Source organism: Rhyacophila brunnea, unplaced genomic scaffold, assembly GCF_057557595.1.
Source record: "Rhyacophila brunnea isolate RB1 unplaced genomic scaffold, BYU_Rbru_1.0 scaffold_14, whole genome shotgun sequence".
NCBI classification, from domain to species: Eukaryota; Metazoa; Arthropoda; class Insecta; order Trichoptera; family Rhyacophilidae; genus Rhyacophila; species Rhyacophila brunnea.
This window is the reverse complement of record NW_028232796.1, coordinates 10,063,052-10,186,388: the sequence shown is the minus strand read 5'-3', so window position 1 is coordinate 10,186,388 and position 123,337 is coordinate 10,063,052. Positions and strand designations below refer to the sequence as shown.

Sequence of the window (123,337 nt, the reverse complement as noted above, 5' to 3'; positions counted from 1 at the left end):
TATTAATTTTTGAATTTCCGCACACATGACAGCGTCTTCTGGGCTTTTTATTATTTGCCGTGGGCGGAATGTGTTCCGGCAAATGATCTGTTAAAGTTCTAGGTAACAACCTCAATGGATTTTCACTAGTCGATGGTCTGGGTTGTGGAGTTTTCGTGATTTTCACAGCGTACTTAGCAACTAATTGTTTTATCACGACTAACTGAAATTCTCCTAAAGTTTTTTTACTACCAGTAACAGATTTATACATATAGAATGAATTTAATAAATAGAGGTCAATCATGTGAAATGCTACTTTTTTGTACCATTTCACAGATTTCCTCATGCACGACAAGCTGCTGAGCATCATGTCGGCCTTGTCGACAGTCCCCATATTTTTATTATACTCTAAGATGCACTTTGGCTTCATAATGGGTTCTCCGGTTCTAAAATTAGTTTTACCGGTTGGACCGAAGGAGTCATCGTGCATGGTTGTAAGCATGTGGACATCTCTTCTGTCACACCATTTGAGAGCCAACAGTGGGCTTTTTGACTTTGCCTCTGTCTCCCCCTTTTTCAGCTTTTTGAAGCATGGCATTTCTTTGCGATTCTTACGTACAGTCCCACAAGCATTGGTTTTATTTTCATGGAGGTGTTTGAATAACTGTGGACCGGTGTACCAGTTATCGCACCACAACGAATGCCCTTTGCCCAGATACTCGGTCAGCAGCGTTGTCACAACAGCTCCGGAAATTCCAAAGTTTTGGCTATCCACTATGTCTGTCCCGTCACCACAATAAATAATAAAATCTAAAATATAACCCGTCATAACGTCACACAGCACGAACATTTTGATACCGAAACGATGACGCTTCGATGGAATAAATTGTTTAAAAATAAGTCTCCCTTTAAAAACAATAATGCTCTCATCGATACAGAGATTTTGATGCGGAATCATCGTGTCTTTGAAAATTTTGCATGTATGCTCTAAAAGTAACCTAATTTTATTTAGTCTATCTGAGGTAACACTTGTTGGATCGGAAAAATGGAGCATTTGGAGCAATAACTCATATCGGTCTCTAGGCATTGTCTGACCGAAAATGGGTGCACTTAAAAAACAATCCGTACTCCAGTGTTCTTCTAGTGACAAATGTTTGTTTCGTGTCATGAGCATTGACACCCCAAAAAATGCATATAATTCTGATACAGTTGTATCGATCCAATTATGAGAACGTGATTTTGGTCCAAGTACTTGAGTATTATATTGATAGTGAAAAAAAATGTTTGTTTGTTGGACTACCTTCAACATTATATCACGGTTTAAAAAATGTTCAAAAAAAAGACACTCAGGCGAAGTCTCAGTCAAATCGCTGTTTGCTATGCCGGATTGAAAATCATCAAACTCATACACGATCGGGACATGGGGTCCGGATGTCCATGTTCTCAAGTGTTCAATTGGCTCTTCTGATATATCTACATCACTGAGGTCAGATGGTTCCAATTCTTCTTCAGACATTTCGTAATCGGAGTCCAATTCCTCACTTAAACCAGCCATATTGAAGTTTGAAAAAAGTTTTCAACCAAACACTCACACGATAACAAAGGTAAAATAGTCCAAAAAAATATAGTCAAAACACCTTATAACAGTTTAATACACATGAATGGAATAGTTAAAAACACATAAACAATAACACAGACAAAATATTTATAAATATTATAATAGTATTCACACAATACAATAGATCGCGTAAAATACGTAATATTTTGTACGGAAAAACGACAAGAGCGATTCCTTGCACAGTCCTCTCACAACAGTGATATTACGCATACTGCGCAAACGCAGTAAAGTGGCGCGATGTTTCAAGCCAAAATTAAATGAGCGTAGATTGACGGCCTGTCGAAGGCATGTCAAACATCGAAGTTTTAGTATTGTAACATAATTTATTTGACAATATTATATATATGTCACCGTTGGTAATGAAATAAGGCAAATTATGGTAGAGATTTCAAAATCATGCGTCATGTATATTCTACATAATCGACCGGCGCATTTTTGCGTACAACATTGGCGACAGAAGCGCTGTAGCCCCGTAGTTTTGCGCAATTTCGCGTACTACTTTCGTGACAGAAGCGGGCGCCGGGTTAATCAAAATCAAATAATAATAATACTTTATTTTTATCTTTTAAAAGAAAATTGTGATATGTATGATTTTGTTCTTTACATTTTACACAAATGTATAAAATATTTTTTTATTTAATAATAAATGAAAAAAAATATTATGTTCTCATTGGTTTCTCTCTGATGCATGGATGCTAACATTTTAGTTTCATTGTAGGCACAAATTATCTGAAAATAAATTGCACCTGTGTTCTAAAATTTTCAATACTTCACTGTCTTCTTCCATTTACCTCGGTCCTAGTGATTTTCTTCCAAATACTTTTATACAATATAACAATCAATAATAATGTTAGTTTTCATCGTTGACTCTGTCTAACTTCTACATATTATAATATCGTCTGTCTTGTAGAACTTGTCATAAATCCTATTTTGGTCATAATTAGATTTTTGAATACGCTAGTATTATCGAATTTGTACCTCTGTGTAAATGTTCTTACATACATAACACATCAGTGAAAGGTATCGGGAGAAAACAATCATTGTCCACAGATGTAATAATTGCGAATATTGAATTTTAAAGTTTAAAACTGAATAAAAAATATGGGAATTATCAAATAAAACAAATTAATCATTTTTATGGCATGGTTAGGTTTATTAAACAGAATAACAAAAATACATATTAATATACTTGTTTTCTCCCATATTGGTAATTTTTGTATCAACATTTACTTGGAACTCTTATGGATTTCCACAATTTCAAAAAATCTGTTAATGCACAATGAAAATATGCATATTTGGCTAACACATTGCATACTTAACTCAAAACACAAAATTTGACTATCATTGTTTTCTCCCGATACCCTTCATCTAATCATTTAAAAATCGAATGCACAAACGCCTAAATCTTGTCCATATAATGGAAAGATTTACAAACCTCGTAAATATTTCAAAAAAATGGTTGTTTTGATTTAGGAGGTTTACAAGATAGAAAATCACAATATTATTGTATTATATATTTTATATATTAAGAATTATCACCTATTTATTATATTAGTCAAATGAATTCAGCATTTTCTGTGATTGTTTAATCGACTGCTACCTGTAATGTAAATATTAACACATCAGTTGATTTTTGGGGTTTGTATCAACATTTAATATTTTGCTTCCACTACTTATCTGAATATAAACTTCTATTAATTGTAATAACCTACTGAACAGTAGTTACCACTATTTACTGCTACCGCCAACGTGGCTTGCGATAAGCCAACCGTTACGAACCGCATAATATGCCACATTGGTGTGTTTAGCCATATTTGTACACCTCTATTCCAACGTAATATTAACTCCAAAATCAATAGCAATAGTGATAGAAATGCTTTGACGCATTTCTATTATACTTTGCATAATTTGAGCGGTAGATACAATTTTAAGATCTGTTTTTGTTTTCATGCTTAAGGGTTCACGTTGTAACGGTCGAAAACTAAGAATTTGTGATATTTTTTAAAGCTAGATCTGAACAATTTGTAGACTTTATAGGAAAGATTTATATGACATTTCTTATCCTAGAAGTCAACATTTCATGAATACGTTAATTAATACTTTAAAAGAGTATTACTGTTAAACAAAATAAACGTAATATAACTTTGCAATGATCTAAAAAATTAACATTTATTTTGTTCCGCCTTGCAAAACGGAATCTATATAATTGATCCTGCATGGCCTGTCAGCACTTATTATGTATAATTTGTTGATAACTGTCAAATAATCTGATCATACGGACATGATTCCACTCATTATGACGATTCCTAACATGTGGCACATATCAACACAAGTGTAAGACGAAAAATATTAAAAATCAATCGCAATATAATGAATTTGCACTTGCGGGGGTCGCGATGAACGAGAGTTATCTGTACATTTAATTGTTTTCTAATGTTATAATGTAAAATGTATTCACTAACCTTTCCATTTTAGTATGCAATTCACTCATAATTTTGAGATCTGTGCGGCACCTGGACCCTTAATTCATTATCACATTGTAGTGAGATGAGGTTATGAAACATATTAATTTGTATTTATGGAAAAACATACACATGGGTGATTCGCATTGAATTTATCACTTGTCACAACTTTGGTGATAAATTATTTTGCGAGATCGGACATAATATCGTCACCCCAAAAGCCAAACGGCACTTGTGACATTTTGAGTTATGAATGTAGTTTTGTTCGTAATTTTTTTCTCTACATTATAGGCAAAATGGCATTTGTGGAGCTAAATTCATGAAATCACAATTTATGAAAGAAAATAAAGGTCACTTGTGTATTCGTAAACTAAACTTCAATTAACGTATAATAAAAACGTTACATGTACACGATTTTATTCAGTCTATGTGCAGTGGTTACAAAAATAATATAAGAAAAGAGTACATACTATGTGTAATTATTTTAAAATGTGTAAAGGCCGTTGTACAAAAATAAAAGATTTTGTTGCAGAAAAAGGGCCCTTGTGACGAGAATCTTCACAAGATATGAAAAATAAAAAATAAATAAAAATTACATTTCAATCTTTGAGTAATAAGTCACCTGTGCTCTGAATTTCATTTCAAAATATTAAGAAATAACCTCCACACGATTTTTGTTCATGTAAAAACTTTAAATGCATTTTTCTCAAAACTCTATTATTGCACAAGTGCCCTTTTGCTATTGGGGCGACGTTATAGTCATAGGACTTAGATAATGTAATTTCCTTCGCTTCGTTCCGCCTGGTCTCCCGACAGGAAATTAATGATTGCGTATTCGTACACTATTTTAAAACCATTTTTATTCCCTTTAAAAACTCCTCTTTCCACTAAAATTTGTTAATGTACCACAATAGCTTTGTATGTAAATATTATTCTCAAATGTAAATTATTATTTCGACTATGAAGGCTTTTTAAGACCTATCATTATAATTGTGTACATTGTAAGGCTTTTGTAAATAAATTTTTATATTCGGAACAACGTGATATTGTTTTATTTCAGGTTGTTATGTTTACACATGACGTGTCAAAATCTCTCATAAAAATATGTAAAAGTTAATATAGTTGCTGATAAGATAAACTGATCGAAGTGCATAGATGACCACGGTGAGTAAATTGATTTCAAAGTTGATTACAATTTATTTTAAACTTTACTTTGATATTGCATTACGGTTGGTCTGGAGGGCAATTTTTAAACGAAGCAGTATCGCAGCAGTTCGAATGAACCAACAAACCTGCTTAAAAACGCGACAGTACTTTCAAAGGAAATATTGTGCGTATAGACTATAGAGCTTCGAACGGTATCGACATGACAGCTAAATTTACTGCGCGAAAAGTGATGTAGTTTTGGAGAAATACATCGGGTAAGTGACCATTTATTTCAGTTATATTGTATTCTTCAATACATTTAATACCAAGGTGTTGTCCACTCTAGTGGCGGCCAGTGGTCTTCAGAATAGCATTTTCTGGTAGTGCGCAATGGTTTACCTTCTATTAAGAGAGGATCTTCTTCTTTCACCCTGTCACGATCCAGAATTGGAGCATATGGCAAGCACAAGTTCGCGCCACTTCCCTAGGTCCATCGCCAACTCTTGCGCTTCCCGCCATGTCAGACCTGCAGCACGTAGGTCGCTTTTGTGGCACCGCCGCAGGGTAAGGGAGGGCCGGCCAAGGCGACGGAACCCTTGAGGCTGTGCCGTAAGGGTACGAAGTGTCACACTCTTTGGCGACATCAGGAACACGTGTCCTAGCCACGTAAAGGTTGTAAAGCGTCTCTTCATGATTACCTCAATCACCGAAGGCTGCCGTGTCCATAAGCTTAGGATATCTTAGTGTAAAATGGCTGAAACGTCGAACTTCTCAGAAGGTAAATTAAATATGTATTTGTTTATTTATTCTATTTCTTAAAAAAGTTTTTGAACAGTTAGAATGATTTTGACACCTCCTTCGTCTCTGGGTATGGAGAATGTCTAGCGTAGTTGACGCCAAACAGTCTCCACACACAGGACTCCGGTAGACCTGATGGTATACAGTGCTGATGTTGGTGCGCAAGCGGTCTATACGGGTAACGGATGTTGATGTACGCGACCAACTTCCACCCTCGGGACTAGCGGATGGTAACTTTGAGGGTCGTCAAAGGAAGCTGGATTTTGAGGTTGGTAGAGCATGTCAGTGGAGTTACTCGACAGTACAGTGAGGTCTGTGGCAGTTGTGGTTGATGATGATGATGATGGTTGTTCAGCATTGAAACGCTCGGTGAGGACACAAAAGTTGCGTTTATTAATTATAAAACACCAAAGTTCAGATAATTAATGTTAATGACACAGATATCTATGCACAGGGTCACTACACGTGAGGTCCTGTATGGTTCAAGAGCGTTGGTCACACGTTATTATACGTTGGTAAAAAAAAAATTAAATTGAAGTTATAAAAAGAAAAGAAATCAAAATAATTAATTTCTGTCGAAAGTTTGGTCACCCGACTCGTTACGCGAGTCAGGGGTATTAAACTAGTTAGGAAACTAGTAGAAATTCACTTTTAAAGTTTTGACACTAATTTTCCGTCGACGAAATGTTCGGAGATCGCGAAGTCACTTTAACTGTAATGGCACATTTGTTTATAGTCTGTGTGTTGAGATAGAAAAATAATTGTCCGTAATGAAATCGCGTTCTACCTAAGTAGATGTACTACCAGGTAGACGATAGCGGAGACGTCGCACTCGAAAAAGAAAATTTAAAATTAAAAAAAAATTAATTATTAAAAATTATTTTTAATAATTATGCCCGGCCCTGCACTGAATTTAATTCGCTGAAGCTAAAATCAATACGAGATTATTTTCCGATTCGATGTCCGGTAAGGCGCCAGCCAAAACAGGAAAAGGTTGCGAACCACTGGTTCTCGCCTTGGTAGGTATCTACGCGTCACAGATGCTGTGCACGTCGGTAGGTATTTAAACGCGGTCGGAGTGTGGAGATTAACTCAACACAACTCCTATACTAAGAAACTTTTCGAAGAGCGTCGGCGAGACGTCTTCTTAAGGGGGTACATGCTCAGCGTAGGTCAAATTGGAGCTTTTGTTCTATTTTCAAAGCACGATCCTGGACATACCTTAAACGTTGTAGATAATCTATTTATATAATTTTGAAGCCTTATTATCCTTTATATTTATTTTAAACATTTGATGACTGCATAAAGTATTTTTATTAAGTACATAAAATAGTATTCTTTTAAACCTCTCGCTCTAATGTTTTAGAATATAGTCATATTTCAGTACATAAATGTGCAGTGGTGCTAAGATTTTTTACATTTATTAATGTTTAAACGCATTTATAAAACCATCAGTATAATTTATATCGACTAATATTATAGTGAAATATTTACGATAAAAAATTATATTGATAATCTCTGTCAGTGGCGCACCCAGGATTTATTATTGGGGGGGGCCCAAGGAGGAGAATGTAAATTAGTCCCATAGGCTCTTTTTCTTCTTCATATAAATATTTTTACATATTTTCACAATACACGGCGATATATTTGTACAGTTTCTCCTAGTTTTTATTAAATTGGAGGCATAGTGGCGGTAACCGTTGAGCGTGTCATCAGTGACTGGCGGATTGGAAGTGAACAGCGACCATGCTGGACATGTGTACCTAGTATGCTAAAACATTACTTAAATAATATCGGCTGTGCTACCCGCTTGGTCTAGAGCAGTGTTTCCCAAAGTGTGGTACGCGTACCCCCTGGGGTACGGGAAGAGTTTGGTGGGGGTACGCGCTGCACCGGGTTATGGCTACGCCTGGTGTAACAAGCATCAATACAACAACCATGCTAGAAGGTTTATCACATGCGGAAGAAGAGCAATTGTTGGAATTATTAGCTTCAGACGGATTCTTGCAAAATAAATATAAGGAATGTACTTAAACATCATTAAGGTTGCAAATGCAACATGTGTATCCAGTTTTAACAGAGAAATTCCTGAAATACATCTTGCCTTTTCCAATTTCATATCTATGTGAAGTTGCTTTTTCAGCATTTGCAGACATTAAGTCAAAAAAAGGTACAGCCTTTTGGGTGTGGAACCGCATCTCAGATTAAAATTAATAACCAGGGAACCAAATTATGATGAACTGTCGTTTCAACATACTTAAATAATTTCATCCTTTTCATGGTTTATAATGAATGTTATTTTTTATAATATAACTTTTATTTATATTTTATTATGAATGAATTTTATTTTTCGTTTATTATTATTTTGTTTATGTACTACAAAAGGAATTTATAAATATATTTTGATTTTTATTAAAGAACTTATATGCATTTTTCTTTGACCAGGAGTACTCTGTGTAACGAAAATTATAGAAGGGGTACACAGATGTCGAAAGTTTGGGGAACACTGGTCTAGAGAGCTACAATATTTATTCCGAATTCCACCGAAAAAAATGTTCTTCTGATTTACACCACCACTGTAGTGGGTGTAGTCGTTCTTTTCGCCGAATGTTTATCGCAGATTTTTGGTTTTTATATAGAGGTATAACCATATTGCGGTTCCAACATATTAATTGAAAATGGACAAAAAAGTATTATTGCATTTAAATTATATACAACCTACTCAATACAACACAGCCTAATATATCGTTTATCGGTCTTTTGTCTATTGCACTCGGTGTACCTACACCATGGCCCCCACATCCTGAAAGGGCCCTCAGGCTAGGGCAGTGGTCGGCAAACTGCGGCTCTTTGGCCCCTTGAGTGCGGCTCTGCCACAGATGCTCTCTGCCATATTTGACATGGCTACAAAGAAGAAGCAAAGAAAATGGAAGAGGATAACCGTAAATTTAATGTTGAATAGACCGAGACTTCGCGTTTACTCAAAACTTAAATGGTTTACCGACCTGTATTTATGTGTCGGGAAAAATTAGTGCATTCAAATTTAGAGAGATACTACAATTAAAAACTCGTAATTTTGCGCTAAATATTCTGTCGATGATGCAAGGAAGAAAGCAGCTGAAGCAGAAGAGTCAAGAAAAATAAAGTTCTGTATTTAATTAGGTACTGAATAAAATCTTTCAACAATGTTAATATTGCAAGTTTTGTGGTTAGTAAAAAGATTTCCAAGAGAGGAAATCAAGAGTAAATTAAGAAATCGATTTATTGATGAGAACCTGGAATCGTGCTTAAAATTAAATCAACAACATACGAACCTGACTTACCCAAACTTTACAAGGAGATTCAAGGCCATTATTCACATTGAGTTTTTCAGTCATTGTCATGATTCAATTTTATGGATACCTTACTTACAATTTAATTTTTATTAATAAATAAGATCATTCAGTTTCAGATTCATATTCAGTTTTATTCAGTGTACCTACCTATAATTTAATTAGGACTTAAAACTTTAACTAAAGTTTATTAAGTAAATTAGCAGTGTACCTACTTACTACCTACTAATACTAATACTAATTTAAGTTTAAGAAATTTGGCTCTCAAAAGAAATCTCAATCGTTGTACTGTTGATATTTGGCTATATTGACTAATGAGTTTGCCGACCAATGGGGTAGGGTATTTGACGGGCCCCCTATCCACCGCTTAGATTAAAGGCAGTGTGAAACACTACATTAACGTTTTTAAATTGTGTTTTAGTTCAAATTGAGGGTACTTATACAGTGAATTATTGGCGATTTTCTATACATCTACTTTAATAATGGAGCTATCGACTATCGACACATAATAATCAGAAAATATATTGGACAATTATATTAATTAAAATGTTCATACTCATGAAGTATAGTAGAGCCGCAGGCGACTTTTTTTACTATTAAAGCTAATTTATGATGTGTGTTTATCTCACTTATCTGGTCAACCTGACACGCCGGGCCCCCCACAGCCCGGGCCCCCAGGCTAGAGCCCTGTCAACTCTCCCCAGCCATGACCTATACCACTCCGGAATTCGGGTGGACACCGAGAATTTCATAAGGGAACGTGTTTCTAAAAAAACCTGACATTAGTGTTTCGAAATTTTTGTATTAGAAATTAAAATCTAAGAAATTTTACTAAAAGGGTGCTGGAGAATTACAAATCATTTTTGCCGTGTTGTTTGTCTAAGCCCAATGTATAGTTTATTGGCTTTCGATTTCAATGTGTAAAATCATTCTGATGATTTTCATATTTTGGGGGGGGGGGGCAAGGCCCCCTGCCCCCCCCCCCCCTGGGTGCGCCACTGATCTCTGTGATCCCAAATTTGACAAGAATTAGGCATTTTATTATTTTTAAAAATGGGCAAGATTAACACATTTGAAGATAATTCTAAAGATACTCATTATAAGCTATGTCTTCGACCATTCAAGTGTAATAAAACTGATAAACATCCTACGAATAATGATTGCTTTATAATATTTATTATATTCTAAACTCCAAAGCAGATTATCGCACATTAACCAAGGACATGACACTTGCCGGCATCACCCCCGGCGTAGCAACCAACACCAAGGACGGCATTAAAATCGTTCATGCAGACTCCACCTCCTACCGAAAAACAGTAGCTTTCCTTGAAGACCGCCAAACCCCTTTCCATTCATACACGATGCAAGAAAACAAAACATACAAGGTAGTCATTCGAGGCCTCCCCACCGATTTTGATGGAAAAGACATCTTAGACGAACTAATAAGACACGACTTCCCGGTGCTATCGGTCCAAAGAATGAGGCGCGGCCCCAGCCGAGAACCTCTCCCTCTGGTTCTGGTCGATCTAGAAAAGTCAGAATCCGGCAAAGACATCTACAGCCTGGAATTTCTGTTCTACATGAAAATCCAAGTTGAATCCCTCAAAAGAAAACAATTTACAGGATAATGCCATCGATGCCAAGGCTTCACCCATTCCAGCAACAACTGCCGTGCCCCCCCTAAATGCGTGAAGTGTGGACAATCTCACTTCACGCATGAATGCGCTCACACACCCCAAATAGGCCCAGCCACCTGTGCAAACTGCACAGGACCTCACCCCGCTAACTTCCGTGGATGCCCCAGCTTCCCACACCAAAGGAACAACAGCTCACACAGACAGTCCTGGCCAACCCCTACTTGGCAGAGGCAACATCACCAACAATGGCAATCCACGCCCCAACCCCGACAGTCCAGCTCCTACACCCCCAAGGGTGCCCCCACCTACAGACAAACGGCAACACTACCTACTGCCCCAGCCAACGAGCCATTCTACAACAAGGCCACGACTCACACCAGCACCTACAATCATAACAGGTCAGTTGCTCATCCCAACCAATTTTCCTCAACACCCACACCACGCCCTCCAACTCCCATTCAGACATCAATAATCTGGCTCTTGCAATTACCCAATTGCAAAACACTATGTTGGAGGCGACAGCGATGGTAGCTCAAGCCACAAAAGTTGTCCAAAATGGCTACTAAGACCCAACCGATTTCCTTACCTTACATGACATCGATATTTTCCTTGTCAACGACCAACGGGCAACCACCTGCCTCCATCGATCCCCTTGCAACCATGGCCAAATCCACCCGAATGGAATACAAGAAAGCAATCACTCAAGCCAAGAAAGACTACTGGCGTAACTTCGTCACTGTCGAGGGAGGTTCGGACCCCTGGGGTCCTCCATACCGCGCATTGAGGCTGGGACTCAGACCGACGAGCCTGTTGTACGATATCGAGAAACCGGGTGGCGGATTCACCAGTACTGAGTCTGAAACGGCTGCGGTCCTACTCGAGGCTCTCATCCCCCTGGATGATGTATCCAGGGATGATGACGCCATGAGGATGGCCCGCTTCGAGGCTTCTCTTCCCATCGACACGGATCACTCATCGTTGCCTTCCGAACAGGAGATCAACCACATCGTACGCACGTTGATTGTTGGCAAAGCCCCAGGCCCGGACTGCATTGACAATTTACTTGTCAAACGCACATGGGCCATCGCCGCTCCAGAGATTACAGCCCTCTTCAGTGACTGCATCAGGAGCGGCACGTTCCCTGACTGCTGGGAGAGGGGCTTACTTTAGGTAATCCCCAAAGCTGGCAGCCGAGAACCATCTAGCCCCAAAGCCTACCGCCCTCTAACACTTCTGCCCGCTCTGGGCAATGTGCTGGAGAAGCTACTGTGCCGCAGGATTGAAGCCCACCTGGAGACACACTCGCCGCTTTCCGATAAACAATTTGGATTCAGAAGAGGCAAATCAACAGTCGACGCCATAAGGAATGTGATTGCCATTGCTGAAAATTCCCGCCGTAAATACGTCCTAGGAGTTTCCTGGACATTGCAGGTGCGTTTGATAGTGCATCCTGGCCTCTTATACTTCAAAAGCTCCGGCTGAAGAGACTACCAGGAAATTTTTTCGCGTCAATTCAAAGTTATTTCACCAATAGATCGATCGAGTTTCGAGTTGGATCAACCACAATAGAGAGGAACACCAGCATGGGATGTCCCCAGGGCTCAGTCCTCGGGCCCCTTCTCTGGAACGTACTCTTGGACGATCTCCTTAGAATTCCGCTTCCAACCGACTGTACTGTCATCGCTTACGCAGACGATGCGCTGCTGCTGGTCCAGGCCGACAGCAGGGCGAAGATTGAGAGCACCGTTGGCGAAGCCTTAGCATCAATTGAGGCTTGGGGTAGATTAACTAGACTATCATTCGCACCTTCCAAGACTACCCACAGTCCGATTCGGTGACACGAGAGTGAAAGTGTCGAAGATCGTCACCTATCTAGGCGTCAAAATGGACACAATGTTAAATTTCCTACACCATGCTGAAACCCAAGTCCACAAGGCTGGGGTGGCCTTCCAGAGGATCGGTCGCATGGCTGGTGAAGGATGGGGCTTAAAAGTAAGAGCGCCATTTTTATGGGAATCGCGGCTTATGCCGCCAGTGCTTGGTACCCGCGCATTCCCAAAAGTGTCAAACTTAGAATCTCTCTTTTAAGAGGACAGCGCATCGCGCTCCTGTCCATTACCAAGGCCTACCGTACTACCTCAACTGACGCGCTCCCGGTCCTGGCCGGCATTCTCCCACTTGACCTGCACATTCAGGTCAGCGGCGCTTCAATATTGCTCCTCAAGGGCGAGGAGGCTGACGTTGGTGATTTTCACCTCGTCCCCCCTCCTCGGCTAGCTGGCGAAGGAGTAGCATTATTGAGGCACGGAATTAGACTCATGTCGCTCGATGCGGCCTTTAATACCTGGCAGCGAAAGTGGAACGAATCGACCAAGGGCCGGCACACATATACGTTTTTTTCCAGACATACAGTGGCGAATGGAGATAACCAAATACCTGACTCCAGACCATTACACCAGTCAATTTGTGACTGGTCATGGTGGATTTGCTGGCAAGCTCTTCGAGCTTGGACTTGCAAGCCGTCCGACATGTCCATGCGGAGGGGAAATACAGGATGCCAACCACATCCTATGGGAGTATCTGAGTATGTGCTCCGAACGGAAGGAAATGCTCAGGTCGGTCCAACCAGCTGTTGGACCCATCGGCCCGTCCGACCTGGTTGCTACTAAGGCCAATTATCTTGCTTTCAAAAAAAATGCGGCGTCTTACTACGGGCGTGAAGATCTCTTCACATAAATTTTGCTGCCTGTATGATTAGCTTCGTTCTTTGATTTAATAAACAAGTAGCTTCATTTTCTTTTTAGTAATTTCCATGTGCTTTTTCTCTCCCTGGCACTTTGCATTAGAGTAAACTCAGTAAACTCAATCAGAGCTCATTTTGAGCGTAGCAATCTAAGTCTTGGGCATCTTCTCCCAGGACAATTCTTAGATGCTTCACATCACCAATTGACGGGTTCCGTGATACTCTCGATTAAGACCGATCTACTGTCCTATCTACTGTCCGCCGAAACGGAAACCCACCAGGTCAGATTATGATAATTTATTGGACACAAGTAATACTCCCACAGTCGTAGCCGGCGACTTTAACGCCAAGCACTCCGCCTGGAATAACAGCTCGTGGAGAATTACTACATGACTTCATTCAAGCTAGTCAATCAGTCATGGTCACACCTCTGACGCCCACTAATTTCCTAACCAGAGGCATGCCTAGTATTATCGGTTTCGCCATCATCCGTAATACAAACTATATTCCCATCATTCGCACGGTAGATGAACTAAACTCAGACCACAAACCGGCCCTAATGTTCCTCGGGGATGCATTGGACCCATTAGTTACGTCACCTGACTCTCAAAGATATAAAGTATCCTGGGAAGATTTTGCAATTCATTTGGAGGAACACCTCACGATTCCATTAGATCTCTCGTCAACAACTAAAATAGACTCCGCAATAAGGGACTTGCCGGCCTCCATAAAAGAGGCTGTCAAGTCTGCTTCCACGTTGATCAGTCCAACTGATACCCATAGATTAGATATACCATAATCCACTAGAATCAAAATCACGGCGAGAAACCGTGCCAGAAAGATTGCCCAAATATTGGGGGATCAGCCCTCTTTCTCCAAGTTTAAGAAACTATGAAAAGAGATTAGGAAATTAAACGCGGATCACGCTGCTGAGACCTGGAACACCAAACTCACAGAGTTACTTAAGGGTAGTGACCCCTACTGGAAACTCTCTAAAGCCCTGAGGACAAAGAAATGTCCAATAACTCCACTGAAAGGTGAGAGACGGTATACACCCACACTCCAAGACGGTAACCTCCCACAGAGGAGAAACTTGAGGTATTCGCGGACAGCCTCCAAAATCAATTTAGACCCAACGATATAGAAACATCAAAAAGGTCCACCAGACGACACCTAAAATCAATTGAAGATAGGGCCAGCGCAATAATTCATGATAGGATAGATCCTCCACCACCTCCGATTACCCCAACCTCCACTCGAGAGGTTGAATACTTAATCAAACGACTTAAAAATCGTTCAGCGCCAGGCAATGACGGGGTGAGTAACCTCACCCTCAAAAATCTTCCAGAAAAAGGCATCCTTGCCTTAACAGGGATCTTCAATGCCTGTTTAGAGATCCAATACTTTCCAGATGGCTAGAAACTTGCGGACGTCATCCTCCTGCCAAAACCCGGCAAGGATCATACACGCCCCGAAAATCACAGGCCGATCAGTCTCCTCTCTACGATGAGCAAACTTCTAGAAAGAAAGAATAACAGACGGTTTCAATCACCACAAAGGTACAGTTGGCTTGTTCTTAGACATTACCAAAGCTTTCGATAAAGTTTGGGTCGATGGACTCATAATTAAACTCTCCGAGGCCGAAATCGAACAGCCAATCATTAAAATCCTACACTCGTTCATCACCGACAGACGCTTCGCAGTCAAACTGTTCGGAGCCAAATCCTCCATCAGACCCGCAAGTGCCGGAGTCCCACAAGGATCCGTGCTCGCCATGTATAACTTATACACACGGGACATCCCTAGATACCTCAGCAGATTCTTGCATAATAACACAATATGCAGACGACACAGCCATCCTCTCCCGATCGCTGAACGAAGACAGAGCTACAGAATTAGTCCAAAAGTCGGCCGACCAGGTTTCCGCCTGGTGCGACAAATGGCGCATAAAGATAAACGCAGACAAAAGTAAAGCTATTTGCTTCAAGCGCGACTTCACAAAATGGAGACAAAAACGTAAGTGCAAATTCACCTGGTAATGCATAGTACTAAAATCCCTTGGACCAATACGGTCAAATATCTTGGGCTTACGCTAGACAAACAACCCACTTTACCCACATTAGCGAAAAAAACGCCAAGCTCAACTCAGACCCATGTTAGGACATAGGAGCAAACTTGCCTATTGCGACATGCTGCTATTATACACCCGCCCATGATCATGACCTACACGTGCCCCGTCTGGGCATACGCCGGCTCAAAATATCTCAACAGACTCCAAATCACATAGAACAAAGCTCTCAGAGCAATCACAAATGCACCCTGATTCGTCAGAAACACCACACTCCACACCGATAAACGTGGAAACCCTCCACACCCATATCCTCAAGCTCACGAAGCAATTCTACAGCTCCATCAACAACCATCCCAACACGATAATATCACACTAATTACAATACGACATACATGCACATACAGAATTTAACCGGCCCAGGAAGGTACTCCTCCTGATGCCTCCCTAGCTTACCACACCCCCCATTCCCTCAGTCCTTCATTTCGTTTCAGCGACCGCAATCGGGACCCCATTGCGTCACACGGAGATCTAACTTCCCTCGAGTATAAAATAAATATCAAAAGATGGTGGTCAGTCTGATCCTTGACACAAGTGCAAGCCTCAGAACCCACCCACCCTAGGTATTAAAAAATAATCAATACCAAATTCACTGAGATCAAGGGCCTAGCAAAAAAGACAAATTGCTAATTCGAGGGAACTGTATCGAACATCCAAGCGCCGTGACATGACGAGAAGACGGACGGAAGGAAGGAAGACTCCTACAACACCGGAAGCCGAGAGGAAAGATTACTGCACGGAGGAAATGCGCAGTGGCCTGTGTCGGCGGCGGTCCTCGTTTTAGTTTGTTCGGCGCAGCACTTTTTTATATTCTTACTTGAGATCCAATCACCCAGACCTCCAACCTGGCCTCGGTCGGTCGCGAAACCGCCGAAGCCAGGTTCTCCTTATACAATAACCATGCTTCACTCCCGATAGTACTTGACTATAAATATCGTCTAGGCGGCCCAAAAGAGTAAGCACAATACCCTAAGTAAGTAAGTACCCTCACCCACTTGAGGACTGACACCCGTCGCGAGCAGTCACATAATAAGCGCTTCGATACCCGTCGAGACCAGCCAATCTTTCGAATTAATACTACAGATACCTCGTAAAAATCCGACATCTAAGTACCAGAGACAAGCAAATTACCTATTTGCTCTCATCGCCGCAAGTGTACCAGACGACCAAATCCACCATGGAGCAGATAAAAACTGAAATTACCAGACTCGGAAACAATAATCCGACCAGGCTACAGGACTTCTTGACACTCCACTTTTTGCTCTTGACAGCCTATCAAGAGGAAGCCGATGCAGCTCTCCACGCCAATCCACCCACCCGATCTATCAGGAGCAACGCAAGAACGAACGCGACAAGAAACAAAACACACACTTGGACAAATCAAAGCCTGAAATACACCCACCAATCAACAACAAACACGACGCCCGCCTAGGAAGTAGACCCTCCCGCATCCTCACGGAATGACAACAAACGCTTGAACGTCGTCATAAGGGGCTTTCCGATTGGCATCCACCCGGAAGACATAACCAACGAATTACTACGTAGAGGCTTCCCGATCATCAGCGTCCAGAGAATGACCCGGGGCAGGAGTCAGCATCCGATGCCTCTTGTCCTGGTCAAACTACTGGACAACGACAAAGGCTGCGCGCACACGGCAAAGCGAAGTTTCGGATTCATCCGCCAAACGTCGTTTGCGGGTCGAATGCGTTTTGTTTGCGTTTCGTTTACGGCGATATATCGACGATGCTGTCCAAACATCTGGACAGAGAAAACACAGTTTTCAAGGAGATTCATAAACGCCTTTTTTTGAAACTGCACCCTGCTGCGAGAGTATTTATCTCTCATTACAGTGGTGTACAAGGGTAAATAAATCAATATAAAATCAGTACATAATATTGCATTATACCTACATTTATTTTCCCACTATTGTTTCTTTTGGAGCTGGACTGTTTTATATCGAAAGCGTTTTGAAAATTACCTATTATTGTGCCTATTATGTATCATCATAAACTTTGTCTGATCAATACTATCGACCGAGGGTACTTGATGGAGTTTGAATTTAAATTCTAATTGATTTAAGTTTTGTACTATTATTATTTATTAATACAATAAAAAAAAAGATTATAAGTTAATACACGAAGAAAGGGTAAAAACCTTATTACCTAGATACCCACTAAGTAAAGGATGAAGTATAAAAACATAATATTGTGAATAATTTGAATACTTGCATTGTTTCTAAAAACTTGTTGTAAATACTATTAATACATTCGGTAGGTAAGCAGTTTTACAAAATAAAATAAAAAGTTTTGACACAGCACAGCTATGAGAAGAAGTATTTCATCAGAAGAAAGGCTCGCCATAACTAGAAGGTAAACTAAACTAAACTAAAAAATATACATATACCTATACAAGTACATAGGCACATACCTATCAATAGTAGTAGGTAGGTATTCATTATTCTCACTACAATATATTATTATTGGTACCCGTTTACATTTTAGTGTATATATATATAGATCATCTAGATGAACAGATTTTAAGGGAGATATTTCAAATGTTTATTTATAATATGTGACAAAACAAAACACCCGGAAAAAACCTGGCTGTTCTGTTTTATCATGTTCTGTATTGTTATTGTTTTGTTTTGTTTTGTCATGTTCTGTTTTGTCATGTCCTGTTTTGTCCGGTTACCAGTCATACCACGTGTCTGGGCAGTGTAAAAATAAAACCCAATCATGATGAATTGTTTGCAACCAGAAAGATTCACTTGAATGCTTAATGCTTATTTGGACTATGTCTGCATTTGCATATAGCTAACAAAAATCCGCATGAAAGTCATTTGAAATAATTTCTACACTATGAAAATATCTAGGTAAAACGGTAAAAAAGAAATACTTAATAATATGTTGGTAATGCTTGCATCTTAGTTCGCCACTGGCCTCTGAGACAAAAAAAGGTTTTTTTTAAATTCTTCGGATAGTGCAATAAATAAATTCTTCCATAATAACACTAGGGGTGAAAACAAAGACTACTACTAACTATCAGTTTGCAGAACACAATAAGGCACATATTGTATGACATAATTTATTACTTTAGTCCGAAAAATTTGAAAAAATCCTTCTTTCTTAATAATTAGTGTCATCAAGAATTTCACAGTGGCGTTTATGCAATGGGGAAAAAAACAGATATAATTTAATTAAAATATTTTATAGATGTTTTGTATATAATTTGTTAGAACAATGTATTATATTATTATACCTATTGTATCTTTTATCAAATAAATATTTAAAACATATTATAAATAAACATTTGAAATATCTCCCTTAAAATCTGTTCATCTAGATGATCTATATATATATACACTAAAATGTAAACGGGTACCAATAATAATATATTGTAGTGAAAATAATGAATACCTACCTACTACTATTGATAGGTATGTGCCTATGTACTTGTATAGGTATATGTATATTTTTTAGTTTAGTTTAGTTTACCTTCTAGTTATGGCGAGCCTTTCTTCTGATGAAATACTTCTTCTCATAGCTGTGCTGTGTCAAAACTTTTTATTTTATTTTGTAAAACTGCTTACCTACCGAATGTATTAATAGTATTTACAACAAGTTTTTAGAAACAATGCAAGTATTCAAATTATTCACAATATTATGTTTTTATACTTCATCCTTTACTTAGTGGGTATCTAGGTAATAAGGTTTTTACCCTTTCTTCGTGTATTAACTTATAATCTTTTTTTTTTATTGTATTAATAAATAATAATAGTACAAAACTTAAATCAATTAGAATTTAAATTCAAACTCCATCAAGTACCCTCGGTCGATAGTATTGATCAGACAAAGTTTATGATGATACATAATAGGCACAATAATAGGTAATTTTCAAAACGCTTTCGATATAAAACAGTCCAGCTCCAAAAGAAACAATAGTGGGAAAATAAATGTAGGTATAATGCAATATTATGTACTGATTTTATATTGATTTATTTACCCTTGTACACCACTGTAATGAGAGATAAATACTCTCGCAGCAGGGTGCAGTTTCAAAAAAAGGCGTTTATGAATCTCCTTGAAAACTGTGTTTTCTCTGTCCAGATGTTTGGACAGCATCGTCGATATATCGCCGTAAACGAAACGCAAACAAAACGCATTCGACCCGCAAACGACGTTTGGCGGATGAATCCGAAACTTCGCTTTGCCGTCTGCGCGCAGCCAAAGGGAGGCAAATATTCAGCCTACGTCACGCACTCTACCACAGAACTCAGACAGAGTTACCGAGACGAATCATTAATAGAAGCCATCCGCAACATGCTAGACACTACACCCGCCATGATCAAGTCGAGGAACTCACCATCTACAACAGATCACGACAGCCATCTCATTATCACCAACTACAGAACTCACACAAGGCGGAGAAAATACTACAATCTATTAGCGACCTACCGGACCAAAACAGTCAGATGCAACTCAGACCGGAACTACGTGCAGATTCTTCTTCTTATTGTGCCATCCCCTAGCGGAGGTCGGCCACCATCAAGACGATCTTAACTTTGTCGTCTGCTACCCGGAACAGTTCGGTGGAGCTGCAATCGTACCAATCACGGAGGTTCTTAAGCCACGAAATGCGGCGCCGTCGTCTGCTACGTTTTCCATTGATCTTTCCTTGAATGACAAGTTGTGGAATGCTGTATTTTTGTCCTCTCGTAATGTGGCCGAGGTATTGTAGTTTCCTGGTTTTGATACTACGTAGAACTTCTCGGTCCTTCCCCATTCGATTGAGAACTTCAACATTAGTCACCCGGTCAGTCCAAGGAATTTTGAGGATGCGTCTATACAGCCACATCTCGAAAGCTTCAAGTCTCCGTGACATCTCTTGATTTAGCGTCCATACTTCCATACCATAGAAAAGAATTGACAGCACATAACAACGTACCATACGCAGTCTCAGACCTAGGTTAAGATCTTGATTGCTAAGGAGGCGTCTCATTTTGAGAAAGGCGCTCTATGCGATCTCAATTCTAGTTTTTATTTCCTGAGACTGGTCCCATTTCTCATTGACCCATGTACCTAAATATCTATAATGGGTCACACGTTCGATTGGTTCGCTGTTAATGACAAAATTTGTGTTGGTGTCTGGTGTCGCTTTTTTTGATACTAGTAATAGTTTTGTTTTCTTGAGGTTCATTTTTAAACCATAAGAATTACTGACCTCATTAACCTTTTCTACCAGTTGATGTAAACTTTTTAAACTATCAGCAATCAGCACAGTATCATCGGCATATCGTGTATTGTTAATATGTTTGCCGTTAACCATAATACCCACCAATTCACCTTGTAAGGCTTCCTTGAAAATAGCTTCCGAGTACATGTTAAATAGCAGAGGTGACAATATACACCCCTGTCTTACACCGCGACGTATTTTTACCTCTCCACTGATTTCATTTTCAATCTTAATATTCGCTGTTTGATTCCAATATAAGTTAGCTATCAGTTGAATATCTCTTGCATCGATGCCTTTCTCCTGTAAGAGTTCGAGAAGTTTAGGATGCCTAACAGTATCGAATGCTTTCTCGTAATCGCACTAGAACATTCAAGCTGAAAAGTGCTTCGCTAGTGCTCAAACCACATCTGAAGCCAAATTGTGTGTCATCCATGTCTTCTTCGCATTTTCGAAAAATCCTATTATGGATGATTTTTAATAAAACTTTTAACATGTGGCTCATCAAACTTATTGTTCTAAAGTCGCTGCACTCCTTTGCATTCGCCTTTTTTGGAAGAGTGATGAATGTCGATTTCAACCAATCATAGGGAATTATGCCCGTTTCGTAAATTTTATTAAACAAATCAACAAGAATTTCTAATTGATCTTCTTCTAATAATTTTACCATTTCGTTGTAAATATTATCAGGGCCGACAGCTTTACCATTTTTAGAATTTCGTATTGCGTTTATTATTTCTGCCCTATTTTTTGCATGGTGCTTGTTCACATTCATTAAAAGTATAGCCAATAGGTCATCAAACAGATTTTCATGTGCAGATAACGAAACACAAACAGAAGAGCTACCGCTTGAGACCTCCACGCACCTCCTAAACAACACAGTACTAGACAATGTGAAAACACAGGACGATGAACACAGCACTGCCGACGCCACCGCCGCAGCGCCACCCACACAGACTCAACCTGATGAGGATTATAGTAGTGACGACGATGAAAACCTATTCACGCCAATAGGTTCTCCAATCGCCTCACCGATTAGATCTCCGTACACCGAAGAGATACCAGATAAAGACGATACGGATAACTCAACGTCCGAACCCGAAAAGGCCACGGAAAATGAAAAAACTGAACTAGAGATAAACATCGAACGACAATTACAACGACTTCACCAAGAAATGTCCACAAGCGGAATCTCACAAGAATCCATAATCGAAATAAAATCAACTATGGAACTTATGATACAGCAAACCGATGAAACAAAGGCAAACAAATACCTCCAAGAATTCATACAAATCAGGGAAAAACACGATACTGCCACCCCGACAGATCCCGAGCAACCCCTTGAAGACTTCCTCAAAAGAGTGACTAAACGCATACACGATTTCGGCACCCCGATAGAACCGGACCTTGAAGACACCCCGTCAAAACCAGACCCAGGCGAAGAAACACCAACACAGAAGAGGGGGAAACCAAGAAGAAGAAACAACCGACGATAAATACCTAACTACGTAGGAAGAGATGGATACGTCGCGAAGCAAAAACGGATGCGGAGGAATAGTGAAGAATGCGCCAAGCAGATTAATTAATTATTGAAAATTGAAAAGAACACCTTGAATTTGGAGGCAGTAGCCTCTCCCGGCCCTTTTCAAGAACCGGGAAACTCAAATCTCCACGTAGAAGCCAAGAAACCTTTACTACAGACGTTGACCATGAGACGAAGGGGATCAGCGCGGAAATGCAGGGAGCCCCATTCTTATAAGGATTCCCCAAAGTCAAAGTCAAAGGACCCTCACCCCATTAGCGCCTACGCCTGCGAATATGTCCGACCCCCGTACAGAGAGCTCCGTCCGAGATGTCACCGATGTTATAGGTAAATATCTTTACAGTGGCACCATGGGTACGGAAAATGCGGCTTGCAGTTGTAGTGGTATTGTTTGCTAGCATTGAAACAGGCATTGTCGCAAGCAATTCAATACACGCGCGAATCGCCTATGGTGCCACTGTAAAATGATTTACCTTTACCTATCTACAACGCTGGGTGGCCCGCGGAATTCAACATTATGGACTGTCCATATGGCTCGACGGCCATATATTCCTGGTCAACATGATCGTAGACGCCGACGGATCTCCGGCGATCGAGAAGGGCTATTACCTGGCTGTTGACGAGGGGAACGGTCCATAGCTGTCACCTGTGCATGATGGTCATCTCGTCCAAAGACAAAACTATGAAAAGGCTTTTGTCAGGGCCACAATACTTTCAATCGAATGGTAGCGTCTCGTATATGAATCGTGATGAAGTTAAATACAATTATTCCCTGGTCGGTCGACTCCGCGGATCTCGTCCGCGAGTTTATATTTGGCCTATGATCTCGTGCGCGTGCCGTGTGTGTCGCGGGCGTGATCCAATTTGTTCGATAACGTATGCGGCCATACAAGCAGATTTCATCCGCGGAGCGGCCGCCGGTCCATCTTATTTTTATTACTTATTTGTTTCATGATTTTATTACGCGCCTACACTACAATTACCTATCGTTATTTGCACTGTCATGTCGATGTTCGACCCTATATCGCGCGTTATTAATTCGGACTTTTAATTCTAATTTAATAAACTAGCAACTACGAATTATTTTATCAGATTAAAATTTACAATTATAATTAGCATCTCTCATACAAACCTAATGTGGCCGTTATTAAGCCTTATAATATTTTAACTTCTTATTTTAAAATTTAATATTACGTAATGATTTTATCGGGTTCCGATTACAACTGACTTATTCTTTTGTGACCAATCCTCCTGTTACAAGTAACCAGCATTAAAACCATACAAATGAGATGACATATTCTAGAAAGTTTTACATTGCTGCACTTACCTACTCAATTACCTTCTTTTACCTTTTAATTACATGAAGTTCGGTCATATTGCAGCTGCACTATTTTATCTAAAATGTAAACATTAATTTATATACAATATTGGTATATACTACAGCTGATGATGCTACATACTATAAAATAATTCATTCTTACGTAGTGGACTTCTTGTATTTACCATGCGATGAAAACAATGAAACCGTCTGCAAGTTTTTGTCATTGGTAGGGAACCTTTTTTGATACCTACAGCAAGTGAATTTTAAACACAGCAAATTTTTCACGGTGATGGAGTTATGCTATTTCATAATGTATATAAATCAGTCATTTAATAAATAAGGACAAATATTAACAAGTTAATTCAAGTAAACAACCTACGTTCTCTATACTTAATTGACTTTTTATGCAATAATATGTACCTACCTATATTTTGTAACGTTATTCAATTGAAAATGTCCATTAGGATAAAATCGGTTAAATATCAAAATTATGAAATAAATGTGGAAAAAGTACGAAAGTACAAATAAAGTATATTAATGAAATATGAATCTAGGTACCAGTCGTTTTATGTGATGAATAGTTCTTTACACTTTATAATATGTAAGTATTTAAATCAAATACATAATATAATCATATATCAGATAATTACTTTTAATAACAACATTTAAATATAATACTAATTATGTCGAATGGCCACGCCTTTAGCGTACAATGTATTAAATGGGACGGCGGGACTTTTTTTAACGTTACACACCTACAAACTTACCTGTAGAATGGCCAAAAATGGAACTACGAACTACCATAGGACGCCATTTTGAAAATTTCATTCGAATGTCAGATTTTGTCCAGTTACGAGTCTTGATTGGGTAGTTTTCGACAATGGCTCCATTTTTTTTGTAGTACTTATTCCACTTTTAATCAATAAATTAGGACCGGTTTCGTCCGCCTCAGAGGGACATTTTCCATTGAATCTTCCCTTGTTGACTTGAAAATGTCACTCTGATGCGAACGAAACCGGTCCTAATTTATTGATTAAAAGTGGAACAAGTACTACAAAAAAATGCGTTTTATTAAATTAAACCACAATAAATATTAGCGTAATACAATGACTAAGTGAAAATCTGAAGCAAAATTATATTGCAAAACCTTTAGAAGAATGCAATTACGGCTTACACAATACATAATATTATAATAGTAGGTATTATAATTATTCAAACGAATATTTCCAGGGATGTCTCGCATCTACAGATGAACGCCACTGGTATTTTGAAGATGAAATTTCTTACGATCGATTTGATGAAATTCTTCATTTCAATAGTTTATAATCAAATAGACCAGTTTGGGCAGAGCATTCTCAAAATACTTAAATATCTAAAGAAATAAACAAGTAGGTATGTGACCTTTTTATCGATATGTAGGTACGGTATTGTTGCTTGGTAATACTAATAGGTATCAATATGATACATTTAGAACATAAAACGGGTCAGCGGACAAAATCTTTCAATATTTGTATTTATATTAGTGGTAGGTATGCAAAAGTTAATAATATAATATTGGCAAGATGATTATTTTAATTATAATAATTACCATCGCACCTGAGCTGGTAGAAAAAACAACTGACAAATTGTAGAAATCCATACTAAGAATCATTTCGGCAAAAGTCTCCTTAGGATATTGGATTCGTCCAACATTTTAATGTGTTTTTTTATGGGTTGACGGTTAAAAACTTCAAATGTCCGGCCTTTAGTCATAATACTGCTACATGTTCTACTTCGCGAAGTGAGTGATACACATATGAATAACAATGAAAAGTTGAGCGATGTCTTCAAAAATGCAGGCAGTGCGTAGCATTTGCATGGTATTAGAGGAGCCGCCGCTGGTCCACTCTTAGATGCGGTTGTCAAAATCTAATTAGAAATAAAATTTCTTATACATTCTCATACAATGACTTTACTACCAATGAACAATACTGCTTCGTTAAAAAAAAAACTAAGCCCTGTGTGCCCATATATTTTTTGTTTATAATTCAATTTTAATGTTTTACAGCAGACATATAATATATATGCAAATTGGCATCTGCAGTTGTCGTTAACCATTGATATGTATCAGCGGCGAAGGGTGGTGGTAGGCTGTGGAGATTCGACATAAAAAGTGCACACTAAACTTTGTCAGTCGTACATATTTGTTTTCATCTAACTAAGAATACAAAGTTCTTTAGGTTTTAAATAATAGCAGACAATTTTTTTTATTATTAGAACAACTTTGTGATGTTTCTCACTTAGCTGGTCGACCCACCACACCGGGCCCCCAAACTAGAGTCATGTCAGCCCCCTCTCCCGTGTGGGACATGATTTGGGCGTTGGAAAGGATTTATAGGTAGATAAATCAAACAGGTTCACGAAGAAAAAAATAAAACACAAGATTCTCCTTCAATTAATGGCATTATGTTATTTTTAATATAGAAAACAACAGATTTATTAGAGAAAAAAATACAAAATATATTCACAATAATTGTTGATGAATATAACATAATTCATTGGAAATTCAAAACGTCAATGTCACTATTGAACTTAATTCAACCATACACTATTAAGCATTAAGTACTTCTACACACAATCACTCACCAAAGTAATTAACAATAATAATATATACCATCTCAATCAGATACATCTAAACCGATCTATATGTTATATTAATTCACACAGTCAAGAGACCTAAACACATTCAATCATATTTATGGCAAGTATCTGTATGTCGAAAAAATAATTTAACTATTTACTAATTTGTTAAATTAGTTGTAATTGAATGATCGATTTCATTGTCTAATTCTCTATTAATATTAATTTAGAATAAGAACAGTATGTAGTAGGTAAAAATTAAATATTAAATGGAACTGTTCTGAACATGACAGTCAAATCAAGATATCAAAATATTTAAACAATAACAAACAAAACACAGTCGAGGGACTTAAATGACAGTTGGCCCAAGTTCAATAACAGTGTTTTGAGTAAATCCAATAGATTAAAAAAGTAATTTTTTAGCTGTGTTGTCATAAAGAATAACATAAAATTAATTCTCTATACTTACTCAAGTTTCATATTTATTGTATTATTAGATACCATGATTTTTTTATTTGAAAAAAAAATTATATGCAGGTACTTAGTTACCTACAATATTAATAGGATCAATAATTAATTTGGCAATTTAATTGAGTTGTAAAAAAAATGCGGCTTAGGATCGATATATTTTTTTCCAAAATAATTTTAACATTTAAACACTAATCAAATATGAAAATAACACTCATTAATACATTTACATGTAGGTAGATACAATGTTAGTTTTGAAATAATGTTATTTTTGTTAATTTTACGTTAATTTAAGACATTTACGTTGACAGATGTTTCTCGCTTTATCACAATCGTCTGAGATTGGAAACAGGTTATCCGAATCTTTGACTTTAGTTATAGTCGACAGTTTCAAAGATGACCCAGTTAAAGTAGAATTAACAAAGGCTTTGTTTCAAAACCATTATAACGGAGTTCTACCATGTAAATGCCAATTCAGTTGATAGATACAATGTTATTTGAACTAAATCGCCTTGTGAAATTGTTTCTGGATTGCTACAACAAGATTAATAAAATATGACGAGAGATTAAATAATCCACCCATTTGATAAATTTATAAATAAATGAAGGGTACATGGCAAAAACAGGGTTATCGACAAAATGATAATTGTGCAAGTGAGCAAAAAGAAGAGTGAAATCGTTATTGATTGGAAAATGGGTTTAATATTAAGTAAAAGAATTTATATATTAATTTCTCATATATTTTTAAATATAAAGTGAAAAAAAGTAATAAAGTTTTTGTGCAGTTTCATACGCAATGAGCTGATTTTTGCCTTTACTACACTTTCTTCTCCCTTCATTTCTGAAGCAATGAAATCGATTTTGGTAGTTTTAATGATACCATTCTTGAGCACTTCCTCTGTTGAACAAATTGGCATTTAAATCTCAAAATAGAAAAAAATGCGATGAGCCTGTTTTTGCCGTGTACCCTTCAAATCTCAAATAACTCTGAATGTAAAACTTCATAATATAATGTACACATACATGACGTAAATAATTGATTTTTCAATATTTTAGTTAAGATATGTACTGTTAGGTAATTAAAATACTATAGATTTTAATACGAAATATTTAATGTTGAGGTGTTATGCTCTATGTACATAATCTATTATGCCACTGCAAAAATATATTTAAAAAACATCTAAAATTTGATTATTTTACAACACATTAATTTTATATTAAATTTAATACCTACTTACATATTTCAAACTCGGGCTCTATGTTCTATGAAGTCTTTTTTATGTCATAATAATTGTATCATATTTTGATATGCATAAGTTACCAAAGAAAATTAAAGCGATTATATACGCATTATGGATGGGGAGCGATGGACAGCACACAACATGAATCATCAGTATGTCTGAACGTGCCCCACGACCACGTGTTAGCAGTTTATTTTCTATGTACTAGTAGTTAGAAGCTAACATGTGTATTCTGACCATCAAGCATTCAAGCTACTCGAAAAGAGCATTTCACTCGCATGACGTGTATCCGGGCCTTAATTCATAATTAACTTTTAGGCACTTGTATCACACAGGAATACTATCATTAGCACACATTCATATACAAATATTATGTATTATAATAATTTATTTATTAAGAAAATATATTTCCATGATTATATAGTCCCCCAAATACATTATTACAAAAGATTAATTATTTACATTAATAATTAACCTTTGATCCTTTCTTGTGCTACAACCCTGGATGAATCTTGATCGCCTCAAGCAAACTCCTCCTTCTAAACATTAGTCTAAATTTCGTTACGGTATTTCTTCAATAGAAGTGCTTGAGATCAAAAACATGGCCCTTTCGCATGCACAAAATTGAGGTGACTGCAATTCAACAACTTTATATATTTAATTTAGAAAAAACACTCAGCATTGTCGGCTTTAAATAAAATTAATTCTTCTAACTTAATTGGAAGTCGCTTTCGGCTGTGTTCTGCCAGCCTATTAAACTGGATATTAATTGTTTTTCTTTAGAAAAACATTTGTACCGAATGAGGTTTGAATCCACAATCATTGCAATCTGAGCGGTGTAAAGCACATCTTTTAAAAAAAAATCGATTTGGTGTGATTCTGAGGTACTCTAAAATATGTTCAATAAAGAATGCATGTTTAAATCTTTTATCTACTTAAATCATTTTTAAATAAATGCAAAATGTTTTTGAATAATTATTATTCAAATTTCTCTTTGCAAGAAAATAATTCCAAAACTCTAAATTGTAGTTAGAAAAGAATCAACGTTTAATATTTTTGGACTATAGGTTAATAAGGATATGATATTATATTTAATTGTGTCAAAAATATTTAATTTATTAATTAATTACATTTTATTGTTTTGTAAAGATATAGATCACAATAATATATTATAAATATATAATATGCATCATGTCGTATCCACACTATCGCCTAAACTACCCAAGCACGACAGTGTATTGCGCTCGACCACCCTCGTGTATCAAATATTAACGGGAAAAATCTCATCGAGTGGCTAGGTGAAACGTCTCAGCGGAAAGTGTGGATATGGCGTTAGAATTTGAAATAGTTGTATTAATTTGTCCATTTTTTTTAAATACTCGTTTATACAAAACAATTGAAGGGATGAATTGTTCAATCAAATCATAATTCCATCGCTGCAGCTCTCCTTTATGACTCTGAAATATAATGGTACAATAAAATAATCAGAATATAAACATTATAGCATGAATTCGCACCTGAGAGGACATTTTCTGTCGTCTTTTGTTTATTTAGCAATGAATATTTCTGGTTTTTTTTTTACTGCATAACAAAATATGGTACACTAATACAGAGGACGTTCAACTGTTTTAGAGGAGGGCTAAATTAGAATATTAAAAGTGCTTCGTGGTCCGAATCGTTATCCTACAATATTCAATTTCATTGGATCTTCAACCGGTAAGAATATGGACCGTCTCACGAAGTGGTTGTGTCACTTGACATTCATATAACAAGTAAAGATGTGGCATCATTATGACACGAATATAATATATTCAACAAAATTTGTAGATTGTTCAGTCAAATACCCAAAAATACTGTAAATTTTTAACTTTCAACCTATATGAGCACCGTCATCCATAATAAATTAATACCAAAAACTCTGAGTTTCTTTTTGTTGTTAGCTTTTGCTAAATACATACATATATTCTAATAATATCCGTCTCTAACAGACCTCTCGGGTTTATAAATAGGTATATAGTTTAATTTACAGAAATTAATAATATACATATCTACAACATAAAGTACCTACCAGTAGTGTAGCCCTGTCAGATAGTCATTTTAGTTAATAGTTACAGTTACAGTCCACCAGTGTTAAATGATATAAAAATGCAAAAATTAAAATACTGGCAAAAAAACTGATATTTTCTATTTCTAAATACAAAGTTTTATAATAAAATGTATACAGATTTCAATATTGAATTTTAATGAAAATTTGTTTCTTTTTTTTTACTATTAAACAATAGCAAAACGTATTTAAGATTCTACTTTTATGAGATCCACAATATTGTTATAAATATTCTTACCATACGTCCCAATTTGAACGGGATTGTCCTGGTCCCAAAGTCCCGGCCGGTTTATCATTTTGTCCCGGTTTATAGTGTTGTACTGCGTGCTTTGATTCACACACAAGAGATGGATAATTTGAGCATTAAAACGCCATCTATTATATATTTTTGTAAGTATTGAAATACTTCTCCTTTTAAATATGTAGGTATTTTTTTTTTGGGTTTTAAGAAATATATAAAAATAAAATAAATCAAACATTACCACCAAGACCAAGCAGCAGCGAATTGGCGCCGATTGTCTATAATGGGTTGATTTAATCAATTTAATTTCATATAGTATAAATTAACATCACACAAATTACTATAGTTAGTTGGAAAGTTTAGCAGTTTATTAAGAAGAATAATTAGTAGAGAATGCGTAGAATCAAAACAAACAGAGCGGTTTGTAGTACAAATATTTAACAAATAAAACATATCGTCGCTGTACTGGCAGAACACACTAACTGGAGAATACTAATTTTGAGTAATTTGACTTTGAAGTTGTTAAAATGTTTGAAATAATAGTCTATCATGCGAGTTTATTAAGTAATCGTAAAAAAGATGACTTTAAAATAAAGACTGTTTATTTATTAAGACGGTTTCCAGACGGTAAAGTTTAAAATAAGTAACATTTTGGTACTAACTCAATATTTAATTTTTTCGAATTAGTGTCTTCTGCCAGAACAGTGACGATATTATACTAACCACTTCGCAAATGAATGTTTGAAGACATATGGAGTGCAAAATGCGGTCTGTGTATTTTGGCCCTAGTTGTTACAGAGGAATTATTTACAATAGAAGTAAGAGTAAGTGAGTAAGTATGTATGTACAATTAATAATGATGTGTTTGAGGCATCGGAATACCATCATCAATGATTAAGCCAATGGGGAATAAGTAAAACACAGTTAACTACCTATACAGATTTCGTATTGTATTTTGGACTCCTATCTGTAAAATTATGATTAAAAAAAACTTTAATTCCAATAAATTAAATAAAAGCATACTGCGTCGTTAAAACTAGGAAAATGTGTAACTATGTTTTAATCGAAAATTGACTTTGAATGCCATCTAGTGGCCGTTGTTAATATCTACCCGTCTACGAAACAGGGCGTTTAAAACTCGCACCTCAATAGGCTGGTAAACCTATCAATATAGTACATACACGTACATTCAAAACTAATTTTATTGAAAAATCGCCCAGAGCGGGTTTGGCGACTAAGCGACTCAAATCCATAGATGATTTAACATAGCCATAGGAAACTATAATGTTTTTTGTCTATAGAGTGTTTATTCTGTAAAGTAACATTTTTGGGGTTACACAAATTTCTAATTTCAACGATGAATACATTGGTTACCTAAAAAAAATAAAAACAATAGAATAGGGTTACAAATCGTCTCTCCAAAAGCATAAGGGCACTTGTGACATTTTGATGGTTTTGAGTTATGAATGTAGTTTTGTTCGTAATTCTTTTCTCTACATTGTAGGCAAAATGGCATTTATAGAGGCTAAATCCATGAAATTACAAAAGAAAATAAAGGTCACTTGTGTATTAAATACAAAATAGTTTACAAATTTTGTGAACTAATCTTCAATTAACGTATAATAAAAACATTACATGTACACGTTTTTGCCAGTCTATGTGCAGCGGTTACAAAAATAATATCAGAAATGAGTAGGTACAATGTGTAATTATTTTAAAATATGTAAAGTCCTTTGTTCAAAAAAAAATGATTTTGTTGCAGAAAAGGGGCCCTTGAATAATAAAAAATTTCAATCTTTGAATTATAAGTCACCTGTGCTCTGAATGCATTTTACTCAGAACTCTATTTTAGCACAAGTGCCCTTTTGCTTTTGGGGTGACGAAATAATCTATCTACATTATATTACCTAGCCACTGATTTATAATATAAAGGTCACAACTTATACACAAATTATAATTTTGTATTAATGTTTGTACATAATGATGTTATGACTTTTTCAATTGTCCAGAGAGTTTCATTTTGGGCCAACCGGGTAAACGAATAGATTAGTCGATCCAACAACTTCCCTCGATAGTGAAATGCCATTTTGAACTGTTCCATCGGGTCTTGACGGGTTCGAGAATGTGTGAAAATTGGTTTTGTATATCTAAGAAATTGAGATGGCGGCATTCCCAATAAAAAAACTCCCTAGATAGCTGAATGGACAATCAAACTGAACATAATATGATAGGGTACAAGAGCGCAAGCGATTTCTAGAATATTGGACTACTTAGGTAGGTACTTAAAACTATTATGTACTGGAAATGATCAAACAAAATCTTATATTATTTACATGCTTTTAAATTGATAAAATATCACTATCCATTTTCGAAAATGTATCAAATCTTGATATCCAATTAGTGGTTGTCCGTATATGTCGTCACACGATTTTGGACATTTTGTAACTCTTCATCCCGCCAATGTTATATTTTGTCACAATTTTTTTATCCCCTGCATAAATTGTGTCACATTGTTGATTATCCACCCCCAATAATTGAAAAATATACCCACATACATTAATATGTACATTAAAAGTTATCGATTCCAGTGGAATACCCTGTTTACACATACATGGATTTACTGCTGACAGTATGTATGTATTATCGCAGTCATAATAAAAAAATTCACGTGTAAACACATACTATCGTGCAAATTGTAAGATTGCATGCATGGATTAAAAAAGTTCAGAAGCTTCTGAATTTTCACGCGACAAGCGACGGACTGTGCGATCGTACAATCGTGGCGAACCGATTAACCGATTTTCACGACCTGTCAAATAGTATCATACAATGACAACATCAAGAGTAAGCGACACGCGATGTTGTTGTAGTACTATTTGACAGGTCGTGAAAATCAGTTAACCTCAAAATGAGTGTGCGGTGTAGTTTGTTTTTATTCCTGCAGGTTCGCCACTATCGTTCTACTGCGCAGGTGCAGATATCGAACAAATCCCTACTGTCACGTGAAAATTCAGAAGCTTCCGAACTTTTTAAGTCATGCATGCAATCTTGCAACTTGCACAATAATATATGTTTTCACATGCATTTTATTGTACCGTCAGTAGTAAATCTATGCACGTTCAAACGGGGTATAATGTTATAAGTATATTAGGTTGGGTATGGTTAATATAAAATAGTGATAAAATTCTCAGTAAAATGGATGCCTATTTTACTATCTAAACGTTCATACAAGATTAACAATAATAATATTTTAATTACTAATTTAGGTACTTACTACCTACATATAACTAATAATATCTAGGTAAAAATGAGACTATGGGTATTAAGATACTAGTCAACAATAAAGACATATCATATTGACCCGAATGGAAGGTTTAAATTTTTATTTAATTATTGGTAATAGGTATTATGCTGTACAATTGATATAATTCTCACATACAGTATACATACACCAATGAAAGGCTATAAATTGTATTATTGTCATTCTATATCACCTTTTCCGAGGCTAATTAAACAAGAACATTCATTAGGTAAGTTCTTCCCTAATGACCAATGGCTTATGTCACAATTGGTATATTGGCATTTATTGTGTTCTTCAGTGGTCTATATTTAACAGTAGCAGGTCCACGCCAGGGGTGGCTGGCACCTGGATGCCAACATAAAATTGCCGCACCACTAAATAAATAATAAAATGTTTAAATAATTATTTTATTTTCATCAAATTATCGATCTGTATGGATCAATAGAATTATCAGCAACGCTTGTAAGTACAATTTTATAGAAATTATTAGTAATTTAAAACAAAATTGCAAAAGTCACAGGTGGCAGACTTTTTTACTATTCATTCAAAAAATTCATTTTCTTCATAATTTTACGTTGTATTTGCAGGCACCTTCGTTTTTGTAGAAACATTTTTATTATGATACTATGGCACTGACTCATGTTATTGAGACTTTGAGAGAATGCTTTTTGGTATTTTTGTACACATTGTAAACCATTTGTTACAGATTAGAGATTTTATCCTCAACACCCAAAAACACCCAAATTGGAATATAAAATTGCGTACCTATTTGTTAAAATTATTTCGTTTAGTTTTGACAACTTTTGACAATACGCAACATACGTGGAACTTCATATAATTCTTTTTTTTTTTTGACCATGTCCTATCCTAATTGGATCATATGGCCTCCAAAGAGTAGAGTTTTGGTTATTACGAGAAATGGGTGTTAGCCACTTGCTCAACCTATTATACTCTGACTTCGACACAAATTAAAAAATAATGTTTGTATTTGCCAGACCCAGGATTCGAACCTGGGACCCAAGACATTATAAGCCGGTGCATAAGACGCTCGGCCATCGTCGGGATATTGAATATGTCAACGCAATATGATTCAGTTTGTGTTATTGAACTTGATATATATATTAAATAACATTAAGATTAAGAAATGTTTTATATGGGCATTTTACCACCCAGGTGCTGCGTACCCCAAACACCCCCGCCAAGCACAGCCCTGACCAGTATTTTAAAGTTTTAAAAAAATTTATATTCTATTTTACAATAATTCCCTTAGGAAAATGATATCTCATTAATTTTATTAATGCATGTCTAGCTTAACTAGGTGCTTTGGTAAAGTCCTATTGTTTAATATTATATAAATTAAAATGATGTCGCCTTACATTCGAGTCAATATGGCATGATGAAAATAATATAAACCATGGAAGTAGTATGAAGTTATGTTTGTTATTAAAATATTAATTATGTACAAAGTGTTGTTATTATTCACAGCAAAATTAAAAATAATTTGAAAACAGATAATACATTATATTTACAGAAATCATGGAAAGAATAGGAAGGAGGTACGGGAGTCGAACTACCTTGGCTGCCGATTTTCTAATTTTGTTGAAGTCTGAGAAAGAGTATGCATAAAATATATTATACTGATTTAAACTATTAATATGTGAAAACAATTAATTAATAAATCAGTTAAAAATAAACGAGAATTAGAAATGCAATTTTTCAGTCCATCAAAATTATATCTAGATTTGCTTATTGTAAAAATATATTATGTTCGAGATTTAAACTAACCTAACATTATATTCTTTAAAAATTACTTTTATATCGTTATGATCTTCATTCTATTTAACTTATTTTTTGGACCCTTCATAATTGCGGTACCCAAGTGAAAAATTACTTCTTGAATACAGTTGAAGATACTATCTTAACCTGAGAATGATACGTATTATCATTTATCATCAAAGATAATGAAGAAAACTTTCTTAGAGATGGTGCCTAAACGTATGAAAGTGGTGGTAAAAAAGGACAACTAATTTTTTAAACGAAAGAGAACATTTATATATTTTGAATACCAAAGTACATTAAAATGAAACTGCCTTCAGCGATTTCACAGATTAGAAGTCTTCTTTTTTCGAAAGACGATTCAAAACAAATTAAAGAATAGTGTTGTTTTTAAAATCATCACTTATCTATTGTGTTTTACAACAACAATAAAAAACCAATATATCTTCTGACATTTTGACTTTATGTATTAAAATACTTATGTTACGTTAGAATTAAATGTCGTATGAACTGTTTATTAATCTGAATTGTGTATTTGAAATTTAAAAAATCTTATTTTTATACAATATGTTGAGTGGCATATGTATTTCACTTTCAACATTTAATTTAGTAGGTAGGTTATTAATAAAAACTTACGTTATTGAAATAGATATTTGAGATTTAAAATCAGAGTAAAACTAGAGTGCGAAAATTATAAATTGAAGTGTCTGCTGCGATATATTATGAAAGCATTGTCAGTATTGTAGTTCTCGAAACGGCCACGCTTCACGTCAAAGTTGCCACAGTCTAAATCAAAAATATAGTGGTTTGGCTGATTGTACCTTTGAGCCCCTCAAGTTATGAATGTCTAGGTATATTTTTCACTATCAACTGTCATCGATTTAGAGGTTATCTTAATTTGGCACTGAAGAAAAGTAGAGAATCTTTATTTTATATTTATTTTTAAATCTAAGACCAGAATCAGAGTACAGAATACTGATAGAGTCGTGTCATCCCCAACGGCGCAGTGACTTCATTTCGACAGCGATAGTTACGGACGGCTAGCGGCCACACGGGATTGATTCGGGGGTATTGGTCTTCGGGATACGAGGAGTTAGCGAATGATGCGTGGCAAGATAAATACTGATTGTTGGTGTTAATAGAAGGGGGGTTAAAAGGCACATGGACGCTGTGGTGTAGCGTTGCGTTTGAAGATCGCGTGCGGGTCGGTGTTTGGTATCTGACATCGATCGGGTGCGATGGTGCGACAAAGCGGTAGGATGGCGTGTTATAGAAATTCCACATGATGGTACCTGACGTGACCAGCGCTGTCAAAGGAACCGCCTCCGAGAGGTGGTTATTCGAGAAACCATTTGTCTTCTCCGAATGGTTGACGTCTGAAATCAAAATGATGTTTTTTCGAAAAAAATATAAGATACAAAAAATATATAATATATAAATAACAGTCGTATTATTGAAAGGTGATGCTTCTAGCGACAGTTACAATTTAATACATTCAATGCTGGCTTTCACAATCACACAGCTCAGACAAATATTTATGGTCATATGGTGCTCATCATTGTGAAGTGGGTGACGTCATATGCGTTGTGTCAGCAAACGTTTCCTGTCGATCGACACGGTGTCGGTACATCAACACGCTTCGAAGGGTGTCAACATTTGTCTGACTTGGGCCATTGTAAAGATACTGATAATTTACATATTAAAATATTTAAAAAAAATTATTAGTACGTAGAAAAAATAAACTCGCATTTAAAAATATAATATGTTCGCCGAAGATATTAATCATATTTTTATATCTATCATATCTATCGTTATTTTTATCATTACAAAATAGTTTAATAAATTCTTCCCACAGAGCAGATTAATAAATAGAATTCCGATAGCCTATTCCCCAATACACTACAGTTTGACGCAAGGTTTTGAAAGTGTGTTTGTTTTCTACGAAAATGAGACACACATTATAGACGTGCAATAGTGTGTGTTTTAACCTTCAATACACAAATATTACATGAGCGTCAATGCATAAACCGAGAGCAGTTGTCAGACCGAAGGACAAGCGTATTCTTTACATGTGTTTAAGTTTATCCTATATTATTCCATACTTGAGATCGGTTGCCTGTTACTCTACACCCGTTAGGTATTTCAGTTCCCATTATCTGATTTTTAAGGATTAACCGATGACTTTAAAAAACAATGATTGTTATTGAAAATAAAAATGTGCGTACCTAACATAAAAATCTTTTTATTTATATCGAATACGATATGATCACAATATTGAATCTGTAAAATACTTCAAAATGTTAATTATCAGTAAAAAATTTTAAATCGCAGTTTTTGTATCTGTGTCAAGAGGCATTCATTACGTTCCCCCTTAAGTTAGCTAAGTAACAAAAAGATAGATACAAAAACATTACCTAAATGTCAAATATTTATTGCCTATGTATAGGCAAAACACAAATAAATTTTATTTTAAAACTGTGTTCTTGAATTCCAGTGCCAAAGACAATTTTCTTTTTTCATAGAGCTTTAGAGGTTTCAGATATTGAGGGGAAATCTAGTTCTTTTTAATAAACCAGGGGAATATCAGCACGCCTGTAAAAATAAACATTATAATATTTAGTGTATACTATGAGACTACTCATATATTTTAATAGGTACATACTACAATATATAAGTAACCAGTATGTTTACAACCCTGGAATCATGAATCCTCGGAAATCAAATATTTTGTGAAAGTATGTAAAGAAGTTTTATTTAAAACTAATTTCTAAATGAAACTGTAATATACAAATTAGTCTCTAGTACTTTGGTTAAAATGTCTCAAAATTCTGGGCACAAATATTATGTTTGTTATGTTTTCCCTTTTATAATCAATTTTCACACAATTATGAGTGATACCGTTATGGATGGGAAAATCTGTTAAGATCAGTGGTGAGAGGTGGAGATAGGCTGTTAAGATTCGACATAAATAGTGCACACTAAATTTTGTCAGTCATACTTATTTGTTTTCATTGAACTAATAATGCAATTTACAGATGGTGCTGGTTAGTTTTTAAAATTGAATTAAGCCCTGCCTAACCTAAACCAAACCATAATAGTTTAGGTACGCTATGGGTGATCCGACAAAAATAGTGCACACTTTTTCAGTTATACTTATTTGTTTTTGTTGAATTAAGAATACATATTGCCGATGGTGATGGTTAGTTTTTTTAAATTTATTAAGTCCTGCCTACCCAAACCATAGTCGATAAACAATATTATTCTATCTCTTCTCCTTCTTTCACCCTGTCACGACCCAGCGTTGGGGCATAGCCAACGCATAGGCATTGTCAACTCTTGCACCTCCCGCCATTCCAGATCCAGACCTGCAGCGCGTAGATCGCTTTTGTTCCACCTCTGCAGGGTGAGGTAGGGCCGGCCACGACGACGGTACCCTTGAGGCTGTGCCACAAAGGTATGAAGTGTCGCACTCTTTGGCGGCATCCGGAACATATGTCCCAGTATCTATAAAATATCTAAAATTATGTATGATTTAATGGCATAATTTCAGATATTTTATAGATAAGCGAATATGTTTTGATTATTATCTACTACAGTTTGGTTTAGGCAGGGTTTAATTGAATTAAAAATCTAACAAACACTATCTACCTACACATTGTAGTCTTAGTTCAATGAAAACAAATACTGACTGACAAAGTTTAGTGTGCACTATTTATGTCGGATCTTAACAGCCTACCTCCACCCTTCGCCACTGTCGTTTAGTATAGAGTCTTACCCACTGCTGTGGAGTCCATATAGTACTTTTTATTTTAAATTACCATTCTTTCGCGCGTCCGCGTTGACGGCGTGGCCATTGGCGACTATCTCGCGGTCCTCCTCCACGGGCTCCTCCTTCACGAAGGTGATGAGGAACATGATGGTGGCCCCGACCAGCGGCGGAACTCCAGCCAGCAGGAACGGAAGAGTGTAAGACTGCGTGTGGTCGAAGATCATCCCCGCGATCGGAGGTCCGACGGTGAGAGGTATCGAGCAGAGCCCCAGGAGAAATCCGATCGCCTGGGTGCCTCCTTTCTGTCCGCAGATGTCGAAGGCGATAGGGCCCAACAGCGAAATGAAGCATCCGTCGAACAGGCCCATCGCCAGAGCGATCGTCAGCAACAGACCGTAGTAACTGGCGAACGGCAGACACATTGAGAGTATTCCGATACTGTAGAAAGAGATCTGCTGAAGGAGGATCCTGTTCACTTTGGGTAGATCGGCGATATAGCCGAAAATTACTCGCCCTAAACCGGAAGTGATACCAATGCACATTACCGGTAAATTACTTTTCGATCCAAAAGTCTTTTCCACAAACGTCGCCATGTGGACATAAGGAACGAAGTATCCGAATAACGCCGAGGGTATAGCGAGTGCCCAGATGACGTATTTTTTCCGTTTCCAGTTTTCCACGTGAACCAGAGACTCGAGAATGGCGGTGCAACTTTTCCCTCCGACCTTTGCGACGGGCGCAGTCGGTTGTTGTATCGGTTTGAAGAGAAACGCGCAGACCATGACGAACGAAGACAGAGCGGCGAGAACCCTCAAACTGGCGACAAGACCCGAAGCCGTAATACAGTATTCGAGGATGACCGGGAGGATGACGGTAAACACAGAACTTCCGGCAGTCACGATGCCGTTAACCAATCCTAAGTACTTGCTGAAGTAGTGGCCCAGGATGGCCAGGGAAGGAGTGTACGCCAAGGCGGCTCCCATGCCGTACATGATGCCGTAGGTGAAGTAGAGCGCTCCAACGCTGTCGCAGAAGAACGACGAGAGAAGCATGCCTCCCGCTGCCAGAGCCCCGCCGAGGAGTGTCGTTCTTCGGAGGCCGAAGGTGTCCGTGAGGATTCCGGCCACGGGGGAGAGGAAGAACATCGTGCCGATCGCCAGAGATCCGACGAGAGCTGAAAAAGACGAGAAAATTATTTTTAATATTTACTTCACAGAGTATCTTTACGTGTTGGTCGGGAGAAGATTAGCTGCGAGAAAAGGGCATTCATGCATCAGACACCTAATTAACGGAAAATTTATGAGAGTAGTTAAGCTGAGAAGATTGACAAGACAGCGTTTCCCAAATTAGAGGTAAAGTAAAATTGTGGGTTCCGCGAGGGTCGGTGGTTGTTGAAAGAAAGAGTTGACAAAGGGATTGAAAAAGACTACCTAACTAAAAATATTTCCATTGTACTTAAAACTGAGCCTGTCGATTGATTTTGCATTCAGAAGTCAGGTGGCATCACGAGATATAGTCCTCGTTAGAATATTTTTTGTACTGCAACGTGGGTGGATCATAATATATTTTAATTTTATTTCATTTCGTGTATTTCTTGCCTACATATTCACAAAATTAAATAAAGTAGATATGTATATCACTATAAATTATTTCTAGGGACGAATAATAATATTATTATTCTTAAAATTTTGGATGTAAGGCGAAGTCTTTACCGAACAGAGGCACATAGCGGAAAAATACGAAGCTTGCAATTTGAGACATTTTATTTGATAATATAAATATTATGTATTTGAAAACATTAAAAAGACAAATATATTTTATTTTAAGTCAAAGATAAACTTACGATTAAAAAAAATGTTATAAAATGTGAATTTGGTTATTATTACATATTATTTTATGGTCATATTTATTATTAAAATTTATTTTATTAAGTTTTCTATTTTGTAATGAAGAGATTTTTGACCAATTCATAGTATTAATATTTTTAATATATAAAAAAAATATAAATGGATATAACTTGTAATCCTCTAAATTTACATATAGGTATAGGAGAAAATAACACTCTTTCCCAATACATTTTCTTGAAGAATCTGAACTCAATTTTGAGGAATAAATTCTGGTGCATGTATATAATAAGCTGGATGAATGACTTCCTCATTCAAGTAATCTGACTATTGAATTATATATTATTATATTATAAATTAAAAATTATACATTTACAAAAAAACAGCATTTTGGCCTTGCTTTGAGTTCCTCATAAAAACAACGCAGATATTCGAATTGCATTCTAATCATGCTCAAGCTATTGAATATATTTGAAATTTAATGTGATGCAAATCAAGACTAAATTGTTTGGTGATTTAAAAAAATCACGAATATACGAACACGGCTAGGCGTAATAACAGGATGGGTAAATAAATATAGATAGGTATTATTTTTTCGACATAATACCCATAAGTATATTATTATGTCTGTATGTTATACTCTCTCAAAACCCGAAAGACCTCCAAGGTAGAATGCAAGAACTCGCGGATGTCAGTCAAACGGTCGGTCTAAAGATAAATGTCTCAAAGACAAAAGTGATGAGGAACTGTTTTTCAGACCCTGCGATTATCTGTATTTCTGGCACCCAACTCGAGCAAGTCAGCAGCTACATCTATCTCGGATAGCAGGTGTCCATAGACGGAAGCATGCACGATGAAATTGCTCGAAGAACAAAGCTGGGATGGAGTGCTTTCGGACGTCTGAATAGTATCTTCAAGAGTGACCTACCATTATGTCTTAAGCGTAGGGTGTTCAACCAATGTGTGCTACCCGTGCTCACGTATGGCTGCGAGACGTGGACCCTCAACACGAGAGATGTCCAAAGGCTAAGAGTCACACAGCGAGGCATGGAGAGGTGCATGTTGGGCATCACGCGAAATGCCCGTAAGAGAAGCGAATGGGTTAGGAAGCAGACAAGAGTACGCGATGTAATAGACGTTGCCAAACAGCTGAAATGGAGATGGGCGGGGCACATTGCTCGCCGAAAGGACGGCCGCTGGACCAATGCCGTCATCCAATGGTACCCAAGGGGTACGAAACGGCCACAGGGTCGCCCTAAAAGCCGCTGGATTGACGAACTGGTAAAGTTCGGCGGAAATACGTGGCAGCGAACGACACAGGACCGAGAGAGTTGGAGAAAGCTTGGGGAGGCCTTCATACAGCAGTGGATTGACCCCGGCTGATGATGATGATGATATTACTAGGTATACTAGGTATTAGGGTTTTGCAATGCCGAAACGTGGGATCCTGATCCCGAAATTCCGTGACGGGATTTAGATGATTTGGCTTTCACATAACTATTATACTAATTTCTCAATATATTTTATCAATATACATCAGTGGCTAAGGGTGGAGGTAGGCTGTTAAGATCCGCCATAAATAGCACACATTATTTTTTTTCGTCATACGTATTTATATGCCTATATAATTGTTTAGGGTAAGTAGAGCATGTGGTTCCCGACATTTTTCAATTCTCGAGATCCGAGAATTTATTCACGAAATGAAAAATATTTCATTTCTTGAGAAATCGACATTATTGCGAAATTACCTCTTCTTCCAGATTTTTAGATTTTTTTTTTTTAGATTTCCTGCCCCATTTTTTTATCAACAAATTTAAGAAGTTCTGTTCAGAATCGAAATTAAGGCCTTTTTTCCGGTTCCGGTTGCGGTTGGCAGCTTAGCCTAATTACAATTTTTAAATTTCTCGAGAAATGAGATTTTTATAAATTCCGGAAAGATAATTTCTCGAGAGTCGAGATTGGCCATTTATGATTATTTCTCGAGAATTCTCGAGACGAGATTTTTTAATCACAACCTTTAGGTACAAGCACAGTGTTATAGGTAAATCATTCTACAATTGAATTGCTTGCGACAATGCCTGTTTCAATGCTAGCAAACAATACCACTACAACTGCAAGCCGCATTTGCCGTACCCATGGTGCCACTGTAAAACGATTTACCTATACCTGGGTACAAGTTCCAAAACAAATTAGCAAATCCAAACAACAGAAACCTAAGCATATATTTTTATTTATCACAATAGCCGTTTTAATATTTTTAATGACATTGCATACATTCCATGCGTACAAAAATGCGTATCTACAAAGTAATGATTTATGGTGTCGATGTATGTAAAAATTAACCATTACGTTTATATTGGTCACACTGTTATTAAAGTTTGATTGAATGTATGTAGTAGATAATGATTTGTAAATTCCATTGTAGATATTTGAAAAGCGCCGTGCTGTGTTGCTCAAACTGCAGGCAAAAATGGATTAAGTCTCGCATCGAAAATTATGTAGGTATAGCGTTAACGCATGTGACCTAATCATTCACTTTTAACGCAATTAATTTTCTATGCATTTGTTTTCAATGTGCACCTACAATAAATTGTATAATACAGCGCTCGAAATGAGGAAAAAAATTAAATTGCGTTCCGGTTTGTTAATAATTAAAAGTAATTAAATTCACTTATTTTATATAATTATTATCTATATATTTGTTTACGGTTATAACGAAACTTCATTTAGTCCGTTTTTAGCCTGCGGCACTGACAACATTTGCATGTCACAAGTTTAAAGACTATTATTCCACTTGACTGTGCTAGCCAGGTAGGTAGGTATAATAACAAAATCTAACATATTTATTTTTGTATACCTATTATAAATATAGGTACAATTATACTTACATATGTTAATATTTTCAGAAAATTATCGAGCACCCCGGTTTATGAAATCTTTTATTTTGATTGTGGAGCTTGTGGTAATAATAAATGGTTGAATTGGCAATCGATCGACTTTAATTAGAAAAAAATATGTTACATAATATAACTATGATTTTTTTCAAAAATCGTCATTATGTCACGTAGGTACCTAAATAATTTATCAAACACAGAAAAGAAAAATAAATTCTGAGTTCCCTGTTATCAAACTACAGTTAGATGATAAAATTATTCATAAAATATGAGGTAGGTACTAACAAAAATCTGACATTTTATAGTTTTTTTTTTTATAAATTTTAAGCGTATTTTACAATTGTAAATAAATATTTTTAATGTTGTGTTGATTGATGACCCCAGCCCTGGATACAAAGAAACAAATGTATTAATTGAAAAAAATCATGATAGGTATTTTTATTGGCAAGCGGTAAATTTCGCTTTAATAACAAATGCCACTGCTCGAATAGACCCCCGCACGTATCTGTATCATGCTTTCATTAGTACAAATTTTGAGGAGCTCTGAAAATAGCATACAAGTGCGCGTCTTCTGTATTTTCTTTGTAATTCAATTGACTCGCAACTTTGAAATATGTAGAATCTATGACTGTCAGCTCAATAACAACGTGACCGACTAAATAATTACGTCAAACTGTAGTACGGAACAAGGATATTCAAGTCACCAATATCAACATTATCTAACCACTGTGGGATTCTCTCTTCTCGGTCGTTCCCTCACAGCTGAAGATTGTGACCTACCCTGAAAGGTAATCATCTTCTGAGCGAATAAGACTCTCCACCCCTCATGGTCCTGCTTCTTTCAAGGAAGAGGTTGTGAAGCATTACCAGTTGTTTATGTAAGGGATTGTCTTAGGCATAAAGCCCATTGACGCAGCGAGTGGGGCGCTCGCGCAAAATTTCTACAAGTGGCGCGTAAATCATCGGAAATACAACGTAATCAAATACGCCAGCGCACACTGGATTTGACGACGCCTTGTGCCCGCCTGCCCCATGAGTCACCGTTTTTCGCTTCTCAGCGATACGAATTAAAGAAAATACAACGTAGTCCATTCATTGAACACAGCAAGCAAAATCACGCTCCTCGAAGCGTCGTCGATAAGACGGGCGAGAAGCCATTATATAAGAACAGTGTACTCTTTGTTTAGTTATTGCGTGTTCGATTTTAATTACAAGCCCCGAGAAATAATATAATATTTTTATTGCTTTGTTATGAGAGACGCTGTAATAATAATTATTTTGTGCTTCTTGGGCCCCTTATTACATAGGTGAAGGGTAATGCGCGGGTGGGAGGAGGCCTACTCAGTAGTGAGCGCGTCGAGCGCTTTTTTCGTGTTGGTGATTAGTTACCTAAGACTAATGTCGCCAAAACAGAACAGATAATATATATAATTCCGATTGGCTATATACCAATACAGTAAATTTTACGTAGGGTCGTGAATGTGTGAGTGTCCTACGAAAATGACCCACGCATTATAGAGGTGCAATAGTGTGTGTAATACACCAATATTAAATGAGCGTCGCCAGTGACGTCCCTAGACAAAATGCCGCCACATTTTTTTTATACAGTAGGTACGTCTTTTTATCATCCTTTCATGAATCCAATATCTAAGAAATGTGTTGTATGGATACAGTACTAACAGGATATTTACCACTAAATCTAATTTAATTCCGTTCAATAGACAATATTACGAGTCTACTGTTTCAGATAGGTACATTTAAAAATACACCTGACAACTTCCAAAACTGGCGAGTGACTGGCAAACATATATGGATAAATTTTAAATTAGGTAAGTATGTACCTAACCTATAATTCAAATATAATTCGCAAATCTGTGCGTGTCATTGCTATTCACCAAGAACGTAACGGAAGTAAACTAGTGCAAACTAGAAAAGTGTTGTTAAAAATTAATTAATACATTTTGTTTCCAACCTGTGAGCTGATTTTTGTCATGGTCGTTATAACTAAGTTTTGGTAGCTATTTCTATATATACCTAATGATTCTCCTCGATTTGCCGCCCTTTGGGTAACTGCCGCCCCCAAGCGACGCTCAATCCGCCTACCCCCACGGGACGTCACTGAGCGTCAATGCATAAACCGAGAGCAGTAGTCAGTATTTGACGTATTCTTGACACGTTTTTAAATATATCCCGTATTCTTCCTTACTCGAGATCGGTTGCCTGCTTCTTTGTATCAGTTGAGTATTTCAGTTTCTTAGTAAATCTGAGTAGCACTCAGGTATGCTTTGACTGCGTTTATATGACTTAAGAGTATCCATGTAAAGATGATTATGGAGAACATACAACAATATAAATACCTAATACATAAAATATATCCATCGCTAATATAAAACTGCCAAACAATCAAACTGAAAACAACTTCGTGCTTGAAATATGAAGCCACAGTTTTTTTTAAAGCAATACAAATCGAGCTTTGTGGCGACCAGCTCAGATGGCCCTGTGGACCTAATAGCCGGTTGAACCGATTTTTGAACCAAGGGACACAAAAAACGCTGACTGTTCTCAAATATTGAATGCGCGTCATATTTATGTGCATATATGACAGACGTTACTATTGAAAATAATGTATTCCTTAACACGAGTTTAAGTGTATCCCATAATATTTACATTTGACACTCGAGATCCGTACCCACTCTGTTATTATTATAAAATAAATAATATAACCGTACACCTGCGACTTTATAGACCGCTGATTCATGACATTTTGTTTTATTTTAACATATTATAGTATCTCATATGCGGACTTTGCAAAACTTTTTACATACATTTATATGCGAAAAAAGTTGTAATACAAACGGCCATATTTCTTTTATTCCGCCGCGGGTGGAAAACATTGTTCATATACAGATGTTCTAGGTCTAGAAAAGGCATTGGTATTGGTAAGAAAATTACAATAATATTGGTGTCGTATTATAATAGGTTACATGTGAAATTGTACGTAAAAGATTTCACCGTAGCACAGTTGGCCGTGAGCTTTCTTATTGTAAAGAGATGCCCGTATAATAATATACGGTCTCCAATTTTATTAGATTCAATATGAACATTAATTCAATGTGCATACTTAGCTGATTTTAGTAAAATTCATGAATTCAAGAATGAAAACCTAACCTAACCTAACAAATAAGATTGGACGCTCTTTAATATACGGCAGTATATTTCCGACCAACCTATTTTTTACGATGAAGTGTGATATGGCGAACTGCATACGCACAAGTTTCCGGACACGATTATAACAAAAACGTGTAGTGTTGCCAATTTTTTCGATTAAATGTGCTGAGATTGAACGTTTCAAAAATAAATAAACGATAACAGTGACATATTTATTTAATGACTGCATCGGAATTGCCAGAAACTTTTTATAAAACTAAGTTTCGAGGAATAATAGCACAAAGAGAGTTCTACTCCCGCTATCAAAACAAACTAGAATTTATTTGCGCAGATAATGTAAACACTGTGGTTATGGTTTGCAAATTAAGATAATATTATCGAGTGAGGCTACTCGATGGTAGAAACTCCAATAATTATTATCGCTTTGTACTATTTCACTTGAGTCATTATTTGCAACCCGGGTTTCGCCAATCAGCATCTTAAAACACCATGCATACTCCACAATATAGATAACTGACGTATATACACACCAAATTAATGTATTAAAAGATTAATGCACCAATAGCGAGGGGTGGAGGTAGGCTGTTAAGATTCAACAGAAATAATGCATAGTAAACTTTGCCAGCAATACTAATTATTTGTTTTCATTGAACTAAGAATACAATTTATTTGCAGATAGTGCTGTTTAGTTTTTAAAGTTGAATTAAACCCTGCTTACCAAACCATAATAGTGTATGTATGCAGCGGATGATCCGACAAAAAAAATGCACTCTTTTTCAGTCATACTTATTTTAGTTTTCGTTGATTTAAGAATACAATATATTACAGATAGGTATGTAGTGTTGGTTAGTTTTTTTAAATTCATTAAACCCTATCTAAGCTGATTGCCGAACCATATTCGATAAATAATATTCTTCTATCTATGAAATATCTAAAATGATGTATGGTTTATTAGATATTTTATAGATAAATAAATATTTTTATCGATTATGGTTTGGCTTAAGTAGGATTTAATGAATTTTAAAAACTAACAAACACTATCAACACATCATTGCAATCTAAGTTCAATGAAAACAAATATGTTTGGCTGACGAAGTTCAGTGTGCACTATTTATGTCGGATCTTAACAGCCTACTTCCACCCTTCGCCACTGTAATGCACTAATACAATACTAGAGAATTTATATATATTTTAGATACAAAAGTGGAGTGCGGATAGTTCGTCTCGAGAATGTTTTGTAGGGAAATTTCTTGATTTTCATTTCGTATTAGAAAGCGAGAATTTTGCAAAATTTGTATCACTATATGTGTTATCAGTTACGCTGAATGCACAGATGATGAATATTCATTATAATATTTTTAGTTATGATTAAGAGATTAAAATTGATAATAAAAGCCTAAAGAAGAGTCTCCAATATTATAATCTTAAACGGATTCGGCCGGCAGAAAATTCGGGAAGTTGAGTTGAAAAAAAAGAAGATATTTCTTGAGAATTCCAGAGATATTCGAGAAAAATCAATAGACCAATCTCGAGAAATAAAAAAGTCGAAAAATCACAAGCTTTAATCATTGGCAGTGACTTTAGTTGGGTGAGTGAAATATTTTGGAAATCAAAAGAAGGAAACGGAGGTTTAAGTATAATATTTTATATGTTACATCACGTAGGTTTCTATTTGTATACGAAACTCTTCACTTTCCGTAAAGATGGATACGACATATTATATAAATCGATAAAGACAGCAATCGGTTCTTTGATCGCAAGCGGGCACCTTAGTTGCACGGAGATCTGTAAAAAAAAACACGTGTAAAGCGCGCGTGGCATAAAGCGCAAAGATTGCATGCGCAATAGACCAGACACAATCCTTTGAACGTCGACTGTACGTATTTACAACACGCTTTTCGTGTCAACAAAGCATGCACACCTCCCCATCGGGCAGGAAAGGGCCCCTAATGTGAACACCGGTCGGCGAGGTATGTCTGCGCGGGAAACAGATGGGACATATCATCATCATCAGTCTGATCTATCCACTGCTGAATGAAGTCATCTCCAAGCTGATTCCACTTCTCTCGGTCCTGTGCGTTGCATTGCCGCCGTTACTTCCGCAGAACTTAACCATTTCATCGATCCGGCGGCCTTTAAGTCTACCTTGCGGACGTTTTGTACCTCTTGGGCACCACTGGACGACTAGATTTGTCCAGCGATTGTCCCTTCTTCGAGCTATATGTCCAGCCCATTTCCATTTGAGGTTTTAGCGAACTCTATTACATCGCAACCCCTTGTCTGTTTTCTTGTACAATCATTCCGGTTTTTGTCCTGTCGCCTCATGCGCAGCATGCACCTCTCCATACCACGCTGTAATACTCTCAAGTTTCTGGATCTCTCTTTTACTTAGCAATGGCCCAACGTTCTTGTAGGCGCGCACCGTAAGAATTATACATAATTGATAATGATTGACCACCATGCTTGTTTCTTGTTAATCAGTCACTCACCCAGGGGGTCAGTAGTGAGCTGTCATTTTTTCATGATACATGCAGAATTCGCAAAATTCTTAATTGATGAGTTTACCAATTCAGTTCAATTAGTATCGAGTATTAATGGAAATAATAGCTCACAGAGGCAATTGGCCTCGACGTATGTAACGAATTAATACAAGACCAGCGTCCACGCGTATCCACAGTGAATACAAATAAGTTGGAATTCCTTCCATTTTATTTTACACTTTTTCATTCATTGACTCGTATACCGGCAGGGTGTATATGACAGCATAAAGATATAAGCATAAATAAAAAACATAGCATAAACCCAAAATCACATTGGATTTTATAAAATCTTATTATTAACGTAAGATATATACATTGAATGAATACGTTTGAGTTGCTCACGCCCCGCCGAACGCTGTCCACTCACGCCGTACACTAATTCATCATATTCGTACAAATTAATTCAACGAGTAATGGTTACTTTTAACTCATTCGCTGCTGACTATATAATGATTTTTTAATTATCACCTTTAAAATGCACGTTAATTACATCGATCGGCCGCCTGGTCATTACGCGCATGTGCGTCTTCAGCGATCAAAGTATGAATGCAACATCGTCCTATTTTTCATAAATTCCGGGGAAATATGATTTACTCCAACTCATAATGCAGTGGAAAGTAGAGGCAAACAGAAACGTGGTTAGAAAGAGATTCTCTTGGTTACGCAACCTTCGTAAGTGGCTCTATGTCCAAGGCGTTGGTGGTCTGATATGACTGGACCAGGAAAATTAGAGTCTTACTGCGGTTAATCCTGTTTTTCATGACCACTTTTTGTTAGAATGAGTGGCAGTAAAAGCAGTCAAAGCACACTTGAGTACGTAGCGACCTTAGTTTGGGTATCTGCTCCTGAGACATTTGCAGGCGAAACAAATGCTGATGCTTCATACCGAAACGTAAGATCTCGTAATATGCTCGATTAAGATGGAGTGTGGTGCGGAGCGTATTGATTTGGAGCGGTCTATGCAGGGAACACAAAATTGATGGGAAATGGTTTACCATATTGGGCGTGGTATAACAGGCTACGGAGAAATATGGGATAAACTTAAAAACGTGTTAAAGATTTTATGTTATTTTTAATAGGTCCATATGATAATAATATACTTTAAAGTTTGTTACGTAAATTTAACGTAATGGCCAGGCCTTCATAAAGTACCCTGCTTCAAAACTTTGACCCATGGCGACGGCTTTTACATTTATATTTATTAATTAATCTGTTCTGTGAATTTATGCTTGTGTTGGCCCAGGACAGGGAGGTGTACCTACTGCAAGTAGGTCGCCAACCTACGACAGAAGACGGTACCAAATATGAAAAATATACCTTCCTATACTTATAGAATTCTGAAAACATGTTTTGTTTTTTTAACTTTTTACATTTACTTCAAATAAAAATATTGGTTACGGCCCGCCACTGGAAAGGCCGCCTCGATAAATTCAATATGGGTGGGTTTGTCGATTTTGGATAATATGCCCGTATGCTCAAGTTTCATACAATTTGATAAGAAATTCTGAGAATACAACGTAAATTTCCTACGAAATCGCAAATTTAATGTACATAATATGCACCAGTGAAAAATCGTTTGGCTAGCAAATACCTAGTAATCGACTATATTTGTTTATCTTGATTGTAAATATTCCAAGACACGTGTTTTGAGAATAAACACGACAATATTTCATAATACAGTGATCGGTTATTTTCAATATTACTACAAAACTGGCAATTGAATTATATTTAATCGGAACATATCAACACAATAATTAAATTAATTGCGAGCTGTTTTATTTATTATTTTATATTTAAATAAAAATGTTAATATAACCTTCTTCATGTTGAGACTAGAGTTGCCAATGGTTTTTTTTTCAGAAACGTCCGGGACATTTATCGGAAATTCCGGACAAAATGAGAGTTGACAGCTTTTTTCTCTTCAACCCTTCAACTCTTTTTGGCATTTTAGAGCATTTTTTTAGTTCCTCTGGCAATAATATTTTTTAGGGAATGATGAGAGTCAATTTTTTCGCATGAAATTAAATAATTTCCGATTATTGGTTAGTTTTTCTAAAAATCCTGGATATTGTGGGTCCCCGGCAGTGTTGCCAACCGTACTATAATTAAAGTATTATTGTACTATAATTTTGGTTCGCGTAATATGTACGATATAAAACAGGTATACTACGGCCAAAATACTATAATTTTGAAAATTCGGAAAAAAAGTTGGCAATAGAATATGAAAAATAGCGATAAATTACCTAGCTCGGGAGAACTAAATTTAAAAAAAGCGCTTGTTATTCACTTTACATTTGAATTTTTCCAAAAAAAAAGAACCCGTCAATTACTTCACATTTGAATTTTTGCGCAAAAGAAAGGAGACGTTAATTACCTTACATCTGAATTTTGTCTAAAAAAAGGCGACGTTAATTACTTTACGTGTATTTTTTTGGACATGCAGATAACTATTGATAATTCAACTCGTACTATATTTTTTGCCGAAATATTGTAATTTTGGAGGCTCTGTACTATTATTCCACTTTGAAAATATGGCAACACTGGTCCCCGGTAAGCTCTAAATGTGATACTAAATAATAATAAATCAAACCGGGACAATTGGTAACTCTAGTTGAAAACTTTCTGCTCCTTTAAGAGAAAAATGTTAATTTGTTTTAATTATAACTTTGCCGCGACCACTTTGGCGGCCAGCGCCGGACTAGGAAATTCCGTATAATCTTAAAGCAGGTCAAGTGTAAATCTATAAACCCTAGCTCATTTATTTACTTGGCGTTTGGGCTGCGGGAACAGATTTCAACTATAACTAAACAACATAAGCATTCGGGTGGGTTCGAAAGTTTTCGGTCAGTTACGAAAACGGCAGCCCGTATTACACTTAGCAAATCGTTAAAATTACTTTCAATATGAATTATTAAATTACTAAATATAAATCGCGAATCTGATTCACTGTTCTGTTCTGAAAATAATAATCATCGCTGTCATCCGACTCCGCACCAAAGTTTATTATCAAGTTATCCATGTGTGTCTATTCCTAAATCACAGCATTTTTTACATTTATTCTGAGTGTAATTAAGGAATAACCAATCAAAAATTGTATGTCACATCATATCTATCGATATTTTACCTTCCCGCATTACTCTCTGAATGGTGCTAATCCAGTTGCTTCGTTTGCCAATTTAACAATATTATATTATTTTCAAGTTGTACCGTTTTCAAATATTCGGTTACATTAAAAAAAAAAATTCTCGTGCTTGTCTTTGTAAAGGTTTTTTGTAATACCCCGATCGAGACGTATTCATTGTAAAACTGTAAAAATACTGTTGTATCGTTTAAGACAGACTTTTTACAGGCAGACGCACCGTTTACACACCTACTATATGCGCACGAAAGTAAGTGTGCTTCTGCGCAGGTTCGTGCTTAAGTTGTTTAGCTATAGTCAATAAATGGATAAGTTGATGTTTGGGGACGCAGCTTCGCACATGCGCCAATTATCGGCAAACCAATTATGTATAAAAAAAATGGACCAAGAGATTAATTATTACTAATTAGTAATTATGTAACTCAAAATTTAATTTGATTGTTTTCAACGCACAGCATATTGCAAGAGTTATACAAGTTACGTCATTCGAACTTTGAAACATTGGTCGCGTTTATCTCAACAATAAAAATATTTTATCACAATATAATCTAATAACAAGAAACTAATCATGAATTTTACTTGCATTTAATATATACTATAAATTATAAAATACAACAATAATCGATAATTAATAACAATAAAGCGATTTGTTATAAGTTATAAGTTATTATAACAATTATAATTAATATTTGAACGCACTTTTCAAATATTGATAGCATGTTTTATCATGAACACTACAATACAGCCGGGTCCGATTATGTTTGTTTGTTGGGTCCCCCGAAAGAATTGATCGACCGTGTTTAGGAAAAAGGGCGTAACCCACACAGAATTTTTTTTACAAGAGAGGCAAAAAACGTTTTTTGAATAATTTTAGTTTAATATTAATAAAAAAGTAGGCACAGACATTGGGACATGGGATATAATGATGATTGATGATTTGGTGTAATATCTTTTCGATCTATTAATCATTAAAGAAGTTATTACAGAAAATCATTAAAACTGAGGGTAAATGCTTTTTTCTTAAATTAAAACTTAATTAAAGCTCAATTAAAACCTGCATTTAGATAATAAATCGGCATTTACGGCTTACTTCCTTTTTACAGAACGTGTATTTAGTTGTATATATTGTTAATATTATAAAAACATTTTTCGAAAAATCGAGGGTTACGCCCTTTTTCCTAAACTCAGTCGAATATAATATTATTAGGGTGGGCGAACACGAGTCGAAGTTGCTTGCCACAAAACGCGGTATGAGCATCGCGCTTTGCAGGCACAGCTAAATTCCACCGCAGCCACTGCAGATTTCCAAAAGCTACCGCGTTTTGTGGCAACATAAAAAGCACTTAGGCCGACCGTTGTCAATATCGATGTTTTAAAACAAACCGAATTCATAAATAATTTCACAAAAAGATGCTGGCCTTTTTTTACTATTGTCAAGAAAGGTTACGGACTGGTTGGGAGAAATTAACCGCACACTTGGATAAGAATACGGCTCATTACGGCGTCTAGATGCAAGTCACAGGTTTGATATTCAATGGATGGACGATTTTGAAACGACGCTGCTCTGCAGTGTACGCAAAGTACTGTCGATTATACCAACTGAACAGATTAATAAGATAAATAATTAGGTACAAGGTAAAAAAAACTTTTTATATTCAACGTTTTTAAATTTTCTGTTGAATCATATAAACTTGACTTGACTAAGCTTAAACGAACAAAAAAAAATGTACTTGAAAGAAATAATACTGAAATGTCATTTTGACATTTCATATTGATTTCCATAGTAACGCACGCATATATTAATAATTTAGTTGCTAGGACCCCAGTCCCCTAGCATCCAATAGTAGTGGATTGGATTACGGATTTCTTCCGAAATAACTTTTCATACAAAACAGAATTAACTGAAAATGAATTCAATTTTACTTAAAGATGGCTAAAAGTATTAAAAGAATGCACTGGCATCGTGTTCTGATATATTCTAAAAGTTTCAAATGTCTAGCTAGTCGGGAAGTTGGTTAAAATTGGATTGCAAGATTTTTACTGGATAAACAACCACCGGACAAATAAGAATACGACATAATTAAAGCGTTGTAAAATTCAAAAGACAGTCGCCATGTACCAGGGCTTTAAAGTCAGTTTCGGCGTTTTACTTAATGACGATCAGGCCATAAAACGAAAAAAATACAACCCTCACAATGTACTTAAATATTATACTATTGAATACGCGTTTCGTTTATGTGACAAACTTTTAGGCATAATAACATACATATTCTTTAAAACATGTTTAGGTTTATACCTGCCATACTTATTTGTAATCGAGAATTATACCACCTTATAGCATCACCCAAAAGGCATCCCACTTACTTTATTTTTGTGTTACCTAGCTATACCCCGAACACCAGGGAACGTACATTCTTCATAGAATCGATAGCCGTATGATACCTGTGCACTACACCGGCTGATTTCCTCAGCCCTGCAATGAATATCAAACCTGCGACTTCTTGCGATCTGTGGTTGTATCTTTCCATCTTAATATAGGACAACACTTAAACTTTATTGGTATAGGTAACTCATTTGATTGGATAGAAACTTGATTTATAAAAAAAATATAAAGAATACACTCCAATGAAACCTTATTTATGGTGAACCACAGTATTGAATACACAACAATTGTCAATAATAAAGTCTCACGTTATCGAACAGTTGGTACAAGCAGACGTTGTGTAATCCACCTAACCATCTGGAAATGATGTAAAACTAATTAATTTTGTCTCATTATGTTATATAAAATTACAATTCAATATAATATAATATATACATATATCGAAATGTAGTCTGCAACAAATGAAAAAATAAAGGTAATATTTAAAAAAAAAAAAAAAAAACTAAGGTCTTTTAATATAATGTCTGACTATCCGAAATCAAAATTAGTGGTTGTGCGTAATAACTTTAAATATAAAATTATAAACAACAACAGATGAACAGTTTTTGATGAAATTAAATTTATGAATTTAGCGCGACGATTGTCCGAATGCGACCCATGCGAATTGCAAGCACATTGCGGTTGCTTACGGTTCGTGTGAGCCGAGCCCAATAGCGGAAATATATTGTAATATTACTGATTATTAAACGCTTTCAAAGTTAAACAAAAAAAGAAGACCTCAAGATCGTTTGTACAAGATTCTTTATACAAGACAAATTATTTCTCTTAATTGGCAGATATGAGGCAGGTTAAATTATCTATTATATATATATATATATATATTATCAATTAATATATTGCGATCAGAAAATTAATAACAAAAGTAATACATTTATATTTTTTTTTTGTTATAAATAAATATGCTTTTATTAATTAAATGTATTCTTATATTTAAACAATAAGGCAATAGAGAAATTGATATTTTTCTTTTCAAGATATTTAACTCTTCGTAGCATCAATTAGTAGGTGTAATTATAATACATCATAGAAAGTGGCCATAGCGAAGCTCGATTTGATATAAATTAAATAAAAAGAGTCTACAACTGGACACATAAAACATATGAATAACAAATTCATAAATCTTACAATTTATTTAAGTACATATTAATATAAATGATAAAAACTAGTAGAAATACAGATGTTTTTAAAACAATAAATTCAATAATCCAAAATAATAATGGAAATTATATCAAATTCAACGGATTGGTTTAGTCGAGAGTTATTTCGGTTATTAACACCATTACAATATGATTATCAACATTAACATCCACCAAGGGGATTTCGGGTCTGGGTCACTCCCCCAGTAATGAAAGAAATACAAATATATCACATACGAATATTTCGAACCGTGGATAAGGCAGGTTTTAATTTATTTCTTTACCTAACTCTTGTATGGATAGGTATTGGGGCGTATAATCTTGTAATAGTTGTTATTTAATTATTGGTAACATAAACTGAGTGTTTATTTTATAATAACGATGGTCTAACATTGACACCTCGTATCTGACATTCAATATTTTTGATAGGGGTAGTTAAAATGTTACATTTACAAAAACTATTAATTGATATTAAATAAAAACAAAAATACCGTTATATTAAAAATCAACTAAATCATTTTTGCATTAAGGCTATACTTCAGTTGACGCATGGTCTGATCGTGACTACGCGACGCGCAGATTGTGCAAACGACGCGTGACGAACAAAACGTAATTTGTCATAAAAATTCAATATGCGTCCATTTAATTTTATGTTTATTGTTATATTAGTAATAATAATACCTATTCATTGGCATGTTTTCTTTTTCGAGTACATGCATAACGTTTTTAGTCATCTTTACACGATATAAGAATATATTTCTCCGACGCCATCGCGTGCTCGCGTCTCGACTGCCGCTCTCCGATTGGCAACGAGTCCGAAATTTCGTCCCACCTATTGTTGAAAATTATTTGCCGTTTCACTGAAGCATGCTCTTAAGCGTATTTTTGTATTTAATTAATATCATTTAATAGTTTCTGTATAACATTCATTTAAATTTATTTATTTTTTTATAACGTTTATTCTGGATCGGAACCGTTTCCTCGTGTCAAGCCTATCAGACATCATTAGCGAGGGGTGCAAGGTGAAATGCGCTCCCTAAAGACAGACATTTTCAATAATGTACTTTGCATTTTCTTTTTGAAACTTTATTTTTCTGTATTAAATTGTACGTTTTGTAAGTATGTGTTGATTTTTTTTCTGTTATTATTATTATTTTCTATTTTCTCTTCTTCCCTCTTGTGAGGGTAATATTTTTGTTACAATGTAAATCTCATACAGACGTACGTCTTGAATTTAGATTTGTTATATCTACAATGTTTTGTATTCTTAAATAAATAAATAAACATTTCAACTACCCCCTATCAAAAATATTGAATGTCAGATACGAGGTGTCAATGTTAGAACATCGATAAGCCGTTTGAAGGCAACTTACTACGATACATTCCACGTGGACAAATAGAGTTTGAAATATACTTTAAAATGGAAAAAAAATCGCGTGTCAGGTGATAGATAATCTTATTAGGTGTCTACAACGGGTATCGATTTCGTTGCGAAAATGCTTCAGACTTTTATTTTAGTTCACCGACCCCATAAATACGCGTAGACAATCCGGCGCGGCGGCGTGATTGACTTGGAGTCTAGCTACCTAGTACGTGTTACCAACATGGTAATACGTCGGTGATACTTGTAACCCAGGGTTTCTGTATTGTAACCCGATGCATTATTATGGAGGGTAAAATCAAAACAATTCGCAAAGAACGATTTAAAAAAAACAAATCGTTGATTTTATTCTATCCATTAACGGAGACCTTCATGGGCGATTGAATTCGTCATTTATTTTCCCCAAGACCCGAATTACCCCTCGTCCAACGACAACTTCCGAAAATTTAGCATATCAACGAAAATAGCCGAGTGTCATAAACTCATAACTAAAACTATTGATCTAATCGTCGACTGATTCGTATGCGAAAAATAGGAGTTATTCTATTTTAGACACGATACAGCGTACGATCCAAAATGATATTTCACGATCGGGATAGACAATCGGCGTGAGAGTCTGCAAGTGTAATGTGAGCTTTAGTAAGTCAACTAATTTGGACTCCTTCACTGTGAGAAATATCTAACTTGTATCTTAAATTACTTCGCATCATGAAATTAACGTTGAATTACCTGCGTTAGCAATTACCATTGTGGCTAATTAATACGAATTGGTCCGACACATTTTTCAAGTTACAGGTTTTCAGTAATACACGTGTAGATTAGAGATATGCGGTCCATAGATGCTGAGCATGCTCATGAATAATTAATAAGTATTGTGCAATAAAATAGTAAATTTAGTTTAGATTTAGGTTTAGATTAGACACAACGAGGAGGCTGATAGGGCTCTAGCCTTAGACCCGGGCTTTAAGGGGACCCGGCGTGGCGGATTGACCAGCCATGTTTGTTAAACACACAAAATTGCACGAATAGTAAACATATGTATATTTCACTTCAAGAATACTAACATTTTGAAAATATGTACCTGTGCGATGCAATTTTTGATTATTGTTTGTCAATATTCGACAACTCTACAATTCAAGTGAGTGTAATAAAAAACACAAAAAATCACTAAAAAATACCCTCAATTTTACCTCGTACACAATTTGGAATACGCAACAGTAGATTATTACACTGCCTTTAACCTTAGAGATAGGTAGGGAGACGCCAAAGATTCTAGCCTGGGGGCCCACTTCAGGATGTGGGGGCCATGCACACCGTACGTGTGCACTTGTATCGGCCGCCCACCAAAATTCAATTATTTAAAAAACTCTAAGTGGATAATAATATGAAGCTATTCGAAGGAAATAGTGGGTATTCAACATTATCTCTACTAGTAGGTACATGTCACTGCACGCCACTGGTGTAAAAACTGCCAAACAATGATTACTCAATAATTATTATTCCTAGATAGTTGCATATCTGCCGATCGTGTTTGTTGTTGGAAAATTTTATGTTATGTTATTAGTTATTAAACTTATTAGTTATTACTTATTATAAGTAAAAAAACTATGCGACATACCTACCGGTTTGATAACACTGATCTATATCAATGAACAAAAAAGGTTCCTTTGAAAAGCCTTGGTCTACTAACAGTACTAACACTACCTATACATTTTATGACATAAATTCAATTATATGTACATAAATTAAACAATCTGTCAAAATAACAACATCGAGACCTGCCGCTCACTATCATATCGTGGGTGTTTGTTGTTGGAAAATTTGATGTTATGTTATTATTATTTATTAAACTTATTATAAGTAGAAAATTGTGCGACGTACCGGTTGGAAAACACTGATCTATATTAATGAACGAAAAAAAGGTTTCTCTGAAAAACTTTGGTCCACTAACACTACCTATGCCATGGCCGACATAAGGGAGGGGGGGTGACAGGGCTCTAGCCTGCGGGCCCGGGCTCAGGAGGGGCCCGGCGAGGCGAGACGACCAGATAAGTGAGATAAACACACAAAATTTGCTTTAATAGTAAAAAAAAGTATAAGGCGCTATTTTCCTTCAGTAATATTATTATTTAAAGTTATGTGGTTGTACGATACAATTTTTAATTGTGTATCAATACCCGACATATCCATAATTCAAATGGATGTATTAAAATATACAATAAAACACTAAACATACACAATATTAATTTTACCGCGTACACCATTTGGAAGACGCTACTGCAGAGCGTCACACTGCCTTTATCCTTAGCGATAGGTAGGGGGGCCGCCAAAGATACTAGCCTGGGGGCCCGCTTCACAATGTGGGGCCCATGACCTATACGCTATACATTTTATGACATACATTCAATTACACCCGATCCTCTTTTTGCACGGTTTCGAAATAACACGGTTTAAAAAAGTACCGTTATTTTTTATTATTTTTTATTTACACTGATTTTTTTGCTTTAACACGGTTTAAAAAAGTAAAAAGAATAAAAATACGTATGTATGTCCATATTTATCAAAAAAATGCACTGCAATTGACCGAATGCTACCGGTGCATACATATGTTGTCACCGGATGCCGCCCAGACATACATGATGCCACTAGTCAGTCACTTCGGGTTCGATGCGAGAGACGCGGCGCGAGCTTCGGCGTCAGTGTCATAAAATATTTCCAGCGATGAGAGTGATTTTTCGCCAGTGAAAACAGCAGTAAACGGGCACGTTTATTGTCAAGTAGCGACACTGAATGCATATATTTCTCTATGCTAATTTTAATTTAAATCTAGTAAAACTATGGATATGTATGTATAAATATTTTTATGTAAAATAATAAATAAATTTGATTTATTTTTGAGTTCAAGAATTTCGTATTTTGAGTTGATTTTAAGTAAATGGAACCTATCCATAGACTATAGATACATCTAGACGCCACCCGTTGCATTGCTAAATGAAGCTGCGTGCCGTGCGTTTGGTTTGTGGGCGAGCGAACGCATTCGTTTACAAATGTTCAAGACCATAGACCATTTCGCTAGTGCTCGCCCAAAGTGCTCGCACTAGACGCTCAGAATTAAAATATAATTTTCTATTTTTTTACGTTATATAGTATTTTTAAGCTGTCAAAATGCAAACATTAGGTAAAGATATCCATAATTTAAGTTATTTTAAAGAAACACTAGGTCACTGATATTAAAATATATAATAATATACAAATAAATTATCAACTTACCTATGAAACGTAATACCATCTTCTTGATTATCAGTACGGCTACCATATTTTAATACAACACAGAAAACCATCTTTTCTACTGAATTAACTAAAAATATTTACCACTGACTTTATGTTTAACACAAAAAATAGCAATTTTAGCAACACGAGCTCGCAGGTTTTCGACGCTACGTGAAGCGATTCACCACGATTTGCCAGCGATACTTTTGGAAACTAACTCACACATATGTAGATCTTTTATCTTACTTTAGCGCGTGTCGCCGAGATGATAAGGGTGCCGAATACTTTCTCACTCGCACTCATGCATCGTTTTTGTTCAGGCTTTGAACCTATCTAACATTTTTGTATGGGCACCTTATCTTTTTTTTACACGGTTTTTTTTGCACGGTAGCCTTTGGAACCTATGCCCCGTGTAAAAAGAGGATCGGGTTTATATGTAGATAAACTATCTGTCAAAATAACAACATCAAGACCTGCCGGTCGTTATAATAATGTTATGTGCCATTCAAATTTGTACCGTTAGTTAGTCACCCAGCGGGTTCGAGCGGCTGAAACATGTCGCATCTTGTTCATTTCTTTTGTTTGTTTTTATTGTTTCCTTCCTAGAAGTATTCCAGAATAACAAACCACTCGACAGCTGGACGTCTCACAAGAAGGACGCATTTGTGTACCTTGTAATTTTGTGTACCTTGTAATATTCAACATTATATTAGTTTACCAGAAATAATAATTGTATGTGATTTTGTGTTATAAATCGGGAATAAAAGAAACGTTAAATATAATTAATAATATCTTTTAATTAAAACCAACCCATAACAATAATATCGTGGGTGTAAGTTGTTATTAACACTTGTTACTTATTATAATTAAGTAGAAAATTGTATGACGTACCGGTTGGAAAACACTGATCTATATCACTGAAAAAAAATATTCCTTTGAAAAGCCTTGGTTTACTAAACTATAAATTTTATGACATACATTCAATTCTATGTAAATAAATTAAACTATCTGTCAATTATTATTATTATTAATAACAACATCGAGACTAGACAGGAGACGTTAATAAAACATTTCAACAATTTTAACAAGCGCTGAACATTAAAATTAGAATTGAACGTAGAATAATAATTTATATAAGTCATCAATTACTCATCACTCAGTCATCATAATATTATTATATTTATTATGTTTCTTTGGTTTCCTTTTCCTACTTGACCCCAACTGACACCTATTTTTTATATTTAAATTACCTTTTCCTGCCTGTTCCAATTTCGAATTTGTATGACAGATTATGTTAAAGTTTGCATATTTTGGATTCGATTTTATTTGCATGTTTTTTGTTTGACTGAATGACTGTTTAGCTGTCAAAATAATTTTAATTTTGACATGTTGTATACCTAGATAAAGATAATTTAATATCGAAGAATGTAATTATTAAATTGTTTTTCTAAGTAAGATAATTAATGTCAACCAATGATTATGTGACCTCGTGCGAAGCAGTGTACTTCAGCTGGTAGGTATTTATCATGCAACTTGAAGCACGCATTTTTGTATGAGATATAATATCACATTTTTTTAATATGCCCTTCTAGTATTGTCATTAATGAGGATTCCATAGTATTCATATAATCATGATGCTGCTCGGAACAAGGGCGTCGTGTTGAGATAAACCCGAGTCTCGTACATAATATTAAACATTGCAGGCAGCCTTCTGCTCGCATTTTTCATACTACCAGGTCTGTAGGTACAAAGATATATTTAATCAGTATTTTATGTTCTATACTTCTTCATCGGACCAAAGATCGTGAGGACATGAGGAGGAGCTAGCCCTCTTTATATATCCTTCATTCAACAGTACTGAACCTGCGCTAGTGGAAAACCGGTGGCACTCTGAATTTAGTCTAAACCTGGAAGCAGTTCTTCCTCGTCCGAGATTCCAGCAAATTAAATATCAAGTTTTTTTTATAAACTACCATTATAAACTGGCAAAAAAATCGCAGAGTATAGCGTAGGAAAATTGAAGGGTTGAAAGTCTAAAGGATCTAAGTGCCAAAAAATGTGAAACTAAGATATAACAAAAAAAAAAGAATAAAGCCATACATATTATATAAAAACTTACATTTTTATTTTGCAAAGTTACAGAAGACCATCAGTATAATATGATAAGTTTACATAATTCTAAAGATAAAATAAACAAAGGAAGTATAAAATATTTAAACATGGTCAATATTGAAACGTTCTATGTAGAGGGGTATGTAGGGGCACATAGACCCTGCCCACATTTCAATGTATTTGTGTAACAAAAATGGTAGAGTTAGTAACTTAAACCCTTCAAAATATCATTAGGCTTGGCATATGGATTGTATTGAAGTAAAAAACCTTGTAGAATTTGTTGGCACTTAGACCCTGTAGACTTTCAAGTCTTCAATTGAGGAAAGTCATCATCACGAATATCGTGTTTGTTTACAAGCATCACGTTCGTCATCTTGGCCGTCCATTGGACGCTCAGCATTCGCCTCCAGTACCATATTATTTCAAATGAGTTTATTTCCTGTTTTTCTCTTATTTATGATTCAAATGTACCTGTGTTATATTATAAATATTGTAATATAATATGATATATTTATATAGAGACACCGCATTTAAATAAGTTTAGACCACTACGTGTCATTTTATGTGGTGATAAGTTCTGTTTGTGTAATAAAAAACATAGCATTTAACTATAATTTACGTTGAAGGGAGCTGAACAAAATATTCTACAAAAGACGGCAGTTCGAATACGTTTGGGAAACTCCGTGCTACATTACTTCTACTGTTTCGAGCTAGGTATGTTGATACATTGATAGCTAGGGTAAGGGGATGTATTATCGTGATAGATTTTACAAAGTACTATATATAACTGTATACTTGCATAATATTAAAAATGTGAAATATGTAATGTAAATGGTCATGCTTCACCTTAATGATGAACATTAAATGGACTTTATAAACATAATAACTATTCTTTTTCTTTACAATTTTATTTGAAACGAAAAAGTTTGGTAATATCGTGACAAGCACAGTTAATACCGTGATACTGGTAAGGTAATATCGTGACAACTAGAATAAAAAGGAAATCAGCGAAAATATTTATTTATAGATGAAAAAGATACTGACATTGGTATTTTTATCTACAGATTGATTAATTAATTGAATGGTTAAATTAATAAATTATATTTGAACACTCGTCACACATGATGTAAAGTTCATCATCATCTGGTGCAATGTTCAAGCAATCGTTATGATATGGACGAATGCAATAAGAACACTGTACCATTTTTTTCCCATTCTTCTCTTTTGCATCATGAGAATATGTTAATCCACATGCACCACAGATCCAATCTTCATCGGTATTTTTTAGTTTTCTGGCGTTTCTGTTTGATTTTTCTTTGTTTTGGCTGTTTTTTTCTTTTTTAATAGCCTCTGTTGAAGTAGATGCATGACTGATGATCTCTATATCATTCAAACATTTTGCTGACGAGTCGGACATTCTTTTTGTTGTGGTTTTCGTTTTTTCAATAGGCTTCGGAATAGGCAACACATCTTCAATGTTTTGATCAGCCATTACATTTTCATTACATTTTCATCACAATTTTTTTTCTGTTAAACGAGAAGGTGCCATAGCGTCTGGGTTTACAGCATCCTTACAAAAAGGGAAAATCCCACATTTTTTGAAAGCATTTTGTATATTACTGGATGTGAATGATTTGAAATAAGCCAGATTTAACATGGAGTGAAAATTGGTTCTGTCTGGTTTTTCTATCGGATGATTTTTCATATGATACTTCACGCTATCATTGCAATGGTGCTTAAGGGACTTATAGACACCACCGTCCAATGGCTGTAGGATGTGAGTGTTGTGTGCCGGAAAAGTGAACAAATAAACTGAATTATCCTTCGCCAGATTAATCACGTCTGGAGTTATGTGAGATAAGTGGGAATCAAGAAGCAGAACTACAGGACGGTCCCCCGGGATAGCGTGAATGATGATTTTGAAGCTACATAAATTGTCATTCCACCTTCTTGCACTAATCGTAAAGCACTTTATTATCTCCTTTTTTGGATTCTTTCGCTGTCGCAGCCATATCTGAATCAAAGAAATTATACTAATATAGGCAATATCGTGATAAAAAAAACCAACGAAAACCGGATAAATAACTATCAAGTAATAATGCCGACCGTATAAGCTGTACGTACATATATTAATATAGCAGTAAAAATGTGTTAAAACATTAAAACAGTTCATTCAAAAATAGGTCGTCAAAATAACATGTAATTTTTTGAAAACAACCTAACAAATTCATCGGCTAACTTAAGGAATTTTGTTCAATATTTTATTAAATTTTGAACAAATACCAACAAATATAGTAAGGTTGATCTATTAACTATCGATCTAGTGCAGAAAAAAAATAACTTACCGGTTTTCAGTTAGATAATTTTACGAAAAACTGAGCGTATATGTTGCAAAAATCAGTTGAACACGTCTGAACAGGTTCGCGAATTAAAAGTTTTTGTACTCGCTCGACAGCGTCTTAGCGATCAATGTGAAAATACCATTGTCCTTTTCACTCCTTTGACTCATCGTATGCGTTGTTTCATATTCGTCACCAGGCTAGGTCATATCGTAATATCGAATTGAAAATGTATCACGATATTACCTATATCACGATAATACATGCCCTTACCCTATTTCGCGTTGTGAACGTGAGCCTACCATCAAGGTACATTTCTATAAGTATCCACCAACCTTACATGCGCCTGTCAATTACCTACGTGTTCGCAGCTCGCAGCCATGATTTATTCTGGATCTGAACCGTTCCCTCGTGTCAAGCCTATCAGGCACCATTAGCGAGGGGTGCGAGACTAGTCAATGCGCTCCCCAAAGACGTAGATATTTTCGGTGACATGCTATCTACTTTGCATTCGAAATTTAATTTTTCTGTACAAAATTGTAGATACTTAAGTACTTATGTTTTTATTTTATTTTATTTATTTAATATTATTATTATTTAATATATTCTCTTTTTCTCTCATGTGAGGGTAATATTTGTTATAATGTAAATATCATGTTGTGAACGTCTTGAATTTAGATTTGTTATGTCCACAATGTTTTGTATTTTTTTTGAAATAAATAAACTTTATAATAATTATGGTAAGTACCTATATAATAATATTCAGTACCTACGTGTTTTTTTTCTCAGGAAAATCCATATTTTTTTGAAATATGACTGCACTGCCGATGTCAGCGATGTCATTTTTATATTAATTAATTGATATTATGTACATAGCTATGACGGATTGGTAAATTTGATGACGAAATGTATAGTATTTGCGGATATAAATTTATATTATATTTACGTAGCTTTAGTGGTCGGGTCAAATAATCATCCCACCACTTGCCAGTAGTTATTATTAATATTATATAATACCTACACTGTGTGCAATATTATAATAATTTAATTTTCCGTTTATGATAAGATAAGTTATACAAACATGTTTGATTAATTCTATATTTAATGGTAAATGCAGGCGCGCACACAGAAAAATGGTTCGGGGTTCCACTTTGAACAAATATCTATAATATTTTTTGTTGATTTTTTAAGGAAGTGAGAGGGGATGTGGTTAAGAAAATCTAGTATATATCACTGACTTTCATAATATTTACCCCGCATACTACTTGGGTATAACTTATCATCGCTTCTCCCGCACTTTTCCATGTAAATTCTCATATCCAGACACTCCGCACTAGGGATTCCAATCCCGGGATCCCGAACTATTTTCGATACCTATGAATCCCGGGATTGGTAAACATAATCCCGAAACTTTCGGGATTGATTTTTTTTATCATTTTTTTTTATGGAAAATAAAATAAAAACGAAAATATAACAGAAAAAATACTTTTAATAACATAAATAACTACATTAGAAATAAACTGTGTTTGAATAAAGTTTGATGATTTCCATGTGTTGCCAATTCATTTTATTTTTTCACATAAATTAATAAAAATGAGAAAGATTGGAAAAAAACAATACAATATAAAAATAATTTAAAAAAATGTGTACGCATTCCCGTGCAGAGAGAACAATACATTACAATAGGACGAATCTCTGCACGGGAGAGCCCAATTGGATTGTCAAATTGTAATCCCGAAATCCCGGGATCAAAGATTTGGCTAGGTATTGGATTCCCTACTCCGCATTTTGATTTAAGCAATAAACGCCTACAAGTTATTATATCGAATGCGCGTGGCTTAACGATCATAATAATAATTATTAGGATAGTGTCGCATGCCGCATCGAAATATTAAAGCAAATATAGGATGGATACTTAGTTACACTAATTTGTGATTTGATTGCCATGGGTCTCTTCTATGTCATCAGGGCTCGAAATAGACCGGAGCGCCGTTCCGGTTCGTGAAATTGGTAAAATTATAGCTCCGTCTCGTGGAAAAATATGTTTACCGTCTGAGCTAGATGGGCCATATAATACTCGTAGAAAATCTAACACACTTATTTTTATAAAATACACATAAAATTTGATAACTATGTAAATATCTTCAGAAAATTGTCGAGTGCTGTATGTATGTCATAGAATGCCGAGAACAGCGAGCCTAACTCGTTCAGAAGAACATTCGAAATCCAAATCCTCCAGATCACGATCCTCAGTCATAGGGTAAATATAGAAGAAATAATCCATTTACCTACATAATTTGTTCATAATATTTTTCTTTTTTTTTACAAAACGTCAAATTACGAATATGTGTGATGTTTGTAACGTTTTTATCGATACTTTCGACAATAAAAAAAGAGACAGGACATTGACCGGTCGGGTCAGAATGAAAATATTACTGATAAAATATGTCACAATGAGCGGCAAGCAAGTGCAACATCGCGGGTTTGTTGACAATGGCTAATTTATCAAACGAAATTGTTTTATCTATCGCTAGGCAGAATAATTTTATCAATGCACTATCATTTTAGGAGCATAATTTAATAACATATTATGTTTTTGATGTAAACGACCTATTAACGGCACAAATCATTAATTATTAATATTTATACAATGCGGAATCGCGAAAAAATAATAATCGGCTTCTCTTACGCAACACGTCTCAATACACTATCAAATCATGTATAAGTATTTTAACAATTAATTATTATTGGTTCTTTAAGAATGACACAGTTTTGCAATAATCTAATGCACCCCCCAACAACGATAAGCGGCACATATTTCACATATTTAGTTAAGTATTGAACAATGGTACGTAGATCCCTATGAACATTTTAATGTATCGAAAAGGTTTATCCTTCACTCCTAGACAGTGCTATAAGGTTTTATAAATAAAGGCAGAAAAAGGAAGATTAACATCGACAAGTGGAGTGATGTCAAAAGGAAAAACTGAATGATGCCGGAAAACTATATGGGTACCTACATATATCCAAAAGGGGAGCCTCAGTTCCAGGGAAACAAGAGCCAAATGAAATGAGTACAATAATGATAAACGTATATTGACAATTTAAGACAAAAGAAAACAATAAGGATTTGATAGACCCTTTGCCAAAATTGATACACAAAATTTGGCTGACTAGTAGTTTTAAAAACATTTATTGGAGAATAATAAAATTATTATTATTTGTTGTTATTTTTCATTTTTAGGGAACAACGATAAATTGCACGTCATGCTGTTTATCATTGCTCTAACATATTTTTTTTTGTTTTTGATAGTTTATGTTTTCAATAAATAATATAATATCAATCAATAAAAAATATTACCTTCCTGTAATTTTTTTATTGAAATGTGTACCTTGATCTGGTGGGGGCACGTGGTTGATTACCATACAATAAACTTTGACAGCGTGTAAATGTTAATGTACTCAAACAATGTGAGTAAAGCCCGCGAAGTTTAGTATTAAAACTACGGTACAACGCCTACTATGAAACTGCAAACTTCGATGGTAGCTGCACTCGAGATGACTGGAGCGCACCGGAACACGGTTCCGGTTCGCGAAATCTTCGAGACCATCGCTCCGTCCCGTAGAAGTAGTAAATTTATCCTATGTTCTTCCACAATCGAGATCGGCTGCCTGTTACTACACACCCGTTAGATATTTCAGCGCATCTATTCTATATACAAGACTGGTTTCGACCGCTACGGTAGCTATCTAGGGTAGGTTTGTATCGAAGTATTAGCACTTATGCATGTTATGTTACGTTTGTGTAATGCAACAAAATTTTGCTGTTCCTTTCCCAATCGTTTGTGGCGAAACTTTACTCATGTTTGCACAGTCAGAGGTTATGATCGAGAAATCTCGTCTCGAGAAATTATTTTTCCAAAATTTTGAAAATTCTTAATTGAATGAATGGAATATCTCGGCAAAAAAAAAATACTTAGGTTTCCACTTCTACTAAAAAAATAAATAAGTAACGATTTTCATTCTGCAAGAAATTTCTGATCGGTTAAAAAAAACTTGAAAAGATGCAATTTTGAAATAATGTCGTTTCTCGAGAATCTCAAGAATGTTTGAGAAATAAAAGTCTAGCTGAAATTCTCGAGAAAACAAATATCCTTGATTTTGAGATTTCATGAATAATGAGAAATGACAAAAGTCGAGCAATCACAAGCCAGCGCTCGAAATGGAAAATTTTACGAACCGGAGAGAATGATAATTTTACGAAAATATTAACATAGTTATATAATTTTATATGTAGGTATTTTATAAAAATAAATGTATTATATTTTTTTGTTATATGGCCTATCTGAAATTATTTTTTCCACGAGACGGAGCGATAATTTTGGTGATTTTACATTTACACTGTCTCAAGCTCTGTATACGTACACGCAGTAGTACAAAACAAGTTCCAAGCTGCGTTTATTAATGGTTCAATTTTATTTAAACGAACGGCAATAAACTTTTAATGCATTCGAATTGATATTAGAAATCAGTAATGGTTTCTATTTACAGACAAAAAATATTGTATTTTATTGACAATATTTAATTTTATTTCTTAGTTTTATGGCGTAGTTTACTCGCGCCTTATTTAAAAAGAAATGATAAGCATACTTTGTAATATTACATGTTCAAAACAATTATTATTTTGACCATAATTTTTATTTAATACACATTATTTAGGTAAATAGAATATTAAGTGCTTGTTATTATTCTTCGCCAGGACCCCATGACTGATGATCGGACAATTTGGCTGTAGAATAGCCAGTTTACGGGTTGGCCCTACTCATCTCGGCACCGGAAACCCGGTGGCGCTCGTGAATTGAAATAACTATCTGAAAATACAGGACTTAGCGGACAACACAAACGGACACTAACGATACTAATAAGTATGACCGTTAAGTCACACGCGATCAATACACACATTTGGATGCGACATCTGCATGCCAGTGTTTATCGCTAGACACAAAGTTGCAAAATGTGGGGAATATATCTTGAAAAATGTGTAATTACGCAGTTGAAACGACGAGAAGCTATAGTTAATTGACGGAATATAATATGTGGAAGTCAGTCGGATTTGCTAAATGTATTTAAGTCATTGGACGGTAAAGACGCACCTAGCGCGTTTAACAATAAAAAAAAATATGCAAAAAAAAACATTGCGCGCCTTTCCAAAGAGTGTTTGGGGAAACTTTCACGGTTCTTATTGTGGTATAATTTAATATATGGGTATAATGATAGTATCATGATCAAACGTGGTGAGAAAACCTACACCTTAATATGCAGAGTTTTAGAAAATTGATAAATTTTCCTTCGAAGAAACTAAAGCTCAAATTACATTGGCAGGCAGGTCAGCTTTCAACTTTTCTCGGTAGAGTGTTTACAACCTGCTTATTAGCTTATTCGATGATTACACTGGGCGAATTTACAGGCAGATTGTAAATTCGCCAATAAACAGCTCGTAAAGAAGCTCAATGTAATTAAGGCTTTAATGCCATATCCAATAGTTTTCATTGTTTAGTGTTGCCACCAAGCAGAAGATATTTTTGCTTTACTGCACTTCCAAGGAAGAAGGCAGTAACTCGCAAAATTTGTGAAATTAAGTTATGAATGTCATCCGTTAGGTAATTTTGAAAGCTAAATATTCTGTTCACTTTAAAATTAGTTTTATCACTAAAATATTGTTAAAATCCTTAGTGAAAAAATAGACATCTTCTGAAATAATACATTTTTTTTAGCAAAAAGGCAGTAATTGCACCTATTTATTGCAGTTACTGCTTGTTTATTATTACTTTGTTTGTATTTTAACATCCTACTAATAAAAATTACCACCGTTTTTTATTAATTCACAGTACTAAAGTTTGAGAAAAAACACATTATGTCATTTATCTCGAAAGTGTGTGAGAGTCAGTTACTGCCTTCTTCCTTAGAAGGGCAGTTTACTTATAATAAATTGTTTCCACTAACAACTGAGCGTATATTATGAACAAATAAAATCAAGCGACCAACACGATTCAGTTAGCAGGTGAATCGTTCCGCATAAAATTCGACGATTGCAGACGCTCACGACGATCGATAAATCTGATTGGGTATGTGAGTCTGCCGGTATAATTAGGCCTTGTCCATGATTTTGTTACTGCCCCAACTGCGAAAACATCCAATTCTGCCCTTAGTTATTATTATATATGTTACGCCGAATGTGCGAAATTGAATATTACATGAAATGGGCAAAATTTTGCCTAATTCATGAAAAATGCAGGCCCGTTGCCTTATTCATGAATTAGACAAAATATCTGGAGAGTGCGTGAAATCGGCAGTAATTTTTCTGCCTACTTCATGTCTTGGACAAATTAGATAGTAGCGCTACGGTGGTATTTTTTGCAACTAAACTAAATGTATCAAATGCTCATGGATTGGTCAAAATGTACATTTATATTATCTATGGTCAAAATAGATGATCGCGCTCCGTGGTGTTTTTTGCAACTAAACAAATGTGTCAAATGTCATTGATTATAATATAAAAATATACCAATCAATAACTACAATGGCGTTCATATCCATTTACTACCTATGCGCAAAAAAAATCTAGAACTACGAGTATAATATGATAACGGAAGAATTTTATTGAAAAGTATTTTCGCGATTTGATTCGTGCTTGGGTATCAATTGTGCAATGGTCGATTGAATGTTTGTGATAGTTTGTTGATACTTGATAGCTAACCTCAAAATGGACATTCAGTTGAATAATTTAATTCAGAATTACAAAACCTAACCTAACCTAACCTAATAATAATAATATTATATTATGTCCAATTATAACTAATAAAACCATCCGTATTAAATTTACTTTTTCTTCTGTCATGTTGACAGTTCAAGAATTCCATACCGTGGCGAATTCATGTACTCAGCAGAAAAATTACCTAATTCATGAATAAGGCAACAGGCTTGACTATTACATGAATTAGCCAAAATTTTGCCCATTTCATGTAATAGTCAATTTCGCACATTCGGTGTAACATATATAACTACAACCGAACAGGAGTGCAACGCGCTATGCCCGATCCACAATAATATGTAGTTCTGCAATAAGTGTTGTAAAAATTATGTGTTATTTTATAACATCTTTATGGTAAACCAAGAAATCGCCACCACGTGCAAGATAATAATATTATTATGTATAAAATACAAACAGCTTTTGTTAACAGTTATGCACACGATTCCATTAGTAAGTAATGCTGACGTCAACACGAGAGCTATTTAAACTTTAAAGACTCAATCAACCATGAAGCTATTGATATGGTGATAACACTGATAACTGATGTGATAAGTGATAATAAATCCATAATAATAAATAAAAAAATTCTGATTATTTTACTGTTGTGAGGTAACAAAATCTATAGTCACTGCATAATAATAATTATTATAACAAAGTCGTTGAATAGGTTTTTTCCCCTTAAATGGAATGTGGTTTTTTTATCATTTTATTATATTTGTTGATAGGTATGTAATATTAAGTATAATTATAGAGCAATGGTGACGAACTTATGGCACGTGAATGTTTTGTTTTGAAGAGAAAAAAAAACCTATACCTAATAATAATAAATGACAAAACGCATAGTATAAAAAGGTTTCATGACAAAACAGAACAGGGACAAAATAGAACAAGACAAAATAGAACATGAAAAAACAGAACAGTGACAAAACAGAACAACGATAAATATAAGTATGACCTTTCAGGAAAAATATAAATTAAACATTGAAATTGTCCTATCTCTATTATGTTGATAGATTTTTAATATCACAGATTTTCAATACGCCATAATAAATCAAATTATGTACATAATTTCTGCATTCCTAATCGCTAGAAAGCCTCAAATAAACGGGACTTTGCCGGCAAGCTTAGGATATCCCATCTTAATCAATATAATATGTTCAAGACGATTGGGTGACTAGGTACAACGAAATAATGACCGAACCTAACCTAACCTAACCTAAATAGATTCCACATAAATTAGTGTTTCATTTTTCCCCTGGCTGTTCTGTTTTGTCACTGTTGTTTTGTCATGTTCTGTATTGTCTTATCCTGTTTTGTCCGGTCACCTATAAAAAATAGCAGGCAAACTCTTCAAGAATAAGCATTACGTTTAATATAAAATAAATATATAATAGCATAGATCGGTCTTTAGGCTTTATGCGTCACATATAATATTATCGCACTAACCTCATCAGGCGGCGTCGGAACTCGCGCCACAAACCTCTGATTTTGATCGATTTACAATGCTTTAGATCAGTGCTCCGCAACCTTTTCCAACCCATGGCACACCAAAGGTCTTCCCAGAATTCCGCGGCTCACCACACGTAAAACAATTTATACACCAAAACATGGACTCCACATCCTGAAGAGGGACCCTCAGCCCAAGATCTTTGGCGGCCCCCCCTACCTTTCGCTAAGGTTAAAGACAGTGTGATACTCTAAAATAGCGTTTTTCAAATAGTGTTCGAGGTCAAATTAATGGTATTGATTTTATGTTTAGCCATTTTTTGTATGGTTATATTCTTTTAATATAATTATGGTCAGTTGTCGGGTTAGGAATAATTATTTGTCAAGTATTGATACAATAATAATAAATTGTGTCCTACAATCACATGTTTTAAAATATTAATACTTACTAGCGTAGCAAAATAGCGCCGCAGGCGAATTTTTTTACTCGAAAATGGGAGCTGAACTGCGATAGACTTGTCAGAAATCAGGGGATATTTTTTATTAACCGAAATCCAGAAAATAGCCAATGGAACATCGGCGAACTTCAGTTTTAGCGTCCCGTCGTTTATCAATTCAACAAATTCCTCTCGAATTTATAGGAAAAGCGCTTCTATAGAATTTTCGGCATTGGTTGCAAAAGGGTTTTGTATTCTGTCGCATTTATGGTATGAAAGTACTGATGAAATTTCTTTTGCAGGAAAGTTAAATGTTTTTGAGACGGATCCAAAATTAATTGCTTGTTTTCAATGGTGGTTTGGTAGTTCCTTTGGAACATTTGTAGAGATCCTTGTCTTAACTCCTTCTGCCAAAGTTCCATTTTATTTTTGACTTCTTCTAATTTATCAGAGCATGTCAATATATTTTCATTCTGGCCTTGCATTGTTTTATTAAGTTCATGCAGGTGCTCAAATATATTACCAGCCATGTACGAAAATTTGGCTATTGCACCGCGGCACACCGGTTGCGGAGCACTGCTTTAGATCACTGTAGCGAGAGAATGCCTCATCTGATCGGAGCAATTCTGATGTCAATTTGTGCGTAAATAAACAAACTAAGTAATACAGCAATAAACATATATTTCTAGCCACAAAAATGGCTGTAATCCTGGCAAACAGTTTCAAAATTGGTGGACCATAATGTATGGCGTACCTACCTAATTGAAAAAGTGATAAATCTATATGTGTGCTATGTTCTGTGAGTGATATCTAGAAAATCATCATTGTTTAATAGCATTTTTTTTCATGACAAACTGCTCAGCACGCCACAGTCGAAAAATAATATTTGGGAAATTTTGGCACGTGTACGTACGTGAAAAGGTTCGCAAATCCTGTTATAGAGAGATATTATTGTCGTTATATATTATTATAAAAAAATGCACGTGTAAAAACGTGTTATCGTGCAAATTGCAAGATTTCATGCATGAATTAAAAAAAGTTCAGAAGCTTCCGAATTTTCACGCGACAATTGGACCGTGCAATATCTGTGCATGCGCAGTAAAATGATAGTAGCGAACCTACCGGCAAAAAAACGAACTACACCGCGCAGATTCATTTTGAGGTTAACCGATTTTCACGACCTGTCAAATAGTACGATAAAATGACAACATCGCATGTCGCTTACTCTTGAAGAATGAGATTGGCGACACAGTCAGCACTTTTACATGACGTATACAGTTATTATCGCGATAGTTTAAAATACACACTATTGGTGCAAGTAAATCCATGCACGTGTACAGGCGCTTTATGAATGATTTCATACAACAGTAAACTAATATAAAGTTAGAGTAGTAGAAGTTTTAGGATTATCTTTGATACATCTTTCGTATGGTTATATATTATGGTGCTTTTTAAAAGTAAAAATAACTTTTTAGTTAGTTAATAATATTATAATATAATATAATACAATATTATTGTAATAGTATTCAATACCCTTATCCAGCGGTTGCCAAGTTATGGCACGCGAGGGCATATTTTGCTGACATACCTACGAAAGAATTATTGGATGAAATCAATTTAGTAAATAATTTATATAAGTACCTATTTTAAGAAGAATAATCTTCTTCATACTTGCAGTACTTACTGTATATTTATTATTGACAGACCCAATTGGACGGTCGCCATTTATGAGAAAGTATCTTATAGTAGCCCGATGCATGAAATGTTACAAAACCTTTATAAGTTAAAAGATAATATTTACCCGTTGATCAACTTATATGACAAAATACACCACCGTCATAACTATGTCTACACTTGATCACTTCTTCATCATGTTCGCTTCAACATTTAAATGCTGGTTTTTGACACCGAGTAGTTTCGCGCATGCCTTTGAGGAAGGGGAAAGTTTGCTCTCCAATGACGTAGTTTCATGCGGTGGCAAAGTTTGCGAAAATGCAATTACTCAATAATTATTGTCGTCTTAAAAGATCGACTGTGGAATTTAATCAGTAATCCTGGAAAAAATATACCTACACACCTGCGATGTGCATCAATGTTACGTCAGGTGCAATTCAAAAGGTTCGAGCATTGAATGCATGCTTGACATACTTAATCATTATTTTCTCAGCGAAAATTCAATTGTATTATGAACACCAATGTTTATTTATATTTTGTATATAACGATACATATAGTATCAATAAGTTTTTAGCATTACGGATATTGGGATAATGCGCAAATAATATAGGTTTATTAAAAAAAAAATAGGGGGAGTAGAGAGCTCCAAACATAGATTTCCATGTAACTGTCTTTCAGAAAACTATGTTATTCTTTCTCTTCTCGGTCGTTCCACCCTGAAATGCAGCCATCATCTAATCCAGCGTTTCTCAACCTTTTTACACCTGCCGACCACTGAAAATAGGAGAAACGTTTTGCGGACCGGACCTAACGCAGAAATAAAAATAAAAATAATTTATATAGTAAAGTATAATAACGCCTAACCGCGGTTGAATTCTTCACGTAACACCATTTATCTATTTTAAGAACAAAAACTTGCAGGTGCACGGGTTTTGAAGATTTTATTGGAATTTTTAGAATAGGCTCTTGGACGCCAAAAACTCGCGGACCACAAAAAACACGGCCTTAGATTGCACATGTCGGACATGTTGGACTCACTCTGTAACTGTCGACACTTGTTCGTCAAATAGTTTTCAATTTTTCACGGGAAACAGCGTTTCCTTCTTTTTATATGCTAATTATCTATATTATAAAAGTGTTAAGTTATAGTATTTTTGGTGTAAAACCATAGTACTTAAGTATAATTTACTATTGTATTTTTTTGCGTTATCATTCAGTTGGAAACACGCGTGATGTTGAAGAGAAATCTAATGTTGGTGGATATACGTGCGCTACCACTTTTATTACGAAAAACGGCCATTTTCAAACCGGTTTGAGGCAGGCAATCCGCACGCTACACAGGCACTGCGATGCGTTCATCTTTCTAACTCTCGGCTCTAACGTTCATCGGCTAACCGCTAGTGTACGAAAAATGAACAAATTTAATGGAAATAGCAGATGACGACGGATTCGTTGCTCATTGCATCAGTTCTGACATAGATGTTTTCAAAATGGAACAAAAAGAAGAGGGATAGAATCATTAACCTCTGAAATGAATACAATCGTTTAAAAATCAGAAATAAATAAATGTATTTTCGGTGCATTAGTATCCTACTTACGTCTATTATAGATAGATTTATAACAAATGTATATTGAATTGTGTAACTAGAATTTCCATATTTTTATTTTCCAAACGAAACAGTTCCAATGAATAGTAGGCTTATCACTTGGTTATGTTTTCACTTTAATTGTGTTAACTGAATGTTCTTGGAGAAATGACATTGTGTTAATTAAAATAAAACACAATATTAGGGTTAATTTAATAACGGTCATGGTGTATTTCATTCGACACAATAAGACATAAGATATTCTCAGTTGACAGAATTTATGCATTTTTTAAGCTATTTATAAACAAATTCAAATGTAAATAATATTTATTGAATACACGACCACTGATTAAAAATGTCTCGATTTTTTCCTATATGTAGAATATTTATATCGTAGAATTAATAATCAAAAACATGTTTGAAAAAAATTAAAGAAAACAACTTTTTGTCTTTTGTCTTAATTCGGGGAAAATGACAATTATTTAATTAATGCATAATGCAATCCAACAATCCCGGGATCGAAGCCCCTGAAGAAAACAGAGTGATGTAATAAATTAATATAAATCTTGAGTCTGACATATCGAATATCGAAAAAAATACGAGGTTCCACGCAAGGTAAATTCAATTACTATAAGTGCCTAGTTACTAAGGGGCTAGTAGATGTCTATGTACTGAGTACTACTAGACAAGAATATTATATAGAATGGGTATTATATTTCACCGGATAAGATGAACTAAAGTTTACTAAAGCGTATAATGTATAAGACAAGCCAGACACGTTCCAGTGTCAATTTACACTGCAAGTAGGTGGGTACTTCGATATCTACTTACTGACAACTTCATAAGGCAGGGCTGTTCAACCTTTTTTACCAAAGCGGCACACTTGATCGTCGGCGTCCGTGGCACATCAAATTTAATATCGACATAGTAATAATAACTAAATATGACATTCACTATAAACAAAGTGTGACTGATACCAAGTCACACATTTCGTACGGGCCAAACAAAAAAACTGAGCAGAAATCAGATCAAATTTGATGTTTTTGGAAAAAAAGACCGGGACACGGCGCGGAAACGAAGCAATATATTATGTTATGTTGCCATGCCCCTTTTCCTCCACCACTCCACACCCGTTATGTAGGCGTATACCGTGGCGTAACGATCATTCAAAGTTGTGTTGAAAGTTTCCCAGAAGCAACTTACAAATACCTTGATTGGCGTGCACTGGAGTGTGCGTGATATTATTATACTATTCAGAAGTTTTTTTTTTAATTGGTGTCATTCTCAAATGATAAACGCGGCACAACAGTTTAAAAACACTGTCATAAGGGCATTGACTGTTTCATTTTATCCATCGCTCATTTAACCACAATTCCGTGGTCACTTTCAAAACCTCAATCAGCAGCATCCATGTTGAATGGTAGCAGACATCAATATGTAGTAGCTAGGTATTGCAATTTGCATGCAAACATCAATATCGACATTCGCTAAAAATGTATCAAGAAATTTCTTTCACAGGTAATTATTTTTTCTCAGTCTCGTACATTTATGCATGAAATTGGGAACTGAACAAAATGAATATACTGAGAAGGATGATCCAATAGTGAACAGATGATTCAAACATTTTAGATCTCGCTTTTTTTCAATTTCTCCGATTTTTTAATGCCGAGAATACCAATATTTTAAATTTTTAAAACCGGTACTTAATTTGGTATCGATTAATACCGGGATCCCAGTTTTTAGAACACCGGTATTGCAATCCCTAATCAAATTATTTATTTTCTTTTTATTATACCGAATGTACATGTTTTAATTTTCCATTGTTATCAGTGACGTCCCGTGGGGGTAGGTAGATTGAGCGTCGCTCGGGGGCGGCAGTTACTTGAAGGGCGGCAAATCGAGGAGAATCTTTATGAATATTATGTATATAGAAATATGTACCTAAACTTAGTACCTAATAACGACAATATCATTCCATTAAACATTTCAGCTCACTGGTTGGAAACAAAATGTATTAATTAACATAAAGGTTTAACAGGACTGTATTTTATTGTCGGGTTCAAGATGTCTAGTTTACTCCCGTTGCCCTTTAACGTCACGTCCTTGATGACCAGCAATGACACGTGCAGATTTTCGAATTATAGGTAGGTACATACCTAATCGTTAATTGATCCAAATAATTCACCATGTCACTCGCGAATTTTTAAAGTTGTCAGGTGTATTTTTAAATGTATCTGAAACCGTAGACTCGCAATATTGTTGATTGAAGTAGATATGGCAGTTGAATTGGATTTAGTGGTACCTATATATTTTGTTAGTAATGTATCCATACAACACATTTATTAAATATTGGGGTCATGAAAGGATGATAAAAATACTGTATAAAAAATGGGGCGGCATTTTGTCTAGGGACGTCACTGATTGTTATTTATTGTAATACATTATTACTAATAAAAAATGGCACCCATATACTGCGGTGGCGGAGGGTGGAGGTAGGCTGTGGTAGTCAGTCATAATTAATAGTGCAAACCAAACTTTGTTATTCATTCATTTTGTTTTCATTGAACTAACAAAACAAATGATTACATATCATGGTGCTGGTTAGTTTTTTAAATTAAATTAAAGGGCGAGACCCTACCCTAGTGTCGTCAGTCAGACCAATTGCACTCATATCATGCATGTGCAAAACGTTCAACCAGATGATTGCAAGAAGAATCGAATGGTTTGCAGAGAAAACACAACTATTTCATCACAATACTACGGGATTCAGAAGGCAAACGTCGACTCTGGAGAACATAGGCAACCTAGTACTAGACATCAATGCAGCACAGGTCAAAAACGAAGTAACCCTGACAACATTCCTGGACATCCAGGATGCGTATAATAATGTGCATGTGAAAGAAGTGTCAAGGGTGTTGAATGAATGGGGAATCAGTGGGAAGATCACTAAATATCTTAAGCAGTATTTAAATGAAAGAAAAATCACCATGTGCATTAATAATGAAAAGAAGAGTACGGTATGCTCAAGAGGCCTTCCGCAAGGAGACCCCCTATCCCCATTACTATTCAACATTCTTACAACTGACATATTAAAGTTAATAACAAGGGTCAACATTGTACAATATGCAGATGATTTCGCACTTTTTTGTTCGGGAAAAAGAGTAGATGAATGTCAAAGGTTAATGCAGAAGAGTCTTGACGAAATGAAATTATTATTGGAAACGCGAGGCCTCAAAGTAGCTCCCAGCAAAACTAAGGTGGTTCTTTTTGCCAGAGGCAAGAGACAAAACCAGCTTAACTTAAAAATCGACGGCACTATAATAGAAAGAGTAGACACTTATAAATTTTTAGGTATGAACCTGGACTATAGACTAACGTGGAAGCATCATATTAGTCATTGCGCGAATAGCCTGACACAACCTCTGAACATACTCAAAGTACTGGCGGGAGGTGGGTGGGGCGTACACCCCATTCATATGAGAAGGTTATACACGGCACTCATTAGAAGCCGATTAGATTACGGGAGCATGTTTTACCACTCCGCTGCCGAAACTAATTCGGTGAGGCTAGACCGCATCCAGTCCAAAGCATTAAGAATATGTGGAGGATTTATCAGGAAAACACCCATTCACGTGCTCCAAGCGGAACTCAGCGTACCTCCACTGAATGTCAGGAGATGGGCACTGGCTACCAAGACATGGATGAAGTGGAAATCTATAATAGATAACCCCATATTGGCAACGGTGAAACTCCTATACGAGCTTGTTGAAAGCAATACATACTATGAGAAAAGAAAGCTCCCTCTACTGGTAGGAATCCTAAAAGCCACAGAAAGTTGGGAGGTATTAAATACAAAATGCCTAGGTATGTATTCGCTGAGGAGGCCAGTTGGTACCTACGACCTCAGCTCTGTTATCCAACTAGAGGTCAAAGGAATAGACAAACCAAAACGGAGCATAGTATCCGATAAAGGAAGAGAGCGTGTCGAAAAAATGCTGACAGAGAGGTACACAGGATGGAGCCACCTTTATACAGATGGATCCAAAGATCAGAATAGAGCAGGAGCAGCTCTTGTGATACCAGAAGTAGGTATAAACAAGAGCTGGAAGCTAAACCCAGCAATACCAATAATGACGGCGGAACTCATCGCGATAAACGAAGCAATTAAATACACTTTAAGCGATGATTTCTTGGCGCAATCCGCTGTCATTTTAACAGACTCCAAAAGCGCTTTACAACATCTTGCCGCAGCAACTCGCTCACATAACAGTAAAACCATAGCATACCACATCCTTGACCAGATCGACGCCAAGAAAAATAGAGGAGGAGATCTATGCCTTCAATGGATCCCATCGCACATGGGCATTGAGGGAAATGAAAGGGCAGATGATCTGGCAAAGGTAGCCGGCCATTCAGGGGTACCATATCAGTGGATACCAGAAAACCTGGACTGGAATGAGGCTATAAAGAAAATGTGCCATAGTATGTGGATAGATTTTCACCATAGGGCATCATTAGAAAAGGGGAAATGGAGTAAGTCGATTCTACCAACACCACGAGAGGTGCCCTGGTTTGTAGAGTCTTCTTTGACGAGGAATGAGCTTAAGTTAATACTGAGGCTAAGAACAGGGCACACCATGGGCAAAAGATTTGATGTCCTCATGGGAAGAAGCGAATCGCAGCTCTGCGATGAATGTCATGTTTTAGAGGACATTGTACATATAGCACTGCAATGCCCCAAATATGAAGTTCACAGAGTACAGCTGCGAATTGCAGATATCTATGAGAATGTCGACGAATTGAAGGGTGTCCTGGCGGTGGGTAAGACGGAAGAGCTAGGCAAAATTGTAAAGTTATTTAACAGAATATGAGTGAGGACCTGATCGACGGATCCCCTTGAAGAGAAGAGGCGATATGACAGCGAGTCGCAGTCAAAGCCTCGGTAAAATCACAAAAATTAAATTAAACTTTGGCTAGACCAAATCATTACCGCAATGGTAGGCCTTGGAGATCCGATAAAAATAACGCACACTTTGTCAGTTATACGAATTATTTGTTTTCATTGCAATAAGGCTATTTTTCAGTTGAGGCATAGTCTAAAAAGATCGTGGCTAGGCGATGCGCGGATTGTACAAATGACGCGTGCCGAACGAAATATTGTCATAAAAATCCAAAATGCGTCCATTATTTATTTTTTGAAAATTAATTAATCGTAGGTGAGATTATTCTTTATTATAAGAAATTATCAAAATATTCCCATTTCTATTCTTAAATTAATAATACAATGCATTTCCACAATGAATTGATAGTTAACACAATAAAAGAAATGAAAAAGAAAAAGGAATAAAGAATGGGCCTCCACTGAATGGAGGTTTGTATTAATAAAATTTTGTTTTTACTCTGGTTTCGTGGAAAAAATAATTCGACCGTCTGAGCTAATAGGCCATTAAAAATTTAACACACTTATTTTTTTATAAAATACAAATAAAATTAGATACTTAACTAAACTTAAGTTATTATTTTCGTAAAATTATCGAGCGTTCCGGTTCGTAAAATTTACATTTCGAGCGCTGAATATTAACTCTTATTGCGATGTAGCGACCTAGTCGATTTTGCCAAAAATTAATGATGCACAGTTAAAGCATCATTTCATTCTGGGCCAATTCATCTTGAGACCATATTCATAACAGAAAACCGAAATTATTAAAACCATATAGCCGTAAGTACCTACCTACATTAACATTTTTTTTTACTAAAGATAAACTGGCTCTCATGTGCAGATTCATTATGTAGCAATGAATCGGATTAAAATGTCGTAAGTTAACACACAGTGACGTCCCGTGTGGGTAGGCAGATTGAGCATCGCTTGAGGGCGGCAGTTACTCGAAGGGAAGCAAATTGAGGAGAATCATTTGGTATATATAGAAATAGCTAAAAATATTTTGTTTACATATTTTACAATAATATCATATTAAAAATGGTGTGAAAATAAGAAATCTGTGTATTGCTAAATGGTACATACCAAATGTGTCATAAATATCAACCAAATAGAACTTGAGACTCTATGATTTGGGTAAGTGTCTAACAGAATTATTTACCTATATTATATTTATTCGCTTTTTATATCTAAATTTGATTTTGTATGTTTTAGTGGTATATATTTTGTTAGTAATGTATCTATACAGCACATTTATTAGATATTGGAGTCATCAAAGGATGATAAAAAATACTGTATAAAAAATGGGGCGGCATTTAGGCGCTGCCTAGGGGCGGCATTTTGTCTGGGGACGTCACCAGTAGCGCACCCAGGGGGGGGGGCTAGGGGGCCTTGGCCCCCCCCAAAATATGAAAATCATCAGAATGATTTTACATATTGAAATCGAAAGCCAATAAACTATACCTTGGGCTTAGACACAAACAACACTGCAAAAAATGTTTTGTAATTCTCCAGCACCCTTTTTAGTAATATTTCTTAGATTTTAATTTCTAATACAAAAATTTCGAAACACTAATATCAGGTTTTTTTAGAAACCCGTTCCCTAATGAAATTCTCGGTGTCCACCCGAATTCCGGAGTGGTATAGGTCATGGCTGGGGAGGGTTGACAGGTCTAGCCTGGGGGCCCGGGCTATGGGGGGCCCGGCGTGTCGGGTTGACCAGATAAGTGAGATAAACACATATCATAAATTAGCTTTAATAGTAAAAAAAGTCGCCTGCGGCGCTATTATACTTCATGACTATGAACATTTTAATTTACATAAATATCCAATATATTTTCTGATTATTATGTGTCGACAGCTCCATTATTAAAGTAGATGACGTACTGAAAATCGCCAATAATTCACTGTATAAGTACCCTCAATTTGAACTAAAACACAATTTGAAAAACGTTAATGTAGTGTTTCACACTGCCTTTAATCTAAGCGGTGGATAGGGGGCCCGTCAAATACCCTAGCCCAGTGGTCGGCAAACTCATTAGTCAATAGAGCCAAATATCAACAGTACAACGATTGAGATTTCTTTTGAGAGCCAAATTTCTTAAACTTAAATTATATACGTAGGTAGTTTAGTTAAAGTCCTAATTAAATTATAGGTAGGTACACTGAATAAAACTGAATATCATACGTAATAATGACCTTATTTATTAATAAAAATTAAATTGTAAGTAAGGTATCCATACAATTGAATCATGACAATGACTGACAATTTCAATGTGAATAATGGCCTTGCATCTCCTTGTAAAGTTTGGCTAAGTCAGGTTCGTATGTTGTTGATTTAATTTTAAGCACGATTCCAGGTTCTCATCAATAAATCGATTTCTCAATTTACTCTTGATTTCCTCTCTTGGAAATCTTTTTACTAACCACAAAACTTGCAATATTAACATTGTTGAAAGATTTTATTCAGTACCTAATTAAATACAGAACTTTATTTTTCTTGACTCTTCTCCTCAGCTGCTTTCTTCCTTGCATCATCGACAGAATATTTAGCGCAAAATTACTAGTTTTTAGTTGTAGTATCTCTCTAAATTTGAATGCGTCAATTTTTCCCTACACATAAATACAGGTCGGGAAGCCATTTAAGTTTTGAATAAACGCGAAGTCTCGGTCTACTCAACATTACATTTATGGTTATCCTCTTCCATTTTCTTTGACAGAGAGCATCTGTGGCAGAGCCGCACTCAAAGGGCCAAAGAGTCGCAGTTTGCCGACCACTGCCTTAGCCTGAGGGCCCGTTTCAGGATGTGGGGGCCATGGTGTAGGTACACCGAGTGCAATAGTCAAAAGACCGATAAACGAGATATAAGGCTGTGTTGTATTGAGTAGGTTGTGTATAATTTAAAGGCAATAATACTTTTTTGTCCATTTTCAATTAATATGTTGGAACCTAAATATTAAAATACCAAAAATCTGCAACATTCTGCGAAAAGAACGACTACACCCACTACGGTGGTGGTGTAAATCAAAAGAACATTTTTTTCGGTGGAATTCGGAATAAATATTGTATTGTTGTTTTAATTTAATAAAACGTAATTTTTTTTTAGTACTTATTCTACTTTTATTAAATAGATTAGGACCGGTTTCGTCCGCCTCAGAGGGACATTTTCAACTAGTTGAAAATGTCCCTATGTATATCGCCATGTATTGTGAAAATATGTAAAAATATTTATATGAAGAAGAAAAAGAGCCTATGGGACTAATTTACATTCTACTTCTTGGCCCCCCCCCAATAATAATTCCTGGGTGCGCCACTGGACGTCACTGGTAACACGCCATGCATAGAGTAAACAATCACTGGAACTGGAATACTGGTGAAAATAATTATTATCTTATCACTTATCACTTATCACAACCATTTAAAAAGGTGATAAAATCACTCATATAAAACAATATATTGTCCCAATATTATTTTTTTACGATCAATGGCCGTAAATTTTATACATTATTATCAATTCCAATAAAAATAAAATAATTCATACGGAAATCAACTATCAATAAGCTAAAATCAACTAAACACGATGTTTTTTTTAATTCCACAATCGTACGACCATTAATATTTTATTTATTGGTCCAATAAAATCAACACAAATCATTAATTTTATGACGATGATATATTATGAAAAATATCTTTTTCAATCAAATGCAGTTGTATCGATAAAAATAAAATAAGGAAGTCGTACAGAATGCAGACTTTATCAATACATAAAATTGATTCAAGGGGTGTTCATTAAAATCTGAAAAACTGGATGAAATAGTTTTAATATTTTAACATGATGTATTTATTTCATGAGAGAGCTTTGATGTTATATCATAATATTAATCATAGGCCAAATTAGGATTAAATGTTTATAATTTTTTTTCATCATTGAAAGCAACTTTGTAAATATATCGAATCTGGTTTGACACACAAATATATAAATGGTGATGTTAAATCTACTATTTATTTAAATCGTATGTCATTTGTACTCATGTAATCCTCAACATCTCAATTAATCTGTAAATTCGAACCGAAATTTAAAGACAATTTGTTTGATTTTCGTAAAAATGAAACGCAATTGGCAACAAATATGTATCAATAATTAACCAACATTCTTTAACTGAGAAGAAAATACTTATCGTTTACTCAAAAAAACTAAAATTAATTTTACATTTTTTACCCGGAAGATAAAATCGCCGTCATATTTTAACCCGTGATGATGTTTTTTAAATTGGCAACTCAACAAAAACTAATCTAGACACTTCGAGATCTAAGTTCTCCGGCAAAATAGAATTCTCGAATCTCGAGAATCGAAAAAAACGAGAAATGTTAAATTATTATCCACACCCTGCATCTTCTGTAAGATTGTAATATTTTTATCATTAGAAGCGGATGAAACCAGCGCTGATAATTATTAATTTATGTGGAACAAGTATAACGTATACATTGTGTTTTATTTTAATTAATACAATGTAGGTATATCCAACAAGAATTGACAGTTAACACCTAACATCATTAACTAATATAATATTAAACGTGTCGCAGAAATGTGTAGGGAACCAAGTGAGTTTTTAATTTTTCGTCGTCAAGTGAGAACGCAGCGTTCGATAATTTTTCGAAAATATTAAAATTTGTCTGATTTTTCTTTAATATATCTACTTACCATGCGTTTCGTATTAAACTCTACTTTAAAACAATATGTAACGTTATTGAATTTAATATTTTCTAAATAATTCATGTACTAGAAATCAATTTACATGTAGATTTTCCACAAGACAAAACCTCGAGGATTTCGCGAACCGGAGCTGCGTTCCGGTCCGATCCGGTTCTTTTCGAGCCCTGCAAGATACGCAAATTGGGGAAAAGAACAAATTATATAATATACACAATCCGGTTGCGATTCGAACTAATATCCGCACAATAGATTAATTAGTTTGCTAATTCAACAACTTATTCTACGTAATCTTATTAAAATAATTAATAAAAACGTGTACCGACGTCTTGTTGTACAGTAAAGTGATCGAAATTGCGCACAGCTGTCACTTATCATTATTTTGACAACACAAATTATTGTGGTCTAATACAACTGCGCACAAAGATGTACGATGTATTACAGAGAGATTGTGTTTACTGTATTGGTCATACAAAACTGCACTAGCTACTCATTTGGAATGCGACTATTTGCATCATCCGTCGGGATCTATCCACTGTTTGATGAATACATTTCCTACAATATTTTCTTTAGCTTTTCGCTAACACAAAACTATACCCTCTTCACAATATTAATAATAATTAGAATTAGACTATTCAAGTCTCAGGACTCTCAGGACGGATCAGCTGTCAACATAAATAACTTAAATATCGTAAAATTAACAAAAACGTGATTTTATAAAAAAAAAACTTTTGTTACGGAGGTAAAGTAAATACCTATACACAAGTTATTCATTTTTAGTCTCGATAATGGTGTCACAACTGAAATACCTATCAACTTTTTGAATTGGTCTACAATCCGATATGGATCTAATAAAATATAAACCTACCACATAAATGTGAAGTTCGATATTTTGACAGAAAATATGACGCAGTTAGAGCGACGCCGAGTGAGAGAAAACGATGCAATATTTATTGTATTGTGTTGACTGTCAATTCATGGTGTAAATGCATTGTATTATTAATTTAATTTAAGAAAACGTATTCCACCTTTATTAATTATATATGGACCGGTTTCGTCCGTTGAAAATATCCATCTGAGGCGGACGAAACCAGTCCAGCGCATCTATTCTATACACAAGTGACAAGACGGTATCGGCAGCTATCGAGGGTAGTTTTTCATATGTTTGTATTGAAGTATTATAATTGTTACAATAAGTTAGCCGTCGAAACAGTTAAAACTGTCAATCTCATTCTAAAATTTAGCTCAGTTAAGAGAGATGATTTTAAAACATAGAACTTATTGTAACAATTACAACTAACTTATTGTAATTGTTGTAATAACTTATTGTAATAATAATAAAGGGGTTTTATAAGGGTTAACTAAATTTGAATGCTTGGGTCAAAACGTTTGGGAAACTATGTACGTACTACCTGGTAGGTATCTCCTTACATTCTGTACACTACTTTACAGCTAAGTGGGATTACAAGCTCATTATTTCGTATGATTATTCTGTATACGATTACTTTGTTTACTTATTGTGCATTTATGCAACTCGGCATGCAACTAAAACTATTACAAAGTCCAATCACTATGCATTATCGAATTTCACAAAAATGCAGCTTGCATATCGATAAGGCTTGCAATGCTTCATTATTATGTACAAAACAATGCGGTTTTGACGATCTCCATAGTTGGGTATATTGGCAGCTGATAACGTCGTGACACGTGGTAGACGAGATTACAATATCAAAATAATTAATAATATTATTATTGACATTTTTATTTGGTCAAGAAAACGAATACAATATAATCGTTATTTGCATAGGTCAACATTCTAAATACTTAAGCAGTTACCGTATAATAATACCTATAAGTATAAATTTATTGTCAAGCTATCTATGTAGATGGAGCCCTTAAAATGACGAACATAGTGAAAAGTCTTGTAAAATGCATTCGAGACCCAAAGCGGTTTTGTAAGTGGTTACTACATTAACGATCCGGTTTTTGCTGATTGAGTTGGCTTTTTTTAGGGTTTATATTTTGGTAGGGCTTCATTGACCGTTGGCGAGGCAACGCCGCCGTGCCTGTACATGTCAGTACCCAGACCCACTTTACCTACATATAAACTTAGCCCTGCACCATTAGACCATGCCCCCCACAAAGGGGGGGCTGACATGGCTCTAGCCTGGGGTCCCGGTCTCAGGAAGGGCCCGGCGTGGCGAATCGACCAGATAAGTGATTTAAACACACATCACAAATTCTCTCGAACCGTAAAAAAAATCGCCTGTGGCGCTATTTATCTTCAACATTATTATTATTTAAAATTATGTGGTTTTAACAATTTTTAATTGTGTATCGATACTCGACAACTCCATAATTCAAATATACAAAAAAACACTAAATATACATACACATTAATTTTACGGAGGACACCATTTGGAGCTACTGTTTAGCGTCACACTACCTTTATCTTTAGCGATAGGTAGGTGGCCCGTGAAAGATCGTAGCCTGGGGGCCCGCTTCAGGATGTGGGGGCCATGCAGTAGACTATAGATACATCTAGAGTCTAGACGCCACCCATTGCATAGCTAAATGAAACTACGTGCCGTGCGTTTGGTTTGTGGGCGAGCGAACGCATTCGTAAACAAATGTTTGATACCATAGACCATTTCGCTAGTGCTCGCCCAAAGTGCTCAAGTAATACAACACACAGAACCATCTTTTCTACTTAATTAACTAAAAATATTTACCACTGACTTTATGTTTTACACAAAAAATATCAATTTTAGCAACACGCGCTCGCAGGTTATCGACACTTAGCTATGCAACAAACTACGATTTGGCGGCGACACCATAGCAAAACATCTCACACAGCGACGTCCCGTGGGGGTAGGCAGATTGAGCGTCGCTTGGGGGCGGCAGTTACTCGAAGGGCGCCAAATCGAGGAGGATCATTTGATATATGTGTCGCTACATTTTAAAATCAGCCAAGTCCACCTTTAGGTATTTTTGACTTTTTGTGAATTGCTGAAGAACTACTACGTTCTAACATTTCTGCATTGTCAAAATGTGGAATTTATTAATTTTAAATATTCTATACTCGAAATAATATAAACTTTCACCCTTGTGATTGTGTATTTAAAAAAACAAAAAGCTGTTTTTCTCCTATTCATCTATTATGGACTTGGCTGATTTTGAAATCTAGCGACACATATATGGAAATAGCTACTAAAGCTGAGCACTAATTAATAACGAAAATATTTTTCCTTTGAAAAATTCAGCTCACTGCTTGGAAATAAAACGTATTAATGAACATAAAAGATTTAACATTACTGTATTTTTTGTCGGGTTCGCGATGTCTAGTTTACTTCCGTTGCCCTTCGACGTCCCTGGTGACCAAAAATGACACGAGCTCGGATGATAAAAATTATTGTATAAAAAAATGGGGCGGCATAATGGCCCTGCCCAGGTGCGGCATTTTGTCTTGGGACGTCACTGATCTCACACATCTGTAAACCTTTTATCTTACTCTAGCGCGTGTCGCAAAGATTATAAGGGTGCCGAATACTTTCTCACTCGCACTTATGCATCGTTTTTATTCAGGCCTTGCCTGCACCCTGTATGACGTTTTATATTATAATTCTTATGACATCTTCGTCAGCACCCCATGACAGATATGCCGTTCTCCACGGGTTGGCTCGACCTCTCCTGGTATTCAAAGCACGCGGGGTCTATGCAAATGGAAACCCATGACATTCTTAATTTTGTCCGTTCATCTGGAAAAATCTCTTCCTCCAACCTCCTGATAAAATACCACGAGTTATTTGAGGCTGTCGGGGAGATCTCGTATTTGCTGACGATGAAATCATTTGTACGTTTGGCCATTCGCAATGCTCTCGGTCAGGGCCGGATTTAACATGGAAGTAACGACCACCATGGCCGCGCGGTTTAAGCGTCGGCCTATATCGTCGTGGGTCTTAGGGTCGAATCCTGGGTCTGGCAAGTACACATATTATTTTTCAATTTGTGTATGAGTCAGAGTATTGACCTAATTGGTTGGAGCAAGTGGCTGACATCCATTTCTCGTAAAAACTAAATCTGTTAATACAAACCTCCACTCTGCGGAGGCCCATATGATCTTATTAGATCGGACATAGTCAAATAAAGAAACTGGCCATAGTCCAAGGCCCCCGAATTGATAGGGCCCCTAGGCTTAAAAATAAATTGAAAACGATCGTTTTCAGTTGTGTTTTTGGGGCCCGAAATACATTTTGACCCGGATCCAGCACCACATTTGAAATGCGTCTAGTTCCTGTAATCCTGTATATCGTAATTGTAATGTGTATTCTATGATAGAGTGTAGATAATATATCAAAGGCACACGTGGATCATAAAATTAGAAGAACCGTTGGTAGAACATCAATCCTGCTATTTGAGTGCCCATGTCAATGTTTCCTATTTCGATAGATAAAATCTGTTGCAAAAACGCAATAATTTCAAAAAATATTCGAATCGTAATGAGAATCTTATGTCAATGTTTTAAATTGGTTTCAATACATACATATTATTATAATTCACTAAGAACTCGTGTGATTTATGGATTATGACAGAAAAATTGCGATTTTAACACACTTTTAGGTAGGTGAGTACAAGTCAAGTATCCTTGTGCAAAATATTTGTTATCAATCTAATAATGTCGACTACTTATATCGTTTTGACAACACTGATAAGCTTGTTGCAAAAATGAATCACTATTAGCACCGAAAAACAGGTGCATCTACATTCTACATAATATATACCTCAGTGGCGAAGGGTGGAGGTAGACTGTCAAGATCCGGCATGAACAATGCACAATAAGACAAGAAATGAAAATATAATTAATATTAAATTCTACAGGTTTTTAAAAAGGTTTGTCGATAGCTATTTCGGTATACTAATAATATTTTAATTGATTAATAATGTCAATAAATAACCAAAGTACTCGAACACTGTAGTTTTGATAAATTTTGTAAATTTTGATATCCATTTAAAAAAAACCCACTTAGGGTTTTCAAAGTATTAATAATATTACAATTAATAATAAGTGTACAATTTCATAATATTGCTGGAACGAATAAGAAAATGTATTCTGTCTCTATCTATACACGTATAGTATTTAAGCAAATGCAAACGGCCTATCTGAATAGTTTTGATAATGGTGTTACAACCGAAATGGCTATCGACAAACCTTTTTAAAAATCTGTAGAATTTAATATTAATTATATTTTCATTTCTTGTAAAATGGAATTCTACCAAGTAAATGCTAACTCAATTAATAAATGCACAATACACTTTGTCAGTCATACGTATTTGTTTTCATTGAATTAAGATAGTGTTAGTTAGTTTTTAAAATTCAATTAAACCCTGCGTAAACCAATAACAGTCAAAAAATATTTGTCTATCACTATAAAATATCTAAAATTATGGCATTAAATTATACATAATTTTGAAATAAAAGACGGCATTTTGTTGGTACATATACCGAAGATTTACAAAATTAATCTTCAACAAGATTAAAATTTTCATAAAAAAGCAGTGAAATACAAAATCATTTGAACCGTTTTAATGTATAGTACATCACTGACGTACTAAACCAACTGCTAATGGAATTTTTTGATTTACAACATAATAAAACAAGCCCTCAAGAATGTATTTTCGCTGGAAAATATTAAATTTTTAATTTAAATTTATTTTCGATTTCATTTTCATATTTGAAAGCACATACATTTTTGATCAAGCATTTTCTGCCGTGAGTTTTAGAAAGAATAAATTTTTTCTCGACCAACTGACGAACACCTGAATATTTCAATACTAATTCTCAAGCCAGCTTTTAAAATGGGTATAGATAGGTAGACAATGAAACACATAATTATATACAAAAGTCATATTGAAATGGGAAGTACGTGGGTATAAACTGAATTTTGTTTTTACTCAACAGTAAATTGACATATTTTATTAAAATTTTATTTCTCTTCTTAATCGATCCCTCATGACTGAGGATCGTGACCACCTTAAAATTCCATCATCTTCCGAGCGACCAAGTCTTTCCACCCCTCTCGATAATCTGCTTCTCTCAGGGCAGAGTGAAGGCCTTTGATCGCCCCGGCATTTCGTATCTCAACTTTAAATATTTCACACTTTTAAGACCAGTATAATAAAACTAAATTATTTTGTGAAACCTTCACTTTTTTTAAACAGTGCTGGTCGTGTTATTGAAACTGAAATTTTTTTGCCGACCTCCGAATAGTAAATTTGCATTACTATATTGCACGTTTCTAATATATAGGTACAATCGTAAATTAATATTCATCGTTACGCTAGTAAAGGTTACATGGAAATTAAAATCACAATGAAAGAATTTAAATGACAAAGTTCATAGAGATGATGCACGTGTCCATAAATATAGATACTTAATATGAACCTCTTCTAGCCTAAAATAAAAATAAATTATTAATCTAGGTTATACGTTATATATTGTGTTCTCTAATATAACAATGTTAAATATGTATGTACATATTACATCAGTGGCGAGGGGTGGAGGTAGGCTGGATCCGATATAAATAGTGCACAGTAAACTTTGTCAGTCATACATTTTTGTTTCCATTGAACTAATAATAGATACAAATTGCAGATGGTGCTGCTTAGTTTTTAAAATTTAATTAAACCTTACTTAAACCAAACCATAATAATTTAGGCATTGTATGGGCGATCCGACAAAAATAATGCACACTTTTTCAGCCTAGATATAATTCACATTTTGCAATTTTTGAGTTAAATATACTAAGTGATTCTAAAGACATTAATATAAACATATTATAAAGAAAAATAGTTGGCTATCAAAAGTCACTTTAAACCATGTGAAAATCGTTGATAAAGTTTGCGTTGGTGTCATATCTCACATTTTTTAATGAATAATGTGAGTTCTGTCATCAAGGTCCTTCTTACCAATCAGAGAGCTCTATTTCTCATAGTGTGCTGTGTCTGCAGTTTTAGGAGGATTATAAGTATATTTGTATATTTAAAAATAATGTAAATCAATACTTTCTTTTAATTACAAAAAACAATGCCGGTGGTTTTTTTGCGATTATCTCAAAACTCGATTTTTGGAATATGTGAGTAATGACTCTAGGCAACTCACATAGTTATTCTGTAATATGGTGATGTTAGTTAGTTTTTTTTTTTAAATTCATTAAGCCTTGCCTGAACTAAACTGAACTGAACTAGTACGCCCTTGGAAATAGATCTCAGACCAAAAGTTTGGTGTGAAATTTAATACTCACACTTTATATTAGATAGAAGAAGGGTTTTCTCCAAAATTTTTGGATGCGACAGAATATTTATTACTCTCAGCGAACATCAAAATAATTAAGTTCCATGCGCGTTAGAAATCGGGACTGGAGGAACGGTAGCCACATTTATGTATTATTTTTGGATATTTATAGAGTGGAAGACGGTCAACCACACACTGATCTATTTACAAACTCATATTCAGCATTCTCATTCCGCTTTGTTTACGTTTTTTTTTCCGTCGGCGTGTTTTAAGAAAATCTTTCGAATTTACTTAAATCTCTTTGTATCCATTGTCCCTGTAACAACTTTCTACAATGTTCTTTGTTCCACGCTACTCAGTGCGTATATTATAATGATTATATCTCACGTACCGGACCACCTGCTAGTTGCACTTTTTCAACTCTGAGAGTTCTTTTTTTAATCTGTCTGTAACAAAATTAAAAATGTAACTTAAAAAATGCAAGGAAAATCAAAGAAAAGTACCGAGCACTGACCCAATTTAAATCATGCGTTTCCAAAACACTTTCATTCACTCAATCGTACAGAAAGATATGCAGACGGTGAAATTATCCATGACATTTTAATTTATATACTAGCTTCAATATTATTTGTACCTCGGTTTTATATTATGTCAAAAGTATTGCAATACCCAGCTCATTATCCGAGGAAAGATCAACGTAGCGGCGGTATTCCTTGAAGTCTAGAAGTCATTTTGGTTGACCACTGACCAGGAACACATCGAACACTAATAATTTAGCGATTTGCCTATATTTTGATTATTTTTCGGAATATATACGTGTATATATTATAAGAGATAAAGTTCGTTGCAATTATAAAAACTGTTAGTATCGTTTTACCCAGGCGCACGGTGCATTGCAGAAAGACATTGTCTGGATTTTCCAATTTTTGCCCGTTACCTCGGTCTGATGGTCATCGTTACAGTACACATTTGGTTCATCTTTACGGTGAACATTGGTCCTTTATGATATATAACAATTTATCATTCATCATTAAAAAAACTCAGTTATTTGGAAATCCTTACTTAACCTATATTTGTTAGAAATACTGTGTATGCCAAAGATGTGGATGTATGCATCAACAAAACAGGCCGTATTACAACAATATTCTTGGAAAGATGAGGCCAATTCGGTGGATAGAATCTACCCACTCATTGCTGTAGGAAAAGAAGTAGTGGCGAGGAAGAAGCAGGCGTATAATCTCAGACATCTACTCCATGGACTTATGGCAAAAAAGGCTTACCTATCCACAGAGTTTCACAGAAGGGGACTGTCTCCTAGAAGAGAGTAGCATCCAAAAGTGGAAAGAGAGACTGACCAATGTCTAGATCAGTGGTTCTCATGTGCGGCCACCAGAGGATTTTGCTGCGGCCACCAACATCATTTTCAGTTTTTAATTTAATTAACTGGGCTAACGTTAAATAATATGCGTTATTGGAAATGAGTCATGACCAAGTACTTAAAAACCATTTTAATAATACCACGGTTGAAAAAATTTGGGCGAAGTTATACGTTGACCAAGAATCAAGTAAATTGAAAGAATTGGCAACAATTGCTTTATTAATAGTGTCGATTTTTCCTACTACTGTATAACTGTGAAAGATCATTCAGTGTACTAGTGTAATGAGTGTAATGCACTTCATAAAAAAAAATATCGAAGCCAGTTGACAGATGTAAACTTAGAAGCAGCCACGCGGATCGCATTGGATAAAAGGATTGTTGAGGAATTTACATTTGCATTATTTTTAAATAAATAGATATGTACGAAAATGTTAAAATGTCTTTTATTAAATGGACTTGTCTATAAATAAATTGATCCATTTCTATAGTAAATAAAATTTAGTTTTAATTTTTTCAACCACAACCAAAGTGAAATTTGGTGCGGCCACCAGACGTTTCCATAGAACTGTCAATGTCAATTGTGCGGCCACAGTTAAATTTCACGTGAGAACCACAAGTCTAGATGGAGTCAATAGAGGAATTTGTATCCGGAGACAAGCTGGCTTTCAATGTCTGGAAGACATTGGGCAGAGTAATAGTAAGTAATCGTGGATTCAAGACAAATCTGAAGAGGTGGATCGTCTTAACCGGTGAGTGTGGTGAGTAGGGAATCCAATCCCGAGCCAAAATTCTGATCTCGGGATTTCGGGATTACAATTTGACAATCCCGGGATCCCGGGACTGGTCCCGGGATTGGCATTTTTTTTCATTGTTAATATAAAAATTTTATATTTTCAAATAACATTGATAAAATCGGTCAAAAATTTATCTAGTATAATTTATACTATTTAAGACATTTATTGTTAATATTGTATACGTTCAATCTTGGAAATACATAAGTTTAATGGAGTAAATAATATTGTAATATAAATAATAATGTGAATTTATTATGAGATTCCTGTTTCTGATAGTAAAGACATAATGAATGGATTAGCGAGATTTAAAATAGTAAAGCAAATAATCATGGCGTACTTATTGCCTTTCCGCTTCATAAATCTAATTAGTCAGCCAAATATGAAACTGCCGTAAAACGTATGATATCATGGTGGAATAACTTTATTAAAAGTGCGAAGCATTGTATTTTTCCAATCTTTCTCATTTTTAATAATTTATGTGAAAAAATAAAATGAATCGGCAACCTACATTTGGGTATAAATCAAAATTCATTCAAACTCAGTTTATTTCTAATGTAGTTATTTTTTATTAAAAGTATTTTTCCTGTTATATTTTCGCTTTTATTTTATTTTCCATAAAAATTGATAAAAAAATCAATCCCGAAATCCCGGGATTATGTTTATCAATCCCGGGATTCATAGGTATCGAAAATAGCTCGGGATCCTGGGATTGGAATCCCTAGTGGTGAGGTATACGAAGCGTCATTATGGTGAAATGCCCTCATATGCAATGAAGAGGACCCGCTAAAAGCGAATGACAAAGGCGATTTCCGCTGCAATGTTTTGGAGGGAAATGATACGAGTATATTCCAGACATGTTAAATAAAGTAAGTTTAGTGCCATTACATTTATGAATCAGTCTAGGTATATTAGTTCCGATAGACAGCAGAGCTGTTGACTGCTGTTTCAGCTGCAACAATATTGATACCTAAACATTAACCAATTTTAGTCTGTCAGATTTTGTCTTCATGATTATCTCATCTACTTGGGATACCTATATTGATAATGGTTTATATTAGAGTTGATTGATTAATGGACGAGTCATTTTGCGTTTTAACCTATCTAGTGATTTTGCACATAAACAAAACGCAATGATGACTATGAGTGAAGTAGGTACATGGTGACATCGTGCAGCTGATTACGCCTTTAACCACTGAACAGCGAGTTGTTGATAAGAGTGAGCAATTCTGTCGATCTATATAATATATTAATATATTATAGTTTCTGCGTTTAGTCTCTGTTGGTTCAAGGTCCAACCAAAACAATCGATGCCACAACATTAGAAGGAATGCTGAACATTGCTGTTGATATTGATGTGCAGTCATCTAGCAAACTACGATTCAGCATTTTTAATTTCTTCGCGCGGTTTATAGTGCCGAGGGTCCCAGGTTCGATCCCGGGTCTGGCAAAGTACACAAATTTGTTTTTTAATTTGTGTATGAATCATAGTATGGACCTAATAGGTTGAGCGAGTGGCTGACATCCATTTCTCGTAAAAAAACATATTCTGTTAACACAAACATCCACTCTGTGGAGGCCCAATATATGATCTTATTACGATCGGACATGGTCGGAATGAATATATCCACCAGTATAAGTTGTCGGCTGAGTGAGGGCGCCACATGCTAACATTTGACATAACATCCCATACTTTTATACTATGATGATCTTAGTTCTAAATTCGAACACCTGACAATTTTTAAAGGTATATCTATACCTACCTAAGTATTACCTACTATCGACCGAGGGTACTTGATGGAATTTATACCTAAGTAGTATGTATAGTTTTTACATAATATTATTTAATAGGATATGTCCACCAAGCTTATCGATATTTTACTACTTTGAATTCTACATGCGTTGTAAGTTCCATTATCTCGAAAAGTAGATTGATGACAGTCCTGTGGCAAAGGATGGAGGTAAGCTGTGGAGATCCGACATACTCATTTATTTTCATTGAACTAAGAATGGTGAGTGAACTAAGAAGTGCAGATGGTGTTAGTTTTTAGAATGCAATGAAATCCTGCTTAAGCCCAACCATAATAGTGAAGGTAGGCTATGGAGCATGGCCCCCACATCCTGAAGCGGACCCCCAGGCTAGGATTGTTTGCGCCCCCCCTACCTATCGTTAAAGATGAAGGCAGTGTGACGCTCTACAGTAGCATCTTCCAAACGGTGTATACGGTAAAATTACTGTGTATATTTAGTGTTTTTTTGTATATTTTAATACATCCATTTGAATTATGGGGTTGTCGAGTATCGATACACAATAAAAAATTGTGTTGTATAACCACACAATTTTAAATAATAACATCACTGAAGAAAAATAGCGCCTTTTTATACTATTAGAGAGAATTTGTTACGTGTGTTTATATCACTTATCTGGTCGACTCGCCACGCCGGGCCCTTCCTGAGCCCGGGCCCCCAGGCTAGGGCCCTGTCAGCCCCCCCTTTGTGGGGGCTATGCTATGGAGATTCGATTAAAACAGAATACAGTTTGTCAGTCATACTTATATTTTGTTTTCATTGAATTAATAGCACAAATTGCAGATGGGATGGTTAGTTTTTTAAAATTAATTGAACACTGCGTAAACCAAACCATAATAGATAAAAATATTTTTCTAGATTTTCAAACAGAGTCTACCTATTCATAAAAGAAAGTACCTCACCAACTGTAACTACCGACTCTTGTCATTGTTTGGTTTGATTTGCATTTTCTTGGAACTGCATTTCAATGTTTGGGACAATAAGCCTAGCTTCAATTTATTCTACTTACGTATGTACCTGCTGAGTACAGCTATTATAATATGATTATGATCTTACAGGGAACTCAGAAATAATGGGAACTGAAATACATAACGGGTATGGCGATAGCAGGTAAGGCAGTAACCATGTTTAATGAAAACTTACGTGAGGGTGAATTTAGGTGGACGTTGTTTTATAAGTTTTTAAGATAGGGTCTATCAAAGCTCACTCTGTGTGATTCCATCTACTTTTATTTTGTTACCTTTTTTCTTATTTCATTTATTTTATTACTTATTCTCTGTATTTTTTATTTTTAAAAATTATTAACACTTATTTTATGTCATGTCGTGAACGCTTTGAATTTATAATTTGTTATGTTCATTATATGTAAAATAAATCAATTTGATTTGATTTGATTTCAACCGACTCGAGTAAGAAAGAATCCGGGTTAAACTTACACACGTGTCAAGAATACGTTTTACGTCGAATACTGAAAACTGCTCTCGGTTTATGCATTTACGCTCATTTAAGGTTGGTGTATTACACACACTATTGCACGTGCATAATGCGTGCTTCATTTTCGTAGGACACTCACACATTCTAAACCAGGCATCAACATACGGTGTATTGAATATAGCCTATCGGTATTCTATTTATTATCTGTTCTGTGTGATCTTACTTTTGATGGCAGGATGATTTTCTTTGATGCAAATGACGCAGAAATTCGTCATAAAATTTAAAAGTGAGCAACCAAACAATTCAAACAAGTCATACAACTATCAAATTATATAGAAATCTAAATTAAGCGATTACCAGGGCTCGAAATGGACCGTAACGCACCGGAGCGCCGTTCCGGTTCGTGAAATCTATAAAGTTATCGCTCCGTCTCACGGACAAAATAATTTGACCGTCTGAGCTAGATATGCCATAGATATAACAAAAAATCTAGCACACCTTGTTAATATTCTCAGAAAAATTTCGAGCGCTCCGGTTTGTAATCTTTTCCATTTCGAGCGCTGGCGATTACATCTTGCTTGTACTTACCTATAATTTATATATTTTTTTAAAAAAATCGGTCGAATGTTTAAACTATAGATACATCGAATCGTCGAATACGTCGAATGCATAGATTTATTCACAAAATTTAAATTCGATTGTTAATATTTTATCCTCAAAAGTCAAAATCGTACAGTGTGCCTGGACCTCTACACCACTAAACGCGACGCTGTTTAATTTTAGTAGGTATTTTTTATGTAAATAGGTAGGTATAATCAGTGACGTCCCGTAGGGGTAGGCAGATTGAGCGTCGCTTGGAGGAGGCAGTTACTCGAAGGGCGGCAAATCGAGGAAAATCGTTAAGAATATATATAAATAGCTAACTAAACTTAGTAATAACGAAAATATCTTTCCGTTAAAAAATTCAGCTCACTGGTTTTGTCGGGTTCGCGATATCTAGTTTACTTCCGTTGCCCACGACACGTGCAAATTTGCGAATAATTGATTTGATATTTTGTTGTGTTATGTATCCATACAACACATTTCTTAGATATTTGACTCGTGAAAGGATGATAAAAATAATGTCTAAAAAAATGAGGCGGCATTTTGGCGCTGCCTAGGGGCGGCATTTTATCTAGGGACGTCACTGGGTATAATATTTAAAATTTAACCTCTTTAATGTATGCAGTATGTAGGTACCTAATTTATTCGTCATCTGTCGAAATTATTGATAATTAACTACATAATATTATGTTCTTATCACGATAAAAGGGTTTAACAAAGTTATTTAACTTAAAATTGGGACAAACGACAATAATAATACCTATCATCATTGTTTACCTATACTGATTGTTGTGTATTTTTATTTTTTATTGCGTATCTAGGAGAAATTATCAGATACATACCTACACTTGATTCAACACGTGGGTAGATACTATTCGTAATCAGTGCCTATTTTCTTGGACGCTGATGATGCATCGATTCGTCAGAAGAATTAAAAGGGGGCCTCGAAACAGTTCAAACCAGTCATATACTGCAATCTAAAAAATATGCGTATTTCTCAAAAAATGTTTTCTTGGTTACGTACAGATCGTGATTCTATGAATGAGATAGGTACCTACATTGATATTGACCTACGTTGGCAGGTGAAATTTATGGTTATTTTATTTTTATCGTGATGGAGGCGCAAAATCAGTCAGTGCCAGTGACGTCCCGTGGGGGTAGGCAGATTGAGCGTCGCTTGGGGGCGGCAGTTACTCTAAGGGGGGCAAATCGAGGAGAATCATTAGGCACATATAGAAATAGCTACCTAAACTTAGTAATGACGGAAATATTATTCCATTAAAAAATCATCTCACTGGTTGGAAACGAAATGTATTAATTAACATACCTACAAGGTTTAACAGGAGTGTATTTTTGTCGGGTTCGTGATGTCTAGTTTACTTCCGCTGTCGTTGGAGATCACGTTATTGATGACCAGCAATGACACGTGCGGATTTTTGAATTATAGGTAGGTACATACTTGCCTAATTCAAAATTCATCCAAATATTTTTGCCAGTCACTCACGAATTTTGGAAGTTGCCAGGTGTATTTTTAAATGTATCTGAAACCGTGGACTCATAATATTTATATTGAAGCAGAGATAGCATTTAAATTTAGTGTGTATTATATATTTTGTCGGTAATGTTTCTATAGGTACAACACATATCTTAGAATTTTCAGTCATGAAAGGATAATGAAAAATACTGTATAAAAATGGTGCGGCCTTTTTTCGCTGCCTAGGGGCGGCATTTTGTCTCGGGACGTCACTGGTCAGTGCCTCGGGTCTCCAAGTCCCTAAACTAACCATTGTTCGCAACCCATTGAATTTATAGATTCCGCTGACCGCTCCTCGCACTATGATGGTGAAAAATTATTGAGCTGTCCGCCATTCACCGGTACCTACTGTATGGGGCACTCCGATGGGTATCAAGAGGAAGTACCATGTTTTTTTTTAAGTTAAGCCAGGTAGAAAACAAACTGTGTGTTGCTTACCGGCTTTGCTGGATGCCTCAGTATCGCCTTGTTCCCGCAATTTCTTTTGAAGATGCGAATGTATCACTCCAAAACTGTTGATAACCCCGAGGAGTATCCCGTTGCAGAGGAACGAGCCAATCATCACGAGCCATGCCCTGGTCCCCCCGTCGGGAGGTTTCCGAAAGACAGTTTCCACAGCATGCCCGTTTTCCACAATTTTCGGAATCACCACTAATTCGCCGCTCTTCCTAACGGCATTATTACTTCCAATCAAACCGGAATCTTCCATTATATTTTTATAATTAAGAAAATTCTAGGCTTATAATAATACACACTTGATTCTTCACTTCGCGTTCATTTTAAAAGAATGAACGAAAATAAAATATTTCGTTCAATTTAAAATTTAACAATGTGTTTGGAGCTCGCACGTTTACACCACTCAACGAATTCTACGTTACTAAAACTAAAACTAACCATTTACTAACATCAGCGGCGATTGGAGCACATGGACAACACACTCAACACAGTGAAATGAATTTATTAGAAAAGTCAATACAGGCGCCTTTTTCACGTTTTAAAACAACAAACCGGCGTTTTCTCATTTTTTGCGGTTAACGTCAAAATCGTCTCGAAACCAAAAATATTATGTTGTTCTTTTGACGTGACTGACCTGTCAAAATCAGCTGGACTTCCGTAGGTCAAAAAATTGTTATTACCTTCATTAGGTAACAATGGATTCTTTGAAACGCATATTTAGATATATTATTCAATTGCAAGCACAGTTTATTTTATTATTGGTTATGTAAATGCATGTTTGTACATTTTTAAACCAAAGAGCAATGGTATCGATGCTAAACTATTGTTTTAATTTGAATAAAGAACTCCGTCAAATTAAACGCGGTAAAATAATATTGTTTGTTGTGTCAGATATTAATATTAGTGTCTCTTACTTCATAAACGTGTGATTATTTTTATATTTTAACCAGAGCGGACTTAATTATACTCAACAAAAAATTTCGTAAACCTGTCAAAACGATGTTAATACTGAAAAGTAAAAAAATCAATATTTTGGACTCCAACAGCTGATCGAACAGCTGTGCTTGACCTTGATTTTCAAACGAAGATGAATTACGGTGTTACCAGGGTGCAAATATGATTTGTTAAAAAAACCATAAAATTCAGAGATCTCTTTGATTCCAAAGAGGTTATTATATAATAATATAAAATAAACTATGTAGGTAATCATTCAGTAAATAATATGAATGCAATTTTACAAATACGTCATAAATATAATATTTGTTTTTGGCAGTACACAAGAAGTGAAAGAATCACTAAGTGCTCGTCCGTAGTCATTTGGCGGGCGCGGCGCGGCGGCGTCTTGCGAAACTCAAACGTATAACCGTGTGTATTATGCCCGAAAAAACACACTGTCTACGAACATTTTACACATGGTTATACGTTTGAGTTTCGCAAGACGCCGCCGCGCCGCCCCCGCGTGACCACTACGTTCTTGCACTAACACCTTAGTGCTCGGCCGTAGTGATTTGGCGGGCGCGGCAGGCGTCTTGCGAAACTCAAACGTATAACCGTGTGTATTATGCCCCAAAAAAGACACTGTCTACGAACATTTTACACACGGTTATACGTTTGAGTTTCGCAAGACGCCTCCCCGCCGCCCCCGAGCGACCACCACGTTCTTGCACTAAGCTTTGAGAAAATCACCTAAATAATATATTATTCTGACCTCACCGTAATCGAACCCAAAGCCCCCAGATGAAAGGACAGCGCCTTAGGTACACCTTTGACTACAGGCTAATTAAATGTTGGCAGGTTACATGTAAATTCTACGTATTACATATCGCCGTATCACAGTTCACAATAAGCTGTCATACCGGAAAGCTATGGCCGTATACCATTGAGATAAAAATAATGACAGTTCGTGGAGTTTGAGAAATTGTATTAGATTCAATAAGACCATAATTTGATAGGTACCACTTAATATTTACGAGTTACTACTCGCAACATATTTTTGAATCAGCACTTAAAAAATTATATAAATATATTACTTACATAATATACAATATGATTGTAATTCTAATTTACTTACCTATCTATTGCCTTCTGTCTTTACTTTGTAGTCATGAATTTTATCTCAATACTATGTGGCCATTTATTTCCGATACAACAGCTCCCATTGAACTGCGATACAGCCAACCTCAAAATACCATACCTCAAAATCGGGCACGGTGTTGGCAAAACTGCTCCAAATAAGGTAAATTATTGTAGCTTAATAATATGGCAATTTAATTTTAAACCTCCTTGCTTAGGCATGCATTACACGTTAAAGCTATACTTCAGCTGAGGCATGGTCTAAGTGACTACGCGACGCGCAGATTGTGCAAACGATGCGTGCCGAACAAATCATAATTTGTCATAAAAATTCAATATGCGTCCATTTAATGTTATGTTATATTAGTAATAATAATAATATACCTATTCATTGACATGTTTTCTTTTTCGAGTACATGCATAGCGTTTTTTAGTCATCTTTACACAATATAAGAATATATTATTCATCCGACGCCATCACAAAACAAATTGATGTGCTCGTGTCTCGACTACTGCTCTCCGATTGGCAACGAGTGCAAAATTTGGTCCCACCTATTGTTGAAAATTATTTGCCGTTTCACTGATGTATGCTTTTTGGATTGAATTAATAATGGGTGGTATACCGAAGGATGTTTTAAAAAATAGGAACAGCATCTTTAGCTTCGAAAGAAATTTTCCCTTCATAATTTAAGTCGAGAAATTTTTTACATCGAGTATCAAAGTACAACGATTCATCACTGCTGCCCTAAGAGAATAAGTGCAGTTTTAGATGTAACAAAGAGTATCGATATAAAGCGATCGAAAGGCGAAACCCTGGTCGCGAGAAACAACTTAAATGGAATAGTACAGTCCATTAGAATTTAAATTCAAATTCCATCAAGTACCTTCGGTCGAAAGTATTAATATGTATCGATATATTGTAATTGGTGGTAAATTTTAATTTACGAGAGTATCTATTTTATTTTTTCAGAAAGATCAGTTTTGATTGAATTAGTATGCTCGTGTATATATTATCTACTAACTAAATTATGAACAATCATGAAAAATTAATTATTTATATGAGGCATAGAGTTACAAAACCCGCTCTAGAGACTTTTTTGAGTTTTGAGTAAATGACGAAAAACTGTTTTGGGCATATCATGATGATTTAAGTGTAATTTTAGATAATATATTTCTTCCGTTACATACGGAAAAGTATAATAAAATGTCAAATCCAATGTATAAGCTGTATTTATTCAAATAAATGCATTTTAATTATCCCAAGAGAGGTCTTTGTCAGTCTCTACCTGACAGAGCGGCGTTCGACGCGGAATTTTTTAAAAAGAGCGGAGTTTGTCGCACAATGGTACATTGTCGACAGGAGATGATAGTTTAGTAGCGGTCTGTATTTATTTTAATTATGTAATATATTTTCGAATTTAATTTGTCTAGAAAATATTTTGTAGCCATTCTTACCTAATGGTAGCTGTATATTTTTCGCATTGTACCTACATATTTAGCTGTTATATTGGTATGTCATATTTTTTAAAAATAGTGGTATTTACTTTTCTTGAAAATATTTTTTTTTGATTTAAAAAAATAGTTATTTAGTTGAATATTGCCTACTTTTTACTATGTCAAATTGCCTTTGTGAAACTTTTTAATTTTAATATGTTAATGTCATGTACTTACTTTTATTCTATAATAAACAAAAAAAACCATTATCAAAAAATGTTACTTTTTCTGGAGACAATTAGTTATTACCTACATACCATGCAAATTATTTGTTTAATAGGTAACTAATCTTTTATCATTATATAAGTGCCCTAATAATTCTTAATAATTTTAATATTAATGACCATATTTTGAATCAGAAAGATATTTTTAAACCCTTAAAAGGTAATTATAAGATAATTTGAAATAACAATAACTATTTTTTTAATAATATCAATAGCATAAATAAAAAAAACCCAGCAGACTTAAGTACCAGCCTTTACCTAGCTAATTCCTGTATTACCTGTGTCCCCAAATTCCATGTCTGTGGGAAACCCACCATTAACTACCAACCTATTTATTAAATTTAAAAATAAAACGATAATATTTTTAAGCTATATCATTCATAATCTACTTAGGTATATTAGATATTTTATATCATTTAATTCAGAAACCAAATCCGATAAACAAAAGTCGCGAAGTATGAGCTTACTTATTTTCCCACATAAATATTTATTACCTATATTCTGTTGTTCTTGCTACTTTTTATATACAAATAATAGTAAACGTGGAATTTCTGAAATTTATTGCAAAAACGTATTATAAAAGTAACGGTATTTCTACAAGATAGCACAGCATTGTTAACTATGTATCGTTATTACAACTAAGCTAATCTACAAATTAATAAACATATTTGAATGAAAATTCATTATCGTTCATATTAACGAATCATACAATTTTATGACGAAAAAAACTTGTCCCGTGGAGATAATGATGAGGAATGTCATTTTTTATCAAGGGAGATGAAAAAACTAACCTAACGTAACATAACCTACTAAATCTATCATTTGTATAGTACAAATTATCAAACAAAAAGCATTTCTCCGACAGAAAATAGTTTTCCTTTAATTATATTTTTGACACAAACCAAATAATGATAAAAACGTGTAAGAACCTTATGATATTTTATTATATCACACAGAATATTAAATATAAATGACAACAAAAAATATACGTAAAACTAGAAAATAATATGAGCCACCACTGGGTTATTCATGACAATACAGCAAAATATAGTCAATTTTTAAATACGTTTCTTGGCGTAACAGGCTACATTTCCAAGCAAATTTTTCAAACGCTTCCTTGATTGTTCTTGTTGAGATTCTGTCACACTAACTATTGAAACATTCATTATTAAAAGTAAAAAATAGTAAAATAATTGAAGCAAAATTATGACGCGCACGAGAAAACGGTTTGACGGTTTGTATGGAGATTAAAGGTTTCGTGAAGAGTCATTATTTAAATCGCGGCGTCTGATTGGCCGGTTACGCAGAGAGGGTTTTACCAGAACAAATTTATTTTAAGAGCGGGTTTAGTCAGTCTCCTCGATATTTATTTTGATTTTTTGAAGAAACAGAGAGGAATTTAAAACTCTCACCTAGAACAGAAGATAGGTCTTACGAAAGAGCTCCTGCGTACATTCATAACTATTTTTTTTGAAAAATCGCCCAGAGCGGGTTTTGTAACTCTACGCCTCATATTTCATATTATTTAAGTCATCATCCGATGTGAATCTTGTTCGCCTCCCGGAGAATAGTGTCTTAAGCTTATTTTGCATCCAAACACACATTTTTAAACACCGAGAATTGTTAAATACGGGATTCGAACTCACTACTTCATAAGCAGAAATTTTACCACTCGTGTATCGTTAAAAATACAATTATTCAATTTACTGAAATGTTGTGTGAAAATAATTAAATTTAGTGTTGGAAATATTTTAACATTATGAATGAATGAATTTTACTGAATGAGCTTTCCGTTAACGAGATTAAGATAGTAAATTGACATGTATCATCATGTATGTAGTACCAATCCCTTGTAATAACATAGTAAAATGACCAAGTAATAAATAATCAATACTGTTCGGTTATCAGGAATACAGCGGAAAGCACATTTTGAAAATAGCCAATAAACTGGATTATTTGCTAGGTTAACCCAATGATACTCAACCTTTTTTTTCTTCGGGCCAAATACATATATTTGTAAAGTAACGCGGGCCGCATTACTACTGGCGTGACGAAAAAAATCATGAAACCCCCCCTTTTTTACAAAACATTTTTGAGATTTTAAAAATTATGCGTGTTTTTTAAATTAATCGTGTGCAATAGCAACATTCTTATACCAGATCTGATGTGGACCATAATGACAATCCTCTTCGGGTGTCACTATCTGTGCGTCAAAGTCAAAACGAATCTCAAGATATACGAAATTCCTGATAATAAATGTGTTTCGGGCCGTATGTAAAATCTTAAAGGGCCGCAGGTTGAGTATCACTGGGTTAACCTAACCTAACCTAAACTAACAAATAATCCAGTATATCGGGTATTGTCAAAATGTGTTTTCTGCTGTATTCCTGATAACCGAACAGTACCAAATAATCTGCCATCCAAAATTTCCGTTTTTTTTTTAAATCCTTATCTGAGTGCTTTTTTGGTCCATTGTACAAGTCATTTATCCATAAGTAGGTAAAGTGGTAAGATAGCAGTGGCGTGGATAGTTTGAGCGTGTCTACATCCAACTGTTGTTAATCAGACGAGAAGTCGAGTGTGATACTGACGTATGTATCTAATGGCATTTACTAGATATTCATAGAATAGAATGGCTGAATATAGGGGCATGCGCTAAGATCCAAACATTGTCTATCTCATTGATTTGAAAAATAATAATAGATTTTTAATTAACAATTTTTTTATTCAGTGAATAATTCACAAGATTTAATATTGTAACATTCTAATTATTGAACATACATAATTTGAAAATACTTCTGAAAAAATATAATATTATAACCATAGAAAAAATCTTTTTGAAAAAAGTAAGACACCCCACCCCGCAGGAATTGAACCTGCATCCCTCAGGTATCCCCCTTCAGAGAATAATAAAAGCCATTAGTTAAAATTTGTCACAATTAAGTATGGCGCCTTTAACATAGTGGTCTATGTGCATGGGCGCGAAACCCGAGAAATGAATGAGAGGGTATATCTGTCTGGTTTTATTTCTGAATTTCACACTAATAATATATCATTGTACGCTAATGAATATAAAAGTAAAACCAGGGTGATAAATTTATGGAATGATAAAACTCTTATTATTCAAATTAAAATTTAATTTTTATAAAATATTTGTCTCTCAGCCGATATTATTCATAGTTAATAATAAAAGAAATACACGAAGTCTAAGAAAACAAATTAAATTTTTGGTATGTAGTGTCTGACGAATGCATGCTTTCTTAAATATCCATTTGTTTTATTAAAAAAGGTCATTATTTTGTTCCTATAAAAAAATACTTTCGGACTACACATAACTTTATAGCTTGTTGGCAACACAGGTGATAGTATCAGCCGTGTGGAATGATTGCACGGCGAGAGGAATGAAGAGGGAAGGGCTAAGGAGGATTGTAGTTCTCGAAAGGGCCACGCTTCATGTTATACTTGCCGCACTCTACCTATGGGAGTAGTTGGCAGCAGAAAAATGAAAAAAATCGTGTACCAAACCATTTATAAAATTTATTTATTCTCTTAAAAAAACCATAGACTATAGGGTATGAAATAATATTAATCTATGTCCAACAATAAAATACTGTGTGAAGTACGTAAGTTTACTGCTTTTCCTGCTCTGGATTAAGTTGACTAGTTGGCTTTTTGAAATTGACCGCTAACTGTTTTATCACGGCTATTCTTTCCTCTAGCATAGCGATAATAGGTGTTTTGTCTTCATTATCCTCTGTGTTGAGCATTTTCAAAACTGTGTCTGTAATAAAAAAAAAATTGTTAATACATATTTTCTGAGTGTATTACATATTACTATACCACTATGTCGATCACTAAGCATCTCATCTCCATTACTAATAATTTTCGCTCTAAGAGGGTAAGCACAAAGTACATATATTATACCAGGATCTTAACAGCAGGGCTTTGAACTGGAACTGAACGGAACCGTAAACTGAAAACGTGTTATTTTTGTTGAAATGAAAACTGGAACCGAACCGGAAAAAAAAATGTTTTTTCGGTTCGGTACATGTACAAACACGCGCGTTAACATGGTCTTACTCCCCACTTCAGTTGTCATAGGCGCAAAGAAATTATTCACGATCGTGTGATGCATCTCGACATAATTCTCATAATTTATAATATATTATTTTAAAAAATTATGGCAACGGTCGTGCGGTGCAGCATAATCATTGTTTTCAAAGCATGGCGCCGGGCTATCATACAAGCACCATAGAATCTTTTAAATTATAGTAGAAAATAATTTTTTAATAAAAATAAAAACATTTAAAAATTAATCAATCGGAGCTGAACTGAAAACCGGAACCGAACCGATATAATATTTTATTTTACTTGAACCGGAATGAAAACCAAAATGAAAAAATAACAGTTCGAAGCCCTGCTTAACAGCCTACCTCCACCCTTCACCACTGACATATGCAGTCGGCTATATCACAGCTAACTGTGTGCTGTTGTATCGGTATGATTCATTGTTTATGGAGCATTTCACAGTGAAGTAAGTTGTACGTAGGTATGTTACAAAAGCATTTAGATGCGACGCTTCTTTGCAGACAGTAATGTTCAAATTATATTTGATTGTGAAATGTGATACGGCATACTAAATACGTATAATTTACATGTAACCACTTAATATAGTTTTATATACGAGGGATGGTTGTTGGCCATCCTCTCAACCCATTGGGTCTACTCTACACATTGTAAAAACAATATGTCGATTTTATCCTTCCACAGAATTTGAACCCGCAATTGACAAATTTGGATTCTGGCATTCTGTTGAGCAGCGAGCAAACAAACACAATACATAGTAGTCCGTTATGAGCATGTTATATAAATACAACCAAATTGTTTCACGTATAGATATCGCCCAGTGCGAAATGTAACCATAATATCCTGTGGCACACTGATTGGGAATCAATGCATTACAAATATAAAAATGTATCCTTTGTTCTTATAAAGATGAGATAATTAATAATAAAATTATTGCCAGAATCGTTAACATTGTACAATCTTTGTAAATTGAGATATGAACCAAATTATCTAGCGATAATTAGCATTTTAATGTTACCGTGGTATCCAGTGAGTTCTTTTTTTTGCTCCTCCGTCAAGAATGGCTTCAGAAAGGTCAGAATGGTTGACACTTGGCGTCCCGACGCATGCAGCATCGTCTGTGTTGCAACTGTAAATATTGCCAGCACTGCGAGATGCAAAACCAAAGCAGGGTCATTGCACGACTCAATTTGTTCCAGAAGACCATGCTTATGGGTCAGTATGAGCGATCTGTAATTAAAACACAATTAAAAACAATTGAACTGTTTTATTACGTACATTGTTCATATTAAATTTGTTCTTATCAGTTTGGACGATAACTAGAGTCTTGTCGATTTCCCGAATGTTACATAATTATGTACACACATATAAAATTTACACTAAATAAAAGTAAATAATATGTAATTCCATTCGAAGACCATGTTCGAGAGTTGGTTTGTTATTTAAACATTGAGTTGACGATATTGAATGTCATTAATACATTTGTTGGCTGGATTATAGTGTCCTGGAAAGGCGTTAAATACCATCCACAGGTTCTATACAGCAGAGCTACGAGATGGTGGTATATGAAAGGAGCGGTCACGGATTAAGAAGTTTCTGACAATTATACCCCGTTTACACGTGCATGGATTTACTGTTGAAAGTAAGAAAATGTATGGGTAAACATGTATTATCCTGCAGTTGGCAAGATTGCATGCTTGAATCAAACAAGTTTGGAAGCTTCTGAATTTTCATGTGACAGTAAGATTTTTTCGATCTGCGCCTGCGCAGTAGAACGATAGTGGTGAACCTGCCAGCAAAAAAACGAATTTTCAGATTGGCCGATTTTCACTAGCTATCAAATAGTACGAAATAGTACCATAAAATGACAACATTGTGTCTCGCTCACTCTTAAAGAATGAATTGGAGAGACAGTCAGCACTTTTACGTGAAAACCGTTATTGTCATGATTGTTTAAAATAAGCACTATTGCCGCCAGTAAATCTTTGCACGTGTACAGGCGCTATTAGGCTAAGCGTATGCTGGCGCGCAGACAACACAGTCCACGCAGCACATGACAGTTTATTGTAGTGCCGGCACAGATTGCTGCGCAACACGTGCACGTTTGAATGTGTTATTTTTATCCGCACAGCCCTGTGTCGTCTGTGCACCAGCATACGCTTAGCCTTATGTATGTTTAATAAAAAATGCTACAGTGTTAAATCTTGTATACCATACATTAAATAAAAAAAATTGTTAAATTATGTATTTTGATGTTTCAGTTATGTACATATTATGATATAAATGTGATTTTTGTGATTGTTCATCTAAATATTCTAAATAATGATAGTTTGGTGTATTTTTAAGATTTCCTCTTTTCAAGGTGTGTGTCAAGGGCTAGAATCCCGTGCCTGGTAAATTCTCACATTGCTTTTTCAGTGTATTTGGATTCAAAGCATGGTACTAAAAGGTTGGCTAAATATCATATTTTCTATTAAACAAAATTTGTTAAGAAATCTCTTTGTTAGGCGGTGTACATCCTAAATGGATTGTAGAGCAATTATTGCATTAAAAAAATAATTACCTGTCTTTTTTCTTGTCGATCTTTTTCAAAACCATACTGCAAGCCTCGAGGCAATTCTCTGCAGCTTGCAAAAAATCTTCAATAGTAGGTCCGAGCAGACTCTTATTCAGGTTCGAGAGAACCGCCTTATATTCATCCGTGACATCGTTGACCATCTTGTTTCTTTGCTCGGCGGTGAGAGGTTCCTCTGCCACCAGGAGACCGCATTCATTCGCTGCGTATTTGAAGAAATCGGAAGCTATGTCGCCTCCCAACGTCTTCAATAGATATTTTATAAACTGGGGTTGCTGCTCTACGGGGAACATTTTGATACCTTTCTCGTAATGTCTTATGTCATTGATTACGATGTTAAGTTTGTCTTGTAAGGAGGAGTGGGTTTGTCTCCTGTTCTGGGAAGAGTTTTCAATTGTCGCGTCGTATAAGGTTTGAGCTGTGGCAAGTCCGGCTTTATTCACGGGACTGAAATGTTAAAACAGTATTTACAAAACATAAATTTTAATCATTTATTTAACTGCTAACACTTACTGTTTACAATTTCTAAAACTACTATTGTCTGACAACAAGAAACCTGCGATAACAGGATATAGCAGGTAGGTGTAGTCGAATGTAGAAGACTTCTCAATGATGTACCTGTCATGGTGGCAACGCGTGCTAGCGGGGTGGTAAAAAAATGTATAGGGTCTCCTTTTAACGACTAATGCGACTCATTTTCTTCTTCGCAATAAACCAAAAGTTTATTAATAATAATTCTATCATCACTCCTGATCATTTTAGACATATTTTTTTGTAAAAAGCTTCAAATTACATAAATTGACAGATCCATACACCACGGGAGCGTAAAATGAAATGATAAATATGGGGACGTTCCTCATTCGAAAACGGAAGTGCGATTAGCCGCAATGGAGGGGATTGTTACTTCACAGTTTTAACACGTGGACAAGAAGTTCTTGTTCGAGAGTATATAAACTACTAATAAATTGTATAATGATGTATAAACCTATAAACTTCAGGTATTCATGTATTGAAACAAAGCGGTTGGCATATTGGCAGCTACTATTGTTTAATTCTATATATATTTTTAGTATTGGAATTTTTTAAATCAATAGCAACTGTTAAGAAAAATGTAGCCCAAAGGAATTCAAAATTAAAATCAACAAAGTGTATTGTAAACATGAATAAACATTAACATACGGCAACAAATATTCAGCGACACTGCCCGCTAGATAGTCAATTCCGTCTAGTTCCAATGCAGCGTTGAGACACTTCTTCAAGTCTTTGACGGTGAGCAGCTCAACGTTGGATGAGGTATTTCTTTTGACAGGTGCTGCGGATGCGTCGTCAGAATCTGAATCCTGAGCGGTCTGCTTGGACCTCGAATGCTTCTTGACTGACTTGGTCTTTGTCTCCCGGCCTTGGGTGCCGCCTCCCCCTTTTCCACCAACTGCCTTCCTTCTTCTCTCGTCTCTTCGTTCGGCCTTCATATCAACGTGAGACGTCAGCTCCACGTCCATTGACTTATTCGCGGTTATCTTTTCGGTGTACAGTTTTTGAAATGCGCCCGATTCGACAAAATGCTTTGCTTTTTCATTCGCCAGGGTGTAGCACGGCGTTGACAGCTTTTCTAACATGTGAGTGCTGATAACTGAAAAAGATTTTATTGTTTAATTAGTTACTTACCTATACGTAATATATATAATTTTTTTAATTGGTTCCATATTACGATGTGGTTCTTAGGCACCTCTTTTTTTTTTCTTTCGACCATGTCCGATCCTAATAGGATTATATGGGCCTCCACAGAGTGGAGGTTAGTATTGACAGATTTTTTTTTTACGAGAAATGGATGTCAGCCACTTGCTCAACCTATTAGGTCCACACTCTTACTCATACACAAATTGAAAAACAAATATGTGTATTTGTCAGACCCAGGATTCAAGCCTGAGAACCACGACGCAATAGGCCAACGCTTAAGCCGCGCGGCCATCGTGGGTGCACCTCACAAAGAGGTTACATAGCAGATTTTTTTAGTAGAAATGTATGTTAGCTATTTACCCAACTAACATATTATTAAATCCTAGCACAAAAATAACATGAATTTCTGAGATCTAGCAATTAATATAGATTGAATTTTGATGAAACAGAGCATAACCGGTTCTATATGCTTTCAGCGAGTTTTCTGACTCTATGAGGCCGTGATTGACAGGTCGCACATACAAATTTCGCAAGTTATCTCGTCCGAGTTTAGACTCAAATTATTAGCCACTGTTGATTGATTTGGATAATCTAAAAAATAAACAGATAGTGACATTTGTTTGAATAATTATTATGAAATAAAAGGCCACAAATTATCAGTATTACAGCGATTTTGGCAAGTTTCGCTCTACATTCAACGTGTGTCGTTAAAAATCTGCAGCCTGTCAGATACTGCCATAGTAATATCGTGGGGCATAGAAAAGGTTAACTATTAATATAGTCAATAGTATCAATTTTTAGTTCACGTTTATATAATGAGAAAACTGTCATTACAATGTATGTATATAATCCTGAAATTAAAGGATTGGTCAAATTATTAGATTTATCTCTTGTTACAAAAACAAGTATATATTTTTTACTATTTTCGAAGTTTTGCCATCCACTCTTTTGCAATCATGACGGACGAGTGGTAACGTGACCGCTTATGAAGTGGTGCGTCTCATGTTCAAATTCAAAATTTGGCAAATTCACATTGTTACATTCCCACATGGTCCCCATTTGGGGCCCATTTGAAGCCCAAATCGGTACCAAACCGACAAATAGTAAGAGTTGATCACGAAAATACATAACAATAAAGCCGGCAATGCTGTAAATTGCGGCCGTTTAAAAATATCTGCAACGTCGCCATTGTCGACAACGCTTCTCGCTAGGAGCGAAACGTAAAATGGCGGACAGAACGCGGCAGACTGCCAGACAGTAGACATTGTTAACTCGCGCTACGCATAAAATAAATTATAAAAATGTAACCATTAGTAGAAACAGTATAAACTCGTTTTTACGTGCCCGGAATTCACGTTTTCCCGGCAATTGCGTGTAATTTTTTCAGTCCCGATGTATTTCAGTACATTTAATACCCGCATTTACGTTTTTCTTTCCCGCGATTTACGTCGGAAATATTCAAAATATGCGAGTTACGCGCGCTTCTGAAGAACTGTCTGATGAAGAAGAGGTTGATATTCCAAAAGAAGAAGCAATGAGGTTCACCGAGGGTTTAAAAACCTACTTTACAAGCTTTGCTGATATTCAAGATGACACTTTTAAATGTTTATATAGTCTTGAAAGAGAATTAGATAACAAAAAAACAAAAATGCAACAGACATACATGATTTTTTCAATAAAAATTTTAATTGAATGTTGTTTTTTGATAAAACTTTATTTTTTTAGAAACATAAAATTTAAATGTTCTTTTTTTCAATATCCCCCTTTTACATTTTCCCTCCAATTAGGTTTTTTTTTTCCAGTCCCTTAAAAATCGTAAAATAGGGGTTATACTGTATTAACGTAAATAAATCTCATCGTTTCCACCACAATTCCGGTGTGTTATTTGTCCACCTCCAAGTCCCAAACCCAGACGAAAAACCATAAAAGAATAAAAGTGATAGCGTGTTTTCACTTTCGCACATGGAGGGAGATGACAACATGTTGTAATGTGTATTTGAACCCAGAGCATGGACCTAATAGGTTGAGCAAGTGGCTATCACACGTTTCATGTAAACAAAAAAATCTATTAAGAAATTTTTTCATGAGGCGGGTAAGATCCACATCGGATTGCAGAGCCAATGAAAAAAAAAAGCTTTGTCAAATTACGAGAAGCTATTGTAAACATTATTCCGATTGGCAAGTAGCCAAATAGAAAAAAATTATCAAAGATAATCTCTTCCCAAACAAAACTGGGTCAGCATATAACTGGGTATCTACTTTATATTAAAAAAAATTGCTAACTCTAATTAAGTGGGGCAAATTAAATTGGGTGAAACGACCGTTGAATATGGCCATTTAATTTGTTATACATGGGTATGTTATACATGGGTATGTGTATGTTAAAAAGTAAAGCTAAATAAGACTCAATTGAGACTTCAGAGCTTAAAAAAAAAAAAAAAAAACATGGGTACATGGTGGCATTTGTCAAAAATGTCAAAGTAATTTTTACTGACGCATTCATTTATTATCTCATAAATATTAGGATACACGCTCAATTAAAAAGGAATAATGATGATTCTTCTTGGTTTCCGAGAGGAGGAACTCATTAAAAAATAGATTTTTTTTAACCATGTCAGATTCTAATAAGATCAGATGGGCCTCCAGAGAGTGGAGGTTTTGTATTAAGAGATTTTGTTTTTACGAGAAATGGATGTTAGCCACATGCTAGCTCAACCTATTAGTTCATACTCTGACGCATACACAAACTGAAAAACAATATGTGTACGTGCCAGACCCAGGATTCGAACCTGGGACCCACGACGTCAACCATCAATATATAGTAATACAAGTAATATTAAAACGACTTTGGGTTCGATGATTCCATTAATACCCTCAAGAAACCCAAGGGACCCTACAAAAAAAACCATTAATACGGGAAACGATAAATGCGAGATACTTATATAAAAAAAAACTCATTTTTCTCCTGGATTTTTTTCGACGTCTTGAATTATTTTCAGTTTCTTAGCTAAAATTCTAGTTTTCTTCATTCTAAATTTTAGTTGCGACTTAAAAAAAATCGTGATACAAGATGCGAGGCAAGCCTGAGCGCCGACCGACCCGTGCAAACAAAGCGACGCGACTGAAAGGTCTGTATGTATGTATCATAAACAATTCTACGAAGCGAAATGAGAAATATTTAACAAAAACTGTCAATCGGGATAATATTTGTGATGAGACCATAATATATAGACGACATATCAAGGAAAACGATAAATCGGGGAACGGTTAATGCGGGATTATTTAACATTGTTCTTATGGGTGTTTGGCGGGACTTTCAAAAATGAACGATCCGTGCGGGAAAACGATTTACGCCAGAATGGTAGATCGGGGTTCCACTGTACATATTGTCGATGGGCCGGACAAAATTAAAATTTTACAAGAGAGGCATAAAACTGCTTGATAAGCACAAACATGAACGTAGGCTTTAAATTTTTCTAAAAGATAATGAAGGGTTTGTAATCGTAGTGTTGGCAATAAAATTACTATATAAATTAAAGGTATTGCGGATTTGTTAAAATGACATGTGACATCGTAGGTTTCTCTACATAATTAATTATTTTATAATTGTGAGGGTTTACTAAACTATGCGGTCTAATGTATATGAACAGAAGATAAAAAAACCATTTTGATAAAATATAAAATTTCGGAAGTCGGAGAACGCATGTCTTTTGAAAAAATTAAATATTGTTTTTTCAACTTGTATTTGATCCAAAGCAAGGACTTGTTGGGTTGAGTAAATTGCTAGTAACTATAATATAATCAAGGCCTGAACAAAAACGATGCATGAGTGCGAGTGAGAAAGTATTCGGCACCCTTACAATCTCTGCGACACGCGCTAGAGTAAGATAAAAGGTCTACTAGCTACAAGCCAGTTTCCAAAAGTATCGCCATCAAATCGGGGCGAAACGCTTCACATAGCGTCGATAACTTGCGAGCTCGTGTTGCTAAAATTGATATTTTTTGTGTTAAACATAAAGTCAGTGGTAAATATTTTTGGTTAATTAAGTAGAAAAGATGGTTCTGTGTTGTCTTAAAATGTGGTAGCAGTACTGATAAGCAAGAAGATGGTATTACGTTTCATAAGTAAGTTGATACATGTTCGTGATAATTTATTTGTATTTTATTATATATTTTAATATCAGTGACCTAGTGTTTCTATAAAATAACTTAAATTATGGATATCTTTATCTAATGGTTGCATTTTGAACGCTTAAAAATACTATATAACGTAAAAAAATAGAAAATTATATTTTAATTCTGAGCGTCTAGTGCGAGCACTTTGGGCGAGCACTAGCGAAATGGTCTATGGTCTCGAACATTTGTAGACGAATGCGTTCGCTCGCTAACAAACCAAACGCAAGGCACGCGGCTTCATTTAGCAATGCAACGGGTGGCGTCTAGATGTATCTATAGTCTAAGAATATAATAAAATAAAAATATGATAACATAATCTCAACTCTATGGAAGCACGGCTTAGAAACGAAAAAGGTAACTTTTTTACTTAAAAAAATAAGGTAAGAGAAAATGTGTAAATTTTAAATTAGCACACCTGTCGAACCAAATACAACCAAGGTTTTTTGTAATGCTGGAGTCAATGCTTTAGCAATAAGGTTTTCGACGTCCTGTTCGCTGATCACCGACGGCAATATGGTGGTTATCTCAGCGAAGCTCTTCGTCGTGTTACATTCCTCGATAGCGGTATATACTTGTTCTAATATTTGATTTCCTATCACGCACGAAAGCAGAAAACTAATGTCTTCATTCGGCAAAGTCCGTTTGATGAACCCTTTAGGATCGGATATACCCATCCTTTGAAGAGCATCATACTCCAAATAACCGCTTTGTTTGTAGGAGTTAATAACCAATTCCACTTGGGATTTGTTGTAAATGTGCGGTATATACTGTGCTCCGGCTTGCTTGCCAGTGACTGAACCCGCTATCGATATATCTTTCATCAATGTGAAAAAGAGTCTGTCAGATATCTCACACTGGTTCATAATCGCAGCGACCGGTGTAGGCCTTGAAAGAGCAGCCAGCGCTCCCTTTATCTTGGCTTTAGACCTCGCCACGAACGCGTCTGTGAAAAATATCCTGTTATCCACCGGGTCTTGTTTTGCGTGGATTATTTTCCCCAACTGTTTTTCGAGAACCGTGTGCAGTAAGAAATCAGCGGGTAGATCGTAGAATAGTGTAAGCTCGCTTACATTTATTTGTCCATTTTGAATTAACTTTTCATTGATTTCTCTGGCGATTCTCAATATATAACCGTCATCTAGAAGCTGTCCGAGAACCAACTTGATGCTTTTGTTGCTTTGACATATTTCTACGACGCGTACCGATACATGTGATAATTCGACGTTCAGTTCTCTGGCTAGATCGACGAGATTCGCTCGGCCACCCCGCACGTACAATTCATCTTTGATTTCTCTAGACAACTGTTGCGGAGTCAAATATTCTTTTCCGTCGTTAGTGAAGATGACATCTAGTAAGTTTAGTTCAATTAATTTTGTAACAATCTCTATGCAATTCCTATCAGAGAGTCTGAAACAATAACAAAATCGTAAATTAAGTATTTTGAATGATAAAACCACCAACTTCTTTAAGACAATAATAATATTAGAACTCATCATACCGTTGCAAAGTAGAACTAAGTTGGGCTTTTTGAAAATCCGCTGCGAGACGTTTTACTTCTTCCCAGTCGGCTGCCATTATTTTTGATAATTGTTATATACAAATTTAATAACAAGGAAGTTGTGCAGATTTATTCTTTTCCAGATGTCTGATTATCTATTTTTCTTCATATGTGTCAGTTTGAGTTTTAAGAAGTTATTGCCATATTCAAAAATATGTTTAATAATATAATGTTTTCTCAACAGGCTGCGACTTTAAATTTTATTTTTCGACATTTATTTTGCACACTTTATAATATTTATAAATATATTGTTAAAGAATGTATCGTAGAATGTATTGTAGTATGTAGAATGTAAAAAATATATTAAAGAATGATTTTTAAATGGGATAAGTAATAAAAAAAAAAAATCTGTTTCTTTCAACAAAAAAATGAATCCTAGGTAGTTTTAATTTGGGGAATATAATATTCGCACAATTGAATAGACTGTTTTCACAAAGCGCCGACAACATTTAAAAAGATGTTTGTCACATCGGAAATGGATGATATTCACAAATCAACTACAACTCTCAAATTTAATGATCGATTTGCACTAAGGAAAAAGTAGTCTTCGCGTATCAATATACTATTGTAACTAATTAATCATAAAAGAATACAAACACTAAGAAAATTAGGCTTAATGATTTTAAACAATATTTTGGCAAAATATAAGTATGTATTAGGTACCTACTTTCAGATTCAAAATACTATAAGTAACCTATTTAATAACTAACTTACCTATTTAAAAAATGACGTTAATTAAAACTTAGGTAATTGGGTCGCAGATACCGTCGTGAGCTTTTATGATTTACGAAAACAATTTATTCCAAAGAGATTAGACTGTGGTTTATTCCATGTAGACAATTATAATAAATACCCACCTTTTTCTGTCAGCACATAGGTTTTTCGATCCAATAATTGTTAATTTAAAATTTGAAAAGCTCATACATTTTGATGCATCTTTATCACAAACTAAAGGTTCAAATAGACTATATGACGATCGGGCACATATATGCTAAGAGCGTTTTAGTGTCTATGATCAAATCTATGCCATTCCGATATTTATACATACATATTGTATAGCCCATATTCCATTGGCAGATTGCGTCTGGCCCGATCGTCTGCCACGACTGTCAAACTCTATTCTCTATGGTTTTCAAGGATCGTGAGCGATCGGGTCGAAAGTGGAAAATTTCCTATTATCCGTCGTGCGATCCTTTCATTATCAAGCGAAGATTGCCGAAAGCGTACGAAAATAGCCGAATATGCGCCTGAGCAATGCAAACGGTCGTTCATTTCATTCTAGGTCGATTTCAACTGAACAACTAAAAGATGGCGAAAACTTAAAAAATATATATGGAGTATCACCGAGGACACAGTCCTCGTCGAATAAATACACGCCAAAGATATAGTGTGGAACGTAAAAAAATCCGCCATATTCAATGGCGATCACGCTGTTCTTCACTTAGCCAACTTTTGACCCAGTGTTTTCGTTTACGGCGAGTTCTGACCGCCTGAGCCAGTTGAAATATAGCCATACTTGCTACAATAAATTAGTCTTTGGATTATTCGATTTCGATATTCGAATTACTCAATTGGTTTGGAGATTCAAGCTCGCCCAGTTATTCATGATGTAAATTAACAATAAGTATACAAACTTTCTATAAATGTCAAACGGCCGCATAAATTTTAACAGATCTGATGCTCGCTAGGTTTGACAGCTGACAGCTCAGTTTTGTTGACGTAAAATTGCGCGGGAATGCGTTCAGTGTAGCCACCAATCTAAGAAATATCTAGTTTTCACTCAACCTATATTTTTAATAATAGCATCACTAGTATTATTTTTAACCAATCAAATCAAGGACTAACGAGATTGAATCGTTGCGTGTAATTGCAAATAGCTAGCGACAACGGTTGGCGTCGATCGTTGGATCGGGTTGGGTCTGTGCGTCTGCCAATGGAATATGGCCTTATGACAGCTATGACATCGTATTTACACTCTGTGACACCCCGTGACACAGGACGCCAACATAAGAAACGGGTTTTTCGACATATATATGACCGATCGTCATAGAGTGTATTTGAAGCATAAAGCCCATATTCCATTGGCAGATTGCGTCTGGCCCGATCGTCTGCCACGACTGTCAAACTCTATTCTCTATGGTTTTCAAGGATCGTGAGCGATCGGGTCGAAAGTGGAAAATTTTCTGTCGTGCGATCCTTTCATTATCAAGCGAAGATTGCCGAAAGCGTACGAAAATAGCCGAATATGCGCCTGAGTCATGCAAACGGTCGTTCATTTCATTCTACTGGTCGATTTCTACTGAACAACTACAAGATGGCGAAAACTTAAAAAATATATATGGAGTATCACCGAGGACACAGTCCTCGTCGAATAAATACACGCCAAAGATATAGTGTGGAACGTAAAAAAATCCGCCATATTCAATGGCGATCACGCTGTTCTTCAGTTAGCCAACTTTTGACCCAGTGTTTTCGTTTACGGCGAGTCCTGACCGCCTGAGCCAGTTGAAATATAGCCATACTCGCTACAAGAAATTAATCTTTGGATTATTCGAATTACTCAATTGGTTTGGAGATTCAAGCTCGCCCAGTTATTCATGATGTAAATTAACAATAAGTATACAAACTTTCTATAAATGTCAAACGGCCGCATAAATTTTAACAGATCTGATGCTAGCTAGGTTTGACAGCTGACAGCTCAGTTTTGTTGACGTAAAATTGCGCGGGAATGCGTTCAGTGTAGCCACCAATCTAAGAAATATCTAGTTTTCACTCAACCTATATTTTTAATAATAGCAACACTAGTATTATTTTAACCAATCAAATCAAGGACCAACGAGATTGAATCGTTGCG

General features: G+C 35.4%; 2 protein-coding genes across 2 annotated transcripts; both read right to left on the bottom strand.

The window, feature by feature from the left end:
• Positions 1-29,384: 29,384 nt before the first annotated feature.
• Positions 29,385-103,047, bottom strand: LOC147075595 (monocarboxylate transporter 10-like). The gene is made up of 4 exons (XM_085941905.1): positions 102,603-103,047; positions 39,505-40,629; positions 36,979-37,062; positions 29,385-29,721 (listed from the first exon to the last, which is right to left on the bottom strand). Exons 1-4 carry the CDS (start codon positions 102,871-102,873, stop codon positions 29,714-29,716), a joined length of 1,488 nt encoding a protein of 495 aa, XP_085798031.1. The 5' UTR covers positions 102,874-103,047; the 3' UTR covers positions 29,385-29,713.
• Positions 103,048-109,930: 6,883 nt separating this feature from the next.
• Positions 109,931-120,596, bottom strand: Ufl1 (UFM1 specific ligase 1). Its single transcript, XM_085941903.1, has 6 exons — positions 120,424-120,596; positions 119,341-120,332; positions 114,252-114,702; positions 113,061-113,519; positions 111,516-111,727; positions 109,931-110,192 (listed from the first exon to the last, which is right to left on the bottom strand). Exons 1-6 carry the CDS (start codon positions 120,498-120,500, stop codon positions 110,041-110,043), a joined length of 2,343 nt encoding a protein of 780 aa, XP_085798029.1. The 5' UTR covers positions 120,501-120,596; the 3' UTR covers positions 109,931-110,040.
• Between the last annotated feature and the right edge of the window lie 2,741 nt (positions 120,597-123,337).

Coding starts and splice junctions, on each gene's coding strand:
- Ufl1 (XM_085941903.1), bottom strand. CDS start 120,500: ATGGCAGCCGACTGGGAAGAAGTAAAACGTCTCGCAGCGGATTTTCAA. Junction 113,520..114,251: donor GTCGCTGAATATTTGTTGCC/GTATGTTAATGT, acceptor TTAACATTTCAG/TCCCGTGAATAAAGCCGGAC. Junction 111,728..113,060: donor ATCGACAAGAAAAAAGACAG/GTAATTATTTTT, acceptor TTTTAATTACAG/ATCGCTCATACTGACCCATA.
- LOC147075595 (XM_085941905.1), bottom strand. CDS start 102,873: ATGGAAGATTCCGGTTTGATTGGAAGTAATAATGCCGTTAGGAAGAGC. Junction 40,630..102,602: donor TGAGGCATCCAGCAAAGCCG/GTAAGCAACACA, acceptor CGTCTTTTTCAG/CTCTCGTCGGATCTCTGGCG. Junction 37,063..39,504: donor CGCGGACGCGCGAAAGAATG/GTAATTTAAAAT, acceptor TTTTGATTTCAG/ACGTCAACCATTCGGAGAAG.